This window comes from Notechis scutatus, chromosome 1 (assembly GCF_049901735.1).
Source record: "Notechis scutatus isolate UNSWTSFEM ecotype Mainland chromosome 1, rNotScu1.2, whole genome shotgun sequence".
NCBI lineage: Eukaryota > Metazoa > Chordata > Lepidosauria > Squamata > Elapidae > Notechis > Notechis scutatus.
The window spans coordinates 239,251,339-239,395,517 of record NC_142009.1 but is presented as its reverse complement, the minus strand read 5'-3'; the positions used below and the strand labels follow the sequence as shown (position 1 = coordinate 239,395,517).

General features: G+C 38.5%; 2 protein-coding genes across 4 annotated transcripts; both read left to right on the top strand.

The window, feature by feature from the left end:
• The first annotated feature begins 51,836 nt into the window (after positions 1–51,836).
• Positions 51,837–83,599, top strand: CTSD (cathepsin D). The gene is made up of 9 exons (XM_026668249.2): positions 51,837–51,969; positions 56,474–56,630; positions 70,852–70,975; positions 74,313–74,431; positions 75,461–75,660; positions 76,244–76,366; positions 78,318–78,462; positions 80,707–80,805; positions 81,579–83,599. Exons 1-9 carry the CDS (start codon positions 51,905–51,907, stop codon positions 81,747–81,749), a joined length of 1,203 nt encoding a protein of 400 aa, XP_026524034.1. The 5' UTR covers positions 51,837–51,904; the 3' UTR covers positions 81,750–83,599.
• Positions 83,600–85,794: 2,195 nt separating this feature from the next.
• IFITM10 (interferon induced transmembrane protein 10) lies at positions 85,795–118,288 on the top strand. 3 transcript variants are annotated; one of them, XM_087950800.1, is made up of 3 exons: positions 85,795–86,098; positions 87,689–88,121; positions 117,292–118,288. In XM_087950800.1, the coding sequence occupies exons 2-3, from the start codon at positions 87,909–87,911 to the stop codon at positions 117,439–117,441; spliced, it is 363 nt and encodes a 120-aa protein (XP_087806926.1). In that variant the 5' UTR covers positions 85,795–86,098; positions 87,689–87,908; the 3' UTR covers positions 117,442–118,288. The 3 variants fall into 3 exon arrangements, with proteins under 3 accessions (XP_087806926.1, XP_087806937.1, XP_087806922.1); XM_087950811.1 differs by lacking the exon at positions 85,795–86,098 and adding an exon at positions 86,345–86,722 and having other exon boundaries at positions 87,714–88,121; XM_087950796.1 differs by lacking the exon at positions 85,795–86,098 and adding an exon at positions 86,346–86,722.
• The last annotated feature ends 25,891 nt before the right edge of the window (positions 118,289–144,179 follow it).

Below are 144,179 nucleotides of genomic sequence, written 5' to 3'. Positions count from 1 at the left end.
CATATACAGAGAAAAGTGTTTTAACTCATGTTAGCAATTAAAAACTAAGAAGTAATCTAATAGTGGAACAGTAATTTGCTTCAAAAGTTTTTGCTGTATATAGGGATCTGCAACCTGCAGCTCTGGAGCCACATGCAGCTCTTTCAGCCCTCTGCTGAGGCTCCTTGTTGGCTAATCCCACCATTGGATGTCCCCTCCCTTCCCCATCACTTTCCGCCTGGCCTGAAAAGGTAAGGGTGGTGGTGGAGGATGGAGACTTGCTCCATATTCCAGAGCAGGAGGTGACAGGGTGGAATGAGTTGAGTTGGCCACACCCACCCAGTCACACTGGTTGTTAAATTATTGGCTCCCAGTTTTTTCTGTGAGAAACGGGTCCAAATGGCTCTTTGAGTGTTTAAGGTTGCAGACTCCTGGTATATACTCTTTCCACAATTATCATTTCAGGTAGAACTTACATGTCACAGAAATTAGCATAACCTCGACTATATCTTAAAACATAATTTAGAATCATCATCACTTTCTTGATTTACAATGAACATTTCTTATTATAGATGTAACATACACACATGGTGTTAGCTTTGGAAGCCATATTAGCACCAGAAGCTTCCACACTGCCACATTCTTGAGCCTGGGAAAATGGGAAGGGGGAATTTCGTGGAGTGTATGTGGTTAGACATAATAGCATTCTTCTTTAAAGTCAAGGTCATGTTATTTCCGCACCTGGCTGAGGAGTGGTTGAGGGGATGTCTCAAGTTGGAACGATGGTGATTCGGGCATGTGATGCAATGAGGGGTGCAGGGGGTGGATTTGTAATTTTTTACTTATTGGAGGGAAACCCGGAACTTTCAGATTCAGGATTTCCCAGATGTGCCAGTTTACTACTCTAATAAAAGGAAACTTTGAGAACATGTCTGTCCCGGAGTTATTGATTGGAGTTGAGGTTTTCTGGAAACGCTGACACATGGATTGTAATCATGAAATGATTTTTTTTTTTCCCATCAGTGTTCAGCAGCTTTAGTCTGGGTCTTGAAGACTCAATTGCAAAAGTTAGGTGCACTCCATAGCAGCATGAAATTAACTTCTTTAAATAAGGAAATTGTACTCCCTAGGATTTCCTGACAGTGCTAATGGCAGACTCAAACATCTATGTAAATGGAAATTAAACAAGGTAGAAATGCTGGGCAGAAGCTAAGATCTTGCAGGCAAAAGGACTCGGTATGAAGTTCTTTAGTAGCATGATGGGTAAAGGGAAGCACTCACTCACAGCTCAGGTGACCTGTCACCCTGAGTAAGCAAGGTTGCTTAAGTGCAAAGGCAGGAGGAATAAACAGTCATGTGCATCAAGCAAGATTCATCAGCACATAGGCTGATGAATGACCAAGCAAAAAGTGGTGGAACATATCAGGGGAAAGTGGAAAGTTTGGGTTTTCTTTTTCTATTGGTCAACAGAAATGTTGAGCAGCTTGCTTAATTTTATCATGTGAGGAGGAGGATCATAACTTGAGGGTAAAAAACATGCTTAATCACATCTGCCAAGAAAAGCCCAGCCAGTGACAATATTAGGTCCTTGCACTGGAGATCTTTTCTGTGGTTAAGTTCATACAACATGGTAAAACAAAACACTTTGCTGAGTTTCATAATACATTTTATTCAAACTGTTTTATGGTATAATATTCTAGTCAAACTGTTTTATGGCACAATATAATGAGACGGTTCGTGCAAAATGCTGAGGCAAAGGCTTAGGCACAAAGCCAGCTGCAGGACTATGGGCCACTTGTCATCTTTAAGTCCTAGGAAGAAGACAGTGGCAAACTACTTCCAAAAAACGTTTCCAAGAAAACCGCATGGACTTGTCCATGTAGTTGCCAGGTGACAAGAATGACTCAAAAGCACCAAAACAACAACCAGGAGTTAGTTCATACAACATGCTATGTCAATGGTGGCCTTTCAATATCATGATGAAATTGAACAATACAATCAAACCCCATTTTCACCAAGTCAAGTGGATTCCAGACAATGAAAACTAATTTCAAATGTGCATAATCAATCATATTTTTGTAACTTACTCCAAAAACATAGGACGTCATATGAGTTTATATTTTTTACCCTCAAAACACTCTGTGGAATAGAGTGAGCAGAAAATATTGCCCAGTTTAAAGCTACCCAGAGATTATGACTTCATGGAGACTTCAGTCTAAATCTCCCAAAACGTGCTGCCTTCCAGATCATTTCTTAATTGCCAACCAGAATGGCTATTGGCTATACTTTACATACATATTAGTCAATTGACACAAATCAAGTTAGTAAGGATTATTGCACTACAAATTTCATATATGATGGAGCGTAGTTCCATGGTAGAAAATATGCTTTGTGGGCAAGAGATGATTGATTTTGCAAAGAGCTTTGTGGGCAAGAGATGACTGATTTTGCGAGATGGGTGTGATGAGAGTAATAATCCAATACATCTCAAAGGCGCTGTGTTGCATTTGTAATGCTGGCTTCCTTGGTAGATCGTCACAATGTTTTGCAAAATGTTATTCCAGATTCACATCACAGTATTATTTACTAAGATGTTCCTCTAGAACTGTGAATTCTAAAACATGGTTTATGGCTTTGTGTGTTTGGTGAACCTAGTCAATTGTAGCGTATTCAATACATCATATTAAAAGTTTTGTCTTTCTTCAATTATTCCTGTTCAAAAACAAGTAGTTTAATGGCAGTTAGACACACACACACCCCTCCAATCAAAAACCTCCTGACAACTGGTCAAGGCAAAGAGTACAATTTGGCTTATGGAGAAATACTACTTTTCAGCCAAGTTACATTTTTAGTCAGCCGCCTAACTAGGCCAGGAAACTATCCAAACATAAGCAGCAGTGAACTGTTTTCCAAGCTCAAATAGAAATCCATAGCAGATGTTCTCAGTTCAGTTTGCCTGATCTGATGCAGAGAAACATGGAGATTGACTTCAGATAAATATTTAGAAGCCATTACAACAGCAAAAAGGGCAGCAGCATTCCTTAGCTCTAAAAAAGGAGCTTGTATTAGAAAGAGATTCAGGCTGACTCGCTGGGGTATAAGAGGGAGCAGATAAAAACACAAAACTATCAAAAAAAATGTGTTACTATAGCTTACTTCAATAAAGCTTTGTTCTAGATTTCTTATGGAGTCTGTTTTCTGGTCTGGACAACTCTGAAGGGTTGAACCTGACTGGCCTTGTTTTGAGGCACATCAGCTTGATCTCAGGGTTACTTCATGGGATATGAAGTTATTCCATACCAAGCAGAACTTTTTTCTTTGTTTACCTGGTTAGAGTTATTTTGTGCTTCCTGATTTTTCAATAAGGAAATTATCTTGCACTTCCTTCCATTTCACCACAGCCTCACTCTAAAAGCAACTCTTAAATGTTAATTGCATTGTAGAATGAAGCAACAGCTAGCATACAGTGAAGGGGAAAATAGCATTCATGGACATTTAAAGTTGTATTCTAGAGGAATTAGGTGAACCTAGAACCTGGAATTCTTCCAAATCCATAAGGGCCACAATGTTCTAGTAAAAAGCCTGAACAAATGAGACAATGTTTTTCTTCATTTAAACTAATGGCAATTATGAACTAGATCCTTTTCACAAATTGAATCATTAATAGTTATGCCACAGTTGTCCTAAAGGCTTTGTGAAAGCAGCCTAAAGAAAATGATTAATGAAAGGGAACCAATTATTTATTTGCAATCCTTTTCTAACTGGCAAATTGAGATGCTTTTTAACCCCTCAATTCGCTTAGCCTGTTAATGAGCATTGAAAAGTTGCTTGTCTTTTTCAAATCCTGTAATCTTCCAAGCTTTTTTCCAATGAAGTTGCCAAGTTTCTTTTCATATTTCTTTTCAGGCTCTTTTGAGTGTGGGTCCTGTGCTCTTCCAGAATATCTCCCCCCAAACCACAGGATCTTTCCTCATGAGGTGATTGTAGGGTAACTCAACCTTAGTTGGATTAATTTATCAGGAGATAAGTCATATCTGCTGTCTGGGGAATAGAAAGCATAAGAACAACAGTGAGAGAGGGTTATCTCTCAGGCTTCAGCTTTTGAGCAGCCATCTGGCATTTGAATGGCCTCTGATGAAAGGCAAAATGCAGGACAGAGATGGACCTTGGCCTGATCCAGTAGGACTATTTCTAAGTTCTTATTGTACTTTTGTTGTGTTGCCATATAGTAACCCTACAATTTTTATTGCCACTACCGCTGCCATACAGTAGATGCTATGCCTTAGATATAAAAGAAGGCAGGTGTTTTCAAACATTTTCAAACTCTAAAAAAAATATGGGAGGAAGAAATAATTTGTTAAAGGTAAAATATTCAGTGCATGTTTGCAGCAGTTAAGCTCTTTATTTAATTCTCTTGACAACAAATTGGCTCTTTGGACTGGAACGTCAGTAAATGTGAAATAACCAGCCTTATTACACAGGCTTCTCATAGTATTATAAGATAGTAAAGTTGGCAGGTTCCTAGAACCAATTTGGTCATCAGCTTCCTCCCCCTACCAAAAGCTTCTTCGGTATCAGCAAAAACTAAGGCAGCATCTGGAGCAATGAATAACAATAAGCTTACTAGAGAGCCTTTTCATGAACATGAGAGATTTTCCAAACCTATTTCCCCTCCTTTTTTCATAAGTTTTAAGGGTAAAGTTAAAATGTCTATGGAGATCTCCAAATGCTGTACTCCAGGGGTGGGATATGACAGGGTTAACTACCGGATTTACGAGTTTCCTTGCTTGCTGTGAGCCACACGCCTGTTAATTGTCATTAGCACGCTGCATGCAGAGAAGCAGCCTTTGAAACAGCCCTCTTTTCCTGCTTTTTTAACTGCAGCTGTGCCTCATTCAGCAGCTGAAGTTGAAAAATCAGGAAATAAAGATCAGGTAAGAGCCCGGGTGGATGGGTAAAAACATCAGCAGACATAGAACCGGTTCTAGGTCTGCTGTTCTTCAGAGCTACCAGTTCTACAGAGGTGGACAGAACCAGTAGAAACCCACCCCTGCTGTATTCTTGCTTGTCACTGGGCAAATGTGCATGAAAAAGAACACTTTCATGACTGAATATACTGTAAAGAACTGGAGGGAGAGAAACAGATTGAAATTAAATTACTCAATTAATTGTTTATTGAATACATTTTAGACCATTTCAAGTCTGTTTGTCTACAAACTATCTAGCATTTTAATTGCCCAGTGATCGATTTAAGTGGGACAGCAAGATGGGGATTCCCCTAAACCAGGGGTGTCAAACTCACATTGTCGTGACGTTATTGCAACTTTGTCCCTCTTTGCTAAACTGGGGGTGGGCATGGCCAGCATGTGACGCATCTGGCCCGTGGGCCGTGAGTTTGACACCCCTGCCCTAAATTCACAATTCCTGCTGGACAAACAGGTGGTGGGCTATAACTTAGAAGGGCTACTGTATTGGTCACTATACACTGTACCACTTGATGTCCCTCCTGAGAAGGAAGCCCTGGTGATGGTAACTCACACCTTTGCCATCTCCCAATTAGATTACTTGAAGAAGCTTTATATGGAGGTGCCTTGGAAAAATACTTAAAAGCTGCAATTGTTCCCAAAGGCAACACATTAGTAAGAATAGAATAGAATAGAATAGAATAGAATAGAATAGAATAGAATAGAATAGAATAGAATAGAATAGAATAGAATAGAATAGAATAGAATAGAATAGAATAGAATAGAATAGAATACTTTATTGGCCAAGTGTGATTGGACACACAAGGAATTTGTCTTGGTGTAAATACTCTCAGCATACATAAAGGTACATTCGTTAAGCATCAAGAATCATAAGGTACAACACTTAATGATAGTCATAGGGTACAATCAACAATCAAATCATACTAGGAAACAGTCAATATAGAATGCAAGGATACAAGCAACAAAGTTACAGTCCTACATTCACAAGTGGGAGGGGATGGGTGATAAGGAGTGATGAAAAGATTAATAGTAATAGTTATGCAGACTTTGTAAATAGTTGAACAGTGTTGAGGGAATTATTTGTTTAGCAGAGTGATGGCTTTTGGGAAAAAACTGTTCTTGTGTCTAGTTGTTCTGGTGTGCAGTGCTCTATAGCGTCGTTTTGAGGGAAGGAGTTGAAACAGTTTATGTCCGGGATGTGAGGGGTCTGTAAATATTTTCCCAGCCCTCTTTTTGACTAGTGCAGTATACAGGTCCTCAATTGAAGGCAGGTGGGTAGCAATTGTTTTTTCTGCAGTCCTAATTATCCTCTGAAATCTTTGTCTGTGAGAGCTACTGCCCAGATCTAACACCTCATGTCAGATATAACATCTGATGTTCTGTTGGTGGACAGTAGGCTTCTGAGTACAATTGGGTTTTAACCTATAAAGTACCCTGGGTACTTGCAGGGTTACTTGCTTCAAGTGGATCTTCTCCATCTGGTGCATTTGAATGAAGATGCTAAGAGTTCCACCTATAGTGAATATTTAGGGTAAAACAAGGAACCACCTGCAACTTTCCAAACATCACCTTCATTCCTGAATTTGAGTTATTCATACAAGTCTTTAGAGGTTGATGCCTACTCATTGGACACCTATGTGTAATAGTTTTAATTACACCATTGAAGTTATGTTATTGGCCATTTAATGTATTTTTTATTTATTTTAACTCCACACTGCCATAAGTCCTTATGGAATATGGCAGTATAAAAATATTGCATGTATGTCTGTGTCTGTATTTAGTCTAAGTATTTTGCAGATTTGTGATAAGGTTAATGAGAATAATACAAAGCCTACGCAAATGACTGCACAGTTCTATGATAAATAGAAAATGATGTCCTTCCAGACAAAAAACACATTAAAAAAACAAGAGCTTAGAAACCACTAGATATTTTTTATGTTCCCTTTTCTCTACTACCCAAAGAAGTAGAATACTTCTACTGGGTATTCTAGAAGTAGAATACCCAAAGAATACTACCCAAAGAAATTTTGCTTTATTAACATTTGGCTGAAACTTAAGGCTATTTTGAAAGCTGAGTGGTGGCTGGGAGAATATTGTGAAATGGCAAAGCAATCCAAAAATGAGAAAATGTGGGTTGACACATATATTTTTATTTATTTTTATTTATTTGATTTGCCAATTGTTTACAAGATAATAAGTATAAGTGTATACATAGTTGTGAATACATGAAATGGGTACATATAAGAAAAATAAAAGAAGAATAAGAGAAACAATAGGACAGGGATGGTAGGCATGTTGGTGCGCTTATGCACGCTCCCTACAGACCTCTTAGGAAAGGGGTGAGGTCAATAGTAGACAGTCTAAGGTTAAAGTTTTTGGGGTTTGGGGAAGAAACTACAGAGTCGGGTAGAGTATTCCAGACATTGACCACTCTATTGCTGAAGTCGTATTTCCTGCAATCAAGTTTGGTGCGGTTAACTTTGAGTTTGTATCTATTGTGTGCTCTTGTGTTGTTATGGTTGAAGCTGAAGTATTCATTGACAGGTAGGACATTGCAATGTATGATTTTATATACCATGCTTAAATCAGACCGAAGACGGCGTAATTCAAGGTTTTCTAGTTCTAGAATTTCAAGTCTGGTGGCATAAGGTATTCTACAACGAGTAGAGGAGTGGAGAACTCTTCTTGTGAAATATTTCTGGACTTTCTCAATTGTGCTAATATCAGATACGTAATGTAGGTTCCAGACTGATGAACTGTATTCGAGTATTGGTCTAGCAAATGTTTTGTACGCTCTGGTTAGTAGTGTGATATCACCAGAGAAAAAGCTACGTAGGATTAGGTTAACAACTCTTAATATACTGTGGTAATATTTTATTTTCTCCATTAGCAATAGAAAGTGTATTTTGTCCATTTTATCAGAAAAAAAGAATGAGAAAGAAATGAGCATGACAACTTTAAATAGAGCCAAATCTGGGAGGCCAAAATCCATCATTGACAGTAAATATTTGCAGTCTAAAGTGGTATCCGTGCTGCAAGATGTATGACTGTGCAAAAACAAAGAACAAAAATAAAGGGTAACCACAAATAGCCACAAAAGCTCTTTTACTACTCGGCATTTTGAAGTCTATATTTTTCAGTAATGTCCAATCCAACAAGTTGAGACCCCAGCTCTGTCATTGGCAAAGTTAAACAAAGTCCTTAAACAGCAGATTTAGCCTAAATAAGAGTTAACTATTCTTTTTTGGTATATAAAGTATAGGTTTATTTAACAAGCACCATCAAATCTGAATTTATAGAACATTTGGGATCACAGGGAAATACATAGAATCACATATGTGTGTTAATGGTAAAGCAAATCTATGTTCAGGCAAAATGTTTCTGTCTTACATTGCAGCTATCTTCTGTATACAACTGTACAATTCTCACATATATTCCTCCTGAGGAATCTTTAAAGTATCAACATTGATTGTATCCAAGGGTGGGATCCGTCCGGTGTAACTAACCGGTTCTATATCTGCTGCTCTTCAGAGCTACCGGTTCTACAGAGCCAGACAGAACCAGTAGAATCCCATCCCTGGTTGTATCTTGTGGGGAGACCAGAAAATGGAATTTACAATATGTGCTGTAGACACAGCACACATGTGCTGTATAACTCTGATATCACTTAGCAAACTGAGGGAGTGGGAAAGAGAAAATTACATTGGCCAGATTTCAAGGAGCTAAAAGGTTTGATACTACAATAAAGATGACTAACAATAATTAGGATTGGTGTAGGAATTAAGTTGAGTGTCAGAAGCTCTGAATCAGAAGTGGCTTACAAATAATGTGTTGATAAAGGAAGCTCTCTTGCATCACAGTGAATGTTTCAAATAATACGTTAAATATGGAAGTACAAAATAACCACAAAGGAAATCAAATGACACAAGAACATCATATCCTACAATGTAGCATTTTAATCTTTTTATTAATCCTGATTGTTCACTCCTAATTCTATGCTGTTACTGCTGATTTATTTCCTATGCAGCTAGGACTACCAACACAGTGAATATACAGTACATAGCAGCAAAAGGAGTTTTGTATTTTTTTTACTGCAGTCTAGAGGTTGCCCAGTTGTTTGCAGTCCAAATAGGGTAATTTCTGGTAGGCAACCTTCCTTATTTGCTTCTCTGGCAGGATGAACTGAATAAGGAATACCAAATCTATGGGTGCAAAACTCTGAATGACCATTATATTGCAGAATGGATTGATTTCTCTTTGCTATCATCTGAAGATCTAGAAGAAACAAGGCAGATTACCTTTGAATAATAAATAAAATAAGGCTCTTGACTAGTTTATAGACATTTTCCAGGTGTAGCTCAGAGAAGAAAACAAGCAAAAAATAATGAGTGAAAGAACCTCAAGATTTAAACCTGGACCATGCCTGTAGGACAAACATGATTTTTAGTTTTTGTAGAAGCTGTTTTTTTGCCTTCCCTATGATTGTATCGGGAATAAAGTATCTTGTCTAATCATATCAGGTTCACTCCTTCAAGTTTGAGATTATTTTGTCCTTGTTTTGAGTCCTGATTTCAAACTTTTCCATTGATTTTTTTTTTTTGTCCTACAAAGAATTCAAACAAGGATTCCTGGCAGAAGTTCATGTATCAAACTAGAAGAAGAGCATGTAAAGGCATTTCTAATAGTAGGTATTAAATTGTTGAGGCCTGAAATGATGCTATTATTTACTCTGCCCCACATTTATACCAACAGCACCATCACAGACCCCAACAACCTCAGAGACCATTCCAGCTCTCCTTTTACAAAACCCAAATATAATAGCTTCTGGTCACCTAATCTAGAAATAGAATTGTAATATCTTTATCTTTAAGTTGTGAGGTTTTCTTCCTTAAGTTCTGAGGAAGATAGACTTTTAACCAACCAGTGTTTGACTGAATTTATAGCATACGTATCAGATCATTTCTACAGATAAATTTTCTAATGCAACCTTTTCATATATTAACCAGCTTCTCCAACTTGATGTTCTACAAATGGAAAAATTATGGAAAGTGTCATGGAAGCCAGTAGATTAGGGAAGCCTTGACCCAGAAAAGACTCCCATGAGCTATAGACCTGCAGCAATCATAGGCAACTTTTCAATAGTTAGCAGCTGAAGCTGAACTGCTGAGCTTCTGGCAGATCATAGGTTCTATCCAGGAATTTCCCAAACAGAATACGGCTATTTTTCTACACACATTTATTTCGGTGGAGTTGAAGACTCCCATGAAATGATATCCATCTGTTACTGGCAGAACATTTTATTCCATAACATTGGATATCCTCACAGCCCTTCTCTACCCTTTCCCTATAGCCTTGGTTCCTGGCTTGCTGCTAGATAGGGGTGTTCTGATTTCTGGTGTGCAATTTGTATGAAAGCCCAGGCATAGGCTTTGCTGACTTCTCCATTTCTGAAAATTGCCGGTTGATGGAAAATTCTGCCAATGTTTTAACAGATGGGCACATCGTTACTGCCTCTGTTTTAATGGGTAGATCAGACATCCCACCAATCAGTTGTTCAGCAGGTGCTTTCATACAGGGTCCAGCAAGCCTGGAAATTTCAAAGAGCATTAAACCAAATCACATTCAAATCAGGTCAACAAAACAGTCGATTGGTGGGGCGGATAAACAGCCCAGTGAAAGTGGGAGAGCTTACTCAAGCCAGAATTCCCACTTTATCAGGTTACTCAATCTGCTGCCAGTTGGTTGTTTGGGAAGCTTGAATGGAGCAACTGGTCCACCAGAAGATGCGTTCTGATGCTTTCTTCTGAAAGGAAAACAAAATGAATAGTAGCAGAAGTATTTTCTCTAGAGGCAATACTACATTTAATCTTAGCCAAAATTCTGATATAACCCCCCCTCACCAGGGCTGGACATATGAACATCTGCCCTATTAAGAGGCTCCCATTCTAAACCATCTCACCCCATTGTCTCTATTTGTTATATCAAAATTCTGATATAACCCCCCCTCACCAGGGCTGGACATATGAACATCTGCCCTATTAAGAGGCTCCCATTCTAAACCATCTTACCCCATTGTCTCTATTTGTCTGGCCTTGGAAAATAGCTTGACCCCTTCCTCTCTGTGGCAGCCCCTCAAATATTGGAACACTGCTATTATGTCTCCCCTGGTCCTCCTCTTCCCTAGATTAGCCATGCCCAGTTCCTGCAACTGTGCAGCATATGTTTTAGCTTCCAGTCCCCTAATCATCTTTATTGCTCTTCTCTACACAATTTGCAGAGTATCAACCTCCCTTTTATAGTGTGGTGACCAAAGCTGGATGCAGTATTCTAAGTATGGTCTTACGAAGGCTTTATAGAGTGGTATTAGTACTTCCTATTCAGAGGTGGTATTCAGCAGGTTCTGACCAGTTCTGGAGAACCGGTAGCGGAAATTTTGAGTAGTTTGGAATACCCCTTCTGACTGGCCCCGCCCCCATTTATTCTCTGCCTGCTGAGTCCCAGCTGATCGGCTGGGTCTTCTTTTGTTGCCCTGCATAGGAGAACAGAACTGGAAAGCAGATTAGTGGGGTGGGGAGAGAATGGGGATTTTACAGTATTCTTTCCCTGCCACGCCCACCAAGCCATGCTCATCAAGCCATGCTCACAGAACCGGTAGCAATTTTTTTTTGAATCCCACCACTGTTCACGTTGACCTGAAATCACACAGCTACTATTTCGTTGCTGCTGCTTTTAACAGCACAATCTCCTAATTTGGGAAGTCCAAACTGTGGAGCTGTTGGGAGACCAAATGTGACACAGAGACTGTAGGTTGCTTATCTCTGACCTGGAAAAAAATATTCAGGTGGCTGCAAGAGGCAGGGACACTCAAAGACAAAAGTCATCAATAGAACCTGCAACATGCACATTTTCAGAATAACACTCACATTTCTTGATGTTGTATGTTGATGCTCATCACCATATGCTGCTTCTAATCATTCAAGATGACAAGTGTTTATAGCATCTTATAAGCAGTGGGGAAATTTTCATCAAAAGCTGCTACCAACCAAATGGTGAAGGAAGCAGAGGAATTATCAAAACAATCTCTACAGTTCCTCCTGTACTTTTAATTACAGCTAAACCCAGGGGTGGGATTCTACCAGTTCACACCTATTTGCTAGAACTGGTTGTTAACATTCTAAGCAGTTCGGAGAACCGGTTGTTAGAAGAAATTACTGGCCTAATCCTGTAAGGAAGGCAGGAAGGAAACATTCTGGTCTTGCTTACAGAAACTGTCTCTCTGTTAACCTTTATTACATTCTTGGCAGGACTAGACCTCCTGTCTCAGGAACTTCTCTGGAGTTTTTTTCCCCTCCTTTGCTGGTACTTTGCTTGTGTGGAGTGACCATTCAAAGTTACAGTGGCACTGAAAAAAGTGACATGACCATTTTTCACACTTACGACTGTTGCAGTATCCCCACAGTCATGAGAGGCCAGGCGAGGAGATGCGTGCCTCGATGTGAGTGATATTGAGTTGGCCACGCCCAGCCAATAACATGACCACTAAGCCACGCCCACCAACTTAGCCATGCCCACAAAACCAGTTGTTAAAAAATTTGAATCCCACCCCTGGCTAAACCTCAACTTATAACTACAACTGAGCCCAAAAATTATGCTGTTAGGCAAGGCAGTTGTTAAGTGAGATGTGCCTCATTTTACAATCTTCTTCACCACAGTTATTAAGTGAACACTGCAGTTGTTAAAGGGAATGACGCAGTCATGACGTGAAGCTGGGTTGCCCGTTGACTTTGCTTGTCAGAAGCCGGCTGGGAATATCACAAATGGGAATCACATGACCTCAGATTAGCTCAACTGTCATAAATACGTGACAGTTGCCAAATGCCCACATTTTGATCATGCAACTTTGGAGATGTTACAACTGTTGTGTGAAAAATGATCATAAGCCGCTTTTTTCAGTGCTGTTATAACTTCAAATCAGTGATGGGATTCAAACATTTTTACTACCGGTTCTGTGGGCATGGCTTGGTGGGTGTGATGTGGCTTGATGGGCATGGCTTGGTGGGCATGGCAGGGGAAGGATACTGTAAAATCTCCATTCCCTCCCCACCCCACTAACCTGCTTTCCAGCTCCATTCTCATGTGCAGGGCAACAAAAGAAGACCCAGCTGATCAGCTGGGAGTCAGGAGGCAGAGAATAGATTGGGGTGAGGCCAGTCAGATGTAGTATTTGCTGGTTCTCCGAACTACTCAAAATTTCCGCTACCGGTTCTCCAGAACTACTCAGAACCTGCTGAATACCATCTCTGCATGTGACCATGGAGATGCTACAACTGTTGTGTGAAAAATGGTCATAAGTCACTTTTTTCAGGGCTGTTATAACTTCCCGAAACAATGGTCATGAAACAAGCGTTTGTAATTCAAGAACTACCTCTCTTTGGCAAAGGAAATCAAAGCAACCATTTTTCTTATTCTTTTCATAGTATTCTGCACTCTCAATTATAAATTACCACGTGGCTCTTTTCACCTGATCATTGTAACCAAAATAGATCTTCATGTGCTTATGAAAGCTCTTAATCCCCATTTGCAAAGCTGCATACGACCCACGCCATTTGGAATATGAACTAGGCACAATGCCTTCTGCTTTTCCACTCCTGTTTATTTCATTCCAGTCTTCAATTAAGGCAACCAGCAATTCTGCGTAGGCAATGTCTTTGTTACCAGATTAATCTGCAGGTGTTCAAGTAATTGAATGACTTACCACTTATAATTAGGTCAAATCTGACTAACACCCTCATGACACTTGTTTGCTGATGCTTTTAAAACAAGACAGGTGGAGGATCTTATTTCCAGACATGCATTTTGATTTTTTCCCCTGTTCTGTATCATCTCTTGGAGATGGCAGTGCCTATTACATGCTTGTTTTGTTTCTGTGCCCATTCCAAGTCAACCAGGTAAAATTTTGTTAACAGCTGAGCATATTTGATGGGTCGATACTGTACATAAATCAGGAATTCTTTTATTATGGTTATTGTAATTAATATTACACTATTAATTGTATGAAGTATTCATTAAATATATTAAAAATATTAGGAGAGCCAGTTTGGACTAGTGGTTAAGGCACCAGGCTAGAAAATGGGAGATGGTGAGTTCTAATCCCACCTTAACCATGAAAGCCAGCTGGATGACCTTTGATGACTCTGTTTTAGGCCAGCCCACCTCACAGGGTTGTTGTGGGGAAAATAGAAGGAAAAAGCTATACTAGATATGTTCACTGCCTTGAGTTATTTGTTAAAAACAACAACAACTGGATACAAATAAATAAAAATAAATTAAACAAACTGCCTTGGTCAGGGGGGTCCGGGTGGGGAGTTCCAGCATGTTTGGCCTGAAAGAATTAAGCCCCCCCCAAAGGGGGCCTTTAAAACATGGAGATGGGGACAACTGGATAGCAAGTCAACAAACAAGGGCCACTGCAAGGGGGGAATTAAAAAAGACGTAGTTTTATTATTTTAGAATAATATTTAATTTACTTTTCCATCATTATAGAACGTATGGATTTTATTTAAAAACAAAAACAAAATAAATGACCTATGACTACATACAATTGAGATGGAATTGGAATGCTTTATATTTCAATCCAATATTGTTCTCATTTGTCGTGACCATCTCAGAAAAAGTTGTAAGATGGAGAACATGAAGATGGCCTTTAGGAGCTCCCTTACTCATGGATCCAGGCACTAGCAAAGGATTGGAGTAAAGTTTACCCCTTTCATCTTTACCTAATGTGCCTCAACATCTCAGTTTCTGAATCCTCCAGGGGATAATGGCCGTCTTGTGGAGAAGCAGTAAGCTGAAGTGCACTGGCAGACGAGATTATAAGGCGGGTTTCTTGGAAGTAATACCCTCTTTGAGAGTTGCTAGTGGGAAAGGATTAATGAGTACCAGCCATAAGTCTTTGATAGACTCCATTGCCTGGAACAATTTAAGAGCTTACATGGCTGGTTAGTCCAGTTGTTAGAAAACAGCTTTGACAATCTCCATAATCCATGTGACTATGTAGCCATCGCAGGTATTGATTGGGTGGTTCCTATGCATGTATGCTCCTTGTGCCATATGTCTGAATAGATAAAACTAAAAATTTATAAAAGTAAATGGGAACTGTAATTTTTTGCTATCCCAGGGAATTAAATACTCCACCTGGTAGATGTCCTGCTCTGACTCTTGTAGAACTCAAATCTTGTTGAGCTATATGAATGGGTATGTATACATAGAGATATAAGTAGAGATTTTAGGTCAGAAAGTGAAAGTTGAGAATCTTAATTTGATTCTGTAGAATCCTGAGTCCTTGGATAGAAAAAGGACAATAAAAAGCACAATTAGTATATAAAAAAACCACCCCTCTTTATAATCCTTAGTCTCGCAGCTTTGTGCCTTGTATTTAAAAATCTGGACTTCACAGCCTTTGCTTATTCCATTTGCAACTGTTATTACTTTTGATTTGTAATGGATTGAATCTAATTATTCTTTTGCCTAGCAATCTTGTATGAATTGACTTGTGGACTTTTAACTCAGTTGTCACAATTAATTTCTTTCTAAAATTTTGCACCCGAGATTATACAGTATTTGTACCAATTCCATCAGGAAAAAAATGAATATGTATATTCTTCAAGTAGATTGTAATGTATCTAATAAGAGCAAAACATGTTTCTAATTTCTTTTTTGTTGGTAGCAAATGGATCTTGGATTCACTGAAAATAAGTCATGGCAGCCAGGAAAGTTGGAGGCCAGATGAAACTGTTGGGTCCAACAATGATTTCAAAAAGAGGGGCCATACCATTGCCTCCTTCAGGGAAGATACAATCATTCCTTAACTCAAGGATGCATTCACCATATATCATCTTCTGCATAGCCTTAATTGACCTAATGGAGGAATCATAAAACACAACACCGATCTATAGAACAAATGGCCAGGATAACAATCTGAAATAAATTGTCTACTCTTTCAGGAGTTACAAGCTTCCAAATAGCAGGACAAGACAATGCCTCAGTTAACTCACATAGACTCATCCAGTAGGGTTCTAACTCTGAGCAGAACTGAGCAACTTTGTATGATGGGTGATTAGAATATATATATATATATATATTGAGCCTATATATATATATAAAGCCTATATGAAGCCTGATGATGGCAGATAGATCCTGCCAAACGTTGCTACAACTTTAAAGCACAACTATAATGATGGGAAAATACCGAATATATATATATATATATATATATATATATATATATATATATATATATATATATATATATATATATATATATATATATTGAGCCTATATATTATATATAGAAGCCATCATCAGCTTCTGATGATGATGCCTGATGATGGCAGATGAGATTCTGCTGAAACGTCGCTACAACTTTAAAAGAACAACTACAATGATGTAGGAAAATACCCGAACCAAGCTGAACACCATACATATATATACCGTAAACTTAAGATATATATATATATATATATATATATATATATATATATATATATATATATATATATATATATATATGTGTGTGTGTGTGTGTGTGTGTGTGTGTGTGTGTGTGTGTCTTCTCCCTCCCCAGCAAAGAGGGAGTCACATTTAACAAAGCCATTGTTTTGCACCCACAGAGTAATAAGAAAAAGAAATACAAGCAGTCTCCAAAAACAAACAGCTTCAGCGACTCAATTACCAAAAGTTCACTGATGATCTTACCGAGTTTGGTAATGAAACATTTGCAAGAAATCAACCCTGCTCAAAGAGCACCAAGAATCCCACAGGTTAACCCTTAGTTACAAATATTCTCTTCTATAAGTATTGTTAAATGAATAAATTCAAGTATAAAAAGCAGGCTTTATAAAAACACCTTCTGGCTAAATTTATTAAACTAATAAAACTAATGTCTTCATATGGGTTTTAATTTCTTAGGCTCATTCATCCTCTTTTACAAAAATAGTAAATGTTTAGTCTGGGGTTACACAGTCAGATACACAACAAGCAGTTTTAGTTCAATACTTAATTTGTTTCCCAAGTTACATTCTGCAGCAGACTTAGCAAGTTATTTATAGCTAGAATGACAACGCTTCTTCTTCTTCCCATTTTTAGATGAGCATAACCACAAATTGCGAAGTAAGTGAAATTTTCCCTCTACTTAATTTCATATAGCATAAGAACTTGATTATATATGCACCATGAGGATGACTTACTCTGTTTCTACAGTATATTCTATCTACTTCCTAATTCAGAGTTTAGGAAAAGTTTATAGGTGCTGATGGCAATTTTTTCTCTGTGACTCAGACTGTCAGGTGGCTTTTCTTTGGTTGATAAAACCTTTTATCTTCAATTCTCTTTAATCCCTGGAGATTATCTATGCAACAGAGACTTTGTCCCTTAATGCAACGTCTGCTGTGGGGTCTTTGGGACTCTCATCTGGATTTGCCCTGAAACTAACAAGCCTTCAGCAATGTAAACTTGGTCCAACCCAAATCAAGTTTACTAGTCCATATTTTCCTTGATTAAACCATAAAGCTTCAATGCTAGAGCTCTCTAAATATATTGTATTTATGTACTTATTTTATTTCTTTATTCAGTTTCGATAGCCCCCCAAAACTCAATCAAGTCCCTCTGGATGGCTTACAATTCTAAAACAATTTAAAAGACATCAAAACAATAAAAACACTCACAAAATAAATAAACAGCAGCAGTGAGGATTAATCAATCAGAGGCGGCATTCAGCAAGTTCTGACCAGTTCTGGAGAACCAGTAGCAGAAATTTTGAGTAGTTCTGAGAACCGGCAAATCCCACCTCTGACTGGAGATTTTACAGTATCCTTCCCCTGCCACGCCCACCAAGCCACGCCCACAGAACCGGTAGTAAAAAAAATTGAATCCCACCACTGTAATCAACTGATACTAAAGCCAAGTAACAGAGCCCTTCACATATTCCGAGTCTGTGACCTGGGTACATAGTCATATTTTTTAAAGCTTTGTGAAAAGCCAGTTTATTTGCTAGTTGCTCCTTTTATTTTATTCCAATTCTTCGCTCCTTTCCTTCACTCCTTCGCTCTTTTGTGTTTTATGATTCCTCCATCAGTGCCAACCCAATAATCCTTCCTTCTTCTAAAGGAACATTTCCCTGTGAGAAATTAAACTATCCCAAATCCCAGATTTTCTTATCAGCCAATTAGCACAAAGCATTCCTTGCAATTTATAGTATGCATTTCTAGGACATCATTCATTCATTGTGACAAAGAGAAGGTACTCAAAAGATATCAATCTGTTCAAAGCTATTCAGTCTATGCTTGAATAAAATTGTGAACCCTGACTTTCCACAGCCAATCCCAAAGATTTATCCCTTGGGCTGTATTACAATTTTAAATCAAGAACATATGGAATTGTGAGAGCTAATTGGTTTTCAATATGCTGTTCCTTAGTTTAACTTTTAGTGAAATTAGTGTAACCTTTTCACAATGTTGGTCTTCAACCTCTACTGGTTGTTATGTTAACCTTCACTCATCAGCAGTTGGCTATTCAAATCCTGCAAGCTCTCTTTCTTTATAGATTTCTGTTTGCCAAATCACTGGGGGTGGGGGAAGCTTATACTAATACATTAAAGCAAGGTTGATAATCATGTTAGTATGAGTTTTATATATTGCCATTTTTTCCCCAGTGTGGAGGTTAAATCATTGAATACCAACTGAATACAGTTCAGATTTAATTCTTTCTTAAATTTACCATGAAAATATGTCATACTTACAACTTAATGTTTACAGTTATACTGTACAGAATCCTATCATAATTCCCGCATATGCTACAGTTTATTCTGTAAACTCTTATTGCACCGTTGACACTTTGCCCTGATTAATGAGAGCTTTCACACATAAATCTATGAACAGAGGACAAAATTTAAGGACCAGATCTTTGCTAACAGAAAAAAACTTGTACATCTTGTTTGTTTGCTCTTTAACTATGGGCTAAATATAGGACTATGGTTATTTTTTCACTCCTTTTCAATACTTGATTGTTATGAAGCTGATATGAGAAATTATTGTTCATCTTTCTCACAACCTCAAAATACAACTGCATCAGCAGATGGAGTTCTGCTATATGAATATAATGTCTTATTTACCTATTGATAAATAAGTTCTTGGATGCTCTCACTGCTTATGCTATGCATTACATACAATCAATTGATATTATTGGTGATATTTACAAATGATGCAGCCATCTGACTTAGATATGTGTAAAGTCCTTGGGTTTTGTTTTACTTGAAATGAGGAAGTTCTGTTTTCCAACATGGCAAAGTTCATCTGCAATATATGACAGTTTTTAGGGGGGGAATATCAGTTCAGTAAATCCTACTTGATACACTTGCTGAAGTGTTCTGAATTTGTGGTCTACTGTCTACTCCCCCTATTAAAAAATAGATTGATTAACCTGTAACTACGAAATCAGCAAGACTAATACTCTACCTGACTCTGTAGTTTCTTCCCCAAACCCCAAAAACTTTAACCTTAGACTGTCTACTATTCACCTCACCCCTTTCCTAAGAGGTCTGCATAAGCGCACCAATGTGCCTACCGTCCCTGTCCTATTGTTTCTTTTATTTTTCTTATATGTACCCATTTCATGTATTCATAACTATGTATATACTTATGCCTATTATCATGTAAGCAATTGACAAATCAAATAAATAAACAAACAAACAAACAAACAAATAAATAAATAAATACTCTATAACCTAAATCATAGCAAAATCAAAACTTATTTGATACTATGTTGTTATGGATTTTTTCATAAAAAGACAGTAAGCTTACTTCTCAGTTTGGAAAGACTGTACTAGAGCAGACTCTGAGTTGCTGGAATTGGGTATATCTAGTTTAATGAAAAGAATGACTGGGGTGTGTGTGACATGATAGCAGTGTTCCAATATCTCAGAGGCTGCCACAAAGAAGAGGGAGTCAAGCTATTCTCCAAAGCACCTGAGGGCAGGACAAGAAGTAGCGGGTGGAAACTAATCAAGGAGAGAAGCAACTTAGAACTAAGGAGAAATTTCCTGACAGTGAGCATCAGTGGAACAACTTGCCTCCAGAAGTTTTGGATGACCCAACACTGGAAGTTTTTAACAAGAGATTGGACAACCATATGTCTATCATGGTATAGGGTTTCCTGCCTAAGCAGAGGGTTGGACTAGAAGATCTCCAAGATCCCTTCCAACTCTGTTATTCTATTCTATTCTATTCATGTTCTTGCTTCAAAGTTGCTAATTTGCATAATATTTTGCTAGATCAACTCAAGATTTGATAAAAAGAAAAGCACATAAATTTGTTCCATTTGCGAGCTCTTAACCTTTAACTACAGTTCCCACTTCTCATGTCTGAAGCAGAAATTCAAAATTTTAAAACCTGGTCTATATCTTAGCTGATGCGGGCATGTGGAGAGGAGAGAGCTCTACAATACAGATGAAGGGAGGCTTTAATAGCATCGACCAATTCACTATGTGGGCCAGCATAAAGTGGAAGGGACTAAATTGTGTAATTGGAGAAAGACTCCAAGTGCAATACTGAACAATCTGGTTGCATGATGCAGTGGGAGCCCCCTCCCACTGCACCATAAAACCTCTCTCAGCATTACTACCTTACAAGTATATGCCGTGGAGTGAAGATATCCAAAGAGTTATTGGGAAATGTCAGTGCGTAAATATGAACAACAATAACAATTATGAAATGGCTGAATTAAAATTAAAAGGATGTTCACCTGCTAATGTGGGCATAGGAAAGATCAGTGTTACAAAGATATAAATACTATTGGTACACTGAATTCTAGAACCATGAACCAAGGCAAATGTAATGTTGTCAGAGTAGAAATGTCAAAAGTGAATATTGTTATTCTAGGAATCAGTCAATTGGACTGGACTGGGTCAATTCACATTAGAAGAGTATCGGATCTTCTAATGCAAAAAAGAAAAAACATTGAGAAATTCAGTAGCCACTATTATTAACAAAAGGATGTCAAAATTAATACTGATGAAGTGATGAATTGTCAAGGGTACAATTTTCCCTGCTGTATTACAGTGACTGCATGCAGGATCATCAGAAAGAGTGAATGAAGAAAGTTGTTTATTTATCAAATGGCTGTCTTTGAACTGTAACATCAAAAGTCTTAGGAATACCTAAGACTACAAGAAGAACAGATCACTTACTGAAACAAATAATCATTATTTTTTCATCCAAGGTTATTAGGATTATACAAACCGCTTCTTTGAACAGTAATGTTTCAACATTTATTTATTTATTTATTTTATTTATTTGATTTGCCAATTGTTTACAAGATAATAAGTATAAGTGTATACATAGTTGTGAATACATGAAATGGGTACATATAAGAAAAATAAAAGAAGAATAAGAGAAACAATAGGACAGGGACGGTAGGCACGTTGGTGCGCTTATGCACGCCCCCTACAGACCTCTTAGGAAAGGGGTGAGGTCAATAGTAGACAGTCTAAGGTTAAAGTTTTTGGGGTTTGGGGAAGAAACTACAGAGTCGGGTAGAGTATTCCAGACATTGACCACTCTATTGCTGAAGTCGTATTTCCTGCAATCAAGTTTGGTGCGGTTAACTTTGAGTTTGTATCTATTGTGTGCTCTTGTGTTGTTATGGTTGAAGCTGAAGTATTCATTGACAGGTAGGACATTGCAATGTATGATTTTATATACCATGCTTAAATCAGACCGAAGACGGCGTAATTCAAGGTTTTCTAGTTCTAGAATTTCAAGTCTGGTGGCATAAGGTATTCTACAATGAGTAGAGGAGTGGAGAACTCTTCTTGTGAAATATTTCTGGACTTTCTCAATTGTGCTAATATCAGATACGTAATGTGGGTTCCACACTGATGAACTGTATTCGAGTATTGGTCTAGCAAATGTTTTGTACACTCTGGTTAGTAGTGTGATATTACCAGAGAATAAGCTACGTAGGATTAGGTTAACAACTCTTAATGCCTTTTTGGCTATGTAGTTGCAGTGGGCTCTAGCACTTAGATCATTAGAGGTGAGTATTCCAAGGTCCTTTACAGAGCTTGGATCATCAACAAGATCTTGACTATTCAGCTTGTATTTTATTTTCTGATTTTTTTTGCCAATATGTAAGACAGAGCATTTATTTGTTGAGATTTGAAGTTGCCATTTGTTTGACCATTCAGATACATAGTCAAGATCTTTTTGTAGGGTAGCAGTATTGTCTGTGGTATTGAACAGCTTTACATCATCAGCGAAAAGAACGCAATTGCTCTTAATATGATCACAGAGGTCATTTATGTAGAGTATGAAGAGAGTTGGTCCTAGAACACTGCCTTGGGGGACACCACTATTGACAGGTACAGAATTTGATAGGACGCTCCCAATTTTGACCATTTGTTGTCTGTTTGCCAGGAATGCTTCTATCCAGTTATTCAGTTGTCCAGAGATACCATAGGATTTTATTTTTAGGAGTAGTTTGTCGTGTACCACTGAATCAAAGGCTTTACAGAAGTCTATGTAGATTAGCGTCTATTGCTTTGCCCTGGTCGAGTTGTGTCGTCCATATGTTTTTGCAGTGTAAGAGTTGCAGATTACAGGATAGTTTTTTTTCTGAAACCAAATTGTTTATTGGAGAGTAGGTTGTTTGTCTCTAAGTGGAGGATGATGGATTGGTTAATAATTGATTCCATGACTTTACAGGTGACGCAGCATAAGGAGATTGGTCTGTAATTTTCAACTAGGCTTGGGTCTCCCTTTTTGAAGATGGGGATGACTGTGGCTTGTGACCATAGGTTAGGCAAGGAGCTGGTCCTGAAAGATTTTTCAAAGATTATGCTTAGAGGTTTGGCTATGGCAGTGGATAGCTTTTTTAAGAAGTAGGCACATATTCCATCCGGTCCAATAGATAGAGATGGTTTTAGATTGCGTAGTGCTTTTTCAACATTGTCTTCTGTAAAATCGATATGTATTAGATCATTGTTGTTATCTGTGGTACGGCTAGGAAATACTGGGCATGATCCATTGCTGTTTACAAATACTGAGCCGAAGAATGTGTTAAAGATGTTGGCTTTAATGGTGTCATCGTTGCAGTCTTTACCATCAGGTCCTATCAAGGGTGGGATAGATAATCTAGAGAGATTATCTGACAAATATTCTACAGTGGAGTTCCAGAGACATAATATCATTTTACTTTTTTCAAGCTGCAACCTACGAAGACAGGAAAAACAAACAATTACATTTACTTCTCAGCTAGCTCCCATCTCCCTTTCATCTCTTATAAAAGCGATATAAAATAACTCAGAAAGAATATAAAGAAATAAGAGCTACTTCAGGCACATTCTGCCCTAGCTTCTTTAATGTTTGGAGAAGAGAAGATGACAGCCACCTGCACAGCAGATACTCACAGTGATGGATACACCATTGAAAGACCTAAAAGACATGGTTAGGGACAAATCATCATGGAGAAAATCTGTTATGTGGTTGCTAAGAGTCAACAACAACTTGTTGGCACCAATCAATCAACAGATATGGAGACAGAATGTGCACACATCCACTTTAGTGAAGTAATGGCCTACCACAATGATCCAGCATGGGTTGGTTGATTCATATTTTTCAAGTTCCACTAGCCAAAATTATCCCTCCAGTTTCTGTGTTTAGAGGACTAGAACCGTAGAAATAATAATATTGGAGCCAATTTGGAGTTGTGGTTAAGGGGCTGGACTAGAAACCATTGAATATGAGCTTTAATCATGTAAAGCATGTAAGCTGGTAGGTGACTTTGGGGCAGTTACTCTCTCAATTCAACCCAACTCATATAATTGTTGTGAGAAAAATACACTTTATGTACACTGCCTGGAGTTGTACAAAACACAGGCGGAATGTTAAATTAATAGTCTTTGAATCACTGATTTCTGGTGACTATACGTGCAAATGTCTGCTTGAGTTGAGTTCCAGAAATCTTGTCTGTGGCTTGAACTCACCTGACTTTATAGTTATATCTTTGTGAGACTGTAAAGCAGGGGTGCCTAACCTTGTGGAGTTCAGTCCATGCTAGCTGGGGATTTCTAAGAATTGAAGTCCACAAGACTTAAGGTGACCTGTAAAGCAAGGAAAAGCTGAACTAAAATTGTAAGCAGTCATGTGATTTTCCACCTAGTAAACATTAACAACTGAGTCACTAATCCCAATTGCAGTTGTTAAGCCAGAGCTATCTGTCCATCAATATTCTTCTAACTAAATTTGAGGAAAATGCAATGATTGCAAAGCACATTAGAATAATTGTAACTTTTTCAGCTTGTAACTTATGTCAGCCGCCATTTCATATCATGGAAAACTTCATGAAGACTAAAGGATTAATTAAATTGGTTCTCTCCCCCCCCCTTACTGCACTTCAGGTTCAGGCTGAATTAAATATCCGTTTGATAGGTAAGTCATGCAAACATATATAAGCATTTATAATTTCTGAGCCTGTAAGCTTTGACAAAGCACTGATTCAAATCTTTTTAATTTCTATTAATGTATTACTGGTACTGCTACTATACCAAATATTAGTTTATCCTGTATAGTTTGTGACTTTTAGATACACAGCCACACTGATATCTAGACTACCAAATCACTGATCTCAGACATTGTAGTTGGAAGCTTACACATACTTATCTGAGAGTAAATCCCATTGAAATCAATGGAAGCATGTGTATGAATTCTTATTTACATCGCATCTCAGACCTCAATGACATCTACAGCAATGTACATTAATATTGATTGTTACAAGAATTTATTGCATATAGCTCCAAAATATGCAACATGATTGTTTTGCTCTAAATACTATATAAGATTCACATCCTTTAAGGTGGAGCTTGAATTAGTTGCTTGCAACATTCAACAATTACTGTTTGCCAAAAACTTTACAAATGGAGCTTTGTCTACATCTGATCTCTAATGATGACATATAATGCTGAATCATAGAGGGTTTTTTAAATAACCAATGCAATTAACATAATAGGATAATGTTAATAAGGTTAGCATAATCAGATATCATCCTCATGTATCACTGTTCAAAAACAGACATTTGGACTTGGTGACCTCTTTATTTTATTTTTTCATGTCATGGTTTTTTCCTTTAAATTATTTCAGATTTACAATAAACTAAGTACACTTAGTACTTTGTTGCTAAAAACCAGTTCTTTGTTCTAGTATATTTAAATCTATACAAATCTAATACATTTTAATTTGCCTTCAATCACTATGAATGTACTTTTTAGAACATTCTAATTTGTCTACAGGTGCAAGACGTATGCCATGCTCATTATAATAAACCCAACACAAGAGTTCATCTTTTTTAATACATCAAGTTGCACTGAATATTCAAAGAAGATATTGTAGTACATTTAACATCAAGGTTGAGAAGGAAATTGAAGACAAAGTACCAAGCATGTTAATTTACATTTTTTTCTCATAAATAGCAACATAGCCCATGTGGAAAGAAATCTGGAAAGAGGCTTTGGAAAGTAAAGAAACTCAATGTTAATCCCACCCTGAGAACATTCCAGAAGTCTTTAAAGAATTAACTGTTCTCCCAGAATTTAGGTAAGTATTTGTGGAGCCCCATTGGTTATACAGGTTCTAACCATTCATTTAATGTTGTTTGGAAGTTACGATGACTTAAGACGTCCTCCTAATTCCAATTGTCTCACCATCCCTGTGGACACATGATCACAATTCAGACACTGAGCAACTGGCTCATATTTATGATAGTGTTTTGTGGCCATGTGATCATGATTTGTGATCTTCCCAGGTGGCTTCTGACAAGCAAAGTCAATTGGAGAAACTGGATTTGCTGAATGACCATGTGATTCATTTAACCATTGCAATAAGTCACTTTCAATCATGATAAAAGTGGTTGCAAAATTGGGTCATGGTGATGACTCACTTAATGACATTGCTTAGCAACCAAAATTCAGATTCTAATTGTGATGGCAAATTGAGAATTATTTGTATGTTCCTTTTGAGGGAATGGGATTATTCAGATGCTTGGGATTTTTTTTTCTTTTTATTACTGTAGCTTGTTTAATTGTAAGAGATTGCCCACCAATTTGTCCATAATGATCTCCTGCTTGAACAGGGGGTTGGACTAGAAGATCTCCAAGGTTTCTTTCTGTTATGTTGTGGGAAAGATGACTCGAGACCAGTTAATCTTCAGTTGCTTTTAATTTTCTTCTCTGGAATTGAACAACGGAGCCACGGCAGCCTCTTTTATAGCGGCTGCTCGCGGCTCTCAGCCAATGACGGCTATTCAATTTTCCCGCCGTCGGCTGAACAAACCAGAACGGAACATTCAAACATTCAAATATATAACACCCCTCCCTATGTGGTACAGTCCCACCAATCAGGCCACCCCTATGTTACATAGTCACATAAATAGGTGGGGCTTTTATGGTTCCTACTGGACCTGCACAATTCAGTCGTGGTGTTGTCTTCGGACTGCTCGGACAGGTTCGCTGTTCCTCCTGTCCTTTTCTGTGGAACCTCCTGGAAGGTGGAGTCAGCCATGCCGCTCCCGCCTGGCCTTTCCGGGCTGGTTGAGTCGGCTTGGCTGCTCCTGCCAGGAGTGGCTTCGTGATGGTTTTCTGATGCCTGCTCCAGTCCTCCGAAGTTTTCTTCTTCTCCAGGTACATGATTTTGATTTCCCCTCGGGGCTAATGGTGGTATTAGTTGTTGTGTTGTTGTTAGGGTTTGTTATTTCTCATGTTTATGGAGGGTCTCCCCCTCCCCTCTCGTTTATGTTTGAGGGGTCTCCCCCCTCTCTGGTTTGGTTATTATTTTGGTTTAATGTTTTATTTGGTTCTTGTGTTTGTGTGGGCTCTTCCCCTTCTTCCCTTTGGTTGTTGGGTGTTTCTTAATATGGCCTTTGATCTGAGTTGGTCTATATGTCTCCTCCAGCTCTTTCCGTCATCTATCTCTACCCTGTATGACCGGGGTCCTGTTACTTGGATTATTTTAGCTGGTATCCATAATGGCTCCCCCGTTAGATTTTTTGCATAGACCAGGTCCCCTGTTTTAAATGTACGGCACTTACTGGAGGAATATGTTGGCTTTTCTGTGCTATATGTGGGGTGTAGTCTATCTAAACTAGATCTTAGTTTTCTTCCCATCAATAGTTCTGCTGGGCTTTTATTAGTCGTGGCATTTGGCGTGATGTGCTATATCGTTAGCAATTTATATATTTTTTCCTGGATATCTCCAGCTTCTAGCCTGTGTAATGTTTCTTTGGTAAAATGGACCATGCGTTCTGCCCGTCCATTTGTAGCCGGCTGACCCAGCGCTGTTAAAGCATGTCTTATACCTAGTTTGGCTAGGAACCTCTCAAATGTTAGTGCAGTGAATTGCGGTCCGTTGTCAGATACAACTAAATCTGGCAATCCATGCATTGCAAAAAGCTTTCTTAGTTGTTTAATAACAGCTTCTGTTGTAGTTGAATGCATGACGCTTACCTCTAGCCAATTTGAGTAAGCGTCTACTACTATTAAGAATGTATGCCCTTTTGTTGGTCCAGCAAAATCAATGTGTATTCTAGACCATGGGCCCCTAGGTGTTTCCCAATCAAGTACAGGTGCAGAAGGGGGTGCAGGTCTAGATTCCTGGCATCGTTTGCATGTTGCTACCCATTTCCCTATATCCGAATCCATCCCTGGCCACCATACATAACTCCTAGCCAGGGACTTCATTCGGACAATACCTGGGTGACCTTCATGTAATAGTTTAAGTATTTGTTCCCTCAATCTGTCTGGTATGATCACTCTATCCCCTCATAGTAACATTCTTTTAAAATTGACAGCTCAGTTTGTCTGTGCCGAAATGGTTTAACGGTCTCATCACTTTCAGTCTCTGGCCACCCTGTACCTACCCAATTTAAAATCCACGCTGTTAGGGATATACACCCTAGCAGAACGTGCAACGGCAGTTAGTCAGGCAGGCAGATATGTGAGATAAACGTTATTGTAGCTTACACTCAGTAAATCAGATACACTGTGTCAGTTAAATAGTTTTTATTCCAGTAAGAGTTATAGCATAGTCAAACAGTCCATATATCATACACTTAGTTCAGTCCGTCCGGGGATTATCCATTAGCAAAGTCCAGTGTCGAAAAAGAGGTCAGTAAACTCACAAATAATCAGTCCAGTAATTTATCTCTTTTTCAGTTAGAGATATGAAGAAAATCAAATCTCTTTTCTTCTCTCAGCAATAGCAGGAAAAACACGCAGTTATCACCATCAATCCATCATTGTCAGCAATCCAGTAAAAGCCAGAAAACAGTGAGCTCTCTTGCTCCCTCTTATGGTGATTTTACAACCGCACCCAAAATACATGTTTTACAGTTAAAGTGATACACACGCTTTAACTCACTAACATAGTTTATATATATTATTTTACCCAAACTAAGTTAGGTAACCAATATTATTCCTAACATTCTCCCCTTTTGGGTAATATAATAATATATATATCTATTTACAATTTTAAACCATAGTATTCACAACTTCCCTTGTGCTTGACTGAACCTTGGGCTTTTGTAAACTGATCTGCAAAATTTTCTTCAGTCATGCAATATTCCAGTCTTATTAGACCATTTTTTACAGATTGTCTTACATACAAATATCTAAGATCAGTATGCTTAGATCTCGTTTTTACAGCAATATTTGTAGCCAACCGTATGGCTGCTTGATTGTCCTCATACACTACAATGGCATCATTAACAGCTATTCCCATATCTAATAACAACTGTTTATACAGAATTAAATCAGTACATAATAAAGATAGACATGAAAATTCTGCTTCCATTGTGGACATACTTATGTGTTGCTGTCTAATTGACCTCCAACCAATCAGTGCTTTACCTAATAGTATAGCCATACCTGAAGTTGATTTCCTAGTGTTTATGTCTGTTGCAAAACTTGCATCAGCATATGCACTTAAAATCAAATCATCTTTTGGCTCCAAATACAATGCATAGTGCATTGTCTTTTTAAGATACCTTAATATACGTTTTAGCGCTTGCCAGTGACGTTCAGTGGGTTCAGCGTTAAATCTTGCCAATTGATTAACGCCATATGCAATGTCTGGCCTTGACCAATTGCTAATATACGATAAACTACCAATTAATGACTGATAAATAGTCTTATCGAATTTTGAACTTTGAGCATCAGTTCGGCAAAATTCCTGACTCATTGGAGTTTTTGCCGGCTTACAAAGTTCCATTTTATACGTTTTTAGCAATTGGTAAATTTTATCTTCTTGAGATATCTTAAAGCCACTCTTGATTTTGTTTATTGTCAATCCTAAATACTGTCTTATCTCTCCTAATTGCTTTAATTTTATCCACTTACCTAATAATGATATTATTTCAGTAGCTTCATTATTAGTCTTTGTAATTAAAGCAATATCATCTGTAAACAACAATAATAATGATACTGTTCCATTAGTCTCTCTCTTAAATAAACATGGATCAGCTAAACCTGCTTTAAACCCTATATTGTTATGTTTAACTCTTTAACAATATATTGGTTCCATTCATAACCAGATTGCTTTAATCCATAGAGACTCTTTTTAAGTTTCTAACAGTCATTATTATTTTTACCATCCTTGATTCCTATAGGTTTCTTTAAATATATAGTGTGCTGCAATGGTGCATGCAGAGAGGCAGTTTCAACATCTAAGTGATTTATAATATAATTCTTCTTAGCTGCCCACACTAAAGCTGCTCTCAAGGTTGTTGCTTTTAGACTTGGTGCAAATACTTCATCATAATCACATGCAGTTTGATTAAATCCTTGAGCTACCAACCTAGCCTTATGGGTAACAGTCCCATTTTTACCTGTTTTTAATTTAAATATCCATTTGCAGCCAATGGACTTTTCACCTGGAGGTAATTTGGCATTTTCATAAACTTTCATTTCCTTTAATGAATTTAGTTCCTTCTCCATTGCCTTATGCCAATTTTCCTGTTCCTTTGCAGGATACATCCTAAGTTCTTCAACAGTAGTTGGAACTTTACTAACTTGGCAAACTACACTTGCTTGGTACCTGTCAGGTGGTCTGGTTACACGTGTTGATCGTCTAGGTATTACAGGGCTTACAGGTGGACTTTCATGTACTACCTGTTCCTGGTTATCTATTTCTTCCTGTTCAACTATTTCTTCCTCTTCTGGTCCTATGTGCTCTTCCTGTACTTCCTCTTTAATTGTACTCTTCTTATTACTGATTTTTTCTGTTCTTTTGTAGGGTTCTATAATTACATCCTTACTTGAATCTTGTTCCAGTTTTTCCCATCCTACATGTTCTAGGAATTGTGCACTAGCACTACAGTAAACTCTAGGTGTACCTTTTTCCCAGAATCTGTATGATTTGTGATTAGATTCATAACCTACAAAGAATAACTTTTTAGCCCTATGCTGCCCCTTTTGTCTCAGTTGTGTAGGAATATGCACCCATGCTGGTGCTCCAAATGTGTGCATGTAGCTTAGGTCAGGTTTTCTGCCATGCCACCATGTGAATGGTAATTCACCAGTTGTTGAATTAACATTATTCAATATATGATTTCCACACATTATTGCTTCTCCCCACAAAGTTTCAGGTAATCCTGAATCTGACAGCATAGTACGAGCCATTGCTTGTATTGTTTGGCCTCGTCTTTCTATGAAGGCATTATGTTGTGGCCTAGGATTAAACAAAAAGAACATATCCAAATTCTATAAATACTTACTGGAAGTAGAATTAGAACAAGAGATAGTCAAAGGGAACATGATAGCCTGGAGCAGGAATGTCGGAAGAAGTATTACATTATCAGAATGGGAAAAGATTTGGAACAGAAATATTAAGATTACAAAATCGGCAGCATATAAAGAAAATACATACAAAATGTTTTATAGATGGCACTTGCCCCCTTCGAGGTTGGCGAAAATGAACCCAAACACGAGTCCAAAATGCTGGAAATGTAAAAGCATAGAAGGAACCTACTTTCATATGTGGTGGTCTTGCAAAGAAACCCAGAAATATTGGCAAAAAATCAGAAAATGGTTGGAGGAGATAACCAAAGAACAAATCGAATACAAACCAGAGTTCTTCCTACTAGGGATCTCTGATAAACATTTACCCAAAAAGATGAAATATGTAACAATTCATATCCTAACTGCAGCCAGATTAGCGTTTGCCCAGTGTTGGAAATCACCCTATGCACCTACAGAACAAATGGTCATCCAGAAAATATGTGATTGTGCAGAAATGGATAAATTAACTATAGCACTTAAAAACAAAGAGGCTTCAACATTTTACGATAATTGGAACTCTTGGTATAATTGGTTAGTCCAGAGATAAACTGCTTAATGGACAATGGGTAATTTAAGCATAGATATCGATAAGATGTGTGTATTCAAATTAAGGTAGGAGAATTGGATCTTGCAGACTGTCAAAAAGGATATTGTCTGTTTTTAAACGCATCTTTTTTTTCTTTTTTTCTCTTTCTCTTCCTTTGTTTCTTTCTTTCTTTTACATCTCCTCTTCTCTTTTCTTTCCAGTTTGTAAGACCGAGTGTTCTTTTTTTGTTTTTTTCCTTTTGTGTATGTAATGTCGATATGTTTTTAATTGTAAATTTAATAAAATTTATTTTAAAAAATAAATAAATAACATTATTCAATATATGATTTCCACACATTATTGCTTCTCCCCACAAAGTTTCAGGTAATCCTGAATCTGACAGCATAGTACGAGCCATTGCTTGTATTGTTTGGCCTCGTCTTTCTATGAAGGCATTATGTTGTGGCCTATATGGTGCAGACTTTTTATGTTCAACACCTGTTATCTTCAGTCTATTTTGAAATTTATTGTTTATAAATTCTGTACCATTATCAGTTATAAGAGTTACTAATTTCCTTCTAGTTTTTCTTTCTGCAAATTTAAGCCAATTAAAGAAATTCTGATATGTTTCCGTTTTGTTCTTCATTAAATAACAGGAACCATATCTGGAATAATGGTCCATTATACTTAGTATGTAACGAGCACCTCCCACACTTGGTTTTTTAGGACCTATAATATCAGCAAATACGACCTCTAGAGGCTCTTTGGTTTTAAATCCATTAATTCTATTTGCTGGTATTACCTTGCTTTTTTCTTGACTACAAGCATTGCAGTGCAAATACTTACTGCAAGGCTTTAGTTTTATACCTTTAGATAGTTCTACGGTTTGTTTAAGCATTTTAAAATTTATATGCCCTAAACGTCTGTGTAATAAATGTATGCATTCATCATGAGGTTTAACATTATTATATACCGTGTTAGCTACCTCTAATGAATTATCATTTAACACATACAATTCACCTTTTAAAATTGCAGTCACTTTTTTACCTTCTTTTTCTATTATGCAATTTTCTCCCCTAAAGGTAATTACATAACCTAGTTTAACCAAAACTCTAACCGAAAGCAAATTAAACTTAAGTTGTGGTACATATAACATTTTTACATTTTCTCTTATGCAAGAACAATATGCTATACCTTCACCTTTAGCTTTCAGTTTCCAGCCATTAGCTAACGATATCTGCTGTGAACTCGTGGACATCTTAACAAATCTTTTCTCATCTTTCGTTATGCAGTGCGATGCTCCACTATCTACAACCCATAAATTATTATTCACAGTTTCGTTGCTATACATGGCTAACTCTAAACATTTTTCATCCTTTTGATGCATTTTAGTATTCTGGCTGGCATTGTGGCGTTTTCCTTTCTTGCAGAATCTAGTCAAATGTCCTTTTCCTCCACAATTAAAACATTTTCTAATTGTATAGGCTGTCGTAGATATTTTCTCTTCTTTACATTGTGGTTGTTCCCTTCTGAGTTGATCTCTTTCAAGCCTTCTCCTGGCTTCTTCAATTAATCTGCCAGTAATGTCAGTTAATGTGAGGTTATCTTTTGGCAGCACTTCCAGTGAAGTTACATGGTCGTCATAGCTCTCATCTAAAGAAGACAAAATTATATAAACTTGATGTAGTTCTGTGAAGATAAGTTCTTTTTCATGCAGTTCCTGAAAAATTCTCTTCATTGTGTTTATATGAGTCAACATATCTCCATTCTTTTGAAGACATGTTCTGAACAGCTTCTGTGTAAGATTTATATGTGCTCCTACACTGTCTCAAACATAAATCTTCTTTAAATTCTCCCAACATTTCGCAGCTGTTTCTTCTCCACGAATATGGACAAGCTGCTAGTCAGAGAGTGTCAGTCCTATTATACAGAGAGCTTGCTCATTCTTCAGTTGATATTCTTGTATTTTCTGGGCATCATCCTCATCCTCTGGATCCCATGCATCTACCTCTGGTGGGTTTTGAATTATACTCCACAAACCTTCTCTTCGTAGAAGTAGGCTGCATTTCATAGACCATGAAACATAGTTTGTTCCATCCAGTTTGGATATTAGGGACAAACTTTGTAAATTGACTTGTGCCATCTTTTTCTGGATATTAAACTATAATTAATAAAACACAGCTGTCTGTTTACAGTATTGTGTAACGAAACAAACTCTCACTCACAAGCCTGTTATATCCTGGTTAGTCTGACTGTGCACCTGGGCCCATAACCAGTGTTAGGGATATACACCCTAGCAGAACGTGCAGCGGCAGTTAGTCAGGCAGGCAGATATGTGAGATAAACGTTGTTGTAGCTTACACTCAGTAAATCAGATACACTGTGTCAGTTAAATAGTTTTTATTCCAGTAAGAGTTATAGCATAGTCAAACAGTCCATATATCATACACTTAGTTCAGTCCGTCCGGGGATTATCCATTAGCAAAGTCCAGTGTCGAAAAAGAGGTCAGTAAACTCACAAATAATCAGTCCAGTAATTTATCTCTTTTTCAGTTAGAGATATGAAGAAAATCAAACCTCTTTTCTTCTCTCAGCAATAGCAGGGAAAACACGCAGTTATCACCATCAATCCATCATTGTCAGCAATCCAGTAAAAGCCAGCAAACAGTGAGCTCTCTTGCTCCCTCTTATGGTGATTTTACAACCGCACCCAAAATACATGTTTTACAGTTAAAGTGATACACACACTTAAACTCACTAACATAGTTTATATATATTATTTTACCCAAACTAAGTTAGGTAACCAATGTTATTCCTAACACATGTCAGGATTCTGTCTCTCGCGGTTTCCTTCGCAATGTCTGTTGCTGTTATGGGTAGGTTTGCCAGCGTCTCAATGTGCAGGGTTGATGTGGTTGGTGCAGGATCATCCTCTCACTCAGGTAGGGGAGAATGGCTCAGGGCGTCAGTGTGTGTTATGTTCTTTCCTGGCCGGTAGATTAATTCGTAGTTGTATGCAGCAAGGAATTCGGACCACCTCATCATTCGCGGTGACAATATGTTGGGTGTGGGTTTGTTTCCTGTGAGTATTCCTAAAAGAGGTTTATGATCGGTGACTAGTGAAAATCTCCTGCCATAGATGTACTCGTGGAACTTTTTAACTCCTGTTATTGCAGCCAGAGCTTCTCTATCCAATTGGCTCCGCTTTTGATAGAGTTTTTGAATGGAATGCGATCGGTGCTTCTCTTCCATCGGGTAATATGTGGCTGAGTATGGCCCCGACGCCAAACGATGACGCATCGCAGGTTAACGTTAGTGGCAGGGTCTCGCTATATTGGATTAGTACACAGTCTGATGTAATTAAGTCTTTGATTCCCTGGAATGCGGTTTCTTCTCATCGCCCCCAGGTCCAGGTAGCTTTCTTATCCAGCAACCTGTGTAGCGGTTCTGTTATCGTTGCCTTCTGCGGCAAAAATACATTGTAAAAATTAATAAGTCCCAAGAGGCTTGTAAATCTGTTTTATTTTCGGGTCTGGGAGCTCCCTTGATTGCTCTGATTTTCTTTTCAGTGGGGTGGATCCCTTCTTTATCTATAAGGTATCCCAGGAATTCAACTTTATCGGTGGCTAATTGGCATTTCTCTCTTTTAACTTTAAGTCCCGCCTCTTTAAATTTTTGTAAGACCTCCCTCAAATGGTCTTCGAGTTGTTCTTCATCCTTGGCTGATACCAGCATGTCATCAAAATATGGCACTACCCCTTTAATTCCTTGCAGTAGGCACTCCATTAGACTCTGAAATACCTCTGGGGCCACACTAACTCCGAATTGTAGTCTTTTGCATTTGAATGCCCCTCTATGAGTCACTATTGTTTGTGCTTCCATGGTTTCTGAGTCAACTGGCAACTGTTGATAAGCTTGCACAAGGTCTAATTTCATGAAAATTCTACCTCCCCCCAAAGAGTGTAACAGGTGCTGTACCACCAGAACTGCGTATGCGCTTTGTTGTAGCGCATGGTTGAGGGTGGCCTTGTAGTCTCCGCAGATGCGTACGGACCCATCTGGTTTGAAAGGAGTCACAATTGGGGTTTCCCACCTTGCGTGGTCTATTGGTTCTAATACCCCTTGTGCGATAAGTTTATCTAATTGTTCATCAATTTTTGGTTTTAACGCAAAAGGGACTCATCTCGCCTTTAACCTCATTGGGGCTATCTTAGGATCCAAATTAAATGAGATAGGGGACCCTCGGTACTTGCCCAGTTCTCCATTGAAGACATCCTGGAATTTTCTCATCAGGTTCTCTTCCCAGTCTGTCTCAGCGATGTTGTTTATTCCGGTCACTCCGATTCCTAGCGGTTCGAACCATTCGAGTCCTAGTAAGCTGGGGCAATCCCGGTCAACTATGGTCAATGGAAGGACTTTCGTGTATTTTTTAAATTTGATCTGGAAGTGTCCGGTTCCAACTACGGGAATTCTATTTCCCTGGTAGACTTTAAGTGTGAGTTTTTGTTTTTCTAGTTCCTTTCTTTTCATGTTGGGTATCAGGCTTTTGAGAGTGTTCCATGATACAATTGACAGATACTAACCGGAATCCACCTCCATCTCACATGGTTGGTCTTCTATGGTGACTTGTACCAGTACCTTCTTCGCATTGACTACGCTCAAGTGTCCTATAGTTATTGTCTGGTGTGTTTCTTTTTTTCTATTGGCTTCTTTCCACCGCTTGTTTCCGCTGTCTTGGCTCAAACGGCCCCCTGTCTGTCTTTCTCTCGTTCGGGGGGGGGGGGGTATTTCCTCTTCGTCTAGGGCTATAGTTATTTCTGTTTCGGCATGCCATAGCTATGTGTCCCCACCATTCACAATGCCTGCAAATAGCATCAAAGAAACGGCTTTCGGAACGTGGGTGGCCCCCTCCACACCCGGCACAACGAAACCCCGACTTTCTTTCCCTGCACTCCCGTCTGCCTTTCTCTGACCGAAGTTGATTTACTTCTTCTTCCTCATCGGTTTTGGATAGGGATTCAATGTCCTCATGGTGTGTCGTGGTGGTGGTTTTTTGAGTTTCCTCTTGTTTCTTGTTTTGAGCTTGAGTAGTGTCTTTCAGGGTTTCTTGTGTTACTTTATTCATCTGTCACATGGTGGCTGCTGATTTTTGTGCTGCTTCTGCTGTGGTGGCTTCTTCTATGGCCTCGGTCAATGTTATTTTGGGTCTGGTCAGTAGTCGGCTCTGTAGTGTAAGGTCTCTTAATCCGAGGACCACGTGGTCCCTCATGGCCTCATCCATGTTTAGGAATTCGCACGCTCCTCCAATGTCTCTTAGGGCTGCTACAAAATCTCCGATGCTTTCGTCTTCTTTTTGGTCGAGCTTGTAAAATTTGTGTCACTTGATAAGGCATGAGACGGTTGGTGTATAATGGGCTCGCAGTAACTTGCCTAAGTCCGACCACGCCATTTTCTTTACATCGTGGGGTGACACCAATGCCTTTACCATTTTGAAGACTGCGGGTCCACAGTGGGTGAGGAAAACGGCTCTCTTCCTATTTTCAGATATTCCTTGGAGCTCGTTCCCTTCTAGAAACATGAGGAATCGGTCGATGTACGATTCCCAGTCTTCCGTTGCTGGGTTGAACGGTGCAGGTGGCGAGTTGTTGCCGGCCATCTCGTCTAGCTCAGTTCTCATTGCCACGTGCTCAACTGGTCTCCTTTGTCTCAGAATCCCATCCTCGTTGCCAGTGTTATGTTGTGGGAAAGACGACTCGAGACTAGTTAATCTTCAGTTGCTTTTAATTTTCTTCTCTGGAACTGAACAACAACGGAGCCATGGCAGCCTCTTTTATAGCGGCTCCTCATGGCTCACGCCCAATGACGGCTATTCAATTTTCCTGCCATCGGCCGAACCAATCAGAACAGAACATTCAAACATTCAAATATATAACACTTTCAACTCTGATATTCTGTATTCTGTTTATTGTTTAATATAAGCCATCCAGAGTCCCTTTGCAGTAAAATGGCTCCTAAATTGTGTAAATAAATAAAATTAATTCATTATAAATGAGGTTGGGGTTTTCAAATTACAGCTTCCAAGAGTCTGTTTTTACTTAAAACTGGTATTAAAAAATACCTTACTGAAATCCATTTAGACTTGCTTTCTTGTTCTTGCCTAGCTTTGTGAAGCCTGACATTATACTGTAATTCTATTCAGATAGCTACTAAAACTAGTTCTTTTGCATTTATTGCACTTGTTTCCAAAAATCTTTTTCACTGAAAGTTTCTATGACCCAGAACTAATGTTCTTGTATCCTTCAGCCTTTCAGATACACATAAGGACACACTTCAATTGCTGCTATTTTACAATCAGAATCCCTCATTGAGACATATTTTCAAAGGACTTTCAACATCCAGTAATTGTTCATCATATCACTTATGGCTCATCATATTACTTATTTTAGACAATGAAGCCCTAACCCGATCTGAAATCTAAATTAAAGCATCCCTGATAAATGATGGTTTATCAGGGATGGGATCACATAAAGATATCCAGATATTACTTCTCTTTATATTCGGTTTCACTGTTGAATTGCCCATATTTAATCAAGTTTCTTCTAACATTCAGTTAGATTTGCTTTCCTACAATTTAAATTCATTTTGTGTCCAGTGCCCTGGAACAAATGACAGAGAATGGATCTTGACCTTCTTAATGTGTCAACTTTTCAGATATTTGAAGAGTCTTATCAGTGAGTTGAGATTGCCTCTCAATCTTTTCTTCTCAACATGCCCTTCAATCTTTCTTAACACAACTTAGTTTTCAGTCACCTATTCCTCCTCAATATCCTTCTGTGAACCTGTTACATTTTCCTTAAATTCTTAAAGGCTGTTGCCCAGAATTGGATATGATTGAAGTGGGATATGACCAGTGCAAAATAAAACAGAATATTTTATTGTAATCAAAATACAATATGGCTTCAGCATACCCACAATTTATTAAGGAAGCTACCCCAAAATCTGTATGCACTTTCTCATTTATATTTTTGGTAGATGGTGCAATAGTAAATTGTGTAATATGTTTATTTTGAAAGCCTATAAATCATGAAACACTTTTCTTCTGTTTCTCAATATTGGTATGTTTTATCATTTAAGAAAAAAACATATAGAAGTACATATCTCGTTAAATTCTTATTTAGCAGATACCAATCTTTACCAGTAAGAAGATGAATGGGATGCATAAAACATTTCACACACACATATACACATGCATGCATATACATGTCCCTGTATCTAACAATCTTAAAGCAAAAAAATTACTGCCTTATTGAGTCTGCCATAGAAAGAACCAGCTGGCCTTTCTAGAATTTCAATCTCATGTTAATTGGCTCAGTGATAATGAGATTCTAGAGATATTGTTTTGTTTTGAATAAACTTAATAGCTTCAGTCCATCTACTACAGGTAATTCCATTGTCAATCTTCCCAGGTAGACCAGACAGGACACACGACCAGAAGAACTGGTTTTATTTTATTGCAAGGTTATCTTAACAGAATCGAGTCTGAAAATACAAACCTCTCACTGTCTTCTTTACAGTTTGAGAAGTTAAGGAGGGGCCTTTCTGAGATTCTTTCTCTTTCTATTATGCAACTACAATCTATGCCCTCTCTTATCTGACCATTCCCAAGGCAGCATTTCTTTGCCAGTCTCTCAAGGTCTTTCTTAAATACTGTTACATCCACTGACTTTTTGCAATCTTCTAAATAAGGCAGTTTGTTCTCAGCCCCACCTTTCTCAAGTACTGCCAAAGGCTAATCTTACTGGGAAAATAATATTTCCTGAGCACCTTCTCAACCAATGATAAACAACCCCTCTCTGGTAAATAAAACACAAAGTACTTCTGGATTCTAAAGTAATAACGTTGATACAAAATGTTGTCAGAATATTGTAGAAAGTATAAAGAATGCCATTATCCAATCCAACCACAGGCTTAGATTCTGGAAATAAGGTATAGCAATATTATTTAGCCTCTTTTAGTATTAGAATACTTTAAAAGTATTAAGTTCACAGTAAATACATTTCAACTGACCGATAAGCCATCCAAAGGAGATGATTCTAGGAAGTCTGAATCATTAGGAATGACTATCCCTTTAGATAGATAGATGATAGATAGATAGATAGATGATAGATAGATAGATAGATAGATAGATAGATAGATAGATAGATAGATAGATAGATAGATAGATAGATAGATAGATGAGAGTGAGAGAGAGAGAGAGAGAGAGAGAATGTATATATTATTAGATGTAAGCATTCAAACAATTTCTACAGTCAGAACATTAAGTAAACACATAATCTCATATTTCTTTGATAGTAATGTTTCTAGCCTTTTCTTGATATAGAGAAAAACCTAGAAATTACAACATCTTCCATAATCTAATATGAATCAAATAATAACACTATTCTCAACTGCTTCTTTTTTTGCAATACTAGTTACCATTGTTAGTCTTCTATCTTCCAAGTAATCTTTGAATTGGGAATTAGTCAGGTTAGCAGATAAACATTTGAATGAGTTTTCAATGTATTTATGGTTGGCACCTGGTTGCTCAGAATTAAAAATATCTGGGTCACTCGAACCTAGAGCTTTTAAAAACAGCATCTATGCCACAGGTGAGTAATATGGTGCCTATTGCATTAATATGCCCAAGCAAATTCCTTGATGCCCATCATGCTCCATGCCCTCTGAATCTATTTTTCTTAGTTACTAGACAATGCAGGACTCATTGAGTTACTCTTTCGGAGATATTTCCTTACCTAAACTGAAAGACAGAATAACCACAGGCAACTATTTCAATGTAGCTTTGCAGCTAACTCTGCTCACTGCCAGAGGTTCGATCCTCACCAGCTCAAGATTAACTCAGCCTTCCATTCTGATGAAGTTGGTAAACTGAGGATCCAGATTGTTGAGGGTAATATGCTGACTTTGTAAACTCTCAGAGAGTGCTGTAAAGCACTATGGGGGCGGTATAAAGGTCTAAGTGATATTATTATAGTTATTGTTTTGGTTTTAAAATTAAAGGAGATATCCTTTTATTAAAGAAGAAAGATATGTGGCAAGACAAATATAGATACTTTTTATTTAACAAAGTACACTTTTGATGACAATATTTATAGTCGCTCTGACATTCTTTAAGAACAATCTAATTTCTTCAAGTTTATATTTTGAGTTACAATGATTCACCGAACCCCTGATTGGCAATAGTATCTGCAAAATTTGGAAATTATGCAGGAATCAATTGTGTCTCAGTAAGTTTTTTCTATAGGAAGTTGAAAGATATTACATGTAGTCCTCAACATACAACTGGTTATTTAATGATCATTTAGAGTTACGATGGCCTAGGAAAATGTGCTTTACGGTCAATTGTAAAATATTGCACAACACCCCACCTTGCAGTCACATGACTGCATTTTGGGTGCTTGGCAACCGGCTCACATTCATATTGCACTATTTTGCATTTGATCACGATTTGCAAAGGTTTCTTGCTAGTTTCCTGCAAAAAACATTCCTTTGTAAGAATGGATTCAGACTTAGGACCACATTGGTTTGCTTAACAGCCACCATAAAAATGTTCATAAAATCAGGCATGACCATCAAGACCAAAATTCTGGTCCCAAATGGGGTCCTAAGAAGACTACCTGTAATGAAATTGATACGTTATTTATGTGACCTCAGTAAGGAGCTGTAATGTCTTGAACTGGTAAACAAAGGCAAGGTTGGTTTAGATAACTTGAAATTAGTTTCATGTAATTTTAAAATGAGGTTAGTGCAGTAAACATTCAACATTTCAGGGAAAATTAACTCAAATTATATGAGTTAATATTTCAAAACTCCAATTGCTGCTGGAGATACAGGTTAGGATTTGGAACATTAAATAACATGGGTTGATCCTATTATTGCTACATTTTGGACTGAAATCAAGAATATTGTTTATTATATTTTTATCCTGCCTTTATTATTTTTATAAATAAGGCAACAAACATATTCCTTCTCCCTCCTATTTTCCCTACAACAACACTCTTGTCAGGTGAGTTGGGCTGTGAGAGAGTGACAGGCTCAAAGTCATGCAGTTAGCTTTCATGCTAAGGCAGGATTAACATCACAATTTCTAGCCGGGAGCATTAATCATTAGACCACTGGCTCAATTCTATATCAATCACTATGCATCAAAGAAGCATATGTTCTTCTTATATTGGTTTTCAATAATTGTAAGCAGCCTAGGGTCACTTCCAGACACAATGAGAGGGCATACAAACTGAATAAATTAATATTAAAAGCTATACATATTTCAGGCATTGGTCTGGCGAAAATAATGGTATAAGTGGATAGTTGATATCTCTTTTTGGTCAAAAATGTATTCTTTGCAACCATGGAGCAAAGAAGATTTTTGACACTTAATTTCAGTTTCCTAAATGTTTTTATCATGATTATTGATTCTTAGGTCATAGTACATTGTTCATAATGCTGTAGGAAAGCATCCTTTTCTATTAATTGGAATGCAGAACCCTGAAATCTGTTAAGAAGCTTCTAAGAAGAGGACTTCCTGCAGGCTTCGGCAGCAGCAGGAATCCGTGATCGTGCGTGGTTTCTGCTTGCGCTCACCGCTGGAGTGTCCCGAGCCAGCCGGCTTCGGGGCTAAGCCACCCCATAGAGGTGGTCGAAGATAGGGGAGACCCGGCAGGGTTTGAGGGGAGCCGCATCTCCCCTTCTCAGCTGGCTTAACTCCCTTTTCCAAAGGCGGTAGAGCGGCGGTCAGAAATGGCCGCCACAAAGAAGCACTCATTCGGAAAAGAATGTGCAGGAGGAAGCTAAGAAGTGAAAGTTTTGGCTGACCAGGATAAGAAGCAACATTCAAGATACCCTGGAATTTAAATTTTAAAAAAAGATACATCGCTCCCAAAGAAGATCTGGAAGCAGCGAATGAAACTGAAAAGGGAAAGTTTGTTTTTTCTCACTCTCCTTCCGTACGGTGACAGCAGATGAATGAGAAATCAAAAAAACCTGCTTTGGCATCAGCAGGTAATTAAACTGGAAAATCAAAGCCAAGGGGACAATAAAGATTTCTGATCACTGAAAAAACTTTTTTTCACTGTAAGTGGGAAGGGAGAGGAAAAGAATAAGAGTAAGATTTGGCTGGAGGAGACTGCTTGGAATTTAAAAGAATCTAAAGTTAAATTGTAACAAGACTTCTAAAAGATACATTTTAATTGGAACTTTGTAACTGTGTATTTGGACTGCTTGGTGACTCTGGGACTTTTGGAAATTATATTTCAATGATTAAAAACACTTGGGTGGTTGTTTAAATTTTTTTTTTACAATGGCATCACTTGTGGATGAACTGAAAATGGAATTTAAAAAATATAAAGAAGAGGAACAAGAAGAGAAGGGCTCTTTTGGCTCCGTTTTTCATTTTTTAGAAATGGTGATTTCTACTTATGAGAAACTACAAGAACAAGAAGATTGGGACAAAGAAGAAGCCATCTTTAATGAACAAGTAACTTTATCTGGAGAAGAAAGGGGAAAGGGGGGGAAAGAGAATGGAGAATTTAAGACCTAAAAAAACAACCAAAAAAGGGAAAAATAAGGTGAAAAGTGGATATAATGTCAGAAAGCAACAGAAAAGAGGAATACAGAAGAGGGAAATAGAGATGGAGAGACAAGGGGGTAAAAAGGGCAGAGTGAAGAAGCAAGGGAGGAAGGAAGGGAAGAGAAGCTACAAAGGTCTGAAACAAGATGTAAAGAAGCAGGATTTATTTAGAGATAATGGGTAAAAATATAACTGAAAAAGAGATTCTGCAAAGGTACATAAGACTGTATTGTTGTATTTGTATTAGAAATAATGTTAGAAAATTGGAATAACATATGATTATAAAATGGGATAAAATATTCAATGTAATTCAGTGAAACTTTTTTTTCTTGAACAAAATAAATGAAATGAAATATGAGAGAATTGAATTAAGAAGGAATGGGAACATTTTAATTACATAATGTTTTAAAATATAAGTGAAAGGGGGGGGGAAGTAACTACACAAAATTTACAACTGTTCCCATAGAAGCATGATACCTATTTGAAAAGGAATGTGTAAAATGTTTAAAATTTAAATGAATATTAATCTTAACGATAGAGTTCAGTTGGTATGGATTGTTGTTTTAATTATATTATATATTTATAATTTTTTATTTTCTTAAAATAGCTTTAGAATGTACTAAGCAGAATCCGAATGAAAGTTATGTATTATATTAAGTGTTAAATTTAGGGGAAAGATATAAAGGCATCATACTCCAATCAGTGATAACATGAGACATTTTGTGTTAATGAGAAAAGATAATAGACAGCTGAAAGAAGGACAGACAAAGGATATAAGTATAATGATTTAAATTAAGATGAAATAAATAAAATAGAATTAAGAGAGTGAAAAGAGGGGAGAAGCTATATAAAAAATGTAGAATGGTAATAAGATATGGAATGGTATATAAAAGTGAGCATGAACTTGAATTTATGTCTGTACGAAGAGATGTAACCCGGGATCAAGCTGCTTTCAAAAAAGATGTTTTATGTTTTTCATGTTTTGTGTTTTGTTTGTATATGTTTGTCTTTTAAAAATTAATAAAATTTTGGGGAAAAAAAAGAAGCTTCTAAGAAGGAACACATCAAAGATTATATTACTAGTATGTAAGATTATGACGAAGCAGTGCACGTGCATAAATGCTTACCATTTATCTAAGAAAAGAATGTGACAATCCCTCAAATATTGGAAGACTGCTATCATGTCACCCTTCTCTTCATTAGATTAGACAATTCATTATTAAGATTTAGCCTCCAGTCCATTAATCATCTTTGCTGCTCTCCTCTGCAGTCTTCCCAGAGCCTCAACATTTTTGTCGAGATGCAGTATTCCAAGTGTGGCCTTACCAAAGCAGAATAAAGCGGTATTAACACTGCATGTGATTTTAACACTGTAAAGATCAACTCTGTTGGTGCATACTAGGATTGTATTGGCTAAATTTTAAATGAATTTTAAAGTCATTTGTTGATTCTGTGAGAGTTTCAAAATTGGGTTGTGCTCTATGGTCTGAGGACAGAGGAAATGACTATTACTAACCACATCTTCCTGCTTGTAGTTAAGCGACAGAAGAACAGAAAAGAGTAAAGCTACTTTGAGTTGCAGAAATATGGTTAATACAAGATAATGGCCTGGAGAGAATAACTTTTAGCCTTTTGCTGTCAGCTAGTGTCACCCAGATCTTTGCAATATTTGAGACGAGCAGGTCTCATTCTTGCTACATGCAGATCGGGAAAAGATGCATCTGCTTTTTTTCTTATCCCTTTTTTATTGTTGAGAATGCCCAAAGCCATCTAAGGCTAAAAACTATGCCTTTTCCCATGTTCTTAAACCAAAGTGTCTGATTAACTGCTGTCCATCTATTTGAAAACTGGAAGACAACTACACCATGTGGAATTTGCATTCCCTATCACCCGAGATGGTGTCTCCTGATAACACTGGATAACAATTTTTTCAAAAGTTTTGCCTCCTGAAAACCTTTAGTAATTATGATAGACCTCTTCAAACTGAAAACAAATATAATTTCAGAATGACTGCATCATGTAGGAAATTTGAGAAATTTTTAATGATTGTAATATATTTAATCATATATTTCCAACGTGCTACATGATTTCAACAAGGCTAAGAGAGTTTTGTTGCTGATTTTCATTTGTATTCAGTGTCTGATGCATCTTATGACCACGTCCAAAATAGTCAGCTGTTTTTCCATTGTTTTTCCATTGTGGCAAGTGAAACCTTTAACCATGTTTGTTACTGACTGCACCTAGATTTCAGGAAAGAAGTCCAAGTGTGAATGCAGAAAACTGATTCTTCAGTGACATGTTGCATTTCATGGTCTTTCACCCTGTAAGAAGTTTGTCAACTAACTGAATGTAGTGCTCTGTACTTGCCAAGAAAATTCTCAATGACATCCTTGAATGTTTTCCAGATGATTTTCTATGGCCCCACTAACAGATCTTTGAATTGCTCATGATTGGTGATGTACCTGATCCGTGTACTAACAAAAATGTCTTCCTAAATCTTGATATCAGTTATTCTTGGAAACATATGTCCCAAAGAACGAAACTCTTCGCCTTCCTTGTTCATCGCATGCACAAAATTTTTCATCAGTCTGAGTTTTACGTGAAGCGGAGGCAAAACTATCATTGTCAGGTCAACAAGTGGTTCAGGTACCACGTTTTTCTGCCCCGGAACCAAATTCTTTCAGAGTGACCATTCCTTTTTAATGTAATGTGACTCTTTTATACATCTGTCCCATTTGCATATTTAACAAGCAATACTTGGTATATCCAACCTGTATTCCAAGGAGCAGAGCCACTATTTTTAGATCTCCACAGATATTCTAATTGTACTTGGTGTACTGGGTGTGATTCAACAACAGTTCCATGTTTTTGTATGTTTCTTGGTATTTTCCAAGTTTTTGTATGTTCTTGCATAACCAACAGGTACTACACAATTGCCATTTTATAAAAACAAAAGATTTATATAAAATAGTCCATGATAAGTTAAATTAAAGGTTATCTTTGCAATTAGCAGCCAAAAATCTGTAAGTTACAGCTAAATGTATCTCGGAAGCAAAATCTTTGTTGTCCAATGTAATGTGTGTGCTACTCATAGCAGGCCAATTGATTGGTTGATTTCTCTGCCTTTTCTGCCCTCCCTCTTCAGCATGACACCCTCTGACAGGAAAACATCCATCAATCATAGCACTACCTCAGGAACTGGGCAAGTGTAGCCATGGAACTCTGCCCAGCATGATTCGTTTTCATTCTGTGGATTTTCTCCTATACCCTGTTCTGTTGTAACTCAGCCTGAATAAAATGTCTAAATAAAATTACATAGGGAGCTGAATTATAAATTTTATTTAGGATTTCCTTTTCTTTCCTTTCCTACCAGGTTCTTAAAATTTCACAGTTACTTAGCTCTTACATTTTTAAAAGTGTTTTGGTGGTTAACTGTTACACCATTTTATTGCCACAGTATTTCAAGACCCAGAAAAAATATCTTTCCATGCAATTCATATGTCTTGCTCTTTAAAATGATCAGAGCAGAATGGCAGGGAACAAAGCTAACCAAGACCACAGATCAATAAGCATCTCTCAGATGACATCTACTACTTGCTAGTGAAATGTCCCTGGATGCCGTCACCTTAAAGGGGAAAATGCCACTTTAACTCTGGCATAATAAAAGATGTCTAAACCTGTCTCACTCATGAGCTGGGGTTGAGATGCAGGCAATGTGATAGTACTACAAGAAGAAACCAAATGTTTGGCTTAGATATAAGTTGGCTACCCTGGGAATGGAATGCTGCACTATATACACAGCACTAGTGAGACTATACTTGGAATATGGTGTACAGTTCTGGTCACCACAACACACACAAAAAGATGTTGACACCTTAGAAAGAAGAGCAATGAAGGCTAAATTGTATGATGAACGGTTGAGGGACTTAGGTATGCTAAGCCTATCAAAGAGATGGATTAGAGGGCACATGATCATTGTCTGCCAGTATTTAAGAAGCTGTCATAGAGAAGAGGGCATTGACTCATTCTACAAAGCGCCAAAGGGCAGGACAAGAAGTAATGGGTGGTAGCTTATTAAAGAGAGATCCAGCCTGAAAGTAAGAAGAAATTTTCTGGTGGTGGGAATAATTAATCAATGGAATAGATTGCCTCTAAGAGATGTGGCTGCTCCATCACTGAAAGTTTTCAAAAATAGATTGGACAACAATTCGACTAGGATGGTATAAGGTCTCCTGTCTTGAGCAGGGGTTGGACTAGATGACCTCTGAGGTCCCTTCCTGCCTTATGATTCTGTTCTATGTTCTAATTACGAATAATTAAAATGCTATTTCCCAATTTCTTGCCACCTGGGCTGAGTTGCCTTTTATAAAATAAGTGACCAATAGATTCCCTTCTAACTCTTGACTGTTTATTTCTGAACCCTCTTCTATTACCATCCCAACCTTCTTTCAAGCTTTCAAACCAAATAACTTAGCACTTGCACAGTCTCTTCCAAATTCAAATCATCAGTCTCTCACTGTTCTGCCAACGCCTGTTCACTCCTTCTTCTAATCCTTCATCACTGAAACTTTCTTTCCCCTTAAGCCAGCTGTCCCAGAAACAGCTGCAATAAACTCCTCAGTACTTTTCTTATATCAGTGGAACAAAGCCAGATCACTATTATTTGCTGAACTAGGCCACGAGAACTATTTAGACATCTGTATATGGAAAAACCAAAGCTGCCTTGTAATTAACTCTTACAGATTACATTATCATTTACTCTCAGTTACTACCTGCCAATCGTGACCATTAATTACACAGATCGTTTAGAACTTGTGTATGGGTAGAAGTAGGATCTGGACTACCTAAGATCCAGAAAATCTGGGTGATGGGCTTGATTTCAAGGTCTCTCCTTCAGATACATTGGGGATATCAAAATCTGAGACCAATCTAGATTTATTTATTTATTTTTGCACTTGTGGCAGATCTAACAGTCTTCAAATCCTAAAATACAAGTACGTATTTATTGTTAACCAATCCACAAAAATAAAACTTTTATTTCATTTTACTTCCCTTTATCTTTACTTCCGGAATAAAATGTTCAAATGGGGACAATTCTGAGAGCAGCATGGCTACGGCATATATGGAGTTTATGATACAGGTAGTTTAACGCCTCCAGGCTGCCTGGCTTCATGCCTGGCTATGATTTTAGCAGGGATTATTCCAGCAAATTAGAAGGGTGGGTTCGGGTAGATTTATTTTGGTGTGGGAAGGAGAATGCTTCTTGGTAGCAGTTGCTGGTAACATAAATGAGAGGGTGTTGTTGCAATCATGTCCTACTTGATGGCTTTCCATATGCATCTGGTTGCCAGCTGTGGGAAGGACATGCCTAATTAGATAGGCCCTTGATATGATTCAGAAGTAACCTGTATATTTATGTTAGTCATTATGAGACATGACAAATAAAATATTTACGGACATTCTAACCTGTGATAATAGTGAATCTCAGAAGCTAGTAAAAACCAATTCCTCATCCTTCGACTTCTTGAACTCACTGCATGCTCAATGCAACCTCCTTGTGAAGTTTAGATTTGGCTTATAATACGTTAGGACTAGCCTTTCCCATTTTTGAACCCATTCCTAGCTTTTCTCTTTTACATGCTAACCATCTTGGCAGTGGTGGCAGAAAGAATAAAGTTGGGGGTTCACTTTTGTCCAAGAATATGGCAGCAGTAGCACCCTAAGTCCAGGGCTCTCAGAAATTCTACTTTTCCGGGATTCTGTCAGAAGAATAATTTGGGGTTCCAACTCGAGCCGGAGTTGCCCAAGAATAAATTAAAATGAAATCCAGACAGCTGTGAGGAAATAATATTTATTCCTAAAAGCAAAGAATTTGCCTTTAGGGGCAGCTGCTAAGAAATGGGGTACAGCGACACAGTTTTATAGGGGAGTTTGTCCTGGATATAGAAATGTCTATGTGCTGATTCTAGGGTGACATTTGAGGTGTGTGAGTGTGTCCTCTATGATGTTTGTTCAATTCTGCTGGGAGACCAAATTTAATTAACTCTATTAGTATTTATAGACCTTATCCTTTGATATGTAGATTAGATCAGGGGTGGGATTCAACCGATGTTACTACTGGTTCAGTGACTATGTTTTGCGTGTGCTGTGCGTGTAAAAAATCTTAAGCTGTGTCATCCGGACAGCTGAAAAGCACTGCGCACAGATGCACAGCATTTGAAAAGCCTCTTTTTCCCTGCTTTTTCAACCTCAACTGTGCCGCACAAAGCAGCTGAGGTTGAAAAATCAGGAAATAAAGGACAGGTAAGAGCCCGGGCAGGTGGGTGGGCCAAACAGCAGCAAACACAGAACCGGTTCAGTGTCTGCTGCACTTCAGAGCTACCGGTTCTATAGAGCCAGGCAGAACCGGTAGCATCCCATCCCTGGATTAGATCTGGGTAACTCATTTGGGGGTTTGAGAAAGTTTGAGTAAAAAAACATTCCCGTTTGCTATTTTTACTTGATTAACTAAGTTTCGGCTTGACTGTCAATTATCTAAAGGAGACACTGATTCTCAGTCCGTTGTAAATTCTGTTAATGTTTTAAGGGAAGATGGAAGCAATACAAAGAATAAAATACATTTTGATATAAAACCTCTCCCAATTCTATGCTCATTTTCCAAGGATTCAACCTCTTGGAGTATAATTTGAGCATATTCAACATACTTGATCAGCTCCCCAGATATTCTTGCCACATTTGTTGCAATACTTGAATGGTATTGCTTATTTTGGGAACCGACAATATCCAAATTATAGTTCTGACATTCAAATTATAGAATGTCCCTTGGGCATCCATGCTGTGTCATCCTTGTACTTAAATCTATTACCATATGATGAACAATACATTCAGCTGAACACTAATATTAGGATTGATCATGAAATCCTGATGTTATGCAATACTATTATGGAAATCTCCTAGTTTTTAGGAGATTTGTTATTATTTCCCCATAAAACAAATGAGAACAACAACCCAATCTGCTTTCATGAATTCTGGAGATGAGTACGTTCTACTAAATTTTTTGGGAAACCTTAAATGAAAATTGTATATTTCACAATGAATCTACAAGATACTCTGTCTCCTCACATTCCGTAATACCAGTACATTTTCCAATATCATAAAAGTGTTTCCATTAATTTACTTAGAGCAAATACTGTTAACCGTCTTGTAATTTCCTGTATTACTTCAGATTCTTTTTTGAACATTCACATTCAATTAATTCTTTTTCCAATCTCTCATTAGGAAGAACTTTAGAATGACAGCAAAATGGACTCGCAGTACTGGCCACCTCACCTTAAACTTGTCCTTGGGCAGTGTCACAATAAGAAGAAAAATACTACTATAATTCTACAACAAGTAATAACTTAACACTGTCTTAGTCATGGGCTGGGAACAAGATGAAGGCAGTAAAAAAAAAGACTAAAATAGATCATGTGCCTCAAATAATGATCACAATTATTTAGGGTACTCAATAAAATACAACTGTCTTCTAAGAGGGTAGAATTGAGCAGAAAGATCTTTTGAAAGGAAAAATGCCGAACCCGCCCTAACTTGTTGCAAAGGACTATGGGATAGTAAGTACTTATCTCAATTCAGGGACAATGCTGTCACAGCAAACTGCATTCATTTCCCCCTGAAGTGGCGTGTTAGCATTATCGCTGTCAAATACTTCTATTTGAAGTTATGATAAGTGCAAATAACGTAACTAAAGCCAGGGCTGACAGATGAAAATAATTTGATCTTATTAATTATAATTCAATCAATTGAAGTTTCTTTAACTCCAACTGAGCTCCTTTAACTCCAGTTGAGCTAGTCACTAATGGGTTTTCATATCAGGCCTGTAAAATTCCAGATGTAGACATCCCATGTGGTAGCCCTCACCCAACCTACCCTGCCACATGAGCAAGTGAGTTCTCCAAAAGAGAAAGACACCAGGCAGATTATGTATTTATCAGGCTTCCCTAATATTTGGAGTTAATTATTAAGCATTAATTTGCATTTGATTAATCCTCTGAGATAAATCACTGTTTTTCTAGCTTAGCAACTTTAAGATGTGTGGACTTCAACCCCCAGAATTCCTCAGCCAGTATGCTGGCTGGAGAATTCTGGGGGTTGAAGTCCACACATCTTAATATTGCCAAGCTTGCAAACAGTGAGCTAAACAATAACAAGCGAGCAAACTTGATACAACTGAGGGGACCGCTGCAACTTCCAGAAGTCTTTGAGGAAAACTCGTCACATGTCTAGTTGTACCCCATCCTAGCTTCTAGGCTACTACTTGAACCCAGTGATCTAAGCCCCAGAGGGTACTGAACAAGCTTTAGAGCTCCTGTAACTCATGGCTAGTGATGACGGAATCCCTTCCTTCCCCAACAACTTGGCTGGATGAAGTAGTCAACCAGCAACACTATGGGGAAATATACGTGTAGGGCAGCGTGTAATAGCACGTGTAAATGAAAGGCACTGAAGAGTGACAAAACGATAACCTCGAAGAAGCCACTTTAAAAGGACTCATTTCTCGCTAAACGGGTTACGGAGCCAGTTTTCAGCGTGGGCGTGCTCCACACAGAATGCCCTTCTCAGCACCCACCCAGCCGGTTGCCCAAAGGAGGAGATGTGCGGGCACGCTCAGCATTCAGAAGCATCAACCTTTCCCGACGGCGGTGGAATTAGTCTATATCCGCCTCCCGGGTCTGAGGCCAGCTAACTAGAGGGTTAAATCCAGCCCCGCCTCCTTCTCGATCACATGCTCCCGAGTTGCAAAGTGAGGCTCGGTCAGCTGATAAAGCAGTCACGCGGTTGGGGCTGCTCAGTCATCTTCAGCAGATCCCGAGTTGTGGTGTTTTTCGCAGTAGATCCTGATCCGGCTCGGTCTTGCTATGATGGGGCTTCGCAATTTAATATTGCTCGCCTCTCTGGTGGCTGCTTGTTCGGCGCTGATCAGGTGAGGATCGGCTTTCTCTTGGGGCTAGAGGATCCCTGAGTGGGAGGATGGGGTGGTAGTTTTGCAAACGGGCATGGGAGCTGAAAGAAACCGAGGCTGCATTTTTCAAGGCATGGGACTCCATTTGTTGTGGCCCCTGTTGCTGTGGGTACCTTTCAGTCAGTCTCTTCCGGATCCTTTCATTCCTCTGGGGAGATGTGCCTAAAAGCAGCCATCGAGTTTTAACTTTTGCCGACCTTTAGGCATCGATTGATTGGAATTAGAAGAGCCTCTGGATTGGATGCTATGTTGAAGAAGCAAAAAAAAAAGTTATTTTTTTCTAAGCGGATTTGAATGTGGACAATTTGTTTGAAAGGAAACGGGAGTGCAGGAGAGTATCCTCTGGAATCGGTGGCTGATCTTCCTTACTGCCCGACTTCTTTCAGAACTGCACCCCTGCTTCCGAAAATTCTGATCAATTATCAATATACTTGATCTAACCTAAAGATATTGAGGAAACCTCCCCAAGGACTCTTTTAACTAAGCTAAAACCTTCCCGGATGGTCTTGTGATAGCAAGTTGAAGATTAGCCTTTCTAGAGGGCACCAGGTTGCAAAAGTTGGCTCCAATTTAAAAAACACAAGCCAAAACCCTAGGTTATGTTAATATTGTAAGCAAGCTGTTAATGATGTCAGCAGCATGCAAGAGATTTTTGCAGTTTCTGTTGTGGTTCCCCCCCCCCCCCACTTTGTAGCCTTTGAACACTTGTTTCTCACCTTCCAATTCATGAACCCATGCACTTTTCTTGATATTACTATGCTTCTGAAATTTGCCAAAAGTCAGCCATAATGTAATAGATGTGGAATAGATAGCACCACCACTAGATGGATTCGCTACTGGCTGGCAAACCGTACTCAACAAGTAGTCCTTAATGGGTCTAAGTCTACATGGAGGGAAGTAAGCAGTGGAGTGCCACAAGGTTCCGTCTTAGGCCCAGTACTCTTCAATATCTTCATTAATGACTTAGATGAGGGAATAGAAGGGGAACTTACCAAATTTGCAGGTGATACTAAGCTGGCAGGAATAGCTAACACCCAAGAAGATAGGCTCAAGATCCAGATGGATCTTGACAGAATAGAACACTGGGCCATATCTAACAAAATGAAATTCAATGTAGAGAAAAGTAAAGTCCTACACTTAGCCAAGAAAAACCAAAAGTACACATATAGATTGGGTGAAACCAGGCTCAGTAGCAGTAACTGTGAGTCTTAGTGGACAACCAGCTAAATATGAGCCAGCAGTGTGCAGCAGCAGCCAAAAAACCCAATGAAATCCTAAATTGCATTAACAGAGGGATACAATTAAGATCAAGTGAGATACTAATACCACTCTATAAAGCCTTAGTAAGTCCACACCTACAGTACTGCATCCAGTTTTGTTCACCACATTATAAAAAAGATGTTGAGACTCTAGAAAAAGTACAGAGAAGAGCAACCAGGATGATTAGGGGACTGGAGGCTAAAACATACAATGAACGGTTATAAGAACTGGGCTTGGCTAGTCTGGTGAAGAGAAGGACCGGGAAGACATGATAGTGGTCTTCCAATATTTGAGGAGCTGCCACAGAGAGGAAGAAGGGGTCAAGCTATTTTCTAAAGCGCCTGTAGGCCAGACAAGTAATAACGGATGGAAACTGAACAAGGAGAGATGTAACCTGGAAATCAGGAGAAACTTTCTGACAGAACAATCAACCAATGGAACAGCTTGCCCTCAGAAGTTGTGGGAGCGCCATCACTTGAGACTTTCAAGAAGAGATTGGACTGCCATTTGTCAGAAATGGTGTAGGGTCTCCCGCTTGGGCAGGGGAGTTGGACTAGATGACCTACAAGGTCCCTTCCAACTCTTATTATCTGTATCTAATACATTGATTTTTTTTCCATTAGGCACTTGGGGATGGGAAGGGAAACATTTTCCCAGTCTACTCATGTGCACTTGTTCAATAATTTTGAAGTTGTTGTCATCTGATGGACATTGTTTCTCTAGTTTGTGGTTTAAGGATGAAAAAGGATGCAAACTTGAATTGCATAAATGTTAAAAGACTTGTCTTTCATTTGGGGTGGGTGGGAGAATTTAATGTTTGAGCAGAGATTAATTTAGTTTATCAAAAAATGGCAAGAGGAACAGTCCAAGTGAATAGTACAGTAGCTGCCTACTGATTGGATCTGTAAAGATAAATTTCATCTTAAAAACATATTTCTAACCCCAGCTGCCACAAAATAGTTTCCCCACCCCCTCTTGAGTCACATATCTTCTTGCTTTTATGTATGCATCAGACAAACCCTATTAAAGATAGCACTACCCTAAAAATTAACACAATCATTACTTTAGTGGTGGTGTATTTTAATGGTAGAAAGTACCACCTATGTGTCTGGTAGTGTTGAAATACATGCTGGTCAGATGAATAATATAACTATGCTTAGATATTCCATAAAGCTAATACTTCAGTTTATTTTTAAGTGCAGAATTATTTCTTAGAATATAGGAGAGAGCACTGTTCCACCCTAATTCTGCATATGTGGGTTGCAAAGTTAAGAGCACAGTTAAGTTATATTTAGGTGTCTCCATTGGCAAGAAAGGTCACCCTGAGCAGAGTCTATAACTCTTCCTTGCTGTCTGCAGGAATTAGGAAAATACTCTGTCGCTGATATGACACTGTTTATTTCTTTTACATCTAATTCAATTTTACTTTTTAGCCTAATACATCATTGTAGGCTGATGTGGCATTCCAGGAATGAGATAACCATGCTTGTTTGTGAAATCTGTTTTTAAAACCTTAACATCTGGCATTTTGTTTAAACATAATGTAATTTGAGTGAAATACTAAAGTTTGAAATTTAATGTATTCTGTGATTAGCACAAGCATCCAGTATTTGATGCAAGTGTTTTTTTCTAATAAGGAATCAAAAATCCTTATTTTGATTAACTGAGCAGTTTTTAAAATATTATTAATCAGATATTTAGCATTAGTACTGATTGGGAAAGAAGAAAGTGCCTATTCTTCTTTCCCCAAAGTCTCTGATAGGCCTGGACAATTGGGTGCTTTCAAAAAGAAGTGTAATGAGATGATGATAGCATCCATTTTTCAAAACCTTCTGCTACTTGCTGGAGAAAGGGATAATCTGGATATAGGGCCCAATTTGAAGGCAACATATAATGGCTGGTTTCCAATATCACATAAAGTTTATGGACTCGATTTCAAAAAGCAGTGCCATTGGAACTTGCTGACACTAATGAAAAACCAGGAGGGGTAAATGTAGTAATTAAAGTTTGCAGTCTGATTCTCATTTATGAGATTAAGCACCATTGAACTCTTATGTTTGAACATATATTTACTACTGTACAGAATAAATGCCTAAAATTATTTCCAGTTAGATCTGGGCTTCTTTCATTGAGGAGTGTGCCTGCATTTTAAAATGTGAATAATACCACTTAACTAAAACTCTTCCCCCTACTTTCCGGACACCATAAAGACAACTTGATTTCTCTGTCTTTTAAATTTGTTGGTTCCTGTTAAACTTGTTGATAATTTTAGCTGGTTTTGATATCGCATAATAGTATAACTTAATATATAGTGCTGATTTTGATATGAGGGTTAAGCATAACATCAAACAGATTGTAGGTCAGGAGGATGCCTTTTGGTCTTTAGATAATGCCTATTTTTGAGGTTTCGGGAATTTTATCCTTCCAAGTAATGTTTAACTTTAAAATAACAGATTAAAGATGTCAGTCCGAAGTAATTAGAAGCTTTCAGAGGTTGGACTTTTAGCAAATACAAGTTAATAAAAGGGAGTAATGAAGCTTTAAAACCCTGATCTGTCCGGAGGTTCCCATAATTACTGAAGGGTAAACTAGCAAGGCTCCATTAACTTCACAAGATCTATGCCAGTAAATCCTGGTGGAGAATGTGTCTACTAGACAAAGTGATGCTTGATAGTTAGGTTTAGATATAAAAAAAAAAGGAAAACTATTGTTTCTATGCTGTGGGTAGTCCTTGGCTTACCTGCACAATTGGGACCAGAACTTCCATTTCTAAGTAAGGTTGTTAATTTTATGTCCTTTAGTGCCATAGTTGTTAAGTGAATTGCTGCAGTTCAGTGAATGACATGGTCATTAAACGACTCTGGCTTCCCCACAATGAGATTGCAAATGGCAATCACTGGGATGCTGCAACCATTGGAAATGCATGGCAGTTCCCGAATTTTGATCATGTGACCATGGGGAAAGCTGTGACCATTCTGTGATGACCAGTTCTTAGTCACGTTTTTCAATGCTGTTGTAAGTTTGAATTATAAGTCGAGGGCTACTTGTACCTAAAAACTTATCTTGTGTTGTGAATGTGAACTGTGCTAGCAATGGCCATATACTGATTCTTCCTGAAGAATTACAGGAAAAAGAGGACACCAAGGAAAATTGCTGTGGCTAATGTGTTTCTTTTTGTTGTTGTTTAATAATTTCTCCTGAACAGAATCCCACTGAAGAAATTCCCTTCCATGCGTAGCATCTACAATGAATATGGGACCGATATCCAAGACTTGATTGAGTTGGGACAAATGCTGAAGTATAAATTTGGGGGTCCTGGTGCAGAAATACCTACCCCAGAGGCTCTGAAGAATTACATGGATGTAAGTAGGGTGGCAGTATCCTCATCTTTTATCGTCTTTATTGGTTTTGGTCTCCTAGCTATGAGAAGAATTGATGTGATATCACAGTACACCAGGCTAGGCAAATTAATGGGCTGTACAAATATATCAACAGCTACCAGTATTAAGAACTGTACTCTTAACTCCTGCCTCGTGGACAGCATACTTCAAATATTTTGGATAGTGAGATGGGCGGTATATAAATTTAATAAATACCCATGGCTAAAGAGCCGTGGTAGAAGAGGTTTATCAACTTCTCGGTCTTCCTGGATCTGATTGGTTACTGTGTGACATAGAATGCTGAATTAATGAGTCTTCATGCCTATGTAGACCAGTTGGTGTCCTTCCGTTGCACAACTATCTGTAATGGTTAGGTGATCTGCGCTTCAGTTTGAGAGTATCCAGCAACTATTGTTTCATAGCTCTTGCTGCGCATGCTCAGCTTCATTCCTTTAGGCAAATTTGGAATGTGGGCCATCCACCCTACTATCTCATAAATCCCAAAGTGTGTCATTTCCTTGTGAAAAATATTCTCACAGAAACGTTTTGTGGGAATATTTCAGGCTAATTTTCTACAGAAAAAAAAAACACCTCACATCTACGTGGGAGACAACTTCATGATTTGCTTAGGGCCAAAGATGCTATTGAAATAAAGGTATAGGAGAGGTATGAAGTAATAGATGAAAGTAATTAGAATATGGATATATGGACTCTTACGGTTCTGACATTTGGGGAACAAAGTTCACTCAAAAGATACTCCAGTTGAAAAGAGAACTGATCCAGTGAAATGGCTAAATTTAGGAAGGAGAAAAACCTGGGACCAAAGTAGAAGTGCAAATTTTCTGTGTAAAATCTTCTTATTCTCTGTCATTTTGACACCACTGCTGTGATTTCCACTTGATCAGAAAAGCATGTTTATAAAATATGTGCACTTATATCTTCTTAATACAGTTTTACAGCTGGAATTTTAATTTCTTTCCTAATGGAAAATAGGCAGACAATCATTTGCATTTGGACATTGTACCTGGAATGTAATAACTCCTTGGTAGTTTCTTCCAGGTTCAAAGAAAGTCACACTACTGGTGCTTGACATCTGGTTGGTGTTTCTCAAAATGAAAACGAGTGTAGCTGCAGTGAACAGCGTCTTCCTGTTTCTGCTTTAATTTTTTAAAAATATTATTTGCAAGGCAACATTAAATTATTCTATTTTATTTTTATTTAATTTATATACTCTTTGTTCTATGTTTATTTATCCAGTTTCCTCATCCAGTTTCCTGTTGAGCAAAAGATACAACTCAAAAGTTTATCAGCAAGGCAATAGTTAAAGGAAAACTGTATTCAAGTTCTGTGTCTATGATAATTTTTTTAATGACTAATTAGATCTCAGATGGTATATGAATGCTTTTGAGTCATGTGATTCTTGAATTCCTTGTCAGTGAAAAAAAATAGATATATGGATAAGACCAACCACAGTTTTCTAAACTAGGGTAAGCTAGGCTATCTCCTAATACCCTGGTTAAAACCCAATCCGTTTTTGACACCCCACAAGTTAAATTGGTAATTGGAATTTGCTGATAAAACACTTTGATTAGAGACTGCAACTTTAAGCCACAGTGAACTGTTGGATATATAAATACATGTGACAACTAATGTTGTTTAAAATATATTTTTCCTGTGTAACTGTTTAAACATCACATTAAGCCATACTTTAAAATCTGTAGAATAAGCCATAGTAGTTGGGTTTAAACAGCATACGCTCCCAAAATAATCACATTATGGCTTGCAGTTTATGGAAACCCATCCTATAAGCTGGATAGAATGAGGGGCTCGTTTTACAGAAGACACTAAAGTATAATGTAGTTTGTTTGGTTTTGGCTTAATGTGCTGTGCAAATAGTCATTATGGTTTATAGTTTAGCTTACTATGGAGGCCCGTCTATTGTAGTTTATTCAGCAAAGCATTTAAATCATGGTTTAGAAGAAATTGCAAGCCAAGCTATCAAATTGGAGGGAATATCCTACAGGCCAGCACCCTGCTTCATGCAGAAGGTTCAGCATTTGAATATGCTGAACACTTGGCTGGTTAGTATCAGGGAACTTCAGCAATTAGTTCCATTATGGAGCAAGTCTATCAAGCTTTTGCAGAAGAGCAGGTTCCTAACTCTTCTGCATAAATAAAATCAGATGTATCTTATAAACGTGGAATTGTATCAAACCATAAGCAGACCTCTGTCTGAAAAAATACAGAAACCATTGGAGAAAATAATCAGAATATATATAATAATTTAGGATGGACATTTATGTTTTGCAAAATGCAATTAACAACGCAGGCCATCATTTGATAGATTTTCAACCAATTGGAATTTTTTGCTTTGAAATAAACAACTTTAAACAAAACTGACTTCTGCACTTCTTCAAGTAGCAAATGGTATCTTTATGGTTTTGAGTGTTTTTTTTTAAAAAAAAACTCTTCAAAAATAACCACTTCAACTTGTAGCATGTATTAATTATATGACTGGCAAAAGTAGCAATTTCAGGCACACCTGTTTCATTAGAAGGAGGTCAATGTATTGAGTTCTTGAGTGAATCTCGGTAACTTTTGGGTATCCCAAGATTGCTACGAATAGTGGGCTTTCTTGGACCAAGTCCCAGTGAAGTCAGCAGGGTTTATTGGGAGGAAACATGATTAGAGTCAAGTGGTTGGTGTATCCAGGCCAATCATATCTATTCTTCAAAAATCTAGATGGCAGCATAGATACATAGAACTGATAACGCTTGACTGCCATCTAGTAGTCATCCAGATTTTTGCAGTCTGGATATAATAGGTCTAGATATATGTCCGGTAGGTCTGTCTTTTCAGCTTTGAAGTTTTGTATTCACTAGGGATTGGTTTAATTGAACTTGGCTTTTTCAACCTGTCATTTCCACATAGTAATTCTTGGTTTCCCATCATCCAGTTCCCAAGCCTGCTCTCCCAGTTATCAAATCCTACGTAATACAAATCATTGTTCTCTCTTAATAGTATTTTGCTGGAGGGGGAGCTGCTACAGAGGGAGTGAGTCCTTATGAAACTGCAGTTATGCTGGAACAGCCAGGTTGTCTGTTGAAATCAGATAATGTCCCATTATATTAGTATCACCTAATATGAGAAAAGGTGGTATTGGAAATTCTTTCTGTTAAACTCTAGTGGTATGGATAGGTGCCGTTATGGGTTGACAACATAGCATTTAAAGAAATTCAGTCATTTTTGATGTGGGAGACTAAGGCGCCACAAAACCAACGGCTACAAGTAAAGACCATTCTTTATTATTCTTGAGCTAATAATGCCCTGAAGCTCAGGGTTGGGTATCAAAAGATTTTATTTCTAAATAAAAAGCATGTTTCCTCCTGTAAATCTCTGTTGAAGTCTGTCTATATCTGTCATAGTGTCTGGCAACTTGGCTGATGTCATCTTTCACAAACAAAATTTGAAGTCTAAAATGTTCCCATTTCCAAACATGCCTTGCCCTTCTATAAATATATCTTAAATTTTAAGTTGTTGCCATTTTCCTGGTGATCTTGCTGCTGCTTCTGAGATGCCTGCCTGCTTTCTATTAAACTGCTAATTAAAATCTTCTGCTTATTTGATCTGGGAAGGAAAGGGATATGTACTGCAGTGAAGTTGATGAGGTTCCTCTTCCTTTTGAAAGCATTAAATATTCCTACGAGGCATACGGGAGAATAGCAGTATGTTGGGAGAAGAGATGAGTAGTTGCAGATGTGGCTGGAACCCAGGGAAAAAAAACTAGCATGTCTCTCTTCTCTCCCCCTCCTCCCCTCCATCATCTGTTATGGATCTAAATCAGAGGTCTCATTCTCACGGCCCGCGGGCCAATTGCAGCCCGCAGGACGATATCCTGTGGCCCCTACCGTGATATGAAAGTATAATATTAGTGCGGCATTTGAGGATATTTTTTTAACAACATTTTTTGTGGAATCCCTTATGCGGCCCAGCCTCACCCAGAGACTGCCTCCAGCGGCCCCCAGGTAAATTGAGTTTGAGACAGCTGATCTAAATGGTCTGTACCTCCAATTTGGAATAGTTGAGCACAGGTAGTCCTTGACTGACAGCTACAATCGGGACCAGCATTTCTGTTGCTAAGCAAAGGACTTAAGTGAATCCCGCCCAATTTGACCCCCCCCCCCTTTTTTTGCCATGGTTGTTGTGAATCATGTAGTTGTTAAACAAATCCAGCTTCCCCCATTGACTTTGCTTGTTGCATCTAGCTGAGAAGATCGCAAATGGCAATTACATGATCCTGAGATCCTCCAGCCACTGTAAGTACATGCTGGTTGCCAAGTGCATTATTATTATTATTTTATTCCAGAACCATGGGAATAGCACGATGGTCATCAGTGCAAGGAACGGTTGGTCGTAAGCCACTTTTTTCAGTGGTGTTGTAACTTTGAACAGTTGCTTAATGAATGGCTGCCTGTATTTTATCAGACATATTTCTTCTCCCGTGGTTGTCGTTTTGTTTGCCAATTTCAAGTGAGCTCTACGAGAATGTATGGAATTGTTTAATCAAGCTTTATGTGTGAAATGTACCAAGTAAAATTGCTCAATATGTTCCTGCCCTGTATTTTTTTTTTTTTTTTAGGAAAAACTTAATTGGTCTTTGTCTTGAATGGAGAGAAGGAGGTAGCATATTAAATCACATTTGGCAATTATATACAGTCCAAATCTTTACCTGAAGACTTTGTTGATACCTTTCCAGGGTAGACTTACAGTGATTTAGATGATATTCAGCCATAAATATACCTATATCAAGTGTTTTGAAGCATATCTTCACAATCTGCTTTTGTAAATTTATAGGCCAACCCATAATGCTTTGAGATTATTGAGTTGACAGCTGTGAAGTTAATTGGGATGAATGCCATTGTAGGGACAAAGGGAACATCAGCCTAAACTGGCACTCTTTCTGTGACATATAGGTAGAAATAAAAAGTGCCTCAAAGCCCAATGCCAACTACTGTATATTCTCAAACATTATGCTGCTGTTATTTGCATAAAACAAGATAGCTTAGTCATGGTATTCCAGAGCCATGTTAAAACCTCTCGTAACCGTAAGATCCTGAACAAATTACCTGTTCACATTCCTTTCTTTCTCATACTGTCAATTATGTTTATATAAAACAAGTACCAACTTGCTCTTCAACCGGTAGTCATACTTCATTTACAAGAGTGGAATTGGCTCTTCTTCATACACATTTGAATCTGCATAGGATCTAAGGTAATTTGTCTCCCCAACCGACAGGGTCTGAAGGCTGTCAAAATCCACATGTACTTTATAGTGCAAATAGATTTCTGGGTATCTTTATGCCCCATTGCTAAAACCTCTGCTTATTCATGCATCCAGTGGGTGGAGATTCTAGAGAGAATAAGACAGAGGGCTGATCAGGCAGTATTCTGCTTGCTTTTCTACTTTTTTTTAATTTGCTATCTGCCATTCAAGTCATAAGGCTTTCAAGATATTTGAAGAGCAATTTAAACAAAAAAAAAAAGATAATGCAGCAAAGGACAATTAAAAATACAAGAGTTCAAGTCATCCATACAATTTGCTGTGAACAAAATTATAAAATTTTATAATTGCTGCTTCAATACTTGCCTGGTTTTAAAATTGTCGCAAGATGCTGAAAATCTTGACACCATTGTATTTCAGGAACTTGTCAGGTAATTAGGAGAAGTGGGTTTGATGTTGACATTTTTGCTTTGTGTTGCATTTTTCTTAAGGAAGATGAAAGGTAATCTTCAGTTCAGATTACCTTCAGTTTAGTTTACCTACTTTAAAAACCTATAGTGTAAAATATCTGTAGTGGGGGATGATGTTTGAGAGTATTATGGGTGACTATAAGTATTATTGCTCTAAGTCGCTCTGAAATAAGATAGGCGGCAAATAAATTTCATAATAAATTAAAAAATTATCTCCGATGGTTAATTAATTTTATTTTTATTTTTGTCTGCATATGTTTCATGCAGGCATAGCAAATTTTGCTTTTGACATAATGAATATCTCGTGCATTGAAGCAAGTGCATGATGTTTGAGTCTCAATATTCATCTTTGCTTTGATGTGGTCTTTTGGTCTACATCAGTGGTCCCCAACCTTTTTTATGCCGCGGCCCGGTACCGGCATCAGCTGGGCGCCGCCATCTTGTTTTGATGAAAAAGTGCTTCCGGTGAGCTTTCTACCCGGAAAAGCTCACCGGAAGCACTTTTTCATCAAAACAAGATGGCGGGGCCCAGCAAACCAGCGGCCCGGTAGGATTTGTTCCACGGACCGGTACCGGTCCGCGGACCGGTGGTTGGGGACCCCTGGTCTACATGCACATGCTGTAGTCACTATCTGCCTCTGAGTCTCTTCAGACCACCATCAGGGTACAAAAGAATGCTTTGTACCTAGGTTACAGGACAAGTTGCTTTTAAACATTATTAGTTCACCTTTGAATTAGCCACACCTATCCTGACATCATGTTGTAAAAGCTTTCTCCTTGGCAATTCTTTGGTGAATGAACACACAGCATCCGCTGAAAATGCCAAATCTGCCTATTGTTTAAGCATGAGAATTGCAGAACAAGCTGGCTTTGCTCTTATTACACACAGGAATGCAATTTTGAAAGTCAAGACAAGGAGAGCTTGCTAAATTGCTCTCTGTACCTTTGCTTTTCAGAAGAATGGCAAAAACAATCTGAAGTGCACTAAGTAATCATGTGCAGTTTAAATACAAGTATAACAAACTAACTTTTCTCCAAAAAAGCTTTTTTTTCTGTTTGTCACGCCAAATTAGCTGACATGCTATCATTTGAAATACGAATAAGAGAAATGATATATGTACCATCAAACAGTTTTCTCTAACATTACTGGCATAGCTCCTTTGCCTTTGCTGAAGTGGTTTCAAATCTCCTACTAAAAAAATCTATAATTTTGAATTGAATGGAAAAATGTAAACTATTGCAACAATCTTCTTCATATTTGCTATATCTGTCTTTTCTTCTCCGTTGTATGGGTGAGGCTCTATACTTCTTAATTTTTCATTCTTTACACAATTTTAAGCTAAACAAAAAAGAAAAATACAAACATATGCAATAGCATTCAAGATTCCTCAGAACTTCAGAATTGATAAGCACAGGATTTTCAAAAGTGGTCCTGGAAATTATTATAAAATGAACAATTCCAAAATCTTTGACTGTATTTGTCAAAATGTTTCTCCCCTTGTAGAAGAATGCAGATTTTACACAGATTGGCAACATGTTGTTGCAAATCTAGGTGTAGATTTATCCTTCTAATGGCAATAGCACTTAGACTTATATGCCACTTTACAGTGCTTACAGCCTTCTCTAAGTGGTTTACAGAGTCAGCATATTGCCCCCAACAATTTGGGTCCCCATTTTACCCACTTCGAAAGAATGGAAGGATGAGTCAACCTTACTAATGCTATATAATGTTAGCCAACTCCCATGTCTTCTTGATATTGGATAAATTCCAAATAATAGGGATATAATCAAAAACATGTATGTTTTAGATTTTGAATTAAAGTAGGCACATATTTATCTACCTGGCTGTTTATTTAAAATGTAACTCAAAAGCTTGAGTGCCCTGTATAAACCTAGACTAAGATGGATGCACTTTAACGGGAAGAATACTGTATACCAAAATAGCTGTTAAAAATAAGTCTCTAGATTTATCAAGGAAATAGATTTGTAGTTTGAATGCATAGTAGAATGTTTTCCTGATCTGGGAATAACAGTGATTGCTTCATTAAAACTAAATGCAGTGGATTGACTTGAGAACGCTGCACTATAAGCCTCTAATAAAATAAGAGACAAAAACCTGCTTTATGTTTTATACCGATCTTTGACTGAAATCATTGACCATGATTCTTCTACAATTTCAGAGATTTAATTGTAATGATAATCCTTAAAGCAAGTTCTGTGGATGTGGGAAATTGTGGTATATCCATTTCCATTTAAAAAGAATCCATTGCTCCTTCAGTTGATGAAGAATTAATATCATATAATTTAGAATTACATTAAAATGTGTTGAATAATGAATCTGGAATCTGTTCTTTTCCCACTTATATCCTAAATAAATGGTACAATATTACATTGCTTAACTCATTGAATATCCAACTAACTTGCTCTATGTTCCATATCTCACTGCTTTGTGCAAAGTAATCAAAACTCAGTTTAGAAGCCCAAGAAACTCATTAAATTTGCATTTAGCAGGGATCAAAGATCTTTATCAGACCAGGGATGGGTGAGATGTATAAAGCCATCCAATTCTCTCTTAGACCACAATGACTATTTCAGAGAGAAGCTTTGCTGAACATCTGCTTCAGCAATCTTTTGGTGAGAGATCAACTTTCTGTAAAGCATTACTGGTGCCAACATTAGTTACTCCATCATGACCCATCTTTCCCTAAATTCAAATTTTTATGATACAAAATGCCATAGAACTACAGGTGATTTCTTAGCAAGTCTTTCATTTGAAGCTGTTGAAAAACCAGTGTAGTTGCTAAATAAGCTAACTTTAGCAATCTTGTTGAAGCTGTTTGAAAGTGTTCTGTCTCAGCCACACCTAGCCTACCCCCACAGTTGTTCACAAGGGTAAAAAAAATACTATAATGAGGCTTTCACAATCAACCATGCTTAGTCAACATTTGACTTGCAGGGCTAGAACATATTAGAAATGTCACCTGGGAAAGATGAAGCTGATATTCATATTTGGGAAAACGATTTTCAAATGTATTTGAAATGCTTGTTTCTCTGGTGCTTTTCTGAAGTGGTGCATATTCAAAGGAACTTAAATAATAGTGGTAAGTCAAAACAGAAGAACAAAAAAACCCCTCTCCATTTCATTTTATTTCTTCATATATTTAACAGCTCAAAAACACGGTTTTGTACCATAGGGATGTGCAGAGCTGTAGATCTGAAAGAAAAATAAGTACTTCGGGACACACATAGGTGGACACATATCAATTAATAATTCTTTAAACCAAATTTGCATCTTTCCCTAGGATCATTCTGCAACTCTGGCATCAGTGCCCTGGTATAAGTCAAAGAACCTTCTTCCCTTTGAATTTGAAGTGTTGTGAAGCCCTGGGGTTTTTGTTTTTGTTGCTTTTTTTTTTTTTTTTGGTTATGCAATAAATTATGATAGTTGATTAGAGGCTATCAAATCTGGTGACTGCATGAATAAATGCTTATTATCTTGCCTCGTGTCTAATAATAACTTGTAGCTCTTCCAAGGACATTCCAGTGATGTATTTAATCTCATCCATCCACTTTATCCATTGTGTCCCTCTCTTATTTCTCACAACCTTACCACATATAATAGTTTTCTCTAGTTCTCTCTTCTGTCTTCATCTCACATGGCCAAAACATGGCCAATCATTGCTTTATGAGAATAGTCAATTTTACTTGAACCAGCACCAATCCGTTCTTCTTGTAATCAGTGGTAGCTGTAATAAAAGTTTTTTTAAAAATCATAATTTTAAGACGGTTACCTCCTTCCTTTCCTTTATCATTGTTCAGTTTTCATAACTGTTCGTTGTCACCAAAAAAATCCATTGCTTTTAAGTATTTTAATTGTTGCCATTGAAATGAACTTCCCATTCATGATTTAGTCTGTGTCTATCATTTCCTTCCTTAGATTAATGTCATATTTTTACAGAAACAAAAAAAACCCTATGTTGTAGTTTCAACTGTAATTTCATCAAACAATGCAGATTCTATCTTTATTGTCTCATATCAGTTTTAAAAACTAGGTTTTTCATTTCCCATTTTTATTTTTATCTTCTAGATCTTACTTTTGACTAACAAAGAAGCACATCTAAATTTTCTAGTTTTTCAGCCACTATACTAGTTAACATCTCTTTCGATTTTGCTATTATGGTACCCTGTTTCTCCAACAATACGGCCTCCCCCGATAGGAAGTCCCTGCATGTTTTATAGGCATGAAATGAAATTAAGCACCTCCCCCCAAATTAAGGCCTATATTAAAACATGCAAAATGGGGGGGAATGGTGGGGGGGCTTGCCGTTAGGAAGTACTTTTGTTGCACACCCGGATAGGGTGCTGCCTGCGTTGACCCCGATACGAAGTGCCCCACCAACGCCGAGGTCAACATCCAAGCCGTCGCCGCCCGCCCAAAGATGCAAGGGGGGGGGGAATTAAGTCACCCCAAAAAAGATGGCCTAGCGATTTTTTCGGGGCTCAAAAAAAAATAAGACCCGGCCTTATTATATGAGAAACACGGTATAAAAGGATAAAGGAACAATTTGTTTCCTTGTCTCAGTCTCTTGAATTCTCGATCATTTCTTCCCCAAATCTAGTTCTTTCAATATCTTTTTATTGTATAGAAAATCATCAGATAATCCAGCACAGGCGTTGGACTTAATATTTTTCGTATTCTGGCATGATCCATATGGTCCTCCTCCTTATAATCTCTTGCTCTCCGTTTTCTGGCTTACTAACTTCTATCTTATTTACAGCAATGCTGTTTGGATCTAATCTGTTTGGATGGGAATTATAGGAATAGGAGTCCAACATAATTGAAAGACTTTAGTTCAGGGGAGAAAGGCAGCTTTCTATTAAGAAAGAACAAAGGTGAGCGATCTTGCCTAAAAATATGAGGCTCAAAGAAACCATCTAAATCCAAAATCTATCCTTTGGTTTATTTCTGTTCCTTCTTAGGCTTTTTTAAGACATATTTTTACTCCTATTCATAGTTTTAAAATTGTTGGTATTGTTAGGGATATACACCCTAGCAGAACCTGCACGGCAGTCAGGCAGGCAGGCAAATATGTGAGACAAACGTTTTTGTAGCTTACACTCAGTAAAACAGATACACTGTGCTAGTTAAATAGTTTATTCCAGTAAGATTTATAGCATAGTCAAACAGTCCATATATCATACACTAGTTCAGTCCGTCCGGGGATTATTCAGTTGCAAAATCCAGTGTCGAAAAAGAGGTCATTAAACTTACAAATATCAGTCCAGTAATATATCTCTTCGCAGTAGAGATATGAAGAAGTAAAACCTCTTTTCTTCCTTCAGCAACAGCAAAGAACACGCAGTTAACAATCCATCATTGTCAGCAAGCAATCCAGTAAGCCAGCAATCAGTCAAGTTCTCTTGCTCCCTCTTATGGCGATTTACAGCCGCACCCAAAATTACATGATTTGCAGTTAAAGTGACACACACTTAAATTCACTATCATAGTTTATATATATTATTTTACCCAAACCACGTTAGGTAACCTATGTTATTCCTAACAGGTATTAATTTTACTTATGTATTTTATGGATAGGCAGAAATACACAAGAACAATTGGGATACTTTCAGTACAGGTGTTCCTTGACTTATGACCATAATTGGGACTGGAACTTAACGTTGCTAAGTTATGCAATGGTTAAATGAGTCATGCCCAATTTTATGACCATTTAAACAAATCATCACAGTCTTTAAGTGAATCGGGTTTTTCTCGTTGAACTTGCTTGTTGGAAGCCCTCTGAGAAGGTCCTAAATAGTAATTATGTGACCCTGAGACAGTGCAATCATCATAAATACAGGCAAATTGCCAAGCGCCCAAATTTTGATTTTGTGCCTGGGGAGACATTCCAATGATCATAACTGCGAGCACCATCATAAGCCACTGTTTTCAGGGCCATCATAACTTCGAGCAGTCATTAAATGAATGGTCATAATTTGAGGACTCCCTGTAGAGGACAGATAATGTACCAGCTGTGTGGCTGGAATGGGAAGCACGGGAATAAAACACCATGTGTACGTTAGCAGCTATGAACTATATTTATACATTTGGTCCAATGTTTCTATGTTCATTTTCAATGGAAGTGATTACTTTGACAAAATTGACAGTTTGGGAATTGCCTAACTAGAGTATAATCAATTCCAAACTGGCATTGTATTAGCTACTGAAGTCTATATGCCTGGATGTTTCTCTCAAGGGAACATACTTATTTGGACCAAGCAAGGGTGGATTTGATTTAAATCAACTCGATTTAAATCATAATTTTTAAAGAGCAACTGTCATCTCTGTTCGCAGCGGCTCCTCTTCTGACTTGCTGTTGACTCACTGACAGTTCCAATATTGCAGAATATACAGCCTCATGCTACATAACAAAGCTCCACTTCATGCTGAATAAACTAAATTATTAATGTATCTTAAATAGAAAACTATATTAGATTTAGATTTCTACTCCAAAAGCATTTTATTTAAATACTTTTTAATATTTTTATTTGATAAAAATAAAATCCATTTTATTTTATTTATTTTTAAAATGTTTTTTATCCACCCTGGGACCAAAGTTACCTATTATCATTCTGTTATTACAGTTCTTTGATCAACTACATTGGAGAAATCTGCACAAACATTTCTAACTTAGCAGAAACCTACGCTTCATATCAGCCAACATTTACAGTGTGCATAAATCTGTATGTTGTAGTTCTTTTTTGCAAATTTTCTTAAAGAAAAGTAGATATGAATGAATGTAGAAACAGTTCAACAATTGTGAATAGCAACATGTGGCCACTCTTTATTGAGTAGTCCTTGCAAACAGCTTTCTTTTATTTTGTATAACAATATATAGACAGGTGTAGCTTATAATGAGTCATTTTAGCATGGGAACAAGACCTTTCCATATTGAACCTCGGCCAAACAGACTAAGTTTCCTTTTGGCTGTGCCAGTTCTATTCCAGACAATTAGCAGGAAATATACATTTGCTAATAGTTGAAGGCTGTTGAAAGTAGCACAGTTTTGCATGGAAGTTTGTTATATGATGATTCTGAACACATAAATGTTTGGATAAATAGCAAAGGTCTTAAACAAAATGTAAAGTACATTATAAAGCAATATTTAATTTGAAGGGTGTGAGAGCTGAGAAAGGGGGAAAATCAACAAAGGGACAAGCTCAAGATCGTACTCTTTCCTGAAAAAATAATAATTGCAAAATACGCTACTAATATTTTGAAGTGAAGCCTGTTGAAGCAATGAATTAAGGTGTCTTCCTTTGGTCTGTTTGTTTTTTTTTTTTTTTACAAATATTGTTGGTATCATACTCTGTATATTGCTTTTCAAGTTTTTATGAATGATTATTTCATAGTGACTGGAATTTTATTTGTCTTTTCTTCCACATAAATGGATGTTAACAATTCATTCTAGGATGGAGGGAATAGATTGTTGCTGCTGTTGTTATCATATCCCATCTTTATTTTATACAACTCAGGGTGCATACATAATGCTTTTTGTTCATAAAATATTAGAAAACACTTAACTGTGATTTTTTTTTACTTTGGATGTCAAAATGTTGTATCACATTGTTTTCAGACCTCCCTATCCTAATGATGGGTATCCTTTCTTATTACTGCCCTTTTTCCTATAAATCTTAATAATAGAAGTGAGAAAGATTTATTTTTACTTTACTCTTCATTTTTGAGTTTGATTATAGTTGAAGTGTCCTGACGTTCATATGTTCTGTAAAATAATGAACAATGTAGTTGGCAGTGTAGCTGGATGAAGCATATTCTACTCATTGCAGAATACCTTATGCCACAAGACTTGAAATTCTAGACCTAGAAAACCTGGAACTACGCCGCCTTCGATCCGATCTAAGTATAGTACATAAAATTATATATTGCAATGTCCTACCTGTCAATGAATACTTCAGCTTAACCATAACGATATAAGAGCATACAATAGATACAAACTCAAAGTAAACCGCACCAAACTTGATTGCAGAAAATACGACTTCAGCAACAGAGTGGTCAATGTCTGGAATACTCTACCTGACTCTGTGGTTTCTCCCCCAAACCCCAAAATCTTTAGCCTTAGACTGTCTACTATTGACCTCACCCCTTTCCTAAGAGGTCTGTAGGGGGCGTGCATAAGCGCACCAACGTGCCTACCGTCCCTGTCCTATTGTTTTGTTTTGTTTTTCTTATATGTACCCATTTCATGTATTCATAACTATGTTTATACTTATACCTGTTATCTTATAATTGCTTGACAAAATAAATCAATATAAATAAATAAATATTTTGGATCTATATAGAGTTGTATAACAGCTTGGAATGGTCCTCTTCCCTCTCTCTCACTGGAGGAATTCTTAGTTATTTATTGTCCTTGCATGTTATTTTCTTTTTCAGGCACAATATTATGGGGAGATAGGTATTGGGACTCCACCACAGAAGTTTACTACAGTCTTTGATACTGGCTCATCAAACCTCTGGGTGCCATCTGTTCATTGTAGCTTCCTGGATATTGCCTGCTGTAAGTATCCATTCTTGCTTACGTAAAATCTTGTAGATGGCTGATTTGTACAAGACCATCCCATATGATTATAAATTTACCTGTATGTTCTAACAATATAGGATGACATTCTAAGAAAAATCCTCTCTGTTGCTCAGCAAAGTATATGAAAACCATGCTTGTCTATGTGCTGTTTCTCAACCCAGCTATTGAGCTTTTGCTGGTATGTAACTAAGAGCCCATCCAGTTTATAAAATTGAGGGAGTCTTCAGAAGAAATGAATTTCTTATACAGAAACTGCTATATCCAACTTATACAGTGTCTATATATCCATCTGGACAGTGGTGGGATGCTGCCGGTTTAACAACCGGTTCATTGAGCGCGCTCTTTGCACGAGTGTGCGCACTTCGCGTGTCCGCGTGCCTAAGGCGCTTTCACGCAGCACTGAAAATGGAGCATTTAGAATCTCAGCTGCTTACCTTCCAAGTCAGCAACGGTAAGTAGAACACCGGGGGCGGGGGGGGGGAGTCAGCTGTGCCACATGATTGAGATGAGTTACAAAGCAGGAAATAAAGGACAGGATAGAGTGGGGGGGGTGGATGGGGCCAACTGATTGCCGGAACTACTGGTTCACCTGAACTGGTCCGAACCGGCAGCATCCCACCACTGCATCTGGAGTTCTTCTGTTCCTTTGAGCTGAACTCTGGGTGTCCTCCAGTTCTATTCCAGGTTGTTGGTCAACCCAATGGAAGAGATTAGGAAGAGGATATTATAAGGAGGGGAAATTTTAACTTCTGGCAGAATGACATTTAGATAAATCCCATATATACGCTCCAACCAGAACTGACTCAACCCACCAACCCTTGAGAGAGAAGTCATAGTCCCAGGCTTCCAAAAAGTGCCCACGGTTAGAAGGCACTGCTTTTCTGTAGTAATGATAATACTCTGGAACAATTCTCTATGAAGATCAATTCCTCCTCCCTGTATTTTTCTGCTGTATTTTAGGAAGTTGTTGAAGATATAATTACTTTGGAAGACATTCTGTTAACAAGCACTATACCATTGTTTCTTTTGTATTTTTATGTTTATTACTTTGCTTTTGTTGGAGGTTTATGAAGCCATTATTTTAATGTATTGTGGAAATTTTAGCTGTTGTCATATTGTGTATATGTACTGCTTTTTACTTCATTTTGTAGAGTTTCCACAGTTTCTCCACAATGTGTGATGCCTCATTTGATTGTTCAGTTTTGTTTTTCCCTGAATGCTGAAGGTTGTGATAGATATCTTATGTCTCTTGAATTAACTGAAGTGTTTTTCCTAATTCCTGAAATAAATGGAGCACTTTCTGGTTGTGATGATCTTCTGAAGCAAATCCATACCCCATTAGAGATCATAATGAACTCATCTTCCAAATTGTTCTGTGCCTCTCCCATCCCCCAACCCTGTTGGATTAAAAAGATGAGAGTTACAACATACAAGTGAAGCCAATGCACCCTTCCAAATTAATTAGATGATTTAAATATGTAGGTTAAAGAGAGATTCGCTTTCATATTTGTAGCTTCAGATTTAAGCATTGCAATAAGATCCTATGTTCTATATTCTTTTTTGAAATTACCAAACTTGATGAAACTGTAATACAACTCTACTTCCATTGTACTGGGCTAAAGATAGCTGACGATTGTTTGAAGAAGAAGGTTCAATTTGGTGATGAGCATGATTAAATAATTTTGGTCAGAGTTGAATAGGGCTGAAAAAAGTGAACAACATGGGAGGTAAACTGTTTCAAATTATATTCAATTCTCTTTACAAGTCCTGTGTGCATATTCTACTTTCTCAAATTTGGAGATTCTTGAAAAAAATACTGTATATGCCAAGTTAGCCAATTCCCACACTACTCTTTTCAAACCTAATTTAACAGCTCAAATTGGACTTCTCCATTTAATTTCTGAATTCTTAGGGAACTTTAAAAAAGTAGCCTTTGTTAATGATTCCAAATAAAAAGCTGCATTCTGATAGTTATTTGCTCTACTCAAAAAAATATCCTTAATTCAAGAGGACCTTTTCACTAGAAGATATTTATCAGCAGATGGCACTTGAAAAGGGCAGAGCTACTTCAGATATAAACTTGTAAATGTTGACTCTCACAAGGAATATAAAAGACTCTAAAAGCCACTTTTCCCCACTGTGGTTTCTTAGTTCTATTTAATCGATTTTCTTTATGTGGACATGAATAAAGCAGTACTTGAACTGAGTAAAGAACATGGCTTTGATCCATATTTTTAAGGCAAATAATACTTGTTCTAGTTATTTTCCTCTAATTAAGATGTTGCAGAAAAGGTATAACAATGCAGATTAATAACTGGGGTGGAGTATTTTAAAATTGTGTAACTTTAACTGTTCCTTAGTTTCATGTAGCTGAAATAAAGCATTTTGTATGCCTTTCTCCAGTGTTTTTAAACCAAAGTTCAATCCTTCAGATTAAGTTCTGAAAATTAGGTAAAATAAGCCATAGAGATGTCTGTCTATTGCGGGGTGTGTGTGTGTGTGTGTGTTATTAAGTTAGAGGGAAAGTATTCATGTCTTATCTCTGCTTTTTTTCATCACAAGATTGAATTAGAATTCAGAATTATTAGTAGAATTCACTAAGTACATCTCCTTATTGGATCTTAAATGATGTGAGCCAAAATATATCTCTTTCCCTTTTGTTTATTGGTCCCATCTGTCTGTTGCAGTGTAGAAAGCAAATTAAAAAGTGTTATAAGAGCAAAGTATAGGTAGTCCTCGACAGTAATTGGGACTGGAAATTCTGTCGCTAAGCAATGTGGACATAAAGCACAATGACTCGTGACCATGCTACTTAACAGCAGCATTTCTGGCACTTCCGGTTGCCATCATTAGGTAAATCCAACAACACTGCTAGGTGCAGTAACTCGTGGCTGTTATTTCTGACCTCCTGCAGGCTTCCCCATTTACTTTGCTTGTTAAAAACTTACAGTGAAGGCTGCAAACAGTGATGACTTGACTGTAATTTGCTACAATGTCATAATTGTGTGTTGGATGTCAAGCAACTGAATTGCAATTACGGGATTGCAGGGGATACTGCAGTAATCACTACAAGCACTGGCCAGAAGTGTCATTCATTCAATGCCCTTGTAACTTTGAATGGTTGCTGAACTTGTGGTCATTAAATGAGGGCTATCTGTACTATTAATTTGGCATCTGTACTATTAATTTGGCTATTATCTTGTCTTTCACATCTATGTTTGAGTCTCCATAATTTTTATTTAGAGCATAGAGTCAAACCGTGCATTAGTTTCATGTATGTGGTCATCTTACAGTCCTTATGTTCTTTCTGCAGTAATACATCATAAGTATGATTCCTCAAAATCTAGCACATACGTGAAAAATGGTACAGATTTTGCCATCCATTATGGTACTGGAAGCCTTTCGGGATATCTTAGCCAGGATACTGTAACGGTTAGTACAATGATAGCATTTCATTATTTAAGTCATAAAAGGCTCCAACTCTTTAGTCAAAGTACTAGCTTTACTTTGTTGTGATTCTGAGAAATATTTGAAAGAGTGTATAATTATCATGATTGTATCTTCTTATTTTAAAAGGGAAATGTTTACTTAACATCTTACTTATTCAGAAAAAAGAAATCCATCCCAAACAAATAAATATAAGAGGCTATTCAGACTTTTTGAAAGAGACTTCTTTCCGTTTTCTTATTTCATAAGAAATTAACTCAAGTGTCCTTACAAGCTTGGTTTATTTTTTTCTAAATACTGCCACTGTGCTTTTAGACATCTATAACAGAAAAAGCAAATAAAGGGATGAAGACTCGTGATGGGGAAATGTTGGATTAAAAGAATGCTTTTAAGCAAATATGTAGCTCTGCCATGCAAAACATGGATCATTTATCTTTCAGTCAAGCTATTGCCTTACTCATAATTTTATTATGAATACATCCTGCTTTTTCTTCACTTTTAAGCATCTGATATGGGTTCATCTTGTTTTACCTACCTTTGGAAAAGATAGCAGGAGTTTTAATTCAAAAAATTAAAAGTCCCAATTCTTAGAATTCAAAACTCTAGTCTTTAAGAAAGAGGAGTGAGAGACTAGTGACCAGAAATATTATTTTGATGCAACGAGCTTGATGTTTCCCATATTTCCTAGAAGCTTCAACTCTAAGAGTATCAGTAAAATCTCTCTGCATGACAGGTGTCAAACTAGCGCCGTGATGTTTGGCTAAACAACAATTCCCAACAAAAGCAGCATAGCCATCCAGTTCATTTGAAGGAAGTGGCTAAGTTAAGATGATACTGTCATCCTACATAGAGTGCAAAACACTAAGCAATCCATTTAGGAATTTCTAGATATTTGTATCTTGATTACTCTATATCATACAGTGTTCATTGAGGTGTATCAAATGAATATTGGCATTTTCAGATATGATTTAAATGTGTTTTTGACTTCTTCCTTCCTGTTGGTTTTCCTATTAGATTGGCGACCTGTGTGTCCAGAACCAGTTGTTTGGTGAAGCTACCAAGCAGCCTGGCGTCACTTTTATCGCTGCAAAATTTGATGGCATTCTCGGCATGGCATACTCCAAGATTTCTGTGGATAAAGTAGCACCTTTCTTTGATAATGTAATGAAACAGGGATTATTGGAAAAGAACATATTTTCCTTTTATCTAAATAGGTGAGCCTCAAACTGGTAGACTGAAGTCTTTATTGTGTAATTTTATGTCCACCCTTGCTTTGTAGCCAGCTTTTAGAGCATAATAGTTGAAGACCCACCCATTTTCAAAGCAGTAGCCTCATTGTCAACAGACGTGAATAAAGATATTCTTAGGAGACAATGCCCATTTTACGTACAGTTTTAAATAAAGTGATCTTTCTACAAAGATGCAGATTTGGAACTTTTTGAAGGATCTTGAACTATCAGAGCAGACCCCCAATTATATACATAATAAATGCCCAATAGATATCTCTTGTCTTTGAAGCAAGTTCTGCTGAATTCAGTTTGGACTTACTAGTGAGAGTTGTTAGGATTTCAAAGTTGTTGATATCCTAGAAGGAACATTCAAGTTATCTTTAATTATGTTGCTTTGCTAGGATTCTATGAAAGTATGTCAGATCCTACATGATTTGTAAACATTTTGTTCTGTTTGTGTTCTTTATTCTTCATTGTTTCTGTAAATTCAGTATAGTGGCTCAGAGGTTACCTCCTTGTTTGTACTGATTTTTACTTTCTTTCTGCACTTGTGTATTATCTCTTCAAGGGATCCAAAAGGCCAAACTGGAGGGGAATTGCTTTTGGGGGGAACAGATTCCCAGTATTATTCTGGAGACTTCACTTGGGTGAACGTAACTCGTAAAGCTTATTGGCAAGTCCATATGGATAAGTAAGTTCTCTTTGCTTTGGTTATCCTGTATACCTAGTTTTATTTATTTATTTAAAATATTTATAGAGCCACCCATCTTATAACCAATTCTGGGCATCTCCCAGTTAAACACATGTCTATAGCTTACTAGCATGTAGATTTAGATAAGTCCAAAATCTATAGCAGGATGTTGCCTTATGGCACATAACATTTAGTAACATAGATGGCAATGTCTAATAAGTGTGGTCCTTTTTAGACCTAACTTGCTGCAGAAAGAGAATTGGGGTGGAAAGGAGGAAGAACGATTTTAACTGTCTCATCCTCCTGAAAGTTGTCTTCACTGTGGTATAATAGTGTAACTACCATGGACTTCAGAACAGTGTATTGCTGTATATTGTGTTTGTTATCTACAGGGAATGATGTGTGTTAAATGTGTTTCTGTCATCCTGCTTCTAATATCTATCCCTACCCCTATACTATTAGAAAGAAGAAATTATGAGAAATATTTTGATTTCTTGGTGCATTGATTGATGGCTGCTTTGTCTGAAGGCCAAGTTTCTAGGTATTCCCTAGTGGTTTTGGATTTGGTTGGGAAAGAGTGGTGACTCACAATGAAGTCCTGAGATGAGGCCTAACACTGGTGATCAAGATTCATAGCAAAGATCTTAATGAATTGTCTAGAAACTAAAGCACTCCCACACAGAAACCAAAAGTATGGGTCTGGTATATAGATACCATCGTAATTAAAAAGTTGCATGAGACAATCAACAATATTGTCAAAGAAATAAAATTCACAAGGGAAAAAGAAAGTAACAACACACTCCCTTTCGTGGATATCCTCATCAGGAGAGAAAACCACGACCAACTAGAAATGCAAGTCTATCCAAAAACAACCCACACTAACCAAGGGCTCCATTGCCAAAATTAAGAGCCCCATTTCTCACAAGAGTTGCTGTGTAAGAACATTACAGATGGACACAAACACTCTACAACAACTTGGAACATCAGAAAAAGGACAGCCTATATGGAATGGTTACCCACACAACTTTATCAAAAAGTGTCTGACCACTCCTATAGCACGACTAGGATGAGCTGTTAAAAGAATAATACCATACATGAAAAACATCTCACAAACAACTTATTATTACAACCATACTATATCTCCGTAGCACCAAACCAATTAAAATCTTCCTAAACATTTTAAGCAAGCCAAAAGACTCAGTGGCCTAAGAACAGCAAAGTCATTTACCACATATAGGGTAAGTACTATAACAACTACTATGTATGACAGGCAGGCAGAACATTAGCAGAGTGCATTCATGAACACCAACTAGCAGTCAGAAGACACAATGAAAACTCCTTTATTTCACAATGTATAGAAAGACTCAAACACAATTTCAACTGGAAAACTGTTCGCATCCTAGACCAAGCCAAATCCAAAAATACTAGGGAATTCCTGGAAGCCTGGCATTCAGACAAATCGCCCATCAATAGATACATGGAGATAAACCATATTTACCATTCAAAGGAGATGCTAAAAAAGCTAAGAAGAAAACAAAAACACCAGAACACCCCTTCAGCAGCCAACACCTAGATAAGCAGGAATTAACACCAGGGAGTCAAGTGGAAACCAAAACTTTTATCAAGAAACTACCAAAGAGAAAACCCCCACCAACACTGGCAGGGCAAGTTATTCTATATAAACAGAGCAAACCCCACACCTATTCACACTAATGTTGTTACATAGCTGGATAATGAAACATCTGCAAGCAAACAAATCTCAGAGCACCAAGGAACCCACTGTTTAACCCTGAGCTATATATATTATGTTGGAACATATGTAAAAGCTTGTTCCCTGCATATAACTTTCTTGTAAATTTCCAGTAATTGTATTCAATGTAACCATGCAAGGATTTGATTTTATGTTTCTGGTCTCTTAAGGAAAAAAAATGAGATCTATCTTTCCTTCCAGGGTTGATGTTGGCAATGGCCTAACTGTTTGCAAAGATGGCTGTGAAGCTATTGTAGACACAGGAACATCACTTATTACAGGACCAACTAAGGAAATTAAAGAGTTGCAGAAAGCCATTGGAGCTAAGCCAATCATTAAAGGACAGGTAAATTCAAACAGGAATTAGGGTATTGTGGTACTGCAGATGTTAAGACATAGTAACTTGTGTGTTTGTTTATTTATCTGACTCTAATCTCACTTTAGTCTGAACTTGATGCTAAGCATTCATCTTCATTTAATCAAAAGTTATTTATACATTGGTTTAAATTTAGGTCAGGTTCAGATACGTCTACTGGTATTGACTTGCCATCAAAAGATAGCTTTCTTTCTAGTTCAAAGTTCTATTATCTTGAATAATTTATTTGACAGTTTTGTAATTTGCCTCCCATGCCAAAATATAGAATCCTAGCTATAATAAATTATCCTCTACGCTTATAATATTTTAAAAAGAAATTAAAACAAGTGCAGTTCTTCAAATTAGAATAGAATACCTGCTCAATGTTTCTGTTCTGCATATTTGAAGACCTAGAAATATAATTATTTTCTCGATAAAAAACTTCTTTGCTAAGATATTACTTAACCTTCAAGTAGAAATAATAAATACTGAATAAAAATATTTGGATTTAGTGAAATCAACCTCCAGTCCCTTGTAATGACAGCAAAAAAGCCAGATTTCATTTTAGGATTAGGGAAATCAGTTTTCCTTTCTTTGGAGATCAATCTTACAATCAGTAGATAAAATTATTTTATTTTTAAAAAAGGAAAGATCTAAAAATTTGTTTTGTTCATTTAAATAGTCACAGGTAAAGCATTTAGTGGCGAAGAAGATGAAAATATAAAGCTGTCCAAAAACCACATCTGCAAAAAACCTGCCATAGAAAAATTATAAATAACAGTATAAGATTCTTGGCAGATACAAGATGATAGATCTCCTAATACAGAAGATACTCTGTATTGAGTAGAGAGATGCCAAGCTGCATAAAACACATAATTTACTTGAGCACTACAGAGATCATAAATATCAGGGACAGTGTATGTCAGAGACAATACAGTTAACCATGCAGTAAAATAAAGCATAAACTCTTAATTTAGATTTCTAACTAATCTGGCTCACTTGCTCCTTCGAAATAAATGGGTTTCCTGAAGCAAAGATTTATCTTTGCTTCCTCTGGATTTCACAGATTCTTGAAGCATTACAACCTTTAATCAAAGGTTCAGGAACAATATTACCTTACATTCTTTCCTGTTCATATCCAGATTTTCAGTGGATGTTGGAAAACAAATCCCCTTTTCTCAGAAGGGGAGGAATTAGAGGTGGACTACTTCAGCTATCTAATTAAACTCTATGCCACAATCAGAAAAATTCTGCTTGAGACAGATTTATTGATTCCACTTCTGGAAAGTAGCTGCTAATCTTATGAATGCCAGTTATGAGTGATAAGAGTTAATGGATATGCAAAGACTGAATAAATACAAGTAGAAATTCATGATGTACATGTTGGCTGCCCTTGGAGAACACTTGGAAGCTTAAGTAGTCCAGAATACAGTGGCATTGGGAATGGTAGGATGTTTCAGCATACTCATTGCTCTGCAAGCTGCACTGTTTGCTAGTGAGCTTTCAGATGCATTTCAAGGTGCTTTTATTAACTATAAAGTCCTTCATGGCTTAGGGCCTTATTATCGGAGGCACCACCTATCTCCCATGATGGCCCACCAATAAGTTTAGGCAAAGTTGGAGTGCCTTCAGTCAATGTCAGGATCCAGGAAGTGTGGCTTCTCTTTTGTGACTCCTGTACTCTAAAATGATGCTCCCAACCCCAAGATCCATGTAGCTGCACCCTGATGATGTTCTAGTAGTCTTTAAAAATATGGCTGTTTCTCTAGGTTCTGGAGTAAAGTGTTTGGGAAGCCCTGCTGGTCATGCTTTTTGGTTTGAGAGGAAGTATGTATAGGATACTTACATATCCTATACAGATGAGTAGGATTGTCTTTTTATTGTTTTTCTATCATTGTTTCTCATTTATTGTTAATTCTGCCTAAGTTGTACTAGACTCTGAAAGTTGATCTTAAGTGAAAACAAGATACATTGAACAAGTATTTGCAAACCTCTAGTCGTTTATTCCTTAGGCAGCCTTCCTCAACCTGGTGGTTCTCAAATTGATTTAATTATAATTTCCACCATTGCCAGCAACATTATCAGTGAAGGTTTTATGTAAATCTAAGGATGACCATTTTGAAGAAGGCCATCTTAACTACTGGCTTCTATCACATCTCAGGAAAGGAGAGGATTTTTCTCGCCCAGTGTTTGTCCATAGCAGGTTCTTATTTTTCTCTGTTGTTTTGTTTGCAGTACATGCTCCCATGTGATAAGCTATCTACACTTCCCACTGTGTCTCTAGTGCTGGGAGGGCAGTCTTATGCTCTTACTCCAGATCAGTATGCCTTAAAAGTAAGTTCCATGACACTCTAATATTCTTTTTCTTAATGCTTAACAGATTCTCTTCATATTTTCTGTGTAATATACCTAGTGATAGTTCTTTTTGATATGTACTGAATTGCTTCTGCTCATTTAAGAAGATAGTGGGGGCTCCAGAAAGTACTATGGACTAATCCCAAGTCTGTTTATACACTGAGATAGGTCAGGAGTAATGTTGAACAAACATTACATATGATTTTGTAAAAAGATCTAGAAGAATTTTAACTGCATCCTGTGTTAGTTGAGAAATATATAGTAAGCAGTAAGGAAAAGTTATGAATTCCAAAATTAACATAGCATTTTCAGTCCTTGAAATAGAGGAACAAAAATACGACTTTTCCTTAAAAACTCTTGACAGTTATTAAGAAAAAATGATGTCCTGAAGCTGCTTTTTTCAAAAGGCAACTGAACTTTCCATTCCTTTGAAAATGTTTCACTTTTCATCTGAGAAGCTTCTTCAGTTCTGAATTGAAGAAACTGCTTCGATAAGAAGCTAAACATTTTCAAAGAAAAACAAAACAAAGTCCAGTTGCCTTTTGGAAAAAGCACTGTTGAAACAACCATGATTTGGATGATTGACAATCTCCATAGACATTAGGATGAATTGATTACTGTATATGTATGTGTGTATATGCTTTAAATTCAAATTGTTTAAATTTTACCATAGAATTAATTCTATACAGAACAATAATGTTATAAAACAAATTATCTTATTACTTGTTTTACTTTTTCCTCTCCTTCTATAGGTTACTGTTCAAGGAGAAACTCTTTGTTTGAGTGGATTTTCAGGCTTGGATGTCCCACCACCTGGTGGGCCTCTTTGGATTCTTGGTGATGTTTTCATTGGATGCTATTACACAGCATTTGATCGAGATAATGACTCCGTTGGTTTTGCAAAGTGTACTGGCAACGTGTAAAAGCAATCAGTCATTGCCTTCCACAGTCTCAATACAAATGCACCCACAAGCACATCATGCTTTGCTTTTATATTGTGACTGATGGCATTCAGAACAAAATCAAGAAAGTAGAAATGAGAGGAAATGTTTTTAAATTAAAAAAATACTGATCTTCCAATTTATTTGTCATCCTTCTGATAACATACCATATAAAGGCTCTAATAAAATTACAAATTTTGGTGAGTCCTAATATTGTATGTATCCTTCAGATTTTTGATTCTTTGAAGCATGATCCTTTCATATATTTTTGAGCATAAGTTGTCTTGTTAAGCAACTTTATTTTCTGCTCACACTCCTCCAAATAATATATGTTTTTGGATACAATTTCCTAGCAACTCTCCCATCATATATGTATATATGCATATATATATCATATATGTATGTAAGTATGTATGTATATTGCAGTTGATCATTGAAAAATTCTTCATAGTAGAGAAGTCACCACTAAAATAGCATTTGATTCTCTATTTGCACTGTTGAATATAAAAATATATATACCGGTTGCATCTCTGTCATCTATGAAGTGTGGAATGTGGCAGAGTGTTTTTGAATTAACACATTTTATAAAACATGGTTATGATTAGTAATGAATACTTGGGAAATAGCCATTGTAATGGGGAAGGTAAAAGATAAAGTGAAAGTAAAGATAAACGTTAAATGGCCATTTAGCCTAAGCTTCCCCTACTCGGGTAGTATGTCCTGTTTGTGAATATTTTGCTCTTCAGTTTTCCAAACCTTTTGTAATTCCTAGTTTCTTTTTGAGATATGAGAACAGACTTTTCCCAAAAAGTATTTGTCATAAAAGTTTATGAGATGTTTGGCTCAATTTATGAGACATTTTGACTCAAGTTAGTTTTGAAGAAGTTTTTATTCTTTATCTTTAATATGCAGTACAAGTTTTATTTAGAAAGTTTGACTCTACCATTGCATTCTGTTGTGAAGAAAAATATTGTAAGCAACTCAGAAAAATATGTTCAACTCTGAGGAATTTAATCTGGGGATTGAAATTCTGTGAATATCTCTATATATTCAATTTCTTTTTGCATAGATTTCTATATCAGGTGTTTCAGAAGAGGAGTAATTTCTGTGCTAGGTTTTGTTTTGAGTCTGACAAGTCATATGATCAACTATTGTAGAGCAAATGAGACTTGATAGATTACAGAGCTGGGTTGTTGTTAATGCTAGGCTGTGAACAGAGATGTTAGTTCATTTGAAATATTTCATAATACTTGAGCCTAATCACAAGGCTATGAGAAGACAAGGATAATGGAACAAGAGTTTAAGATTAAAACAGGTTTGCTTCAGGTAAAACCAATAGCACCCTGATTTTGTATAAGGGTCTTAAAGAGTCTTAAAGATTTGTGAAATGTGGGATTGAATACACCTCCATAATAAAATATATCAGACAATCAAAACTGATCAGCACTGATTGATAGACTGGCAGTGTTACACATTGCAGCTTAATGTTGAATGGGTAAAAGTCTCTCCAGTGCCATTTCCAAAATTTGGATCATACTATTGATATTGGAAGTCTAAACCATTGTGTCGAGTAGGAGAAAGCTGTTGTATAGCAGATCCCACATTCTTGAGAAGAATAAAGTCCACCACATTTTATTGGAAATAGTCTTAGTAAATTTGGCATGCAGATCGCACTGCTGGATTAGTAGTTTCCTGGTGGCTTGGAGCATTCTCTTACTTGTTTTCTCTAATTTGTGAAATGCTGTTATGTTCTTGCCTGTTCAAAAGATACAATCTGTTTCATAGCTGTTCTCTTCTCAACTAGTAATCAAATAAATTGAAAATAAACAGTTTTCATTGCCACACATTATTGTTCTGACCCAAACCTTGTTCCAAGGAAACCAACACGAAACAGAGGTAACAGAACAACCTTTTAATGGTTCTTTACTAATTCTGTTCCTTCACGGTTAAAAGGCTGTTTCAAATTAATTATCTCTGATAAGAACGAGCCTTGCCAAGGTAGTGCAAGGCTGCCAAGAATATTAGATAAAGGGACTAAGAAAGATTTCAAACACAAAGAGTCTCCAAACACCAACCAAGATATTCTGAACATCCACAAGGCTTGAGTGCAAAAACTTCTTTGCTTCCTGCAAAGAACTCCAGTTTCTCAGCTGGCTTTTATCTCTTGAGGGAAGGGCCATTACCTTGCAGCCTTACTCCAGAATCGCCTGTGCTGCTGCAGCTGCTCTTTCCTTTGAGCAGCCCTGCACACACACACACACACTGGGCACAGGCTCCTTGGGAACCTCTTCATCACTGCTGCCAGCCTCCACAATCTCCAAAGGCAGCATTCCACTTCCTGATGGTCCTGGCCCCATCCCTACATCACACGCAGGCCCCTCATCTGAGTCCTCACTCTCCGAGACCTCAGCTGTCTGCACCTGCTGCCGGCGAACCACAACAACTATCATGTCATTCTTTAAAAAGTAGTCTGGAGAAACTTTAAAGGGAATACATGATTTGGTATGAACACACCTGATTCATATATCATACCAAATTATACTGTGTATACAGTAGTACTTGATTGTTGTTGTATCATGACACATGAACTCATTCCCAGAAAAAAATATTTTTGAAACAAAGACTTGTTTTATGAAACCTGCTTATTTTAACCTTGGATTATTGCAATGAACTCAGAATTCTGATTTAATATTTTTGCTTAATCTGACTTTTTTTAATACTCCGAGAAACAAAGGTTAAAAAAAGATGAATAGACTGAACAAGGCACAATTATTTTGTTCATTACAGACAACCATGATTAGAGATTGTGCAGCTCAGTCCTAAGCATAAACTTAATCTTAAAGCATTTTTAAATGAAAGTCCTACTAGTAAAAAGGTTAAATAGGTATTTTGTATGTGGAGAAATGAAAGAAGCAAAATTCATTTTTAACCAACTAAGGCATTTGCACAACATGAAAAGTTTGATTACAATAAACTTGCATCGATGTTTTTGTGATTTAGTGTCTTGTGTGATCCCAACCAGTTTATGTGTAACCACAATCTGCAAGCGGGATTTAAGAAAATAAGTTATTCTGCTTTGACTCTGCAGATTTTTCTTCCTATCCAGATCTATGAACCTCCCATTACATTCTAGAAACACTATTTTGACCATTTCATTTCCTACTTAATTACAAAAATATCAAGTTGATGGCTTATTAAAATGCAGTATTGTATTTCTATTACAAATAACAATATGTTGAAACTGACATTACTCCTTTCCAATTGTTCAAATACAAAAAAAATTATGAATATTAGATGAAAAACTAATTGAACAGATTCAAAGTTACCTTTATAAGCAAGAAAGTTTTTGTTTCATCACTTGGTGAATATATTTTACTGTTTAAGAACCGATAAATTATTAGTGTTATTGTGATGAGCAAATAAAATGCAATTTAAATATGTCTAGAGATTATTCTACTTATGTATAATGGTAGCCACCTCCCTTATTTATTATGACATGGTATTGTTTCTACAAACTTTTGTAAAAGCTACAATCTAACAATTTAGGAACTAAAATAAGATTATGTCCTATGGGAGGCCAGACTTAAGATATTGTAGGAAGAGCTCTTTGATTTTGTTATACCTTTTCATATGCCAACTAGAGGACTCCCCTTGCTATAATACTACACATCTGCTGAAATCATCCACGGGGCCCCTACTACTACTTTCCTAGTTCCCGTTGATCAGAGCACTTTTTGCTGTGTTTCATTATTTATCAACAGAGTGGAGTGCAGCGACGGCCTGTTGAATCCAATGTAGCTTTATTAGAGAACTCATCTAGGTCACAACACCTTTGCATACCTTAAGCTTTCAAGTTCTTCAGAACTTTTTTTGCAACCAAGGCAATAAAGAAGACAACTGCCTCCAATAAAAGTGTAAACAGTGGAGAGGAGAGCTTGTTGATATTGGAGCTATGGCTGTATATGCGTGCTCGCTGACACAGCCTGGAACCAATATTGATCCGATTCCTATCCGCGCTCCCTGACCGGAGCATGACGAGCGCTTCTTTCCCTTCGGCGTCCTGTTGTTCTCTCCCAGCCTCACTTCGAGTTTCTTCCACACACACACACACACCCTCCCCAACCCCTCACTAAAGAGGCCGCGAATGACGATCGGGAGCGGCTAATCGTTTTTCAGTGTTACTAAGCCACGCGTGGCGTATGCGATGGTCCAAGGGCAAGCCTCAGGATGACCCCATCGCCTTTCCTCAGCTTTTCAAAGCCCTCTCAAAATCGACGCCAAAAAGCCCGGTCATGGAGATGGCAGTTGCGGGAAGGTTGTGTTTCCAGCAGGTAAGTTGGGGGGGGAGGACTTGACAACTGTGGAATCCTCCCCCCAGAAGAAAGCTTTTGTGTGTATGAGAGAGAGAGAGAAAGAGAGCACGCGCGTATTGCGCGTTAGGAGCCGAGGGCGAGAGCAGCGGGAGAAAAAGACCGCGCACTCGTGGAAATAGCGGGCTTGGCGAAGCGAAAAAGGAAAACGGAGTGCCCGCAGGGTCTTTGGGGACGGGTGTGCGCACGCCTTGCCCGGCTTGGGCTGAGGCCGAGCGGGACCGTTTGACCTCTTTACCCGCTCGCCCCTCCTTTCCCTCCCTCAGCGCCTCCGCGAACTCCAGTTGCTAAAGAAGAGGCCGCGGCAGTGTTGAGCTGGAGATGCAGCACAACTGCCCGCCTCCCTCCCTCGCCTTGCTCTACGGAGGGACGGGCTCCGGCGCCGGTGGATCTACGGGCAGGCTCCGTTTCGTAATTGCAAAGCCGGTGGGAAAGGGAGAGGAGCCGGCGAGAAAAGGCGCGCTTCTTTCACTCTTACACATACCCTCCCCCGGGGGCTTTTTTCCTCCCTCCTCCTCCTCCTCTTCCTCCTTTCTCCCTCGCCACCCCCGACCGCGCGACGCCGCCGTCCAAAACTGCTGACAGGTGAAGAGAGGGGAGGAAGGGAAAGTCCTGGAGAAATTGTAGCCCGAGATGAAACGCTCAGCAAAATGGGCAGAGACCGAGCGGTGGAAAGCCTAGGAGGCCGGGCTTTTCTGTCGCAGCTTGTGCAGTCGGTTCCAGGAACAGCCTAGCTTTTTCATCGCCTCATCCAAGCCGGGGCTGCTTCAATGCCAACATGGGACAGGAGAGCCCCGCGGAAGAGATGGGCAAAGAGTGGATGAGAAGGGTTGGAGGGAGAGATATGCGGGGTGGGGTGTGTGTGGGGGGAGGGAGGTGGGGGGGGAGAATGAGGACTAGAGTCTCGTGGCAGGGAGAGAGTCCTTTTCACCCCGAGTCCACGCTCCCTCCTCTTTGGAAGTCTTCTCCCCCCCCCCCTTGCCCGGTTTCTCGATGGGGAGGAGGATGAATCAAAAACCCTCGGGAATGTTTACAACGAGTGACCGAGGAGAGAATTGCTGTTGTTTTTGTCCGACCCGACTGCAAAGGACTTTAGCGGGGGTGGGGATGAAACCAAGCCGAGGGAGAAGAGAAAGAGAGGGCTGGGGGAAGGCATGTGACGATGTGTCAAGCTCCTTGCTTTTCCCAGGGAATTAATGAACTCCGAGGCTGTTTTGTGTGGGAAGCAGGGGAGGGCAAAGCCAAGCCTACTGCGGAGCTGGGACACCCAGCTGCAGGGAATCCAGGAACTTAACACTGCTGCATACATTAACGACTGCTCTGTCAGCTAGAGAATACTCCCTTTGTGGTACATGTGTTTAAACAGGCTCCTCTCTTTTCTCTTTTCTCCTTGCCTTGCCTGGAAATCCCTCTTTTTCTCCCTTCTTCCTCTTGCCTTTCCCACTACTTCTTTTCTATTTCTGATTTCCTGCATCCCGGCGTTTTGTTTTTATCACTCACATCTTTTGTCTTCCTGACCCTCCCCACTTCCTCCATCGCTATCTTTCTCAGGGGGACCTACTTTCCTTGGATATAGTTGTGTAAACTGGGGGTTGCCATCACGGAGAGGCCACAGGAACCCCCCTTGGGCCCTCCATGTCCCCTTGACGGGGCTTTCTGGACTCGAAGACCCCCTCATGTACCCCAGCAGGGGTGCTTCGCCTGCATCTCCAAGACGCCCCCCATACAGCAAGGGTCCCCTGTGCTGTCTCCTTCTTCTGCTGTGTGCCTAATGGAGAACAAGACCTGCAAAGGGGACAGCCTGAGACCACCGGTGCAATGCAAACACTCCGTGGAGAAGAAAACGATGACTAATCCCACTGCTGTAATTGAAATCTACCCAGACACCACTGAAGTGAATGATTATTATCTCTGGTCCATTTTCAACTTTGTATACCTCAATTTCTGCTGTTTGGGCTTCATTGCCTTGGCATATTCTCTGAAAGTAAGTATGAATCTCAGTCCTGCATGATTAAACTTGCTGGGTTCAGGCCCAGAGTTGGAGTTAAGTCTCTGTTCATTTAACAAGACCCAACTAATTGTTGCTAATTTACTCCAGTTGGGAAATGAGAACTGATCCTTGTTCCAAGAAGGAAGAAGTATATCGTATCTTAAGATGGACATTCTCTCATAGGAAAAATTTATTTGTGAATTCAGGTCTGTGATACAAAAATACTATGAAAAGGAGTGTTGCCGGTTGTTGATTGGGGGGGGGGAGGAGGAGATATTCTGGAGGCATCCTCATAGATGAAATAATATATACCCTCTAGATGGCTACAATAAGAAATTAAATCGCTCATTGCAATTTAATTACTTCTTTCCGTTTCATGACAAACCAGGAAGATGAATTAATTTTATAACATAGGTTGTAATGATAACAAGTTGGGTGGGTAGGATTTAAGAATATATCTCCTAGTGGGATACAGTTTCTTCATGCCATTTTCATCATGACCAGAAGCCCTTTTTAATATCCTAATAGCAATCCTTTCATCAGTTTTCATACTTTATTTATCTGTGTACTAAACATGAAGAATAGATCAATATTTTCATAACAAAACTATAGCTTTCAAGAGAAACCCCATTAGCAGAGAAATTTTGCGTTAGGGCTATGGATTCTCATTAACTCTCCTTGTTTATGAAGTATTGGAGAAGTTGCTTCATATAATTAGACAATGCCTCATCTAATAATGGATCTATCTTAACTGGTATCAGCCTGCCTAGGACATCTTTTAAGAATTCAGGAACCGAACATAGATCTATCTTGCTTGTAAAACATTTCATTCTCTGCCGCTACTACTCTTCAGTATTTCCAAACTTTCACTGCCTATGTATTTTCTTCTTAAAAGGCAGGAATATTGCAGGTTTTATACGTTTTTTTCTGATCATCAACTCTATCATTTTGATTTTGGTCATCCAATCAAATATTTTGTATTTGATGTTCTAATGGGAAAAGGAGCTTAAGATTAAGGTTGCCACTTTATGTTTAGAAACATCTGGAATACTGTTAGATGGCAGCAAACAAATTCAGAAAAACTCCAGCCCATTGCCATTGTCTAGTGGTCATCCAGTGTTCTGCAATACAGATCTGATAATCCTCCACCTACATAATCAATCATAAACCCCATGGCATTGGATCCTGACGTTTAGGAAGAAACCTTTTTGTTTCTACAATTTGATGGAAAGGATCCTTTGAGGGGAAAAAGAGCAGCTGTAAATCATGAGCAAAGATTTGTACTTGTCAGCTTCTAATCCAAGCTTTTGGAGGACTTCTAAGCCTCTTGTAAGACCATGCTGCTCCTTCCAAAGACTACCTTCTTCCTTGGGAAAACAAGAATAGGGAGGGACTAAAGACACAGCTGCTACTCATACCACCCAGGCACAGAAGAATCGGGCAACATTCCCCTGGGACTCATAAATGGCAAGGTCAGAAACAGACCTTCTAGCAGAACTACCTAGAATAATGGAAACTATTGGAGAGAGGGAGGAGGTATGGACACGACATGTATTATAGATCAGAAAAATAGATCTGGAACAGTTTTGTTTAAAAATGGAAAATCAACAGCATGCACTCGGGCAGTTCATTTAAAGAGAACCTGCAGACTGTTACACAGTTATGAAAACTCTGGCTTATTTGGCCATTACAAAATTAGAGGCGATTTCATTAAGAGCAGGTGATCTGGCCACAGAGCTTCTCTATCTTGTGTCATATTTTTTAATGTAATATAACCCTCTTAAACACAGCAAAGCTGCCGTAATTATTTCTCATAACTGCAGGAGGCAATATGAGACAGCTGGACTCTAGGAATTTCACTGCTGAGTGCAGCCAAAAAGCAAATTGTGATCATCTGTCAGTGATCACAGAATGATAGTTCTCTCCCCTCCACATTCTCTCCCCCCCCCTTTTTTTTGCTCCTTTTTAATAAACTGGAATAAGGAGTTGAAAATGGCCTTAGAGAGGAATATATATATATACATAATGTGTTTCACAGGCAGCATGTATACTATTTTGGTGAAACCCAGGATTTATTTATTTCATCCCAGAAATGGATCAATTAATTGCCTGTGTCCAGCAACTGTAAATTGTGCAAAAGGGCAGTGGGATCATTTCCAAGCTAGCACTCTGTCTCTTTAGCGGTACAAGCTGGTTACCTCAAACTTGACTTAGACTAATGGGTTCCTATGTTCCTCTATTTATTTATTTATTTATTTTTGCTGGGGTGGGGTAGAGAGAGGGAAGCCCAATGATTGGCCTACATTCCTCAGTTGCATTATGTGTGATCAGTCTGCTTTATTGTAGTCTCTTGAAAAGAGATTTCAGGAGGTTGAGTGTGTTTAATGTGCTGAGCCAACAGCTGTAGTATACAAGCTTAGCATTATTTTGCAGGTAACCCCAAGATACACGAATTACAATCGGCATCTTTTGAAAACTGGCTTTGCATTCAGTTTTAAGACTTGTCTGGCCTTTGAAAAATGCAGGGAAGTCATTTTGATCATAAGGTCCCTTGCTCCCAGTGTAATATTGCAGCTCCTGTTTTTGTACTATTACATGCCCTAACTCATGTTCCTTGTGTGACTGTGGCAGTCCTCTGTGAATAAATGGATCAATGCAATGCTCTTCTTATAGCAATAGAGAACAGTTACAAATAGTCTGTTGCATCGAATTTGCACCTGTGAGCATTGAGGACAAAGTGTTGAATTTCCATACAAATGCATTTTCTAGGCCATTCACAGTCCTGGCTATTAAGTTATCGCTCTTGGTCACATAACTCACCATGGTTCCAGGTCATGTTTTCTTATCAAACTAATTCAGGTTACATTCCTGTGTTTCATGCTGGACATTTCTTCAGTCCTCACTAGTTTTGTGCCCGTGTACCTGCCTTGGTTTCAGAGTGTTGGAGAACATATTAGGGTCTTAGTTGAGCCAAGTTCAGTCTCAGAGCAAAGAGATCTCAGATTAATGGCTGCATTTGAAATTGAAATGTAGCAAACAAAATTCTGCTGTAATATCTAAGGGTGTGCAGTAATTATCGTGGGTCAGTTACAAGTGCATTCAGGCTGTCCATGGGTTAAGAATGAGTTCTCTTCCCTAAATCTTGTAACTCAAATTTGTACTTAAATTAGAATTCATAAATGGGTTGTCTATTTAAAAAAATGGCAGGTGGCATTCTCCTTTCTTGAGCTAACAAAGTGCTGAAGCTGCATGTTTTTAATATAACGGTCTGTTTTTAGCGGTTCCTACAAGCTTTGCAGGGCTTCAGTGCTTCATCAGCTTGAGGAAGGAGAATGCTGTCCACCATTTTTTTGTAATAGGCAGCCTGTCATATCTAGGGGTTGTGCTTAAGTCAAATGTTCGTAACTTAGGGCTGCCTGTATATTATTCATTTTTACCGCCTTCTAAAGCCCTGGACACACACAGCCCTAGGCATCTAACACAGGCAGAGTTTGCACCTGAGGTTTAGGCCCTATCGTTCTTGCCTCACAGGTAGTAAACGTTCTTCTCATGGCATATCCAATTATTTTTTTATTCTCCTGTTTCTAAGCCAGCTTATTAGTTGAAGGAAAAATGGGGGCAATAAGGGACTGCACAACCTTTGAAGCAAATTCAGATGTAAAATACTCTGCATTTATAATATTTTCCATGCAAAACTTAAAATTTTAAAATGAAAGATTTTTAGAATTTTTACTGAGTATAGAATCTTTACTGAGTATATAAGAGTATACCACAACAGGGAACTGTGTTTAAAGGGTGTTGGATAAATTTCTCTTTCTCCACCCACATCAAGTTTATTTCTTTTTTTTTTCAAGTACTATCCCAAGTTATATCAAGAATCTGGATAGCTTGAACATTTAAATAGGCATGGATCTGGTTCATAGATGGATGGGTGACTATTAGAAACATCCTGAAAAGTGTAGACCAGAATAGAAAGTTGCAAAAGAAAGCGAACAATGTCTGTACCATTACTAGGAAAACAATATGGATATATCCATGTGATCAACAGCTCATCCCCAGGACATTGCGGTAGACAGGAGGGAAGCTAATTGATAGTTCCTCTTTGTGACCTTTGCTAAGGCTATGCAACATACTGTATTGGTGACTGTTTCTAATATCTTTGATATTAGATTAAATCTGAAGGCCTTCTCTGGTAAAAGTGAAGATTTAAAGTCTGACAAATGTCTCCGCCCAAAGGGTTTGTAAGAACATTGAGTGAAAATAGTTTCATTCACAATACAATACTGTTAGCAAAGGGACCGTGAGAATAAGAAGAACTATTCCATTTGTGTTCAGTGTCTTTATAAAAGTTGGCTTTATGTTGAGTTGGCTAGGTTATTCAGTCACATAATTTTTGAATAATCTAGACTGATGGAAAAACAAGATTACATTTTGCTATAATCTAAAGCTTATCAGCATAGATACTTGAACAATGATTATACCCCACAAGGAGGGTTAGATCAAAACAACAACAACAACCTAAGCAAAAGAAGATAATTCAATACTTATTGGTAGATTTCTGGGGATTTGCAGTAGTTCAATACTATTTGGCTTCCTATTATTTAACAACAGTACTAATCTCTCTTGTCCCAAAATATATGACTAAAACAAAGAAGCCGAAGAGGAGGGCAACAAGAAATGTATTTGGTTTTTGCAGGCTTTTGAGTTCCATTCAATTTCATCAAAACAAACTTGCAGGTGCTGAATGTCTTAATTCTGATTATATTACTATTGCATCAGGCTTTCAATGATAAAGTTCTGGAAAATGGCAAATAGATTCCATAAGCCTTAAATGTGTTCATTCATGTTCCAAAATATGATCAAAATATTCTAGTTTGATTTATTTTTTGTGTATTCAGTGTCATTTGTTTTCAAGGCGTAGTAGAGTATGTGTCTTATAATCCTGTCCTTCACAGTATCTCTTAATTCTTCATTATCTTTCAATGGATAAGCAAATAAATACTAACAATTTAGTGCCAGCATGACGACTACTAAGAACAGGACCAATATCCCTTTTATATTTGGTTACGTTTTCTCAAGTGCACCATCTGCTGCATGAAGAAAGGTGAAATGATGTGGCGAAGGTGAGGTTAATTCTGCTGTTTCCCTAATCCCTTTCCAATTTATAGATAAAAACTCTGCCGCTTATTTTCATCCAGAAGTAGCTATTTTGGGGAGGGAGGGAATCCTGCCCCTCATTGAAAAGAAGGATGAAAAATGGGATTTCAGGTAGATTTCTTTTGTAAGAAGAGTAGAAGATGCTGTACCCTGCCCTCAGTTGCTATTTTTTAAAAAAAAATAGCAGCAGCATCTTGATCAATATTGGGTCTGAATTGGCACTGTTGATTTCCTACAGGGTAAAGCACAGGCAAGTAGAAGTTAATAATGCAGAATGTACCAGTGCTGTTCATCAGAGAACGCCGTTCCCAGTCACATATCTACCATTACAGGTTCTACCAAGACTCAACAGAGAACCCTTAATGGAGGATCCTGCCAAACTGGAACTGATTCTACCATGAATGGTATTCTACCAGAAATGTAACAACAGGGAGACATGGAATGTTTGACAGGGCAAAATAGAAAATCTGAGTTTTTAAAATAAATAAGTAAATCCTGTTGTGAGGAGGAGTTTGCTAAAAATGTAGCAAATAGAAAAACAAATGTTTACATTTGAGGAGACCGAATGTTAATGTGTTATGATGGAGGGGAGGAAGTATCTGAGAGTCATCATATATGTTCTGCAAGCTTTTTCCCCCCCCTAAGCCTATAGGTGGCTGTTAATAAAATCTAGTCCTTTTATAGCAGAGAAAAGGAATTTTGTAGAAACTGAGGTATTCTGAAACTCCTCAGGGATTAGCAGTGAAGTTCTAGGGCTGAAGAATTCTGCTATAAATTAAATCCTGGTCTAAACACTACTATTTTTCATCTGTTTTGGGGACACATCTTCTGTGTTCAAAGCATGCACAAACAGGGCCAGACATGACCTTCTGGCACACTAGCCAAAGTCATATTTTGGCACCGCTATAGTTTGGTTCGTCTTCCTTTTTTTTTTTTTTAGGAATTTCAAAGAGGTGCCAACTTGTATCTTCTATCTTTTTTTCATTGAGTTTTTGAGCATTATACTTACAATTTTCAGTCCTGGACAAAAGTTATCTTTTTCAGAAATTTTCAACTTTTATAGTATGAATCACAGTAAATTTTAATTCTATCAGCGCCCAAACGTTGTTATATGTCACATCCAACTTTACAGGTGGACATGTTTGAAAAGCATAGAAAGAAAAAGTCCTAAAGGAATGATGAAAAATTATAAGATTTTATACTCATACTGTGTATTTTGGAAGTCTTTTCAACTTTGACATCCCCTAAAATTTGATGCCCTAGGCAACTGCCTGGTTGTCTAAGTCTAGTATCAAGTCTGGACATAAATACTTTTTGGGAGCAGGAGGGTTGGGGAGCCGTTTAGTTTTAATGAAAGCATAGCATTAACACTGCTTAAACCATTTACGAGTGGAACTGAAAGAAAGCTTTACCCATGCATAATCAGAAAGGAATTGGAAAATGGACTAACTATAGATGGCGAATTTGGATATATGTAGAAGAAGCCCCAAAGAAGTTATCCAAAACTCAAGAATGGATGCAAAGCTTCAAATGGAACTTTGAAAAAGAAAGGGAAAAAACAAAAGGTAGTGGTAATCTTTTTCATCCTAATAAAAGCAATTGTGGACATAAAGAAAACTTAAAACAAAAAACTTATTTTTAAGAAAAAAACAAGTTTAAGAAAAAAAACAAAAACATTACATTTTGAGGCAGAGGAACGAAGTAGTTTTTGACTCCAATTTTGATAAAGTTAGAAAGGTTGAAGAAGGTACCTTGCCATTTTGATTTAGTTAAACGTAATTCAGATGTAAAACCTATTGGGAGGGTTACAAATCTTCCTGAGAAAAATAGTGACCAAAACTTTTGCCATCATAACAGCCCTGAAAAATATTGATTCAAGTTGACAAAGATAAATGGGTCATTAAGTCAGGTCCACGAAGCAGAGGAATATAGCTATTTGCATTTAAACACAATATAAGAAATGTTAGCAAGGACATGTGCTAGACTAGACAACTTTTGCATCTTTATAGCTGTCACTGTGATGGATTGTTAAGATCCATATTATGACATTCTACATGGCATAAAGTTGGAAGATTTTTTTTTATCAGTAATTTCTGCAAAAAGCCTTTAGGGCTCTTCTGTCATTAGGCTCTGATTTTATAGGAGCGGAAAGGCTGGGGAGAAAGGGGAAAATGCAAACATATCTTCAAAAATACAAAAAGAAACTGCATGACAAAGGTTGAAGGCATAAAAATCTTCAAGACAGAAAGGAGCATAGGAAATAGAATCACACAATAAGCATTCTATAGGAGGTGATAGTATCAGTTTGTAGGAAAAAATACATTTTTTTTCCAAAATACTTGAGGTTACGCAGACAAAATTGCAAAAAGTGATGCTATCTCTCAGAATTACCTTCAGTTAAATATATTAGTTAACAGATAACAGATAATCAGAGTTGGAAGGGACCTTGTAGGTCATCTAGTCCAACCCCCCACTCAAGCGGGAGACCCTACACCATTTCTGACAAATGGCAGTCCAATCTCTTCTTGAAAGTCTCAACTGATAGCGCTCCCACAACTTCCGAGGGCAAGCTGTTCCATTCAGAAAGTTTCTCCTTATTTCCAGGTTAAATCTCTCCTTGTTCAGTTTCCATCCATTATTCCTTGTCTGGCCTACAGGCACTTTAGAAAATAGCTTGACCCCTTCCTCTCTGTGGCAGCTCCTCAAATATTGGAAGACCGTTATCATGTCTCCCCTGGTCCTTCTCTTCACCAGACTAGCCAAGCCCAGTTCCTGCAACTGTTTGTTGTATGTTTTAGCCTCCAGTCCCCTAATCATCCTGGTTGCTCTTCTCTGTACTTTTTCTAGAGTCTCAACATCTTTTTTATAATGTGGTGAACAAAACTGGATGCAGTACTCTAGGTGTGGACTTACTAAGGCTTTATAGAGTAGTATTAGTACTTCCCTTGATCTTGATTGTATCCCTCTGTTAATACAATTTAGGATTGCATTAGCTTTTTTGGCGGCTGCTGCACACTGTTGGCTCATATTTAGCTGGTTGTCCACTAAGACTCCAAGATCCCTCTCACAGTTACTGCTATTGAGCCTGGTTTCACCCAATCTATATGTGTACTTTTGTTTTTTCTTGCCTAAGTGTATGACTTTACTTTTCTCTACATTGAATTTCATTTTGTTAGATATGGCCCAGTGTTCTAGTCTGTCAAGATCCATCTGGATCTTGAGCCTATCTTCTTGGGTGTTAGCTATTCCTGCCAGCTTAGTATCATCTGCAAATTTGGTAAGTTCCCCTTCTATTCCCTCATCTAAGTCGTTAATGAAGATATTGAAGAGTACTGGGCCTAAGGCGGAACCTTGTGGCACCCCACTGCTTACTTCCCTCCATGTAGACTTAGACCCATTAAGGACTACTCGTTGAGTACGGTTTGCCAGCCAGTTGCGAGTCCATCTAGTGGTGGTGCTATCTATTCTACTTTTTTCTAGCTTACTAAGAAGTAGGTTGTGGTCTACTTCGTTGAATGCCTTGCTGAAATCAAAATGTATTATGTCCACAGTATTTTGCTGGTCTACTAATTTCGTCACTGTGTTGAAGAATGAAATAAGATTGGTTTGGTATGATCTGTTTTTTACAAACCCGTGCTGACTGCTAGTTATTACTTTACTTGTTTCTAGATGTTTTTTTATTATCTTTTCCAGTATCTTCCCAGGTATTGATATTAAGCTGATTGGTCTATAGTTTCCTGGGTCTGGCTTTCCCCCCCCTTTTTTTAAAGATGGGAACCACATCAGCTCTTTTCCAGTCCTCTGGTAGTTCCCCAGTGCTCCAGGAGTTTTGAAAGATGGAGATGGCCTCTGCCAGCTCCTTTAACTCTGGGATGTAATCCATTAGGCCCTGGTGATTTGTGATCATCAAAATCAGACAGGTGTTCTCTTACTGTTTTTTTTTTTGCTTATTTTAACTTTTATTTCTGGTCTGTCTTTTACAGTTATGTTTTTGGTGGGTTGAGCTATAGTTTCTTTTTGCGTGAAGACCGATGCAAAGAATGAATTAAGCAGTTCTGCTTTCTCTCTGTTGCCTGTTACTTCCTTGCCATCTTCTCTCTTTAGTGGACCAACTGTTTCCTTGATTTTTTTCTTGTTATTTATATGTTGGAAGAAACTTTTTTTTTTATAATCTTTGACTTTTGTTGCAAATCTTTGTTCGTTCTGAGCCTTTGCTATCCTGACTTCATCTTTGCAGATTCTGGCTATCTGCTGATATTCTGCCTTAGTTGTAGGTCCTTCTTTCCATTTTTTTGTACTTGTCCTTTTTTTCTTTCAATTTGCCAGAGAGATCTTTGTGCAGCCATGCTGGTTTCTTCTTGGATTTCTTGTTTTTCTTTTTCAGTGATATTGTGCTGGTCTGGGCTTCTATGATCATACTTTTCAGAGTTTCCCAAGATTCTTGAGTTGTTTTCCCCTTTAGGATTTTCATCCATGGAATCTTTCCCAAGTTCTCTCTGAGTTTATTAAAAATCAGCCCTTTTAAAATCCAAGACTCTGGTGTCATTATGTTCTATTGCTTGTGTTTGTGTTATGTTGAATTCTAGTATGACATGGTCACTCTCACCCAAGGTTCCTGCAGTTTCAACTCCCTCTATCACTTCTTCTCTGTTTGTAAGAATTAAGTCCAGTATGGCTGTCCCTATAGTTTCACCCTCTACATTTTGGACAACAAAATTGTCAGCTAGGTTGGTTAGGAACTTATTTGATTTCTCACTTGGTGCAGAATTAGTTTTAAATGGCATTGAGAAATAATTTACCCAATGCATCCTGATGGCAGAGCAGAGGCCAATGATGCATTTTCATTTAAGTTCCTTGGAAGATATGAAAGCATTTTATCAATTAAAAGATATACGCTGCTCAAAAAAAATAAAGGGAACACAAAAATAAGACATCCTAGATCTGAATGAATGAAATATTCTTATTAAATACTTTGCTCATTACATAGTTGAATGTGCTGACAACAAAATCACACAAAAATTATCAATGGAAATCAAATTTAGCAACTCATGGAGGTCTGGATTTGGAGTTACACTCAAAATTAAAGTGGAAAAAAACACTACAGGCTGATCCAACTTTGATGTAATGTCCTTAAAACAAGTCAAAATGAGGCTCAGCAGTGTGTGTGGCCTCCACGTGCCTGTATAACCTCCCTACAATGCCTGGGCATGCTCCTGATGAGGCGGCGGATGGTCTCCTGTGGTATCTCCTCCCACACCTGGACTAAAGCATCCCCCAACTCCTGGACAGTCTGTGGTGCAACGTGGCGTTGGTGGATGGAGCAAGACATGATGTCTCAGATGTGCTCAATTGGATTCAGGTCTGGGGAACGGGCGGGCCAGTCCATAGCATCAATGCCTTCATCTTGCAGGAACTGCTGACACACTCCAGCCACATGAGGTCTAGCATCGTCATGCATTAGGAGGAACCCAGGGCCAACCGCACGAACATATGGTCTCACAAGGAGTCTGAGGATCTCATCTTGGTACCTAATGGCAGTCAGGCTACCTCTAGCGAGGACATGGAGGGCTGTGCAGCCCCCTAAAGAAATGTCATCCCACACCATTACTGGAGGATGTTGCAGGCAGCAGAACGTTCTCCACGGCATCTCCAGACCCTGTCATGTCTGTCACATGTGCTCAGTGTGAACCTGCTTTCATCTGTGAAGAGCACAGGGCGCCAGTGGTGAATGTGCTAATCTTGGTGTTCTCTGGCAAATGCCAAACGTCCTGCACGGTGTTGGGCTGTAAGCACAACCCCCACCTGTGGACGTCGGGCCCTCATACCACCCTCATGGAGTCTGTTTCTGACCGTTTGAGCAGCCACATGCACATTTGTGGCCTGCTGGAGGTCATTTTGCAGGGCTCTGGCAGTGCTCCTCCTGTCCCTCCTTGCACAAAGGCGGAGGTAGTGGTCCTGATGCTGGGTTGTTGCCCTCCTATGGCCTCCTCCACGTCTCCTGATGTACTGGCCTGTCTCCTGGTAGCGCCTCCATGCTCTGGACACTACGCTGACAGACACAGCAAACGTTGCCACAGCTCACATTGATGTGCCATCCTGGATGAGCTGCACTACCTGAGCCACTTGTGTGGGTTGTAGACTCCGTCTCATGCTACCACTAGAGTGAAAGCACCGCCAGCATTCAAAAGTGACCAAACCATCAGCCAGAAAGCATAGGAACTGAGAAGTACTCTGTGGTCACCACCTGCAGAACCACTCCTTTATTGGGGATGTCTTGCTAACTGTCTATGCTTTGCACCTGTTGTCTATTCCATTTGCACAACAGCATGTGAAATTGATTGTCAATCAGTGTTGCTACCTAAGTGGACAGTTTGATTTCACAGAAGTGTGATTGACTTGGAGTTACATTGTGTTGTTTAAGTGTTCCCTTTATTTTATTTTTGAGCAGTGTATTTTGAACTGTGTGATGGATTCAACAGGAAAACAGTAAAGAAAACAAAGAAGAAATGGAACATGTTCCTTTTGGATCCCCTCTTGTATGTTGTTTTCTAGTTGATGTTTCCAAGATAATCATCCAGGACAACTCCACAGTGAACATACTATAGTTGCCTATAATACCTATTGAGAGAGAGAAATGCTAGATTTATTTTAATATATTTATTTCTACCTAATAAAGTTTCAGTTTTCTCAGCAGGTGGAATTGGCATGGCAAAAGCATGTGTGTACATTCTGTAAATACAATTGTGGGTCCAGGGACATCTTGCATACTCATTGATTTTAGTTTGGACCATGACTTTTCAATGGCCATATTTTTACTTGTATTCACTAAACATTAAGAGATAATCCAACCCATGAGAGACCAAGTGATTCACAGTAGCCAAAAGGAAGGGTAAGGTAAAGTTTATCTCCAAAAATGAAAAAGAATTGCAGCAGGTCAGCAACTTCAGCTGTACTGCAATTGAGCCTGAGATAAATTAGCTCAATTGTCCACGGTTACTGCCATCAACTGAAACTTGAGGTTGTGGGGGCCGCTTTCAGACTGACACAGAATCCTAGTATAAAAATAAGTAACCTCGCTATGCTCTGTGGATCCAGTCTTGTATTGTGCTCAAAGTGGTTCCATTCTTCATCTGGGATTGCTGCTAATCCTATATTTCAAATCTAAGGTTGTATGCGTGTTTAGAAATCTGTTTATGGCTACCTCAAAGATACTTTTTCTTCCAGTGTCTGAAAGGAAGAAGTCAGTTGTAAATATGTTTAGATTGTATAGTTCAATACTGAGAGAATCGGTTCTTATCTTTGAGCAAACAGTCAGGCCAAATGACCTTTTGGTCATTTTATCAAATTTAGGATCATACCAAAGCTTACATTATAATTGCACCTCAAGTAAGTGTATAGAGCCACCCCCTTTAACAGTATACATTTTGAATGTGCTGGACTCCAACTTCTAGAATTCCATGCTGCAAATTCTTGATACTCCAGTCCCTATTGAAGAACCCATTCCTACAAACATAGGAAATGTTTGCATGTAAGATTTCAATTCCAAATTATGCCAATGAAGGATTCAGGGCAGCTAGCAGCTTCAAAGAACAATTTTCTTCAGAATTATATCTTTAAAATTCCTCTTCCCTGCTGATACTTATTGATTCCTGTAATTGTGTTTGTGTTTTGTATTAAACATAAATATGAATTCAAGCTTCATCATATAAATTATTTACATCTGAATGTGTGAACTGTCTCCATTTAAAGGCAATATGTCTAAGAGACTAATTTCTCTCTTTTTCTTTTGAGGTTTTTTTTTGTGTGATATGTCATTTCTTCATGCAGTCTCTTAGTAATAAATATGTGTATATGAACCAGATATTACATTCTTTTACAGGTAGGAACCAAGACATATAAACTCAGATTTTTAGATTTCTTGGAATTGTAGCATAGGACGCTCAGTGCAAACAGAATAAGACAAGACTGCTGCTTACTCAGTCCAATGAGATTATTTCTTAATAAGTGGGTTCTTATAATTACAGTTTTAGTGAATGTTGACTTTCCAGTTTTCACTCTGAGAAATAAAAGAGTTTGCAGCTCTTGAGCTCAGAGGTGGTTGGCAGCAAGTTTTTAATGAAGAAACTCAGCCTGCAAATTCTCATAATTTTACCATATTTCTTTGAAGAACAAAGATTTATAGAAATTAAGAAACATCAAGCTTGCCTTGCAGCTAGAAAAGTAAATATAGACAGGTGGGGCAGGGATAGTGTTCATAATTGCAAAGTACTATAATTTCAGTAACCTCCTGAGATCTGGAGTTAAGAAGAGAAACTGATGAAGAGTCTATCTCTAATGCCATCATTAGAGACAAGGAGAAGGAACCATTCACACTAGTCAGACCGATCAGAGAGAGTTAAAAAAGCACATAGTGCCTCAGGCTTCTAACCAAAATCCTTTCCAAATGAGAGCCATGAAAGAGCCAGTGTGTTCTTCTTGGGCCCCGACAATGGATAATTTCTTCAAATGTATCTTCAGATCTGTGAACAGCAGATCTGTGGACTCATCCACACTCATCTCTGTAGTGCTTTCCTCCCATCATAAGAGGTAGTAAGAAGTCATGTTAGCATGAATCATGCTTGCCTTTAACATGCTGTGCTGATGTTCATATAGTTCTTCCATGCAACATTGTTAGGTCAACAATGATTGGCATGTTCCCCTGGCTAACACTTGACCATCCCCAGTCATGAGAAACATCGGTTGCCATGCCTTCTGCATGTCAGATGATTATTGTAAAGTTTAAGTCAATCTATTCTTTTCTAATAGTATTTTTTATCAAAAATCTGTCAACCTATTGACCACTTCATAGCAGGCAAGAGCTTTCTCCCTTAACTGAAAGGCAGCAGGCACCTAGATTTGTGCAGCCAACATACAGCTGCTGAATAAGTGTTCTTGGAGCCAGAGTTCAAGAAGTGTTGGACTAGAAGGATGCTCAAAAACTTTGTTTTTGTCAACTGATTAACCTATCAATCACCAGGTGGCACCAAAGAGATGCATCTATAGCTGCTACAATAAAAGTAGTCCTGATCTACATGGCATTGGTTTCTTAGTTACATACCTTTTAGGACTGCTGGTGTCAGTCTGGGTCAGAGATCATTTAAAAAGAAAGAAAAAAGTCGCTAGAGAAGCAGGATTCTGCTCTACCTCACAGCCAAAACAGTTATGCAAATAATTTACCCAGGAGTAAAATGAAAGGGGCCGTTGTAGTTCAGCAGACCAACTACCCCAACTCTTGTCACTCAAGCCAATTCCTCCTCTTGGAAGCTCTTCTTCTGTTTTCCCAAGGAAAACACTATGTTCCTATTGGAACAGCTTGGTGGTCTCAATCTCCTTAGATGGGCTGCCTACAAGATGATGTCCTCAGCAAATAAAAGGAAAGAAAGTCAGGAGATGCTGTTTCTGTCCTGGTCTTATTGATTAGCATCCACTTAGAATGTAGACTTGTTCAACTCCTTCTGATATTCTGGAACCTTCTGAAAATGGAAGAGCATTTTGTTGACTAGTTTATTATTACTTTACTTGGTCTTGAATTTATTTTAAATTAATTTGCTTATGTTATCTTGATTCTTGGTTTTATTATGCCTTTACTTACATTATTATTACTATTATAATTACCTTTGTGCTTTGTAATTTTTATTAGCAGTTTTAATTTTTGTATATTTCTCATAGAAAAATATTTTTGTCTGCAGATAGATTTTTCCTGCTGACTCTTGTAACCTACCATGTCTCTTCATGGAGACATTGGGAGTGAGGGATTTTTAATGTAGTTACCTACCATATTATAGAGATGTAGTGGACTGTGGTTAGAGTGCAGTACTGCAGGCTATTTTGCTGACTGCCAGCTGCCTACAATTTGGCAGTTCGAATCTCACCAGGCTCAAGGTTGACTCAGCCTTCCATCCTTCCAAGGTGGGTAAAATGAGGACCCAGCTTATTAGGGCCAATATGCTGACTCTGTAAACTGCTTAGAGAGGGCTGTAAAGCACTGTGAAGTGGTATATAAGTCTAAGTGCTATTGCTAAGTGCTATATTGTTTCAGAAACACTGCTATGCTGATGTAAATGTTTGTTTTTCTGGGTGCATTTCAATGAGTCAATTGATTTGAAAATGTATTTCTATGTTACATACAGTGCTACAACTGTGAGAGAAATCATGACATTTTCAGGAAAAGCAAGTGGAATTTTATCACTTATACAATGTAATTTTTCTAGCATGCTGCTGTATAGTAATTTCAGGGATAATTATAAGATAAGCCGTGCTGCTTCAATTTTTTTTAAAAAATGGTTAAACTCACGCACCTTTATACTAATACACTTGATTTTGTCTAGTGAAAGGCTTTTCAGAATTGCCTGTATTTCTATCCCAAAATTAGTTTTTTTTTTCATAGCTCTGAGTAATCAATGCTTTTTTTTTTTTTTTTTTTGGTATGGCTGCAGTAGCTTTTGTTTTCAAATCTCTAGGAAAAGCAAAAAAACGATTTTACTTCTTCTAAAGACTTATACATCTTTGACATGGCTTTGGAGCAGAAATACCATTTTCCCCACAAGTCCACATATATTCACTTTCCTCTTTTCACAAAAAAGTAGTCTATATCCCAATTCCAGCATTTTCCTTTCCTTTTCCTTCCAATTGTCATGGCCAAATTGTTCCTCTAGTCTAGTGTCTTCTGTTGCTTACTTGTTTACCTGGTGGTACTCCTACTGATAATTGAAGTCAAATCAATGTATTTCTAAATAGAAGTTAATTGATTGGATGTTTAAAATCCTAGAGTAGGTTATCCACTGGTTTCTTTTTTTCACAGGAGATAAGAACTTTTGATTTGACATCAAGGCATTGAATTGGAAGTGAGCAAGGCCTTTACATTTTAAATAAATTCACATATGGCAGTTTTATACAGCTTGCAGATCTCTTTTAAATAACACTAAAAGCTACAGAAGGGAAACTAGATCCACGGAGATTTTTCTTTAATTTATATAATAGATAACACATTTTCATGAAATCGGAGTCTTTCAGTGATTGTTGTGGGCCTTTGCAATCCCTCTAGGAAGTGTTGAGAAACTTTTGATATACAAAAGTTTTTGGTCTACAGAAACTGTTTCTCAGCTATGCATTTCACCTTATGTGTCTTATTGAACTATGAAAAGAATAAATATGGTGGGGATTTTCTAAAGTTTGGCAGTAGTACTACATACAGTAAATATCGGATAATTTGAAGTTATTTCAGGTAAATTGTATGAAGCATAAAATTATATTAAAAGCTAGACATTCTTAGCCTCACTGTAGAATAGGAGCAAGCGGAGGTGGGTGCAGAGTTAGATTTGTCGTAAGCTTAGAGTCCTTACGTTGCCACAAATGATCCAAGAGAATCAAGGAGAATTCTGTTGACTCTTATCTAGTGCCAGTTTAGTACTGTTAGTTTATTAGATTCTTGTGTGTAGGCTTGAATAAACCTTCTGTGCTATAATTTAATGTATGGTCCTAATCCTTGGTGCCTGACACTCATCAAAAGTTTAGCATGAATTCAAAAGGTTAGGCTAGAATCCTAACATTGGCAACTATCAATTGGCTTTACTTGACTGGCCTTCTCAAAGCTTGGGCCTACCAGATATCTTAGGGCTACATGTCCCAATATTCTCAGGGATCCTGAATGTGCTGGCTAAAAATTAGGGGAATTCTTGCAATTTTTATATTAGGGAAGGTTAACCTGGATCAATGAATGTTCATATCATTTTAGTTCACATTCACTATCAAACCTATCTTCTTGGAAATGTGGCACTATATTTAATTTATTGAGGCAGTGAACATAAAAGTGCTGATTTTAAATTACATTGTCTTATGCCTTGGTGATTAGTATAATATACAATTCAAAACTTTCCTTGTGCAATCTTGTAGCTTGCATTATTCTAATCTCTGTGTGTTTTAAAAATGTGAGGTTGTGGTTAGGAATTAATTAAAGCAACAATTTAATGAGAAAAATCTGATCGGAACAAAACAAAGCAAACACTAGCATAGTGATAGAGCTAAAAGCATCTCCCATGCTTTTAAAAATCTGATATAACTTGGGTTCAATAGCATCTGAGATGTTCATGCAGGAAGTCCATCTATGTGGATATACAGTATTACAAGCCCAAGCAGTTGCACTTTGCTACTAGTATTGTATTGGTACTGCTGGATAAAAAAGGTTATTGTTGCATTGACTCCTATTCCTTCTTGGACTTAGGATCATCAAATTGGAAGGTTATCCTATAAACAACATGAGTTATCCACTGAGTTGAGGCTTTCAGCTTGTGAGTTCTCAAGTCATGTTAAAAATAGCCTGCAATCTTTGGTACTTCTTACTGAAAGATGATTTGTGGAAGCCTTCAAGTCTTTCTCCATTTGGGGGAAAGAACTGAAGAAAAAAGGAACAAACTTCTATCTCTTTCTTTCTTGCTGTAATCAGTGCAAAGGACAAACCAAAAGATTACAAGAATGCAGTTCTTTTCTATATTGGAAGTGTCCATCCACATACTGAACGTTTATACATATTCAACCACAGCAGAAGCTTGAGTCTGAAGTTCCAAAGAACTTGATTCCAAGCTAGAGGAAAAGTTTTAAATTCTGCTCCTTCTATTGCCCAACCAATCGATATTTGCAGAACACAAGCTTTTGCAATGACAGTAAAGATTGCAATGCCTGTGCACAGAAGCAGACAGAAGAATAAACCCATCTGTAATAATACTTAAAGCAACTCCACAAAGCAGCTTCTATCATTGTGTTCATAAGCTTGCCTTGCCTTGGATGCAAGGGGAAAATGAAGTGACAAAATCATTTGCAAAGATGGACAAAAGAACTCACTGCGATCTCAGCAGAAAAGGAGTCTAAACCAGCTGTAGGAAATCAAAGGCCTTCTGGTGATACTGAACTACAATTCCCAGAATCTGTTCTCGTTAGCTGGAATTGCTGATAAGGGAATCTGGTAACTTTAATGCAACTGAAAAGTTGCAAGTTCCAGAGAAGCAACCTTCATTGCCTGAGAACTCTGGAGAATACACACAATGGCTCCCAAGAGCAAGATACAGATATTATCTCCCAATGAGAAGATAATCTACAATCCTTGATGAATTGAGGCTTTCCATTTTAGTAGTACAGAAAAATTAAGACTACATTCACAACCTAAATCTTACCCATGCATACTGCAGCATTCTCCACTAAATCTAAAGATAACATTGTCAGTTTTGCCACATTTTGGCAATATGTATGAAGCACAACCAAAGTCCAGTTTCATCCCAAGCAGTCTCATGCTATTCTGTGGAAGCTAGGATTTTTAATACCTTGCAAGCCAAAATGTATTCTCCCTTGAGGGACTCTTCTAGCTTAAAAAATTTAAGCAAAATTGCTCTTCCCATAACATTAATACATTATTCTGCATCTAGCACTTTAATAGAGAAAAAGTCAGGTGCTTCTTGTAATTGTCAGGGATGTCCACAATGGTTTTAAAATGTCATTCATAACTGGACATCAGGAGGTACATCCAGGGGTGGGATTCAAATTTTTAACAACCAGTTCTATGGGCATGTCTTAAGTGGTGGGCATGGCTTGGTGATCATGTGACTGGGTGGACATGGCTTGGTGGTCATGTTAGTGGGTGGACATAGCTTGGTGGTCATGTTATTGGCTGGATGTGGCCAACTCAATATCACTCACATCAAGTCATGCATCTCCTTGCCTGGCCTCTCATGACTGTGGGGATGCTGCAACAGTCATAAGTGTGAAAAATGGTCATAAGTCACTTTTTTCAGTGCCATTGTAACTTTGAATGGTCACTCAACACAAGCAAAGTACCAGCAAAGGAGGGGAAAAACTCCAGAGAAGTTCCTGAGACAGGAAGTCTAGTCCTGCCAAGTATGTAATAAGGGTTAACGGAGAGGCAGTTTCTGTAAGCAACACCAGAATGTTTCCTTCCTGCCTTCCTTACAGGATTAGGCCAGTAATTTCTTCTAACAACCGGTTCTCCGAACTGCTTAGAATGTTAACAACTGGTTCTGGTGAATAGGTGCAAACTGGTAGAATCCCACCCCTGGGTGCATCCTTAATCAAGATGTGTTGGGTATATTGCATGCAATATAAAAGTGTGGAGTTTTCTTATGTGATCTCACCTGCCATTTGGAAGCTAGTAATCATTGCTGCAATCCATCCCAAATCTTTTCTTTCTTTTCAGTCACTCTTTTATACCTTTTCTCTCTCCCTGCTTTGAACTGTCTCTCTTCCACCTGTGCCCAGCTACTATGCTTCTCCCAATCTACTTTCTCCAATACAGGGTCAAACCCTTTTCCCTACTTCCTTGGATCTAACCCAGGGGTGGGATTCTACCAGTTTGCACCTATTCTCTAGAACCGGTTGTTAACATTCTAAGCAGTTCAGAGAACCGGTTGTTTGAAGAAATTACTGGCCTAATCCTGTAAGGAAGGCAGGAAGAAAACATTCTGGTGTTGCTTACAGAAACTGCCTCTCCGTTAACCCTTATTACATTCTTGGCAGGACTAGACTTCCTGTCTCTGGAACGTCTCTGAAGTTTTTTCACCCTCCTTTGCTGGTACTTTGCTTGTGTTGAGTGACCATTCAAAGTTACAATGGCACTGAAAAAAGTGACTTATGACCATTTTTCACACTTATGACTGTTGCAGCATCCACACAGTCTTGAGAGGCCAGGCGAGGAGATGCATGCCTCGATGTGAGTGATATTGAGTTGGCCACATCCAGCCAATAACATGACCACCAAGCTATGTCCACCCAGTCACATGACCACCAAGCCACGCCCACCACCTAAGCCATGCCCACAGAACCGGTTGTCAAAAAATTTGAATCCCACCCCTGATCTAACCTACTTCAATTTATTGTTCAATGGGACGGGCAGCAAAGGGACAGGAATTGGAAGGAGCACAGTGGAAATGAATAAGCTGGACTTTGACCAGAGATATCCAACTTCAGATTTTGCTTGACAACAGAGCTCAGTAGGTGATGTCTGCTCATTTTTTTCCTCAGCTCAATATCAACATCATCTACCCAGGGTTCTAGTTATGGGGATAAATATAAAACAAGACGTTTATATAAATTACTTGGAACTCTTATGGAGAAAGTGGGATACATTTTTTGGGGTTTGGGTTTGTATATTATGTAAAAGAAGCACTTTTCTAATCTTTTGTGTAGGTTTGAATAAGGTGACTCTGGCTTTAATATTAGGTCTGTTAGCATGTCAAAATTATTTTCCTGTACAATCTGAGTCACTGCCAATTAATTATCCCTCTTTCAAAATCGCATTGCAAATTACAGTTATTAATGTATTCCAAATTCAGGTTTTGCTTTTTCTTACCATCAGTTATGATGTTTTAATCTACAAAGAGAAATAAGCAGATTAGCCACATTTTCAAAGTCAACTAATCCTCTCAGTGGGAGTTGCTGGTTTTCCAAGGCTTAGGAGTATCTGTTATTTCCCCAATTTTAAGAGAGCCAGTTCATCAGAAAACCTCAGCTCTCACTATGAAAGCAAACCGAGGATGCTTGTATCCTTTTCTCTGCCTTTCTCTTAATTCTCTCTCTCTCTCCCTCATTCCTCAATGAGCCTTGTACTTTCCAAAGTACAATCATCAATGTACTTTCCAATTCCATGCCCCTTAATGGTTTGATTCCTGTTTGCCTTAACAGTTCTGGATTGTAAGCCGGCAGATGCAGAGAAAGGACTCTGAATAAGGCAAAACAAAAATCAACTTGCTTTATTTTCTGCAAGAAAAATCACCCTTCCTTGGATACGTTTTTCCACACGCAAATTTTTTTTTATTAAGAATTTGGTGTTTGCATTTGTATAAACATTTATGAGCTGTTTTTCTTCTATGAGCAAGCAGACTACAAAAGAACGAAGTGGAAGATTCCACATATTTAGGATGCACGGGATGTTGCTCTATGGCCTGAAATAAACTTCAGGCTTTAGAAATTGGTGAGCTGGAAACACAAACTGCATCCTTGGACGTGCAGCAAGAGTTAGAGGTGAATGTTCACCAAACAGCACCAAGTTCACCATGATTTATTTTCTTATTTATTTAACAGATTTCTAGCCTGCTCTCTCTAAAACCGGCCAAACTGTGACAGCTCCCAATATAAATCCATAACAATCATAACAAAAAAACACATATGCCTTCTAAAAGAAATCAGATACTTTTAAAATATAATAACCTTATACAACAATGATGTTTAGAAAATAAAATCCACAGCCCCAAAATTAAAATAGCCAGTTTTAAAATGATATGATTTTGACTGTGGGGAGGGGAGGGGGAAGGCTTGAATATAACAAATAGGACTAAACTTTTTTTAAAAAAAATCAGAATAAAAAGTGTTATAGAAATAGCTTATAAGTGAATAGTCAGAATCTATTGTATCGTGAGAAGGGAGATTGTCTGAAAAACATATCCATGTTCCTTACTGGAGTACAAGAGGGAGTATTAGAGAAGATGCAGATACTGAATAACAGAGTTGGAAGGGACCTTAGAGGCCTTCTAGTCCAGCCCCCCTGTTCGAACAAGGGGCCCTATGCAGGTAATCCTTGAGTTCCGACAGTTCACTTAGCAATCGTTCGAAGTTGCAACATAACTCCCCAAGTACTTATGACACAGTCCCAAGGATATGAATGTTGCAGCATCATGGCGGTCGTTCACCTGTACCAATGACTGCAGAGGCACTGCAATCACCCTGCCTATTCTCACCACCACCACCCCGGCCGGGTCTCCATAGCCACTGGGCTTGTGGAGACTCACTTATCTTCCAAAGCTCGAGCGAGCTATCTCTTCTCTGCGGTTTCTTTGTCTGCTTCGTTGCTTCAGGCCTTCAGTGCATTCGCAGATAACAGAGGTGTAAAGTATCAAGAGATCATGTGAGATCAGTAGTGTGAGATCTCATGCTACTGATCTTGCGTGATCTCACACTACTTTAGGTTTCTGTTTTTGGAGAATTGAGGCCTGGACGAGATCTGGGGCAAAAGGCTTTGCAAATGGAGGGAAGGCTTTGGTGCTTCAGGCCTTCCCTCCATTTGCCATTTCCTTGGCAAAGCCTGCAGGTTCCGGTTGTCTTTGCAAAAACCGTTTGCCAGCAAGAACAGAGCCTGGGAGGGGCCAGCGCATCTTCCTGGGCTCTGTTCTTGCTGGCAAAGGCTTTTTGCAAAGGCCGCCAAAGAGTTTGCAAGCCAATAGGACACTTTGAGGCAGCGTGATTTCACTGCCCCAATGCCTCCCGTTGGTGTGCAAACATTTCGTTGGGCTGAGACTGGAAGCTTCTGGGGTCTGTGGTCTTGCGCAGCAGAGAGACTGGACAGGAGACAGCTCGCTAGATAAGTGATCCGGCATGCAGGATTGGGGGTGGAAGCAATTGTGGGGAGTATGAAGTATCCCATTGGGACGGGGGAAGGTCTTGGGTGGTCTTAAGCAGGTGTCCTGTTCCATCACTAGCCGCCCCCCCCATGGCCTTCCTCACCCTGAGATACCTCAAGTATACTTAATGTCCTGCATATTTGATTAGCGAATGCATGGGCAAAAGAGGGAGTTTTCATATTCATTTTATATGATTCACTCCCAACAAATCCTCAGGTTATGAATGTAATCGGTAGGCTCCATTACATTCGTAACTGTCTATACCATTACAGACAAATGGTTGTCCATTGTCTTCTTGAAAACCTCCAAGCACCCACAACTTCTGGACGCAAAGTCATTCCACTGATTATTTGTTTTTCTCACTGTCAAGAAATTTCTCCTTAGTTCTAGACTGGATCTCTCTTTAATGATCTTCTACTGATTACTTCTTATCCTGCCTTGCCAGATTCTGTTTCTAGCCTTCCTGTGAGTCTCGACTTCCCAATCTGGCCTACCTCAAAGGGTTGACGTGAACTCTTACAGGAAGAAGAACCTCTAATGTTGGGTCTGCCGGCAAGGAAGCTCAATTCCTATTTTAATTCTGGGAAAATGTTCTTCCTGGATGGCAAGGATAAATAACAATAAGGCCTTAGAGGAGAATCAGAATTCTCAGTTCACAAAAATAAATTGGAGGCTCTTCTTTCAGGTAAATGTGTGTTGATATACAAGTAATGTGTGCGGACTTGTGGAATTATTTTTGGAATTCATAAAAAAATAATCATTTGATCTATGCAGTTCTGCTGCATTACAGAACAAAGGGTTTTTCTATACATGCTCCGCCACTGACATCTTGTGTTTAGCCTTGTTCAGTGCAAGGGCTATTCATCCAGTGGAAGACATTAAGCAAAATAACAATCAAAGTCAGTTCCTTGTCCATAAAAAAGGGGCCTTTAGCCATAAAATTCAACTATCTATAATCTTTCAGTAAATATATTTCAATCTGAAAGAATGTTTAGAGTAATGATTTACAGTACTAATTCTGGCATCCCTAAACAATGACCCTGGTCACCAATGAGAGAGAGAGGAGGAGAGGGAGAGAAAGAGACAGAAAGAATGACCCTGCTGGCATGAATGGGTAAGCTCCCACCCTCACTCCCTGCAGCCACAGTACTGACCATGTACTCCCAAATTTCCAGATGTGCCTACTAGCCAAAAAAAGATTGGATACTCTTCGCTATTGGGTGTTTAGTTACAGCTGTGCTGAGAGTGCCAATAAGCAGGTTTAATTCACGCATTAATGTTAAGCCAAGATTTTTAACTACAATTAAAAATGGTTAAGCTAACACAACAGCATGCTTTTTACCTATTGTACTACACTAACCCAAAGTAAAGGAAGCTACCTTCTTGTTTTTGTTGAAAATAAGTCCGTAGGATGTTCTTAAAGTTGAACTAAATTCCTGGTGGCCAAGGGAAATATTTCTGGACATTTTTGGCCGGCAGGGAGGGGCACAAAAATGAATAAGTTGTCAAAACCTCTTTCTGGGATATTTTTTTCAACTTCTCCATCTAACCCAGGGGTCTCCAACTTTTTGGACCTCAGGAACCACCAAACTCATAATTTTAAATCCCAGGGACCATGAACTTGTTCTGTGGGCATGGCCTAATTTGTGGGTGTGGCTTGGTGGTCATGTGACTGGCTGGGCATGGCTTGTATGTAAATATCATAAATATTTATATAAATATTGAATTTTTTATTAAAAAAAGAGCAACTTTTACCCAAAATCAGGCAAAGCAGGCAGGCAGATTGAGTTGCTCACAGAATCACAGATTCATTCAGAGATCTATCTATCTGCCATCAGCTAGCTCAGTCTGTCACATAAAATTTGCTTGCAAGCAAACTCACAAAATTAACTCACAACACACCATGTATGTGAATATTGATTTTTTTATTTAAAAAAGAGCAACTTTTTCCCAAAATCAGGCAAAGCAGGCAGGCAGATTGAGTTGCTCACAGAATCATTCAGTGATCTATCTATTTGCCATCAGCTAGCTCAGTCTCTCAAATTTGCTTGCCGTGAGTCTGCACTGAATAATAGAAGCTTCAGTCCTTAGGGAGGTTCGGCTGTGCTTAAAAGCAGAGCTGAAGATCTAAAGACTAGCTAGAAAGCAAGAAATGCAACCATTTCCTGCTTCCTAGCTAATCTAAATCTCCCGGCACAGCAGAACAGCTGATGGTCGGAAACAGGAAAAATAGCAATTTATCCAGCAAGTTTGCCAGATAAGGAGTGATGGGCAGGGAGGGTTCCTGCAGGCCATGTGGGCAGTACAGCCTTGTGTTCCTGCGCAGCCTGGATTAATTGCTTTGGGGAGTGCTCTGGGGGTGACACTTCTCTGCGGCCCACCAAAATTTTCTCATGGCCCACTAGTTGGCGACCGCTGGTCTAACCTACAGATCTGTCATTTTTGATGGGTTTTCCACATAGTGCAAAAGGTAATCTTATAAATAGTAATTATTTAGTTCAGTATTATATAGCAGTAATAGTAATTCCATTCTCAGCATTGCTTGCTAAGCATTTGCCTTTAGTTAGAAAAAATAGGTGATGGGAGAAGGTAATAAGTATGTAGCATAAAGGTAGAAGAAGTACAAGTCATTTTATAGGCTAAACCAAAGTTACTACGACATATTTTCCCATATACTAGAGTTTACTTCATTAGATGTTGGCAATTTTTGTCCTAAATTGAAAATAAAATGGTTTTCTCTAAAATTTTAAGATTTATACGTGACATATAGATAACCAGCTGATGGAGCAAATTAAATGCATTAGCCACTTAGAGCTTATTTCCCAGGCTTCCAGAAAGAAGCCAATCCAAGCCAATCATGCCTCCTCTCTGGCCCAAAAGAGCCTTTCGTTCATTTCAAAATTTCATCATTCACAGAGAAGGTAAGGTAATCCTCAACTTACAACAGTTCATTTAGTGACCATTCAGAGTTACAATGGCACTGAAATGGGGCCGTTTTTCACTCGTACAATCATTGCAATCTCCCCAGGGTCACATGACCAAAATTCAGACTCTTGGCGACTGCTTCATATTTATGACAGTTACAGTGTCCCAGGGGTCATGTGGTCCCATTTTGCAACCTTCTGACAAGCAAAGTCAATGGGGAAGCCAGATTCACTTAACAATCATTTTACTAACTGAGCTGTGGTGGCGCGGTGGTTAGAATGCAGTACTGCAGGCTACCTCTGCTGACTGCCAGTTGCCTGCAGTTCGATTCTCCCTGGCTCCATCCTTCCAAGGTTGGTAAACTGAGGACCCAGATTGTTGGGGGCAATATGCCGACTCTGTAAAACCACTTAGGGAGGGCTGTAAAGTTCTATGAAGCGGTATGTAAGTCTAAATGATGTTACTGTTTACTAACTTAACAACTACAGTGATTGATTCTCTTAACTGTGGCAAGAAAGGTCATAAAATGGGACAAAGCTCACTTAACCAATGTCTCACTTAGCAACATAAATTTTGGGCTTCATTGTGGTCTTAAGTTGAGGACTATCGCAGTCATCGCAGTCCCCATTAAATTATTTATTGCAGATTCTTATACAGTCTGCAATTGGGCTTATATTCTAATTTTGGACCTCCATCCAAAACCCTGTTACACTATCAGAAACCCTGCTTTTTGACTCCTAAATGTGTTCTAAATATGGACCTGAGATTAGAGGTCGAGTTATTCAGAATCAGAGCTAAAATCTGGCAAGCTCTTTTATGAACATTGCTAAAGATCCCTCTGGCTCCAGCCAGACTGTTTTCCTTTCTAATATCTGACAATCTTAGGTCACATGAGTGGTGGAGTCTTATGAATCGAATGCGATCATATGTCCCTCTCCAGAATATTTGTTATTGTTAGAGTTAGATAAAGTCAAAGAAATAATAATTGAGCAGCAGATTCAAGATACAAAGTGATTTAATTCAACCTTCAGGAATGTATCACCCTCTCGGGGAGATCCAGAAAGCCTCCGTGCAACTTATCCATTTTCAATTACATGAATATTGATGAGCTTTCTTCAGAACTTGCTTTAATGTCCCCCATTCTTCATTCTTTGGGAATAGATAAAATACTGTTGCAAAATCTCTTAGAGATTTTGCCTCTGCAAAGTGAGGGAGATGCAGGCAGTCAAACACTCTTTTATGGTGCAAGCTTCAGGCTGACTCTCCACGGAGGCTAATTTCCCAGATCATATTTTATATTGATTATTTATTTGCTGACTGGCATAGAGAGTAATATACATAGCTGCAACGTCTTGCTTTTTTTTTTTGGCCGCTGGAATCTATTACTGTATCTTTAATGAACCAGAGCAGATAGCTAATTATATTGTCTAAAATTGTGTGGTGTGGATGATGGTTGCAATGCAAACCCTGCCATTCTCAAGCAATAGGCTGCTGGCATTTTTGCATCCACTGAATAGGAAGGGGAATGGCTCAGTCATTTATATTGTGGGGCAAGGGTCATTGGGGTATTTGGAGTAAGAGAGACCCCTTGGGATCAATTAGCTTCTTTCTGGCCTTTCCAGAATATACTACTTCCCCTCTTGACCCAGTGAACTGATTTATGGCAACTGCCCAATCATGCTAAGAGCCAGGTTAGTTGGTCATTGCATTCACATTGAGCAAAAAAAAATAAAAAATCAGATTGCCATATTAATTTGTTGCAGCCACAAAACCTTGTGAGAGTTCAAGATAAACATTATGACAAAAACTGGTCTCTAACTCACTAGATACTCAAAATTTCAGTATCTAGTGCTACTGAATTAAAATAAATTAGAGGTTCAATGATATAAGCCTGACCATGAAGTATCATAATAATTACTTTAATCTCCATCACAAATTTTCTTTAATGTAATAAAACTAGAATGAATGGCTTATTCCTGCTGTCATAAATGATCACTATGTTTCTTCTACATTGATTTAAATGTGTTGTCCCAAACTGTACCTTTGCTATTTCATTGCCACTTGACCTCATTTATTACTGTTCCCTCCTTACACCCATACACATATATCTGCCAATTGTGATTAATGCTTTTTATGGCTGATGAAGTGGATTGTAGCTGACAAAAACTTTGACCATGCACTATAGCAGAATTGTATAATGCACAGAATTCTTAGGCATACTTGAAATCACACCCACCTTAATTTAAATCCACATGCCCATAGAGCAGTGATCCCCAACCTTTTTGGACGCCGCCCGCATCAGCTGGGCGCGCCCGGTACGGCATCAGCTGGGCGCCGCCATCTTTTTGATGAAAAAGTGCTTCCGGTGACCTCACCGGAAGCACGCTTTCATCAAAAATATGGCGGCGCCAGCGCTCGATGAGCTTTCCGGTAGAAATGGCTTTCTACCCGGAAAAGCTCACCGAGCGCTAGCGCCGCCATCTTTTTGATGAAATGCTTCCGGTGAGCTTTCTACCCGAAAAGCTCACCGGAAGCACGTTTTCATCAAAAAAAGATGGCGGCGCCCAGCAAGCCAGCGGCCCAGTAGGAGTTGTTCCGCGGACCGGTACCGGTCCGTGGACCGGTGGTTGGGGACCCCTGCCATAGAGTATGGGCACCTGGGACAATTCTCAATGTTACAACTTTGGATTCTCATTCTCTTCATTCTCAATTCTAAAATATACTGGCTTCACTAGAATCAAATATGCTGCTTTAACATGCCTTAAGAATAATCATGATGTGCAAAGTAATATACTGTATAAATCCATGTTAAGAAACAATTCTATCTTTCTCTATCCCTAAGCTAAACTGTAGATGTTTTCCAAAAGATCCTGTCAGCTCAATTCTCTTAATATTCTGTTAGCCGCCAACAATAGCTTTTTAGGGCAAGGGAAACTTGTGACACATTTTACCTTCTGTTTGAAAAGGACTGCAGTTGTTTAACTAGTAGGAACAGAATATGCACACACACAAATATATACAGATTTCAGGTTTCAAATAACTTGAAGAGGAGATATTTCTAGGTTTCAAGACCATGACGTGGCAGATGTCGTGGAAATAAAACCCCTTTTCAGTGTGTAGAATGGATTTCTTCTCCCACATGACACCTCAATCCATCTCAAGGTCTTAATGGCACACTCACCCACATCTCATTTTCCTCCCATGGTCTGCATTGGAAGCAGCAGATTTTGAAACCCCTGCACTTTTTTTCCTTCTAAGCAAAGCTAATTAGTACCATTCACCTGTGTCATTGATCCCATTGTTGCCCATTCATCACCTTCCACCTTCTCACTGAGAGGGCTTTTTCCTTTACAGGAAACAAAATACAGCAGTCCTGCCCTCACTGCTTGAAACTGAAAGAAGTAGCTAGGGTTTCCAACCAGAGGAAATATTATTGCTGGATGTGAGACGCTAGCAGCAAATTTCAAGGTCTTTCTGTTCGCTGTGTTCAAGTCAGAACTTGGCTTAACATTGCAAAAATAGAAATGGTCCTGGACAATTGTTCTTGTTTTGCAGTTTTAAACTCATCCTTATTTCTTAGCTTCCTATTTTTTTCTTCTTTTTAACCATTGTCCCCAAATTTGTTGCTTTGTTCTTGTTCTTTCCAGGTGCGAGATAAAAAACTCCTCAACGATTTGAATGGTGCTGTGGAAGATGCCAAAACCGCCCGCCTTTTTAACATTACCAGCTCGGCACTTGCCACCTTCTGCATCATCCTTGTCTTTATCTTCCTACGATACCCACTCACTGACTATTAGAACATGGCTCAGCCGTTGCTGCTCAAAGTCCTCCATGCCAGAAGTAGCTGCCATGGAGTTTCTCACCCGGGACACAAACAACAATACCCCCCTCTTAATGGCAGATGCCCCCTCTCCTCAATACTAAAAGTATGCTGCAAGCTTCAACATATACTTACCCTCTGCCCCCTGTCTGCACCCAGCCTGTCTGGAATGCAAACTTAAGTAGCAGAAACTTTTAGTTTTACATTTTGTACACAAAATATTTATTTTCTTGAAAAAGAAGTAGGATTTGATGGTGGGATGGTTATTGTTGTTTTTTCCTGGTCCAAGGGGAGAAAGTACCAGTGCCTCAGATGAATGTTACAGAACCAGGCTGAGTACAAATTGGAACTGAAAGTCCGTTGAGGAATCTGAGGAATCCAGAGGAATCTTTGGGCTCTACAACCAAGTCTGTATACAAGTTCCATTCCATTGCCGAGGACAGAACAAGCTAAGGAATAGGCATGACTTTGTGGAATTTAATGCATTGCATCCAAACTGCTGCTTTGTCTTTGCCTTCTGCCTCCCTGTTCTGTATCCCCCACACACATCCTTTGCTGTGTATTTTTTAATTGGTTTTTTACATTTGACTGAAGCCCAAAATAGCTTGCCAACGAACAAACAAAAAGCAAAAGAACAACCATCAGGAAATTTGGATTCCTCAGAATTTATTCTCAACTTCTCCTGATCAATTCTGGAGTTTTCCAAAGTAAATACAGAAAGAAAAAAGTTTTCTTTGGAACCTCATGGAGACCCTGAAAATTTACATAGTTCTTGTATTGCTGACAACTTTCAATAAAGAAAAAAGCCTCTAACCATCAAATAATGAATTATTACAAATTTCATGTTTCTGTCTCGTCTTTTACTCTCTAATAAGAGAAAGCTACAGTATGCTTCTGAAACCCATCTGAAGTTATTGAATTTTATTTACTGCACGCATTGCTTGTATACCATCTGAATATTATGTTAATAGCTCACTCTAGTGGTTTCCCTTCCCCCTGTAAAGTTGCATAATATAGCAATGCAAATCCACACCTTAGAAAACACAAATTATACTGTGAGTGTAGTGCTTTGTTTGATAACAGAAAAGAGCCAATTTGGTCTAGTGCAGGGGTCGCCAACCTTTCGGACCTCAGGGACCACCAAACTCATAACTTTAAATCCTGGGGACCACTAATATGAATTTTGACTGATGGTAGCTTGCTGACATTGATGGGAAAGTCGGTCCCATATTCCAGAGCTGCAGTAATCACAGGACTGGCCCTTTGGTCAGTCCTTTGGTCAACTCTGGAATATGGGACCAACTTTCCCACCAATATCAGCAAGCCACCCCGAAGTGGATTTCCCTCCCCCACCATTGGTCTTACCTTCCAGTTCCAGCTCGCGTGGCTCTACTCAAGGTAAGGTTTGCACTTGGCCGAAGAGTGGGGTCCAGCGGGTGGGCAGGCCATGTGGCTGGCACAGCCTTGTGTTCCCACACAGCCTGGATTAATTGCTTTGGGAGGAGTGCTTGGGGGGGAAACATTTCTCTGCGGACGATCAAAATTTTCTTGCGGTCCTCCAGTGGTCCCCAGCCCACCAGTTGGTGACCACTGGTCTAGTGATTAAGGCACTCAGCTGGAAACCAGGAGATTGTGAGTTCTAGTCCTGCCTTAGGCTTCAAAGCCAGAACAAGTCACTTTATCTCAGCCCAACCCACCTCAGGATTGTTGTGGGGAAAATAGGAGGAGGAAACATTAGGTACAGAGGTTCAGCAGGTTCTGGCTAGTTCTGGAGAACCAGTAGCGGACATTTTGAGTAGCTCAAAGAAACAGCAAATACCACCTCTGACAGGAGATTTTACAGTATCCTTCCCCTGCCATGCCCACCAAGCCATACCCACAGAACCAGTAGTAAAAAAAATTTGAATCCCACCACTGATTAGGTATGTTTGCCACCTTGAGTTATTTATAAAAATGATAAAAATAGGATTAAAAATATCTTTAAAAACCTAAATGATTCAGCATATTAACTTCAGAAAGCTTTCATCAATTAAATGAAAAAGAAAACACATTATTTACAGCCCAAGTTTGGTACGGCATATCAAATAAACATTTATCTGGGATTCCTACATGTCCAGATGTTTTTATTTTTATTTTATTTTATTTCACTGCAAATAGCTCTGAGCGCATACCTTATCCAAAGAAGCCACTTTTTTGTGTTTGCATGACACGATTACTTTGGCAACATCTAAAATTGTGAAACTAATTGAGAGATAGGAATAGATGCTCTTTTCATTAGGGCTAATGGATATTACTGCTGGATATTAGCATGTTCTATTGTTTCATCCAATGACCCTGAGGATTTCTGCAGCCAAAATATTGTAACCCCATTCATTTCAACACTACATTAATCCCAATCTTTCTCTTACTAAACATGGCTGTTTTATGCTTTACTGGAATGAAGTAGTACGTAGTCATGAAGGAACAACATTTTGAATGGTATGAATGTTTAACCTTTATCCAGGTTTCTATCTATTTGGAAGGAGATCAATGGAGAATGGGTTTGTGTGATAAATATACATATACATGTGAACAACACAGTGAGTAGTTGAGCAGGAAAGGGCTTGTTATAACTCACCCACCTACCCATCCACACTCATCTCCATTTGCTTTAGGTGGTAACTATTTCTAATCGCAAGGGGTAAGTAAATTGCTGCCCTGTCAAGTGTTGCTGAACTACAACTCCCAAAATTCCCAGGAAGCATGGCCAATATTGAGGAGCTGCAGTTCATCAATATCTGGAGTTGACTTATCTCTGCCTGGGGCAGTTCTAAAGCCCTGTTTAGAGCAAGAAGAACATAAAGAGCAGCTGAAAAGACCCTGAATTATGATAACCACAGAACCTGCCTTCAAAGTACGGAGGGGATGCAGCAACAAGTCGTGCCCACTGCTTGACAGTGAGGAAGAACTGTGAAATCATGCCAGTAGTTTCCTGGGACCAGAATTAAGTGTTTATAGAGGGATCGTTGATGTTCTCTGAAGTTGATAGTTTTCTTGCAGACTTCTCCCAAACTAGGTAACATCATCAGTGATAGTTTGCAAGAAAACAACCAACCTCAGAGAGCACCAAGGACCCTTCAGTTTCAACCCCAAGCTACAATTATTCTCCTTGATGGACAAGTGTTTATTTAAAAAAGAAATAAGCAGAGGCTAAAGAAATAAACATTCCCTTCAAATGAAACTTGTGACCCATTGTGAATGATTGGATGCTGCCAGAACTATCAATAAAAATCTATAAGGGTAATAACTGAAACGGATCTTCACCCTCACTGAACTTTTCCAAAAAGAGTTCTGCATTGGCACCACTGCCAGTGCTTTGACAATTAATCATATATAAAAAAAACAGCTACTGCACATCCGGAATCATGCTGAAGAGGTTTTTTTTTTTTCAAAATTGAAAATGCTAAGCAGGCCTTAAAGCAGTGGTGGGATTCAAAATTTTTTACTACCGGTTCTGTGGGCGTGGCTTGGTGGGTGTGGTATAGCCTGGTTGGCATGGCAGGGAAGGATACTGCAAAATCCCCATTCCCTCTGCTTTCCAGCTCTCCTATGTTCTCCTATGCAGGGCAACAAAAGAAGACCCAGCCAATCAGCTGGGACTTGGGAGGCAGAGAATCGATGGGGGCAGGGCCAGTCAGAGGGTATTTGCTGGTTCTCCGAACTACTCAAAATTTCTGCTACCAGTTCTCCAGAACTGGTCAGAACCTGCTGAATACCACCTCTGCCTGAAAGGGATCTATTTCCCCATCTCTGCAAATTTTTGCCCGTTGGGCTCAAGCCAGCCTCTCCTTCCTCCTGCAGAGATTTGATTGCCATGTTTCACTGGACTTTTAATGTCAGCAGAAGGATAGTGCCAAAGAAAAGGAGACTTAATGAGTCAAAACGTTGGATGAGGAAAGCAGGGCTTGATTGAATTAACTCTTATGGTCAGTAGAGCAGCCGTGGGATTCAATATTTTTTTACTACCAGTTCTGTGGGTATGGTTTGGTGGGCTGGCATGGCTTGGTGGGCATGGCAGGGGAAGGATACTGCAAAATCTCCATTTCCACCCCACTCCAGGGGAAGGATATTGCAAAATCTCATTACCTCCCCACCCCACTAACCTGCTTTCCAGCTCCCTTCTCCTGTGCAGGGCAACCAAAGAAGTCCCAGCCGATCAGCTAGGACTCGGGAGGCAGAAAATAGATGGAGGCAGGGCCAGTCAGAGGTGGTATTTGCCGGTTCTCCGATCTACTCAAAATTTCCACTACTGGTTCTCCAGAACTGGTCAGAACCTGCTGAATAGCACCTCTGCAGTAGAGGGAGCAATTACAATGTGGTCAGCGATATTAGTGGTACAGATGAAGATGATTGTTAGTGTCACAGATTGGTGGGGGAGGAGGGGGGGAGAAGAAATGGTAATGGTATGGAAATGCCATGGTTTGAGTACTGTATGTTGTATACATTGGCTTTGGTCTTTTGATTGTAGTAGGTGTTGTTGTTTTTTTTACATAGGGTAGATGCCCACAAGATGAGCTCAGTTCTTGATGGATTTCATGAGCTACATAACCAAGCAGTTTTCTTGGAAAACTACTGAAATAGTTTGCCACTGCAAAATTTTGGGATGCTTTTCAACTTTCCATTCTAGTCTAGAGCTCTAGGACTTTCTACTGATCTCGCATCCACATACTAATAAAGCCCAACCCTACTTTGCTTTCCTGTTTAGCCAAATGATGCCATCTGCTGAGAGACATATAATATACACATAAACACATGCCCTCAAAAGTCCAGTATAGCATGAGGCATCCACAGCATTGATCCATAATGCCCCCTCTTTCTTGAGAGATGTGTAACAGTATTTTTGTGAAAAATGGTTCATCTACATACATTTACAAGAGGAAAATAAGGGGATGAGAATGAGTAAACACCTTTTTCTGTATCTGAGACACTTGCAATCCATCCTTACCCATTTTAGATTAGAAGTGGAGTGTGTGCGTGTGTGTGTGTGTTATTCAACACTTCCCAAGAAGCATTACCCATTTTAAGATTGTGTTTCCAGATTTGGGAGATAAAAAAGAAGCAGAGTAATTTTAGGTGCAGGAAGTGCTTCATAACAAGCTTCAGTGGTTAACTTTTGAAGATATCTATAAGATTAATTTACAAAACAACAACAGAGGTGGTATTCAGCAGGTTCTGACCAGTTCTGGAGAACCGGTAGCAGAAATTTTGAGTAGTTCAGAATACCCCCTCTGACTGACCCCTTACCCCATCTATTCTCTGCCTCCTGAGTCCCAGCTGATCGGCTGGGTCTTCTTTTGTTGCCCTGCACAAGAGAACGGAGCTAGAAAGAAGGTTAGTGGGATGAGGAGAGAATGGGATTTTGCAGTACCCCCCTGCCATACCCATCAGGCCATGCCCACCAAGCCACACCACACCCACCAGGCCATGCCCATAGAACCGGTAATTAAAAAAATGTGAATCCCACCACTGAACAACAATATATTATGAAAACATGGAAAACAACACATACATAGCCCAATCTATTTAGACCAACAGCTATTGCAGTCCAATAGAAAGAAGCATATTTGAAGCTGTTAGTAAGAGTTGACTTTGTAATATATGTGCATGTATTTGTGAGACAGAGAGAAAGTGTGTCTGTAGCTGTTTGAAATTGCAGCCAGTGGTTAATTTTATATACACCATACGGATGTTTGTTTGCTTATCATTTCCAATGCCATCACAATTGACTTGGGGAGAACTGTATTAATCACAAATCGTTCAACATAAAATAGTTTCATGTGGCCTGTGAAGCCAGATATCGAGGCTATTTAACTCAATGACTATTAGCATTATTGAGACAGAATCCCATATAGCTTAAATGATGATAAGGGTGGAAAACTGCTTTCATCTTGTGAAACATGCCTGAAAACAATTATTTTGCACAGATCCTAATTGTGGTGAAAAAAAGAAAAGAAAAGCAAGAAAAGAAGAAGCAAGTAGCTAGCAGTATAGGAGTGAGTAGATGGTTGCACAGAACTGGTATTAATAGGCCCCAGAGTAAAAAAAAAAAAAAAACAGGTTCATATAACTGCAGCTTTAGGAAATATAAATAAAGTATGGGATTTTGCAGTAACCTTCCCCCAGGAGTGGGGAGGGAATGGGGATTTTACAGTATCCTTCCCCTGCCATGCCCACCAAGCCACACCACGCCCGCCAAGCTCACAGAACTGGTAGTAATTTTTTTTTAATCCCAACACTGCCTGCATGGCTAGCTTGATGGAAACAGACTAACTCTATGTATTCTCTTGAAGCAATGCTATGAGAATGGGATGTTAGAAGATAGAAAAGAGCTTGTACAATGGAAGAGTATCTAACCTTATTTCATATTATAAATCATTTCGGGGATAATTTTATTTTATTTCAGCCAGGCTTCAAATTCAAAGCAGCATCCATCATATATATATATATATATATTCTTAAGTTTCAAGCCCGCCCCCCCCCCGCCCCCCCCCACGTAATTCCACCCCCCCCCCCCCCCCCCAAAAAACCGCGCCCCCGACCCCCCCCGGGCCGGACGCCCGCCCCCCCCCCCCCCACCCGGGACCCCCACCACCCCCCCCCCCCCCCCCCCCCCAAACCGAAAAACCCCCGCCCCGCCCAACCGGCGCCGCGGGGGGGCCCACCACCCCCCCCCCCCCAACCCACCCCCCCCCCCAAAAACACAAAAACCCCCCCCGGGACCGGGGAACGGGGAACCACCCAAAAAAGAACCCCAAAACAAAAAAAAAAAAAAAAACAAGGGAAAAAAAGAACGGAAAAAAAAAAAAAAAAAAAAAAAAAAAAAAAAAAAAAAAAAAAAAAAAAAAAAAAAAGGGGCGGGGGGGGGAGGTTGACATGTATGGCATTCAGCTTTGTTAGGGGTAAAAAAAAAAAAATATTGGGTATTTTCCCACGTCATTATAGTTGTGCTTTTAAAGTTGTAGCAATGTTTCAGCAGAATCTCATCTGCCATCATCAGGCTTCTGTATTGTGTTTGTCTGTATTGTGTTCGTCTCGTTCAACGAACACAATAAAGAAGCCTGATGATGGCAGATGAGATTCTGCTGAAACGTTGCTACAACATTAAAAGCACAACTATAATGACATGGGAAAATACCCGAACAAAGCTGAATACCATACATGTAAGTACCCATGAAAACTTAAGAAAATATATATATAGATCAATACAATATATATATAATACAATATATATAAGGATAATACAAGGATCAATACTTTCACAGGGCTACTGGGAGCAAAAGAGCCAATTATTCTGCATGAGGGAATATATAATTCTAAACACCTAATTAAACATCACCTTGACACGGATTGCAAAATCTGGATGACCGTTGAATGATACCAAAGTCTTTTCTATAGTTCTTTGCTGCTATCTAGTGGCCATCTGGATGCTTATGGGCTAAGTCTGGTAGCCTTTTCTTATTATTAATAAGGATTGTGTTTTTACCACTTCATCATAAACAACAACAAATAATTTGAAGAATTATCATGGAAGGCATGGAGGAATACTATTCAAATAATCTCTCATTTGAACTCTGAGAGAAAAATAAATTTGGGACTGAGCTTTGAATTAACGCAGGAGGCAAGTAGGAAGATAATTTCTGAGCAGTGTTTATTCTGCATGTAAAATGCCTCCCTGTTGTGATAAGGGCTAAAATAGCTCCAGAAGAACACAGCAATAGAGGAAATATCTTTAGGAAATGACCATTTTAGTCGCTAGGGTCACCTTGAAACAGTAGCTTTTTTTTTTTTTTTGGAAGAGGAGTCAGCTTTCGTCCTGTCTGGAAAGGCAATGGGAGAAATGAAATCTGCCTTGTAAGATAATGAGAAAAAGATTTAGGGAGTTTTGCATAAACATTGGCCTTTACCCATCACTAGAGCAGTGGTCTCCAACCTTTCGTGGACCAGAAAGGGAGTGGGGAGAGGGGATGGTTTTGTATGAATGGTGGGCAAGCGTGCGCAGCTCCGTTTGCACAAGTGGGAGGCACATGCTCCTGCTGCTTGCAAAAATGGAGGTGGGTGCAAGTGCAAGTGCAGCTGCACGCCTATTTATCTGCTGCTTCTGAGGCCCGGTTCTGCCCGAGGGTTGGGGACTCCTGATTTGGAGAACCTTCATGGCATACCTAGAATATATTAGACCATGGGTGTCAAACTCACTGTGTCATGTTGCTATCACATGATGTATCACAATGTTTTCTCCCTTCACGGAGCTGGGGTGGGCGTGGCCTATATGTGATGCATCTGGCCCGCGGACTCCTGTATTAGACCAATAGCCTGAGGCTCTTTGTCTGTTCTGGGTCCATGCCTCTCCTTGACTGCCATGAAATCTTTAATTGGCCTTTCAGAATTTGGTAGTATTCCCTAATATATAGTCTCCTGATAATTTTTAATATGTCTCCCTATGGATACAAGTTAAATTTAACTTTAATATAGTTTCTTTTCTGTTCTATACAGACTGGAGTAAGACAAGTCTTACTCTAGCTTCAATAAAATTCTCAGTCCTACTGATGCTCGCAAAAGTATTATGAATTCACTCAAAATTTTGCCTTTAGCATGCCAAAATTATTTATGAGTTGAATTGCACATACTGGAGACTTCCAGTGCTGGAAGAAAGTGTTATTCAAGCAGCATTATTGATGTGGCAGCCAGAGGGCTCCCTCAGACTATCTAATCTTTTAGAAAAAGCCGAAGTAGTTCTGGATTTGGTGGGGAAAAATGATTGACTAAGAATTCCCACTTCTTCGCAGATAAGTGAAGAAGAACCTAATTTTGTCACTGCCCAAGTTTGTTTAAGAAAAAAGCCTTTGCTCTGCAACCTTCTCTGTGCAAAGAAGATTCATCTTCTTCCCTGTCACGCTGAGCAAAAAATGAACAGGGGAAACTTGTTAAGCCGGATGAAAAGCTTGTGTAAGGCTGTTATTGGAATCTTGCAGTTTTTTTGTTGCACCAAGAGAAGAACAGATTCCCAGTTTCCAACAGGTATAACAATCTCCAGCTCTTTTTAAGAGCCTGACTCAGGGGTGAGATTAAAATTTTTTAACAACTGGTTCTGTGAGCGTGACTTAGTGGTCATGTGACTGGGTGGAAATGGCTTGGTGGTCATGTTATTGGCTGGCTGTGGCCAGCTCACTATCACTCACATCGCGGTACACATCTCCTCACCTGGCCTCTCATGACTGTGGGGATGCTGCAACAGTCATAAGTGTGAAAAATGGTCATAAGTCACTTTTTTCAGTGCCATTGTAACTTTAAATGGTCACTCCAAAGTACCAGCAAAGGAGGTGAAAAAAACTCCAGAGAAGTTCCTGAGACAGGAAGTCTAGTCCTGTCAAGAATGTAATCAGGGTTAACGGAGAGGCAGTTTCTGTAAGCAACACCAGAATGTTTCCTTCCTGCCTTCCTTACAGGATTAGGCCAATAATTTCTTCTAACAATCGGTTCTCCAAACTGCTTAGAATGTTAACAACTGGTTCTAGTGAATAGGTGCGAACTGGTAGAATCCCACCCCTGGCCTGGTTCTTCCACACAATAGCACAAAAATGAAGAGTGGCAGGAAGGGAAATACCTCCTTTGATGTCCCAGGTAGGATTCAAGTGCTGGGAACCGTGCAGTGCCTGTTTTCTTAGTAATGTAATAATAGGGGGCTTTAATTACCCTAACGTCAACTGATAAACAAACTGTGAGTAGGAGATTGAACAGGTTTCTGAGGTGGCTAACTGACAACTTTATCATCCAAAAAATGGAGGCAGGAACTAAAGGATCAGCCTATACCACAATATAAAAAAGATGTTGAGATTCTGGAAAGTGTGCAGAGAAAAGCAACAAAGATGATTAGAGGACTGGAGGCCAAAACATACGAAGAATGGTTACAGGAACTGAGTACATCTAGTCTAATGAAAAGAAGGACTAAAGGTGACATGGTAGCAGTGTTCCAATGTTTGAAGGGCTCCTACAAAGATGAGGAGTTCAAACTATTTTCCAAAGCACCAAAAGGAAAGAGGAGGAACAATGGATGAAAACTAACCAAGGAGAGATGCAACCTAAGGAGAAATTTCCTGACAGTGAGAACAATTAACCAGTAGAATGGCTTGCCTTCAGAAGTTGTGGGTGCTCCATCAGTGGAGGCTTTCAAAAAGAGTCTGAACAATCATTTATCTGAAATGGTATAGGGTCTCCAATTCAAGCAGAGGATTGGACTAGAAGATCTCCAAGGTCCTTTCCAACTCTATTATTCTATGTTCTATGTTCTACTGGACTTATTTCTAACTAATAGGGATAAAATGATTGAGGGAGTGGAATTTATAGGGACTTTGGGGGAGAGCAAAGATGATATATTAGAATTCACTCTAATGCAAGACACAGGTGAGTGAACAATTGATGTTGTTCAGTTTGACATCAATATCTGGAAAAACCTGGAAAAGATCATCAAACGGCGGATTTGTAAGCACCTAGAAATGAACGGGGTGATTACTAGAAGCCAGCATGACTCCGGTGAAGACATGGCCAGCACTCTCTGGATTGTTGTTTTTCCAACTCAACAACAGAAGGAACAGGCTTCCTTTTATTTATCTGACTCTCCTGTGTTAGGGAAAATCTCAGAATCATCCCTTAAGATCCTCCAGTAACAGCAACAGTCTGCAAGCAGTTTTACCAGCTGTGTTTCAAAATAGCTTGTGAGATGAAGCTGAATTTGAATTGAAACACAAATACTTTGGGAATAATTCCAGAAAGCTCAAACGAAAAGTGTCAAACTTTTGAAAATATATGTTTACAGGCTACAACAGCAAAAACAAACCTGGCATAATATTGAAAAAGGAATTCTGCTGTTGATAGAAGATTAGGGGATTAAAATGGCTAAATAAGTAGCAATGGCAAAATTGACCATCTACAGTTATAAGTTTAACCAAATTTAAGCAGCAATGGGTCCTTCCAGGGAGGCAGATTGAGGCATTTGGAATATGGTTTCTAAGAAAAGAGTTAAGAGACTAAAAACAATAGATGGGCTAAATGACTTAAATAGATATGAGGAATAACCTCCAATGCTCTGTAAAGTATAGTACAAATACTTAAGGAGTGATTAGTGGTGGGAGAGAAAAAAGAAGAAGTGAAGGGGAACGTGTGTCACCAAAAATTCCCTTCACAATGTTTTACTTATGTTTTATTTTTTACTTTGCCTTTTGCATCTTTATTCTTTACTTTTTTATACTTTTAAGCTTAAAGCAAAGTAACAACAACAAAAAAGAATAAATTAGGCACTATGCACATGCATTGAATGTATATGTTGCATAAAAGTTGTAAAAACAAGGATTTTTTGCTCTACAATCAAGAATATGGAGCAAGAAGCTGTGCTTGCATGGAACAGGGTTTCAACAACCAGAAGATCTAAGTAGTTTATGTTAGTCAACTAGTGGTCTGCTATGTAACTTTTTATTTGGGCAATCTATTTGACATCCTCAATTAACCACAACTCCAACATATATTAAAGCATTATTTCTCTGTCATGTTTTTCAGGCATTCTTTATGTTGGTGGACCACAACCATGCAATCCCAGAAAGTAGGTGTATGATTTAAGGAGGTGCCATATCCATTCTGAGGTACCTTGTCACGTTCTGACAGGCATCACTTTAAGACATATGAATACTTTCTGAGATATTATCTCCTGGGTTCAGGAAAAGATCCAGCATCATTAGCATCCATGCCTGACCCAAAGCAACTTTTTTCACATTGCAGTCAAAAGACTCCATTTATTTGCACCATTTATATTTAGCTGATGAAATAGTCTTCTCTGCCTATCTCAAACTGTTAGTACTTTGACCTCCAGGTGTCATCTCCTTGCCAAACTTGTAATATTTGTGCCAAATACATTAAACCCAGTATTTTTACAAACATGGCAACTTTTAAGATGTATGGACTTCAGTTCCCAATATTCCTCAACCATCATGCTGGCTGGGGAATTCTAAGAGTTGAAGTCCACACATCTTAAAATGGCCATGTTTGAAAAACACTGCATTAAATAGAAAAAGGAAGATATTTGTCTAAGTTCCTTTTCTATTTTGAACCGTTCCGTTTCTCCAAATCAAATTACAGTAACTTTTCATTGATTGTCAAGATTCCTCATAAGACTACTATAGCCAGTTATTCAAATACGTTTACCAGCCTTAATACATCCAAACTCTAACCTATGCAGTCAAAACTCATGTTATAATCAATGAAGCAAAGGTAAATCCGGTGTGTGTGTGTGTGTGTGTGTGTGTGTGTGTGTGTGTCTATAGATTCCATACATCCAGTCCTTTCCTAATAGCGTTGAAAGCTGCATTGCACCCTTGCCATGCAAGTTCCACCCATTTTGTGTGTTTGACAGCACAATGAAGGTACAAAAGGAATGGACAGCCACTTTGTCATTTACCTCCTCTTGACTTGTTGCAAATGTCATGGGCTATGCCTTTTCTTGCTCTTTCCCTTATCCACTTTACAGTAGCTGTTGGATCTTGTGTCCCTCCACCTTTCCTAAAACTTGCTCATTCATTTTGCATTTTTGTCTCCATCAATGGCTTTTTTCTAAGCCTTTAACTCGTAACTCCAACTCTACTGATCTGATGAATTAGTGCAGTTGTTCAATGTTTTGGGCAATCTCTTGCATCTCCATTTTTCAATAAAAATAGATACACCAATATTTTCAATTTCTAAAGTCACCCACGCTTGTTCCTTATTTATTATCAAAGAGCTCCGAGTCTCTTTTCCTGAGGTTTTAAATAGTTCACTGGGTATTTCATCTGCACCTGATGCTTTCCTGTCTGACAGCTGGTCTATTGACCTCACTTTCTACTGGAATTAGTCCCTGAATATATTCTCTTTCCACAAATGCTTCTGTCATTTAGAGTCCTGTTTGTAAAGGGTTTCAGTGTGGTTTTTCTTCTTTTAACCTCATATTTCTTTCATGATTATACTTCAGCATTTCTAAATTGCCTGGAAAAAAATCCTGCGATTTATTTGATCTTAAAAAAAAAAAAAGAACGTTCTTTTTCCTTCTCGTTATATTTTAGCTAGTTGACATTCTGATCTGAGATATCCTTTCTTATCCTCTCTTACTTAACGTTAACAGCCTGTGTTCAGTTGCCATATGCTATTTTTATTGCCCAGGGGCTTCCATTCTCTGTTTATATCTGGCCATCTGAATAGTTTCTTTTGAAAGCCACTTAGATCTTTTTCTTTTTGAAATTTTAGGGGCTTTTCGTTGTTTTGTTTCTTACTTCCTCCCATGGTTCCTCTGGTTCACTTTCTCAAAAGCTAAGAGCACTAAATCTTGTATTTACAACACCGAAATTATACCCTTGACTGTATGTTCCCCAGGCCATATCCGCTTGGTGCACATGCTCTAATGGGAGACAGACCATCCTACAAATAACCCAGCCCTTTTATAGGTATTAAACAATACTTTGAACTGTACCTGGAAGCCTCTTACAAACCAGTGCAGCTTATACAGCCTTTTAGGGAAGGTGGTGGAGAAGGCCATTTAGCTCATAGCACCGGAGGATCCTGGAAGAAGTGGGTTTTTGTGGAGCTTTTTTTCCTTGTGAGGATTCAGGCCCAATTACAGTACTGAGACAGCATTAATGCTGCTTGTCGATGCCCTCTGGCGGGCCTAGGATGGAGGTAGTACATCCATTCTTTCCCTTCTTGATCTCTCAGTGGCTTTCAATACCATCAATCATGGTAGCTTTCTGGTTGACTCATAGGGTTGGGAGTGAGAGGCACAATATTGTGGTGATTCTCCTCTTTTGTATGGGTCCAGATAGTGCCCCGACTGACAGTGGGAACCATTAATCAATAGAACTCAGCTTGCCTCCTTGAGTTGTGGGTGCTCCATCACTGGAGGTTTTCAAGAATAGACTGGACAACCATTGGTCCTGGAGGGTATAAGGTTCCCCGACTCCAAGGACTAAAAGACCTCCAAGGTCCCTTCCAGCCCTATGATTCCATGGTTAGGGAGTAGTAGAGGTTAATTAAGTCTGAGGTCATTGGTTTGTGGGATACTTCAGGGCTCCAGCCTCTCCCTGCTACTATCTACATCAAGCTGCTGGGGAAGATCATTGGCAAACATGGGATGCAATCTCATCAGTATGTTGATGATATCCAGTTATATATCTCCACCCTGAGCTGACTACATGATGCCAACAATGGTCTTTTCCCAGTGCTTGGAAGCTGTAAGGGTCTGGATGGGGTTGGGGGAGAAGTCTTTGGCTGAACCAAGAAGTCTTTGGCTGAGTAAGATGCATCCCAGTTTTAAGTTCTACAGGGTTAAGTTCTACCCCTCTTAGAGGTGATACCCATTTGTGGAGCTTATTCACAACGAATCATATCTTTATGTATGGCTCCATGGTTGGCTCCATGATGGCTCCATGGTTAAAGACAGTGAGCTTGTCAGGTAGAGAGCTGGCCCTGGGTTTGAGACCTGAGCACTATGTGATGGGGTGAGCTCCTGTTACATGCCCTAGCTCCTGCCAACCTAGCAGTTTGAAAGCATGCAAATGCAAGTAGATAAATAGGTACCACTTTGGTGGGAAGGGAACTGCATTCTATGTACTTCAGCGTATAGCCATGTTGGCCACATGACCATGGAAAGAGTCTTTGGACAATGCCGGGTCCCTCAGCTGAGAAACAGATGAGCATCACTCCCCAGAGTAAAAAATGATTGGACAGGGGAAACCTTTACCTTTAAGATCTGCATGATTATTTGCCTTTTTAGGCAGAGTTTGTTTCTTCCTTTGGCAGTTGTGTTTCTTTATCTCTGCCATAGTAGATGTTAAGTGCAGCACATAGTAGATGTTAAGTGCAGGCTTTTTCACTTCTATAGCAAAATAAATGAGAGAACGCCCATACTCCCTTACCTTAGGTTGGTCCCCACTGGAGCTGGCAGATCCAAAATGGTAAAGAAACTATCAAGTCAAGCTGAGCTTGAGAACTACAGTCATGCCATTTTTTTTTAAGGTGGTTCACCACTGCCTTCTTTTCAGAATTTTTTTTCCAGATAACTTGGGAAATTTCCAGTAAAAATGGCATTTGAAGAACCCTGCTTGCTATATGCGTGCTCTTTCTCACACTGAAGCACACATTATTCACTCTTGAAATTAAAGGATTGTCTACTCCACCCTACCATTATCCATGCAATCTCACATATATCTATGTGGCAATAAATTCCATTTAAACCAGTTAACTGGAATGTTAAACCATGCAATCACTCCATTTGCAACATCGGCCACTTCTTTCCATTTGCTCACTATGAAAAATGCTGGTGGCAAAAAAATTATCCACACTCTATATTGAAGCCCAAACTGATTTTTTTCCCCTACCACATGTCATCTGTGTATGTATTTTGGAGGGGAAAGAACCAAATTTCAGGTTGTGTCTCACAGCAAGGAAATATTGCTGGATGTAAACATTGTTCACTGCACAAGGGACTACACAATTCAATCAGGGCAAAGCAATAGACGCAATTTATATAGACTTCTGTAAAGCCTTTGATTCAAACTACTCCTAAAACTAAAAACTTATGGTATCTCTGGACACCTGCATAACTAGATAGAAGCATTCCTGTCAAACAGACAACAAATGGTCAAAATTGGGAGCATCCTATCAAATTCTATACCTGTCAACAGTGGAATCCCCCAAGGCAATGTTCTAGGACCAACTCTCTTCATAGTCTACATAAATGACCTCTGTGATCATATTAAGAGCAACTGCATTCTTTTCGCTGATGATATAAAGCTATTCAATACCACAGACAATACTGCTACCCTTCAAAAAGACCTTGACTATGTATCAGAATGGTCAAACAAATGGCAATTTCAAATCTCAACAAATAAATGCTCTGTCTTACATATTGGCAAAAAAATCAGAAAATAAAATACAGGCTGAATAGTCAAGACCTTGTTGATGATCCAAACTCTGTCAAGGACCTTGGAGTACTCATCTCTAATGATCTAAGTGCTAGAGCCCACTGTAACTACACAGCCAAAAAGGCATTAAGAGTTGTTAACCTAATCCTGCGTAGCTTTTTTTCCGGTAATATCACACTACTAACTAGAGCATACAAAACATTTGGTAGACCAATACTTGAATACAGCTCATCAGTCAGGAACCCACATTACATATTACATACAGTTGAGAAAGTCCAGAAATATTTCACAAGAAGAGTTCTCCACTCCTCTACTTGTTACAGAATACCTTATGCCACCAGACTTGAAATTCTAGACCTAGAAAACCTAGAACTACGCCGCTCCAATCTAAGTATAGTACATAAAATTATATATTGCAATGTCCTACCTGTCAATGAATACTTCAGCTTCAACCATAACAATACAAGAGCACACAATAGATACAAACTCAAGGTAAACCGCACCAAACTTGATTGCAGGAAATATGACTTCAGCAACAGAGTGGTCAATGTCTGGAATACTCTACCTGACTCTGTGGTTTCTTCCCCAAACCCCAAAAACTTTAACCTTAGACTGTCTACTACTGACCTCACCCCTTTCCTAAGAGGTCTGTAGGGGGGTGCATAAGCGCACCAACATGCCTACCATCCCTGTTCTATTGTTTCTTTTTATTTTTCTGTATGTATCCATTTCATGGATTCATAACCATGTTTATACTTATACCTGTTATCTTATAATCACTTGAAAAAATAAAATAAATAAAATAAATAAAAAAGGGACGAGATGGTAGAACAGAAAGATCTAACCCAGTGCATGTAAACATGGCAACTTTACATAAGTACCAATTAAGTTTATGGGGAAACTATTTATTAATATGTTTAAAACTTTAGAACTTATCAACAATCATATAAAATTGGATTCCATATATGTTCAGGATAATCCAGCATTAATCTTCTTTACCTTGAAAAACTTAGTTGACTAATTGCTGTAAGCTCATCATCATAGGCTTGTCTCTACTATCTGCTCAATCAGAGTTTTTTTTTAAAGTCCATGTGTATAATTATTTTTATATTACCTGTTTAATGAGAAATAGGTGTTAACAATCAGAATGTTTCAGCTACACGTCTTTATGTGATAACCACAACTGAGGTCTTGTTCAGGTTGTTATCTACTGGATTTTTGGTCTTAAAGAAAAACGCATTAGCTGAACTGCACAGAATATTTCACTGTCTATTTTTCATTCATTGCATTCAGTCTCTTCTCTGTATTCACAATATTCCTTTGGGCACTGGGCTGGTTATTTTCACAAACAAAATGCTGAAGTATATGGGTATGTAAATGCTATTGCGTGGAGATTCAGTTTATTGTTGCTTTATCTTGCAGGCTAAAAAAGATAAACTATTTAAAATTACATTTTCCTGCTATGAAATAGATATTAAATGATAGGTATTTTAAAAATGGTAGGTCAGGTTTGTATTTCATAGCAATGGGATGAAATATCCAAATCTTTAATTGGGGGAATCAACTTCCTATCTTAAAGATACTCTATAGGATTGTCTTACTCAGGACCAACCATCCAGATTTCAGTATGCAGTGGTACGTCAGTATCAATTGCTAATTGGTTCCAGGAGGCCTGATAAATACCAAAAGCAACGAGTACCAAACAATTTTTCCCCATATGGAATAATGTAGTGAGTAATAAAGCAGCAGACAGCAACATGTTCTAGCTTGTGCATTGTGTACCAAACAAACGATGAGCACTGGAACAGAATTTTCATGTCAAAAGGCAATGAGTACCAAATCCTATGAGTTTCAAAGCAGTTGAGTACCAAGGTATCACTGTATATACCAAATCAAGACTAAATTACAAGATTGTATTTTTCAGAACATTCTTTTTATACCTCAAAACAGCTTCTGGAAATATATATATATATATAATTACCCTATATAACCTTATATGCCTACAAGAAACCAAAATGATGTTATGTGCATTATGAAGCAAATGTGATCTAGTGCATAATTTCCATTACTTGGGTGATGTCAGAAAGCATATGATATCACTACTTCCCTCCCTCAACATCTGTAAGTCTATCTTAGTACATCTAGCTGTTTAAATTAACAACCACTATGTTGTCCCTTAAAAATACAGATATCTGAGAAATACTCCATTAGGTTTAGACAATGTTCCATTATGTCCTTGAATGGAATTCCTGTGTGTTTCCAGACAAATAACTGAAAGAATAAATTATCAAAAAGTACTGTGTGGAGTAGCTCCATTTTTTTCCCCTTCCTAATGGATTTTCTCCGAAAATAAATGGAAAAAGAAAAATAGGTAGGATCACAAAAGTCTGCTGTTTAGAATAGATCCTGTGTAAAATGTTGAATAAAGCAAAATTATTATGCAATAAAAGTAATGTTTAGAAACCTGAAATCAATCAGCTACATTTTGCTTTTTTTTTTTTTTTGAGCAAAAAAGTCTTATTTCTCTGAAAACCTGGCAGCATGACAAAATTGAAGTGTTTCTCTCCCCCCCCCCCCCCAAAAAACCACATGTTTGGCAATTTGGATAGAGACTGTTGATGTTGTGTTGTACCTTGGGGGCTTTATATTGTTAAAGAGGGAATCTTAGGAGAAATTGGGCAGAAACAGCGCTTTGGATCTGAAGACTGAAGATGCAAGCCAACATTTTAGACTTCTGTTTCTGCAGGCCCCAACCCAGCCACATTCACTGGGGAAAGTTAAGAAGAAAACCTAATGATAGGATTTGGTAGCTTCTGTTTGAAAAACAGATGCTTCCTCCTTTTCTTATTAATAACAACTATGGCTGGGGATAAACTCTACAATGATTTAAATATGGATGTGGGAAAGTCCTTTGTTGCTGCTTTTAGTTTCATGTATGTTTGGCCAAAAAAAAAAGCTTTCATTTAAGATAACCGAAACCACTTACATAGTTGTCAGTGAAAAGCCCCTTTTTCCATGCCAAGATCGTTAAAAGCTGGTACTGAAACCCCATTTTTTATTCAGTGCCTTTCCAATCACATCTCCCAACTCCCCAAAATGATGTCAGTGTTTTTCTGCCTATGTGCAAATCACAGGATTGGAGAAAAATGCTACTTGGCCATCCCTACTCCATTCATTTAATGAAAGCTTGAAAATATTATTCAGTTCCTATTCCCTTGATTGTAGGAATAAGCCCTTCAGTGACTCTTGCTGGGTGGTCCCTATAATATCAAGCTTCCTAATGTTTGTTTTATTGTTGAGAACACTTCTCCATCCTTCCATTTTCTTCCCTACTGCATTCCTTTAAGAAAGCTCTTTATCTAGTGTAGGTAAGCCTGGGTATAAACTGACAGGGGTAATCTTAACGCTAAACAGTTTAGAGCTGTCCAATTCCCAAATATTTATGGCAGTGATTCTCAAGCTTTGTTGGGACCACAGTCCCCCAAATGATTAAGTGACTCTACACAGAGTAAAATTAATGATTTCATTGGGGTTATGACCAAACAACAAATTAATATAGCACTTGCAATAATTAAATGCTCATCTGTATATATAAAGGTTCATCTGTGTATGTATATCTGTATATTTTCTCGAGAAAAGTACTCCACTGTTCCACTCACAATAGAATTCCCTATGCCTCCAGGCTCGAACAATCTGGGCCTGGACAAACTGGAACCGCATTGCCTGCGATCCAATCTAAGCATAGTACACAAAAGGGTCTGTTACAACATCTTACCTGTCAATGACTTCTTCAGCCTCAAATGAACAAAGTCTGGGGAACAAACAGGGTGAACTCGAACTACGAATACATGAAGGTAAATATGATATAGTTGGAACAACAGAAACTTGGTGGGATGAAACCCATGACTGGAATATACTGGTAGAAGGATACAAACTATTCAAAAAAAACCAGACCCCATAAAAGAGGAGGTGGAGTTGCACTGTATGTAAAAGACTACTATATTGCTACAGAAATGCATGAAACCAAAGATGAAAACCTCCTAGAATGCATATGGGTCAATATAAAAGAAAAAAAGAATGACATGGCCATAGGCGTATATTATAGGCCACCCAATCAAGCAGAAAAAATAGATGTCCTTTTTGCCAGCCAACTAACGAACATATGCAGGAAACACACAACAATACTAATGGGAGACTTCAATTATCCTGATATCAATTGGAAAACTAATTCTGCACCAAGTGAGAAATCAAATACGTTCCTAACCAACCTAGCTGACAACTTTGTTGTCTAAAAGGTAGAGGGTGAAACTAGAGGGACAGCAATACTGGACTTAATTCTTACAAACAGAGAAGAAGTGATAGAGGGAGTTGAAACTGCAGGAACCTTGGGTGAGAGTGACCATGTCATACTAGAATTCAACATAACACAAACACAAGCAACAGAACATAATGACACCAGAGTCTTAGACTTTAAAAGAGCTGATTTCAATAAACTCAGAGAAAACTTGGGAAAGATTCCATGGATGAAAACCCTAAAGGTGAAAAACAACTCAAGAATCTTGGGAAACTCTAAAAAGTATGATCATAGAAGCCCAGACCAGCACAATACCACCGAGAAAGAAAAACAAGAAATCCAAGAAGAAACCAGCATGGCTACATAAAGATCTCTCTGGCAAATTGAAAGAAAAAAAAGGACAAATACAAAAAATGGAAAGAAGGACATACAACTAAGGCAGAATATCAGCAGATAGCCAGAATCTGCAAAGACGAAGTCAGGATAGCAAAGGCTCAGAACGAACAAAGACTTGCAACAAAAGTCAAAGATAATAAAAAAAGTTTATTCCAACATATAAATAACAAGAAAAAAAATCAAGGAAACAGTCAGTCCACTAAAGAGAGAAGATGGCAAGGAAGTAACAGGCAACAGAGAGAAAGCAGAACTGCTTAACTCATTCTTTGCATCTGTCTTCACGCAAAAAGAAACTATAGCTCAACCCACCAAAAACGTAACTGTAAAAGACAGACCACAAATAAAAGTTAAAATAAGCAAAAACATAGTAAAAGAATACCTGTCTGATCTTGATGAAAACAAATCACCGGGGCCTGATGGATTACATCCCAGAGTTTTAAAGGAGCTGGCAGAGATCATCTCAGAACCACTGCACCATATCTTTCAAAAATCCTGGAGCACCAGGGAACTACCAGAGGACTGGAAAAGAGCTGATGTGGTTCCCATCTTCAAAAAAGGGGAAAAAAAAACAGACCCAGGAAACTATAGACCAATCAGCCTAACATCAATACCTGGGAAGATACTGGAAAAGATAATAAAAAAACAGATCTGCCAACATCTAGAAACAAGTAGCGTAATAACTAGCAGTCAGCACGGGTTTGTTAAAAACAGATCATGCCAAACCAGTCTTATTTCATTCTTCAACACAGTGACTAAATTAGTAGACCAGCAAAATACTGTGGACATAATATATTTAGATTTCAGCAAGGCATTCAACAAAGTAGACCACAACCTACTTCTTAGAAAGCTAGAAAAAAGTAGAATAGATGGCACCACCACTAGATGGACTCGCAACTGGCTGACAAACCGTACTCAATGAGTAGTCCTTAATGGGTCTAAGTCTACATGGAGGGAAGTAAGCAGTGGGGTGCCACAAGGTTCCGTCTTAGGCCCAGTACTCTTCAATATCTTCATTAATGACTTAGATGAGGGAATAGAAGGGGAACTTACCAAATTTGCAGATGATACTAAGCTGGCAGGAATAGTTAACACACAAGAAGATAGGCTCAAGATCCAGATGGATCTTGACAGACTAGAATACTGGGCCATATCTAACAAAATGAAATTCAATGTAGAGAAAAGTAGTCATACACTTAGGCAAGAAAAAACAAAAGTACACATATAGATTGGGTGAAACTAGGCTCAATAGCAGTAACTGTGAGAGGGATCTTGGAGTCTTAGTGGACAACCAACTAAATATGATTCAGCAGCTGTCAAAAAAGCTACTGCAATCCTAAATTGTATTAACAGAGGGATACAATCAAGATCAAGGGAAGTACTAATACCACTCTATAAAGCCTTAGTAAGACCACACCTAGGGTACTGCATCCAGTTTTGTTCACCCCATTATAAAAAAGATGTTGAGACTCTAGAAAAAGTACAGAGAAGAGCAACCAGGATGATTAGAGGACTGGAGGCTAAAACATACAACGAACAGTTGCAGGAACTGGGCTTGGCTAGTCTGGTGAAGAGAAGGACCAGGGGAGACATGATAACGGTCTTCCAGTATTTGAGGAGCTGCCACAGGGAGGAAGGGGTCAAGCTATTTTCTAAAGCACCTGTAGGCCAGACAAGGAATAATGGATGGAAACTGAACAAGGAGAGATTTAACCTGGAAATAAGGAGAAACTTTCTGACAGTGAGAACAATCAACCAATGGAACAACTTGCCCTCGGAAGTTGTGGGAGCATCATCACTTGAGACCTTCAAGAAGAGATTGGACTGCCATTGGTCAGAAATGGTGTAGGGTCTCCTGCTTGGGGGAGGGTTGGACTAGATGACCTACAAGGTCCCTTCCAACTCTGATTATCTGTTAAATCTGTTAAATCACAATAATATATGGGCAAACAACCGATACATACTCAAGGTAAACCGCTCCAAACTCGATTGCAGAAAATACAACTTCAGCAAGAGTGGCCAATGCCTGGAATGCTCTACCCGACTCTATTGTTACAGCCTCAACCCCTCACAGCCTACTGTGGACTTCACCCCATTCTTAAGAGGTCCTTGAAGGGGGTGTGCATAAGCGCATTAGCGTCCCTACCATCCCTGTCTTACTGTCCCCATTTATCTGTATTTACTGCCTTTGTTCTTATGTTCATACTTATACTTGTTATATTGTACATGTTTGACAAACAAACAAATAAATATATCTGTACAGCAACTGTCTACTGTGGGCTTGTGCAAACAAAGCGAGGAGCAAAATCCCAGAGCAAGCTCCCACTTTGCCCCAAAAAACTTGATTGGGACTTTTAAATATTTAAATATACTGCTTATGATTCTCACACATACCTCTGGGAATTTCAATCATCAGTTCGAGAAGCCTTGCTTTAGATCGGGGTGTCCAACCTTGGCAACTTTAAGACTTGTGGACTTCAACTCCCAGAATTCCTCAGCCAGCTTTGCTGGCTGAGGAATTCTGGGAGTTGAAGTCCACAAGTCTTAAAGTTGCCAAGGTTGGACACCCCTGCTTAGATGATATAAGAATAAGCTAGCAAACTTCCCTCCTCCAACTTTTAATGCAATAGTCTAGTTAAATTCCAGGGCTTAAAGTCAGGCCTGGTCTTTTAGTAAGATCTGTCAAGCTAAAATTCATATACAGGTAGTCCTTGACTTACAACCATTCATTTAGTGGCCATTCAAAGTTACAACGGAACTGAAAAAAAATGACTGTGAGCTATATTCATACTTACAACCGTTGCAGGATCACTATGATCATGTGATCAAAATTCAAGTATTTGGCAACTGGGATGTATTTATGACAGTTGAATTGTCCCGGGGTCATGTGATCACCATTTGTAACTTTCCCAGTCAGTTCTGACAGTCAATGGTGGAAGCCAGATTCGCTTATTGATGTATGTATGATTAATAACTACAATGATTCACTTAACAATTATAGCAAAAGGGTTGTAAAATGGGGGGGACACTCACTCAACAACTCCATTGCTTAGCCACTGAAATTTTGGGCTCAATTGTGGTCATAAGTCAAGGACTACCTGTATACAATATCCCAAGTCCTACCTGTTGAGGTAATTCCCCGTTAGGAGAATGAGCACATACAGGGAGACGTATTTGAGAGAAGTGTTTGAATAATACACACACAGCACACAGATACTCTGTACAGTAAATGTAGGTTTTTACTTCCAGAAACTTTTAAGCAAAGTTCAAAATACAGTCCAAAGTCATTCACAGGTAAGATCAGTCAGTTTTTAGTCCAGGGATAATCCAATAACAAAGTCCAGTATCAAAAACAGTTCAGTAACAGACTTACATCAAATCCAGGAATATCAGTCAATTAGAAGGAACGGCAAAACTCTCCAACAGAAGGAAAAAAAAAAGACTCACTGAGACTTCTTCTGAGACTAAGACTAAGACAACCCAGGTTTCTGGCTCCATCTTATGGCTGTTTGAGAAACCACACCCAATTACACTTTTAGGATTCTCTTAAAGAGACAGTATTAAAATGTCTATCCTGTTTTATATATTTCCATCCCAAATAGCTGTTAGGTGACTCACATTCCTAACACTACCTAAGTAGGATTATTAAATGTCAGGCAAAAGGAGAAAACACACCCCTGTTTGTCCTTATCTCTCAATCTGGCAAACACAGCCTTGAAATCAAATATTGCCTGGCTTTTTGAGTGTCTTGTATTCATTTATTTATTTAGGTCTATTTTCCCAACAGCAGTCATTCAAACCTTTGCGTATTGTCACCTTGTAAAATGACAGCGTCTTTCTTTTCCTCATCTACTGACAGCCTAAATTTAGATGATTTAATTTATTTTCTGATCCCAGCAATCAGGATTATATAAGCCAGTTTATTAGATCCGACAGAGAGGGCATGTTGAGGATACCATCTGTCAGGGACTCCATTTGTTGGGTTCCTGGCGGCGGATCTTCTCTGTCGTGGCACCACCTTATGAGGCATTCTCCCTCCTGACATTAGATCAGCTCCATTGCTTTCGTTATTTCGGAAGTCCTAAAGATTTGTTTATGTCATCAGTCCTGGTCAACTCAGGGAACCTGAGGCTTGTTTAGATGGCTCCACGCTTGAGGCTGGAGGCATTCTTTGTCTCTCAGTATGGGGTTCTGCATACTTGTTAGTTTTAATTAATCTTTATCCTAATGTTGCTTTTTAATTTTTTTTAAAGTCCTGTATGTGTGTATAAATAGATAGATAGATAGATAGATAGATAGATAGATAGATAGATAGATAGATAGATAGATAGATAGATAGATAGAGTGGTGGGCTTCAAAAATTTTTTACTACCGGTTCTGTGGGTGTTGCTTGGTGGGTGTGGTTTGGTGGGCATGGCAGGAGAAGAATACTGTAAAATTTCCATTCCTTCCCCACTCCTGGGGGAAGGTTATTGCAAAATCCCCATTCCCTCCCCATCCCACTAACCTGCTTTCCAGCTCCGTTCTCCTGAGCATGGCAACAAAAGAAGACCCAGCCAATCAATAGCCACTCGGGAGGCAGAGAATAGATGGGGGCGGGGCCAGTCAGAGGTGATATTTGCCAGTTCTCTGAACTACTCAAAATTTCTGCTACCGGTTCTCCAGAACTGGTCAGAACCTGCTGAATACCACCTCTGGATGGATGGATGGATGGATGGATGGATGGATGGATGGATGGATGGATGGATGGATGGATGGATAGATAGAGATAGATAGATAGATAGATAGATAGATAGATAGATAGATAGATAGATAGATAGATAGAGGGGGGAGAGAGAGAGATGCCTCTCAGAGTTATTTCTTGTGAGATGGATGGTGATATACATTTGATTAATAAACATATATAATAAAATAGTTTCAATCCAGCCCCTTCAATCTAGGATAGCTCTAATCTATATATCACATAATTTGTCCTACATTTCTATAGTGAGATTTGAAAAGTATCAATTCTACATAATTGCTAGCACATCTTCTTGAAAATATACATTTATTGGAAAAATGGATGACTGAGAGAGAACCGGAAAAGCTTGGGCATGTCTTTTCAGAACAGGTAAGGAGCCGATTGAATGTGGTATAATATTAAGACATCTCTCCTCAGAAATTACTATTAAAAGCCCATGTATCTATAATAATAAGGGAAAGACATATATTAAACTGTAGCCTACACAAGACAGGAATTTGGGAGAGATTACATCTACTCATTCCCTTTTATTTATCTGCCTTTTGGATTAAGAGTATTATAGGATTAAGTGTACAAATCTCAGATACAATTTTCCTGACTGCATATATTTCTGACTTGTATCACCCAGGAAGGAAAGGAAAGAGCAACATCTGAAATGGCAAAGGAGAGAATGGATACTAGTTAAAATGGGAAGAGGGTGCTGATTGAATACAGGTAGTTTGCTCAATACAAGCCAATCTTGAATAAAATAACAAATACTGTGCGAGACTATTCCCTGCATTATTGTTTATTGCAGGAGTAGCAGCACAACGGGGTTACACAATTATGCAATACAACTACCAGTAGTAGCAGTATAATACCACTAGCCTATTTCTAGCCTATTCTCCTAAGAAGTGGCCATGTATGCCACTATTTGGTGGGTATTTTCCAGATCAAAGGCATAGCTGAAATTTGAGGGCCAGGGTTAATTATTCCTATTGGCGGTTACTCAATCCATCACTGTAATTCAGAGTTGGAAAAAAAAAAAGTCTTAATTCATTTTGCAACTAATCAATCCACCTTCCCTTTGCTTTTAGCACTATGGGAAGAAGAGAGGGAGAAAGTTCCAGCTTTTCTTTCCAGCAGCAGGATTATCTATGTGCCAACGATCTCTTCTTAAAAGCCTCCAGTGATGGAGCACCCACAACTTCTGAAGGCAACAATAAATGACATGTAGATTTAGAACGAGAGGTTTTGTGTTATGTTGCCACAATCCCTCTGCAACGGTTTCCTCCACCCGAACACCGGGCCATTTCCTTTTTAAGAGCTTGCAAAAA

What these genes read in the sequence shown, in the direction of transcription:
- CTSD (XM_026668249.2), top strand. Translation starts at nt 51,905, where the DNA reads ATGATGGGGCTTCGCAATTTAATATTGCTCGCCTCTCTGGTGGCTGCT. An exon ending in TTTTCCTTTTATCTAAATAG is followed by an intron (nt 75,661 to 76,243) that starts GTGAGCCTCAAA and finishes TATCTCTTCAAG; the next exon opens with GGATCCAAAAGGCCAAACTG. An exon ending in CAGATCAGTATGCCTTAAAA is followed by an intron (nt 80,806 to 81,578) that starts GTAAGTTCCATG and finishes CTCCTTCTATAG; the next exon opens with GTTACTGTTCAAGGAGAAAC.
- IFITM10 (XM_087950800.1), top strand. Translation starts at nt 87,909, where the DNA reads ATGGAGAACAAGACCTGCAAAGGGGACAGCCTGAGACCACCGGTGCAA. An exon ending in CCTTGGCATATTCTCTGAAA is followed by an intron (nt 88,122 to 117,291) that starts GTAAGTATGAAT and finishes TGTTCTTTCCAG; the next exon opens with GTGCGAGATAAAAAACTCCT.